At 44.8% G+C, this 144179-nt stretch overlaps 1 protein-coding gene, 1 long non-coding RNA gene and 1 pseudogene across 2 annotated transcripts; 2 read left to right on the top strand and 1 right to left on the bottom strand.

Moving 5' to 3' along the window:
* Window positions 1–6258: 6258 nt before the first annotated feature.
* Window positions 6259–18006, top strand: LOC140212902 (uncharacterized). The gene is made up of 3 exons (XR_011889876.1): window positions 6259–6589; window positions 9094–9163; window positions 16536–18006. It is a non-coding gene; the product is annotated as an uncharacterized lncRNA (long non-coding RNA).
* Window positions 18007–26476: 8470 nt separating this feature from the next.
* Window positions 26477–37336, top strand: LOC140212969 (uncharacterized; annotated as a pseudogene).
* Window positions 37337–54190: 16854 nt separating this feature from the next.
* On the bottom strand, window positions 54191–129118 carry LOC129386778 (uncharacterized). The gene is made up of 10 exons (XM_055074977.1): window positions 128902–129118; window positions 125213–125536; window positions 123323–123481; window positions 107289–107606; window positions 93303–93446; window positions 88746–89069; window positions 78108–78242; window positions 72202–72531; window positions 61373–61546; window positions 54191–55100 (listed from the first exon to the last, which is right to left on the bottom strand). Exons 1-10 carry the CDS (start codon window positions 129086–129088, stop codon window positions 54994–54996), a joined length of 2202 nt encoding a protein of 733 aa, XP_054930952.1. The 5' UTR covers window positions 129089–129118; the 3' UTR covers window positions 54191–54993.
* Window positions 129119–144179: the final 15061 nt, after the last annotated feature.

Genomic DNA, 144179 nt, shown 5'->3' with positions numbered 1-144179 from the left:
TGCGAAAAGAATACCTGACAAGTCAGATACGCTTGTTCACACTATGGGCGCCCAAAACAAGCACCGGAATTCAGGCTTTACACAACAAAATATTTGCGCTCATCCTGGAGGCAGAGCAGTGTGAAAATGTGCGCCGATTGCTAAAGTAGTGTAGTCTGACCAACATACAACATGTTTCAGCACTGCAATCCAGAAGCCTTTGCCTTTCTGCGATGTCAACAGCTGTTACCTCGCCTTTTCGAGCGCAGCTCGTAGGCGCGCGTTCCTGCGGCGAGTGTAGGGGTCGTCCTTCGGTGTAAGTGACCGAACGAGCAAAGCGGAGAATAATACAGCGAACGCGGAGCTCCGCAAGCGATGAGAGACGTCCGCGCATCTGCGACAGCGGCGGCGCAGCGAGGCAAAAAAACGGACAGCTCACCTTCTTTCGCAGCGGCGGCTGCGCTGGCTGCACAGGGGTAAGAAAAAAATATTACCAACCGAAACACGTATATAACTGCGCTCAAATTTCGCATTGGCAATCGTCGGTGATTTTTTACATAAACGTTCATTTCCATTCATTTATCATTTCTTGAATTCAATTAAGAACTGCAGATAATTTCTTCTATGCCTTCCTTGCTGTCATTGTTTCCTGGCTTCTTCTGGCATGACCATATGTGTGTGTGTGTGTGTATATATATATATATATATATATATATATATATATATATATATATATATATATATATATATCTAGAGAGAGAGAGAGAGAGAGATCTTACATTTGGTCTTTTCTACACTAGTGCCATAGCTGTGCGTGTGCTTACATCATCATCATTACAATCATCATCATCATCAGCCTGGCTGCGCCCATTGAAGGGTAACGGCCTCTCCCATACTTCTCAAACCACCCTGGTCATGTCCTAATTGTGTCCATGTTTTCTCTGCAAACTTAATAATCTCGTTCACCCACCCAACTTTCTGCCGCCCCCTGCTACGCTTCCCTTCTCTTGGAATCCAGTCCTTAACCCTTAATGACCATCGGTTATCTGCCCTAATGATTACATTCCCGGCCCATGCACATTTCTTTTGCTTGATTTCAACTAGCATGCCATTAACTCGCGTTTGTTCCCTCACCCAATTTGCTCTTTTCTTATCCCTTAACGTTCCACCCATCATTCTTCTTTCCATAGCTCGTTGCGTTGTCCTCAATTTAAGTAGACCCTTTTCGTAAGCCTCCAGGTTTCTGCACCGTAGGTGAGTACTGGTAAGACACAGCTGTTATACACTTTCCTCTTGAGGGATAGTGGCAACCTGCTGTTCATGATTTGAGAATGCCTGCCAAACGCACCCCAGCCCATTCTTATTCTTCTGGTTATTTCAGTCTCATGATCCGGATCCGTGGTCACTACCTGCCCTAAGTAGACGTATTCCCTTACCACTTCCACTGCCTCGCTACCTATTGTAAATTGCTGTTATCTTCCGAGACTGTTAAACATTACTTTAGTGTTCTGAATATTAATTTTTAGACCAACCCTCCTGCTTTGCCTGTTCAGGTCAGTGAACATGCATTGCAATTGTTCTCCTGAGTTACTAAGCAAGGCAATGTCATCAGCGAATCCCAAGTTACTAAGCTATTCTTCATTAACTCTTATCCCCAATTCTTGCCAATGCAGGTCTCTGAATACCTCCTGTAAAGACGCTGTGAATAGCATTGGAGAGATCGTATCTCCCTGCCTGACGCCTCTCTTTATTGGGATTTTGTTGCTTTCTTTATGGGGGACTACGGTGGCAGTGGAGCCGCTATAGATATCTTCCAGTGTTTTACATACGGCTAATCTACACCCTCATTCCATATTGCCTGCATGAGTGCTGAGGTTTCAACTGAATCAAACGCTTTCTCGTAATCAAGAAAAACTATATGAAAGAGTTGGTTATATGCCGCACATTTCTCTATCACCTGATTGATAGTGTGAATATGATCTATTGTTGAGCAGCCTTTACGAAACCCTCCCCGGTCCTTTGGTTAACAGAAGTCTAACGTGTTCCTGATTCTATTTGCGATTACCTAAGTAAATATCTTGTAGGCAACGGACAGTAAGCTGATCGGTCTACAATTTTTAAAGTCTTTGACGTCCCTTTTTTATGGATTAGGATTATGTTAGCGTTCTTCCAAGACTCGGGTTCGCTCGAGGTCATGAGGCATTGGTTGTACAGGGTGGCCAGTTTTTCTAGAACAATCTGCCTACCATCCTTCAACAAATCTGCTGTTACCTGATCCTCTCCAGCGGCCTTCCCCCTTTGCATAGCTGCCAAAGCGTTCTTCCGGCGTTACTTGTGGGATGTCACATTCCTCTAGACTATTCCCTCTTCTGTTATCGTACTGGGTGCCACTGGTATTGTATAAATCTCCATAGAACTCCTCAGCCATTTGAACTATCTTATCCATATTAGTAATGATATTGCCGGCTTTGTCTCGTAACGCATACATCTGATTCTGGCCTATTCCGAATTTCTTTCTTCACTTGAATTTTTCATGTACAAAAATGATTATCGTAATCGTTAAGGCAAAACTTCCTTTGCCTGTTCCCCTAGATTTGTGCGCGCTGAAAACTGCTGTTTGGCTGAGCAGACAACTCGAGTCACCGGGTATGCGCAACTGAACATGTGGCACTGGGTATGTGGACATTCTTGGTTGGTTACGCGAACATTATCAGTAGCAGCTGAATAGACAACACATCAAGATGCAGAAAGTCAGTTATCTGCAGCAGAAAATTGAAGCACTCGGTTACAGAGCAGTGAAGTAGTCTCGCATAGAAATGCGCGAGTTGGGAGCAAGAAATCTTGGGAACAAAAATCGCACACGTTTTAACTAAATCTCACAAACCAAATTGACTGTGACCGCGCACGGTAAAGCAATTAGCATTATGGCAATGTAGCGACACAACGTATTACAGAGCACGCGTTTATTTGAGATCTATAGTGGCCATTGTGAGGTTTGCTCTGGTTCGCATGTATGCACGGACGGTGTGTTCAGGTAAAGCTCCACGCTGCTGTAGCATTTGCTTGTCAAGGTCGACCATACCATGGCGGAATGACGACGACTCTATGACGATGATGCAGTGTCGACAAATAATTCTCAAAGAAAGAACGACGTCAATGAATCGACGATGCTGGTATAAAGACGACGGCATTACGACAATTGTTCGTTGGCGAGTATATGTCGACGATCGCCGGACGAGGACGACTTTACGATGAAGGGATAACGAAAATTGACAACCATGGCATCCCAACGACGGTATCAAAACAAATACATGACGACGACTATGTGACGACGGTGCCGCTGTATGAACACAATGTGATGACGAGCATGGAGGGACCAGGATCCTTCATAGTCATTACCAGATCAAAAAATACCACCTCTCCAACCGTCTCAACGCCCGGAGCTGTCTACAGGGTGTACATGGGAATCACTAACAGGGCACGTGGAAGCATCAATGGATAAAAATTTATTGACGCTCGCTGAGGAGCAACGTACGGGCGCTTTAGAAGAATCCGTCTGACGCACACGCAAAGGTGGTGCAAATTTAAATTTATAAAAAACAAGCCGACTTGACGCGTGTGCTGACGACAGCAGTTAAAGGTTTCTCATATGAATAGATAGGCGTAGAAGACACAGATACAGTTTGAACGAAAAGGGCAGCACAAATGTCATCAAGTAAAACGTTGCACGGTAGCGGGAAAAAAAACGGAACACAGAAAACATGGTAGATTGTATAAGCGCGACTGAACGAGAACGTAGAAATAAACAAATACACAGACATATACCCAGACATATACACAGATACACAATCGGATACACAGACTGTGTATCTGTTTCTTTCTCCGTCCTCGTTCAGTCGCGCTTATACACTCTACCGTGGATTCTAACCAACTAGCCCGCCAACGTGTTTTAACCGAACACAGAAAAGCTATCGGCTCATATTCTTAAGGAGGGAACGCCAACCCATCAGTTATACGAACGTGTCAACAAATGCATATAAACGATGTGGTCTCCATTTAGAAAGAATGGAAGCGTATATATATTCACGATATATCCTTCGTAGAGAAATGGGACAAACACCGCTCCACATCATGTGAGTGTCGACTTTGCCTTTGAAAAATTTTGGAGATTTCTGTAATGCCTGCTAAAATTTGAAGGGACATTTAGAGAAAGTGCTTAAAAAATCATACAATTTATTGAGCAAGGAGGCCGTTTTGTTCAGTTCATTTTGTAATACACACTGTAAACACAAATGAGCCCATATGGGCGTTTTAACAGTTGATATGCCATTTTCCCCGCCTAGCTTAAAATGAGTACTCCCACGAGAAGAAGTAAAATAAGCTAGAACCATTATTATACCCCCGACCCCATTTGAAGGGGCATTGCGGTTGTAAAATGGGGGTTTTCAAGGAATAACGGTGGCGTAGGGGAAATTGAGACGAGCCAAAAAGAGAAAAGAATAACTCAGCCATGACCAACAAGGCAGTCAGCCGCAGCGACAATTTCAGTAGGATTATTTCTGCAGTCAGATTCGAAATATCCCGCGCAATATGTGTCGGCGCTGTTTTTCTGTTCGGAGTAGCCGCGCCTTGGTGCTGCAGAGGACGCCGAAGTCGGAACTACGCGCGGAGGAACACCAGCCTTCGGAGCGCACGCGCGCGCGTTGAAAGCTGCGATCGAGCAGCCATTTGCCAGCGACGGCACATTCTTCTACCGCGGTTGATGTTTCTCACCGCTTTGAACCCCCAAGACTCCACGGTAAGTGACTTTGAACGATTATTACATGTTCTATGAGTGTGCATGTGTTCTAATTGAGGAGACTCGCTGATATGACTTGTTGAAGGTCTCGATACAACATGGCGCGACAGTTGGCCGTCCAGAACCATTTTGCACGATCACTGTGTTTCTTCGAGCTTTGTCGCAATCGAGGCGAGTTGAGTGCTCAGAGTCAAGCGAGTGTACTTAAAAATTAGGATTTTATATAATGAGGGACTTCGCCGCGTCTTTAATTGGGCGGATGTGAGCATTCGACATGATCCCCGAAGCGCAAGCCACTACCATAATAGTGACGTGCAGTGCGAGGTGAGCTAAGCTTCACCGCCTAACCGCGGCCTGAAAATGTGGCGGCTCGTTAAGGGCTTACTGCGGTGCGCGTGTGTGAGTGTTTGTACAGCGATCATTTGAGCGAGAACCGGCGGCGCTTCTTCGTGCGCGGTATCTGCTAGCTGGCGCGTACGTGGCGCCAATCCCCTAGCTCGTGCGATTGTGTGCAGTAGGTCGCCCACTTAGCGCGCATTGTGCAGATTTGCCAGTACGCTCCTTTCTATCGTCTGTGTCTCTTCGCGCCCACGTCGTTGATTGTACAGGCAGTGCGCGACTGCGGCACGTAGCATGTAGAGCCTGCGCCCGTCGACTTTGATCTACGGTCGTGAAATGTCGGCGGCGCGTTTGTGGTATTAAAAGCGTGTGGTGAGCTTCCAACGGCACTACGGGTCAACGCCGCATGAGCTGCCGGTCAGAGTATAAGAACCTCTTTATTGTTAGCGTACTGCTTGGCGGTAACAGGTGTCCTGCTTGGGTTCAGATTACTGGATACGCCGTCACTTGAACCTCGGTGGCCGGAGCAGGTGAGTACCAGTGGCGCCGGCACCTCGGCGGGCAGAAAACGGTGCCCGTGCCGTGCCGAGATATATCAATTTACGCGATAGCATTGCCGGTGATAGGTCATACGGGCGCGTCGCTCCATGCCTGTGTTCTTTGCTGAGGCCGCCACTACGCCTGCGGTGCACTTACTACGTTATATCTATATAGTCGATGCTTGTGCAGTGTTGTTATTCAACAGCTGGCGCTGTGCTCTGGATACCTGAACTTGTTTAATGTTTAATTACTTTGCTGCTGTGCCATTGCGTATTGGGTACAGATATTTAGTATTGAATCCTAGGTGCCAAATTCACACAAAGAAGTTGCGCTTTTCAACTCAGGATCATATCACACATCACAGCGTCATCCTATATTGCACGAGTATTAATAACAAAATTTCTGTTGCTGGTGAAAAAAAGAAAGGCAGACCGATCAACCTGTAACCTGTATCTGTGAGAAAAATGTGCTTCAAGTCCGCCATTGTCTATAAAAGAAGGCACTACCTTAGTATTCAATGTCAGTAACACTCATAAGTTATGCATCCTTTTACGTGAAATAATTTGTCTTAGAAGCCATTCATTATAAGGGATCAGTAAACATCTCATAGCTTAAGTAGTGCATATGTGCATGAGTTGGGCAAAGGTATTGGTTTGTAAAGAGCAAAGCCATTAAGATATAAAATATTGGCAAGCTTAGTTTAACAATAAGCTGACGAATATACAAAACCTAATGTAGCAGCAGATGTTCTCCAAGATAAGCTTGTGACCAGCTTTTTTGTGTTCTGTGTGATCACTGTAGTGTCAAATTTTTCATTTTTATTTCAGGACTGCGGCTGAGGTCGTTTCATTGCCAACTGTGAGGATGAAGCAGCTTCATGGCCGGAGATCGGGCGCCTCCCATCAGTTTCCCTTTTCAGCAATAGAGGCCTTGGTATGCTCTTACCTAGAGTTTGCTTTTTTACCCTGTATGTTTTGAGCGCAATGGCTGGTTTAGCGGCATTACTTAGAGTGATTGGTGTGACACCTGTTCCATAGGAGGTATGCAGGTTATCCCACGTAACTTTAGCAAACTTTTAAAAATATGAATATGCCACCTAGCTGCACAGAACCTATGTAATGTTGTTTCCTGTCTCTTGGAAATACTTGGATTTGCTGCATTTCGCCTAATTACCTAATTAGTCTTAATCAATTAATCAACTTCTCAAATGTAATTAGATAAAAAGTCTCAATTATAAAATTGTAGAGCAACGTGAAAATTTCCCAGTACAGCTATCTGTGGCTCAATATGTGCTACATAATGTGTTTTTAGAGCATGAAAGAAGCCTGAGAATCTCGCAAAGTGCCTTGAGTATGTTTCTGTGTGACAGCGCCTGTGTTGTGTTCTTCCTTCAGTCCTCGTCTTTTGCGATGTACTAACAGTCGACCTCGAGTGGCCATTCCCGTGGCAGTCTTGCATGTATTGAGTGCTGGCCCTGTATAGGCATGTGTGTTTCCAGTAAGAAAAAAATACTGAAGGAGCCCAACGTGATGTATTTCAGGACAAGTGTATGGTGTAAATTACTATGTGACAATAAAATAAACTGAAACAAGACTTCACAGTAGAGGTATGCAGGTGTGTGCATCAGCATAATGACGAAAACCTCATGCTAGTTTAGAAAAATATTCATTAAGTTAGTTTCTGTCATTCTTCTCTGTCACATTATTATTCCAAAAATGTGCTCTCTAGTATTGCACGATTAAAAACACAGTTCAAACACATCATTTGCTGGAACCTTGACATTCATAGCAACATAGAGAGGAATGGTTAAAAATTTGCTTTGCTTCTCTGACCTTCATTTTAGGTCCTTCTCATGTTTGCTAGGCTTCTTAAACTATCATAGACCCCTTCCAGGGTTTACAGGCAGCTTGAGCACATTGTGCCAGATTGTGGAGAAGCTGCAGAGGTCGCAGTGTGTATAGTGGTGTCCGGTAAATGCAAGTTTATTGCAAGATGCATTATGCTCAGTACCAATTATATTAAGTTATAATTTTAGCACAAATCTCTGTTTTCCAGATATATATCAATGTGTCTCCAAAGAACTGCACTTTTTAAAAGAGTTGCTCATTCTCTGTCTACTGTTCGGTGTTGTTAAATGCATGTATGTTGGACAGCATAGTGCTTGGCCTTCAGCTGAAGGTAGTAGTGTAGGTAGTAGGTAGTAGTGTAGAAAGTGGTAGCAGTTGTAGCTTTATGCATGTGCATAAAGCTGCAGTAAGCCAAATGTGAAAAGATAAGGGCTAATACGATACAGCCATGTAGCAAAATTTACACAAGCAAACTGTTTGATGCAATCCCTAGGAAAGTAAGCAAAAATATAAGAATGTGCTTATATGATAAACAGTACCTATGTTTCAGGCGCATGGCCTTCTACCGCCATATTCCATAACAGTTCATTATTTAACACTTTAAAACTACTTGCCCTGTTTATGTCTAACTGCTCTAAATCCGAAAATTTTCATTGATTGCACTATGAAGGTTTTGGCCGTGGCTTAAGTTACTACCAGAATTAAATTTATAGTTGTGGCCGTCCTATGTGTGATAACAAAAAGCCATTTTGGAACCAGGTGACTGTTATGCAGTATGCTAAGTGTGCGTATTAGAACAGCCACTTATATTTTCATTGTAACCATGTATAAAGTATGTATGTACACATCTCGAAGCCATAGACTGTGTACTCTTAATTGGAGGTGTTATTGTGTGGAGTAGGTTTTTTGTAAGCATTGTCTAGAATTTGCACTACATTAAGGTGTAGTGAAGCCAAGCGAAAAATATTGACAAAATGGCTAAAGTACATTCTTAAGAGTATTAAGCGCACTTAGATGACTTTACAGCATGTAGTAAAACAAGAATGGGAACTGAAGTGCTTAATTTTTGTTCATTATTACCATATGGCACCAACATGCAATGAAGACAAAAGAGGAAGAGAAGTGAAGTGCACTAAAGGGCAACTCGCTCCTGATGGAAGCTGCATTCACATCTACATGATGCATGCAATCTTTGAGTTATAGCAGCAGCTAACCACCTGTTAACATTGTTGCACATTTGTATTGTTTATGTACTAAGTCTGGCCCTGGAAGTGTTAAGCAGTGCCACTTGTGGCATTGGTGCTGCATGCAAGACATCCTTCTAACCACAGGTGTTATGATTATGTAAACCTAAGTTCTTTTAAATTCATGTAACCCACAAAAGTTCCATTTGAAAGGATGTGCCATATTTGCCACCATTGCCATGAGTAGCATTGGCTGACAGTCACAGGACGAGACGTTAACCTTGCTCAGCTATTATGCAAAACTATTTTACATACAAATGTGGTAATTAGTATACATGCCGAAAGCCTCACAGAATAAAATTTTTTATTCGCATCTTACAACGATTGTTATTTTGCTTTAACTCAGGAGGCCTTTCTACCTGCGTTGCATCATGTGGCTGGACCACTCCAACGATCTCGGCAGAATCGTTACACAGGTGTGTTCTTTTGTGATTCTCAGTACTGATATTTTCTAGTTTACGTTCAATGTAAATGCACACATCAAATGAAAAACAGGTTAAAAGATGAGCTCACAGGCACTGTATCCAAATGTTTGTTAGGAAGGAAAATGTTTTTTATAAGTTGTCGTTATTGCAACACAAGAGAGTGTGCACATCACACCACCAGTACCTAGCAAGCAACAGCATTATACCGTAGAAGAAGCCAAAACATCAGGCGAAAACCTGTACTAAACTAGGGACTGTATTAAGACCTTTTCGAGGCTTAAACTATTTCTTGGGTTACTCTGTCTAATTGCTTGAACTGAACTGACGTGTCCTGCAAAACAGTTTGCATTCACATTTGATACAATCTCCAGCAAAATATGAACAAAAGGCTGCAATACTCTAAGGGCCTACTATTGAAGTTGCAACCAGTCTTCCCAGTGTACTGCAGCCTCAGGAACATGAAATGTGGTACACTGTACCACATACACACACAACAAATTTTTATCCATGGGCATCTGTACACTGTGCTTGTGCAGGACTGCGGAACTGGCTGTTTATTCGTGACTGAAACAGCTACGTACATCAAGACTGTATTGGGAAGCCACCATCTTTTTCAGTCAGTGTAACAGTCCATAAACATATGGATTTCCATGAGCATTTTGTCTGCCACACTTTTCTTTGTCGTTTTTTTTGCACTCCAGCTTTGATGGCTGCAAGACACTTCAGGCTGGCTGAAGAGACAGTGGTAGCCTAGTAGGTGGCCTCACAAAGTTGTTATTTTGATTTTTAAGAGCCGACTTGCTTTGGACAATGCTGAATAACACATCAAAAGGCACGGGATTATTGACAAGGTTAGAATGACTTTGAAAGAAGTTTAAGGCTTCTTTTTAACTCTGATCTGTCTGCTGAGACCAAATCATGTCAGCTTTTAATGAAGCAATGTTCAGGTTGGAAAGCTGCAAGGCTGTGTGGGTACTCAAACACCATCATTGCTTCATATAGCTGAAGTTGCTGTGACATCAAGGCAGAAGCAAATGACATGGCAAAGGAAAGGTTGGTCGACAAAGGACTCATTGGCAATTATGTAGGTTCAAGGGCTATTGCACTGAGTAAGAAAATGTGTTCCTGATACAGCGTGAACAGTGTTAATGCTGAAGAACAAACTGGCACCATCTCCCCAGTCCTACACAAGCACGTGCATAGAAAGGGATGCCTGTTGGCCTTGAATGCCACCACTGGAGGGATCACCTGCTATCGCTATGACATAGAATGTGACATCAGATGACTATAGTTCACACCTTTGCTGCAGCTCGCTGGCTGGGCAATTGAAGCCTTGATTGTAAGGGTGAAAAGTTTCAATCACAAGGTGGCAATTTAGTTGCCAACTCTTACAGCATGGTTCACTACTCAGTGCTGCAGTGCTGGACGTATTTGACCAAGCCTGGTGCGAGTTCTCATGAGTACCCATGTTCAAGCTGCCGCTAGATACTTAGTTGATAAAGTCACTGAAAATGAAATTTGGTCATCGAAAGAGTCATGAAAACGATGCACACAAGGCTTGTAGCGTGCTTACTTGGTATGACCTCAGTCAAGACACCCTGTGTAGAGATGCTGGCAGAAGTGCAGCAGAAGTGTGGATTGAGGAGACAAAAATATAAGCTGTTCAAGTTCCACATATAACAAACTGATAATAAATCGCCGTTCAGCAAGAACTCCGGTAAAAGGGGGCAAGCTGCACTCCCCACAACGAATGCTATAAATACAGTACTGTTATTGCAGCAAAATTGCCTATAGCTCTTTTGATAGCTTGATAGCTGGTAGCTGGTAGCTACTTGATGGTAGCACTTGATAGCTGGTATCACACAATGTTTTCTATGCCACGGAAATATTCCAGCACGTGGGGGCCACAATTCTCCTAGAGGCCAATACAGACACAGGTTGCCAGCAAGCATGGACTAAAGATTTTTCCATTTGCATTGATGTAATCTACCACATTTTGTTTTCTTGGGTGCACAGTCACACTGGGGTAGCAATTTGCTCCGTGAATATTCATCGCAGGGAGCACTGCAGCCAGCTAAAGCGAGTTTTTTGTTCACACCTTGCCACAGATGCGGCAAGATGTAGACTTGACCCATTTTTCTAGGCACATTTGTTGGGTTCAAGAAAGAACACAGAGTAGCTTAAGAACTTTATTCCTTCTAGATTTAAGGCGTGGGGCCAGGTATTAACCATTGTTTTAAGAATTTTACCAAACCGGGAAAGATTCTTTCTTGAAAGTCTTCTCATATCAGCTTGATACAGTCCCTGGCTTAGTATAGGTGCATGTGCTGTGGCTTTGTTTTAGTCTGTTTAAAAGGTCGTTTTCCTTTTGAGTGTTCCAGTCGCAAAGAAATCACAAATATATTTTGATTTCAGGAACCCTTCTGACATTACACAATTCCTTTACATGTTGCAACCAAGCTTATTTTTTAAACACATGCCTTTCTTTTAGCATGAAAAAAACATCTTAGATGAAGCAAGGCAAAAATGGCTGCTTATGCATTTGTACGATATTCCAACTGAGAGGGGTGAAAAGTAATAAAATGTTCTACTTTCATAATTTTTCTACCATGTGTACAACATTTCTTAATAGGCATGAAGCAAATTCACTTTCATCACTAGCCTATTATAGAAACAAAAAATGACAAACTGAGCTTTTAAGGGGGCCCTTAGAAGGGCCCAGTCCGTGCGTCTTCTTTTCTAGCGCCATGGCTGTGAGCGCAGCTGAGCACATCTGCAGCCTGCACACCCTGTTCTAGAGGTGATCTGCTGCGTGTGGAAAGACTAGACGTGCTGATATGGCGTGGTACTATGTGCACAGTCTTCCCACGTGTTTAGTACACGGGGTTGCATAATCTGTAGTTTCAGAGATGCATTGAAGTTTGAGACAGACAAAGCATTCGCCTCCACTGCCAGCACTTTTCATGATAGTGTCGTTCCACTGTGTGTGGCAGTATCAAAGAAGACAGGGTGGATGCGAAAGCAAGGCTGGGTTTGCTTCATGCTACCTATGTGAAGGTATCGTTAACACACCGTGAAACCGTATCTTTGGTCGCTGACTCTCAAATTCAAAATGTTTTTCTCATTCAGATTTGTGTTTTCTGACTGCGGCCCTTTCCGTGGGAAAACAATCCATTTGCAAATGTACTTATTTGACTAAACGGTCGAATCTGAGTACAACAAACCAAATTGCTGATTTTAGTGCATTCGTTATGTTGGGGTTCCTTTGTATATGACTCCAGAAAAAGCCGACCATTGTCTGCTCACACTCCGCCGCGCCCGCCCATGTAGGAATAAACTTAATTTTGGTTGGCCACGATGCTTATTGGTGTAGTAGCTGTCGTGTGTCCACCCATACACATTTTGTTGGCTTCCCGAAAACCTCAAAGAACAGCTGTATTTTGCTTATGTGCATTCACTAATCAAATAAGTACATGTTTGCTAGAATCCCCATAATATTGAGTCAGCTGGTCTGCTTGAAAATGTTCAAAATATGGCAGTTAGATTTGTAATAGGAAGTCATACTAAAAGGCTTTGTATTACTGAGAGTAAGGGTAAGCTGCAATGGCAGGATTTAAAAGACTGGGAAATCTCTTCAGTTAAAATTATTTCAAGCATATACCGTTCCAAACATGTAGAGATAGAGAAATTCATATCAGGCTATCATCATACCTCACAAGAAAGAGATTACACTAAAAAGGTTTATTAATTTCCTTTTACTTATAGGTGATGCCTCACATTGTTTTTTCCTTGGACCAAAGGGACTGCAAGGTTTCTCAGCCTGCAATTGTTTGCATAGTTTTCAAAGATAATTCCCTCCCTGCTTTGTGTGCTTGATTTGAATGTAAGTTACATTACACAAAATGTATACCCCCCCCCCCCCCCCTGCAATGCCAGTACAGGCGAAGCAGGTACTAAATGAATAACCACGAAAGGATTTTGGAGCGAGCAAAAATGGCATGTGCAATAGATATGCGTAGATGTCCCGTTGGTGTTGATGTCAAACAAGAAATTGGGATATCGAGGGACTGAGCAAAGTAACTACATGTGTGCTTGCCAAACTATAGCTGTCATTTACACCTTGATTTTTACTTGGCTTCCAAAAGAAGTTTTTTTTGTCTTGTTCTTTTTCTGTTAAAATGTACTTTTTTCTTTGTCTACTTTCGTTTGGGTTTTTGTAGCTATATCGTGCACATGTGACCAATAACGCCGTGTGGAAGTTAGTGGTTGTTGGTATTTCTCACTGCCTGTCGTTTGTTCAATGTGTGTACTAAAGTCAATAGAGCACCAACCAGTATAAACCAGTGTGTTGAATTTGTTTTCTTGTTTTAGTACAAATGATCTGACTGGTTATGTGCCCAAATAAACAATTAGATTATGAAAACAAAGTTCATCAGAACATGTCATGCATTTTACTTATAATTACCCTATTTCAACTGCAGAACCCACATATTAAGGCATGTAGATTTAAGTAGAACAAGTCTTTTTGCAATCCTTAGTACTGAATAGGTGAGAGCAGTGCTAAGGACACAAAGTGAGTCCACATGGATAAATTGCATGGTGCACTGTGCACTGACTAATAATTGATGTGTTTTTGGAACAGACAAGCAAATAAATATCCAGTAATGCCTTGTCAAAGGCACGAAAGCACATAAAGAGGCAGGGGGTGGTAAGATACAAATGTGGCGTGGTTTCAGGTTTGTTAACAAGCATACCACTTTTCTGTAACTTCAGAGAACAGGTGCAGCGCTGACACGTTAATATTTTTTTTTCTTGTTGTTATTTTGTGGGATTTGATTAGTTTCTGGGTTAATGGTTGCTGCTTTCGCTAACATGTTGCAGTTATGAAATTTGGGCTGTCATCTGCACTGTTTACAGTGTATGTACTGTTATGGTCACATTATAGTGGTGCTTAATCGTGAAGGCTCTCATTCAAATATAAGCTTGTCTGGTCTACATATGCTTTCCTTCATGCCAAAGGAATAAGATATACTATGTTTGTGTCAGAAGGAAAGAAACTGAGACTGGTGTCTATTATTGCACATAAATCTATGCTTAGTTGCGTTAACATTTTTTTGCATAATTTCAACAACTTATTTAGTGCATTTCTGTAACATTCACACTCTTTCTTATCCACTTAGGTGTAAGGAATAAAGGCAAAAAAGTAAAGCATTGCAGTGGATTTAACTTAATGCTCTTGATTCTTGTTACCTTCTTGATAGCTATTCTATTTGCAAGAGCATATGTACAAAAGCATGTTTTGACCAAATAGGCTGCTGTTTGGGAGGCTTTGCAAGCACCACTATAACGTGACAAAAGCAGTGTGTGGCCATTTGGTTATATAAATTCTGGTGTAATGACACCACAAAAAGTAAACAAAGATATGTACGCACATGACACAAGCACCGGATCTCACTTCAAGCTTTAACATAAGGAAACAGGCAATATTTAATAACAGGTGGAGACATGATGCGATGATATCTATTAAAAGAAATTCTTTATGCAGTGCAACTAATGGATCACTGATACATTCGTCATTCTTTTTAAATGTTGCAAGCCACAATTACCTTGCATGTTGTCAGGTCGTAATACCTGGCTACAACGCAAGTTTTGTGGAACACAGGACCGCAGTCACATTCTTTGCAGTATTTGACATTGTGTGATGGAGGATTGTTTCACACGGATGACTCATACTCCCTCAATTTCCCTGATTTCGCATTAATAGAGCATCCCATCTGTCCAATGTAGGCACGGCCTTATGATGGCAGCAGACTACACAACGCTTGCGGCCTAGCTCACTAGATGCATATTGTGCTTCAACCACAACCAACCTTTTCCTTTTTTTGGCTTCTGCCTTTTATTACAGCACAAAACTCTCCTAACAAGGGCCTGAGAAAACAATGATTTGCGCAACTAAATTAGGCATGAATATGGAATATAATGAATGAGATGAAGTAAAAACGTGGTTGCAGTTGTTTCGTATGCATTTGCAATTTTCATGGATAATTGTGTGGCTGGTCTCTACGGGAAAAATTTTTTTTCTGCATGAAACGTGATGAGAGATTTGCTCTGATGAGAAAAAAAGACAAGCCAGGAAAACAAATTAATTTGTTGCGTGCAGCACAATTTGCAGGCGGTGCACTGTGCAACGGAGGTTATGTACAGTCAGCCATTCCCATCCAGTCATGCTTGCATTGCATACACACATTGTATTAATTTGAGATTGCGGCTAATGAAGTTTGTGTGGAATAACTCTGATTCGCACATAGTGATGCACTGCAAAATAGATTGGTTCGTTCCTGTGTTCATCAAAACTCGTAGCCAGAAATTATGAGCAGATGTACATAAGATAATTAAGCTTTGGCAGATTAGCACGAAAAGGACAAATGCATCAGTCATTCTCAGTTACATTGCACAAAGAATTTGTTTTTTGAATTAATGACATCACTTCCTGTCACTATGTGATGTATATGATGTCTGTTTTCTTATTAAAGCGAGAGTTGAGGTTAGGCTCTTGTGTCCTGCATGTCTTTGTCTTCGTTTGCTTCTGTGGTGCCATTACACCAGAATAAGTCCATGACAGGAGCTGCCAGTCTATGCAGTTATACTACATTGGGCTCAGTACGCCTGGCGGCCTGAATGTGACGAGTGCGAAGTAGCAGTAAGAACTTCAGAAGGGTAGAATTTTGTGTCGGTGGTGCATATTACAGTATGGTGAAGCGCTATAGATGGAACAGTGTGAGGCGAGACAGATGGGAAAGTGCTACAGACAACTGTGAATGTTTACTGGAAAGTTTCGCTGCAGCGGGACAATGCATGCGTTATCCTGGTGCAGCAAAATTTGCCAATGTTCATAGTTGTCAGTAGCACTTGCCCATATACATTATGCTTCACCGTACACTAGTAGCAGTAACAACATAAACCAACTGACCCGAGCAATAATGAAAGCCCACAGAATTGCCAAATTGTAGGAGAAATGTTTCAGTGTAACACATGTTTTGTTAACTGACAAGCAAATGGCATACATGTCTGCGAACCGATGATCAGATGCACATACATTAATTTGTACAACTGCTTCCTGCTTTGGTTTTTTATGGCTTTTAGGAAGCATACCAAAGTACTTAACTGTTTGTCTGTTCTAAAATTGAAACTGTTCTCAGCCAGCACTATGTGGCATTACTGCATAAGCCCTTCCTTCGTCAGTGTCCTTCGCACTGTTCCCAACTAAATATGAATAACCAAATAACCATGTTTTTTACATTTTCAGATTATGAAGAAAATGCTCTTAATGTGTATTTCATTACAAAAATTTTCTCAATTTTAGGAAGAAGTCTGGCTGGCCCCAAGCCTGGTGCAAAATGAAGAAATGGCACTCCACATCAATTCATGTTTACTTGTCGTCATAACCAGTCTGTTAGCTTAATTTTTGGTTCTTCCTATTGGATTCTCAAGAAAGGTACCAACTCTGTCATTCATTGAAAACAAATTTTTTTGCACTTGGGGATGCAGCCATGCACAAAGCCTTTGAGCTCATTAATACATTTTTTTAAAGAAAGTGCAGCTCCTGCGTGGAGCAATAGGTTGAATAAGACAAGGGTAAATGAAAAGATGGCGAAATTAGTCATCAACAGTTGTCCAACAAAGGAAGTCCCAAGCTGGAGGCAACATCTTTGCAAGAGAACCAAATGGCTCCAGCCTGAGACATTCGTTGTTCAACCTGGCAAGTCTCATTCTCGAAATATTTCCTCTAGCCTGAGACCTATATCCACTCCACCACCCTTGACCAACAATGCACCTATACATTGGGCAACCCATGGAAAGGTAGCAAATTCACATTCAAGGAAAGGGAATGTAGTGTGCACCCGGAAGGTAGCATGAACAGTATTTTATTTACTTAATGAAATGCAGATTTGCTATCCAATTACTTTATTTTGATCCCCGTTTTATAATTGGACAGCATGGTTCCTCAGAGAGAATAATAATTCGGAGCTCACACAATTTTGCTCCTTTATGTCCGTTAAATCTGTCCTGGTTGCTACACTATCAGCCCTGTCTGCAATTGCATAGCAGTGTTTTGAGCATGCATCCAAATTCAAAAGAATAGTTAGGCTTCTACCTCAGAATGTTTGCTACTGTGTTGCAGCTCGAATTCTATGCCTAGGTGGTCACTGTGATGCCATGTGCTTTTTAAATAAGACCAATATGCTATTTGAAGGGCAATTAAATGCAATCTCAAATGACCTCAGCTCGGGGAATGACACAATTGGAGGTCAATGTGATAAGGAGGATTTGATTTCTGAAAACAAGGCACTTAAACGGGAGAAAGCATGACTAATTTCGTCTAAAGATGCTGCTATTGGATATGATCAGGGAAGGTACTTCGTGGCTGCATTTGGAACATGTTACATTGCTGGCTTTATATATTGCACTGGGTACAGTGAAATGTTGCTGCTTGCACAATATTCAACTAAACATGGTAGCCATGCTAATGTGTCCATGCAGAACACAACTCATCCACTATTATGGACTACAGTGGAATCTCGATAAACGAAAATCGCTTCGAAACTGCCGCTTAAATAGGACACCATCCTGATAATTGGTTGGCTCTCTGCAACGTCTCTCAGTAAATATAATGCCTGGTAAATGGAACCAATTTCCCTGGCACCTTGAGGTTCCATTTAAAGAGCACCCATTGTAAAAATATAGGGGGGATCGTGTTTGGAACTTTCGTAAATGTAGTCTTAAACAAAACCGCATTTCAGTGGGAGCGAAATGCAAAAGCACCCGTGCACTTAGACAGGTGCATGTTAAAGAACCCCAGGTTGTCCAAATTAATTCGGGGTTACTCGCTATGGCATGTGTCATAATCAGAAGGTGGGTTCTGGTTCGTAAAATACAATAAGTTTTGATAGCTTGCTCAGAAATCCAGCACTAAATTATGTAGCTTGTTTGTGTGATGAGTCCCAATTTCTTAATTTAGTACTTTGACATTTATCATATTTGTGTGCTAGTCCATGCAAAATACCACTGATCGGCCTGATTATACCAGCCACTGTTAATTAGGAATGGCTTAGTCAAGCAACTTAAACTTACAGCACAGACACCTAAGACGAACCACAAAAGGAAGATACGACACACACTGGTGCTAACAACTTCTTTATTTCTTCGTCGTCGATGCAATATAAACCCTAGGCCACACTACCGCGCAGGCACTCAGATTACATTACAGAGATCTGTCAAATTACCACATACGCAAGCGTAGGAAGTCAAATTCAGACGGATGCAGGGACAAAGATATCTTACTAATGCAATTATCGCCCTGCCTTTCTTGTGGTAAGCCTCTAAGGCAAGCCGCACATGCTCATTCTTGCTTTTGCCAAGAATCGACGTCTAATCAAGTTGTGCCTCACAATTGTTGCAAGAGTTTATATGCGCACCAAGGTGCGCTCCTCTGTCTACATTTTTGTTTACTTGTTGCGCATGTTCCCTGAGTCACTCATTGACGCAATGCCCTATCTAGCCAAGCTATGTCTTACCACATGAGAGTGAATGGTATAAACCACGCCGACCGCGCACAACACGTATGAAGCATCATGCCGAATTTGGCGTCCTCCTCTGCCGGTGCGGGAGCATAGCTTTAAAAGCTTGTTCGGTGCAGAAAACGCCAAAGGAACACTATGCCTGCAAGCAATTTTCTTGAGTTGATAGATACCTTATGTGTTTAAGGGACCGTGCAGGGAACATGCACAAAAAGTAAACAAAAATGTAGATAGAAGAGTGCACATTGTTGCGCATATAAACTCTTGCAAAAATTGTGAGGCACGACTTGATGGGACGTCGATTCTTGGCAAAAGCATGAATGAGCTTGCGCGGCTTGCCTTAGAGGCCTACCACATAAAAAGGCAAAATGATAATTGCATCAGTGACATAGCTTTGTACCTGCACCCATCTGAATGAGTTCCTACGTTTGCATATGTGATAATTTGGGAGATCTCTGTAATGTAATGTATGCGCCTGTGCAGTTGTGCGGCCTAGGGCATATATATGCATTGACGACGAAGAAATAAAGAAGTTGTCAGTTAGCGCCAGCGTGTGTCGCATCTGCCTTTTGCGGTTCGTCTTAGGTGTTTGCGCTGTAAGTTTTACGTTCAGAATTATGTACCAACTAGGCCAAATGAAGTTTTACTCTTAGTCAAGCGAGCTCAATATATACTCTGTGCAAAAGTGTGGAGTGTTAGTACAAAGTAACAGTTCAAACACATGGCTCTGTAGTTACAGTTCAGTATGAAACGAGATAAGATTTCTTAGCATTTCTTTCATTTACTAATTCCATTGTATTAGGACATGTAGAATACTAGCAACTGGCATGCTTACAATGTACAGTGCTCTTTCTTAAAATCCAGACAATTGTTTTACTGGGGCAGAAATGTGCTTTATTTTGAGCCCGGAAGTGAACATATTATATTTCTTACATTTGGTGTAAAATAAATTTTCTTCACTGTCAGTGTGTGTCTCGTGCATTTTTCCTTTCAGCAAGTAGCAACTGCTCTCGAAGGCGTTTGCTGGCCTCGGAGGCACTGCCGATAAGCTAGGACGACTGTATAAAAGCTTTGCAAAGAGGGGCTCTGTGATCAGCGAAAGGGAAAAAAAATGAAGACGTGCGGTGGCGGGTTCATTCGCCATTGGACCACGTGTGCGCGTGACTTGGTCGATTCAGCGGTGGCGCTGTGCCGTCGATTGGACCACGTGGGGCGAGCCCGCGGCGAAATGCTTCGTGGCGGTACGCCGCGCCTATGCAGCAGCAGACGGAACACCGCAGGCCAAGGTGTCGGACGCCGGCGTTCGCTCCAAGCAGGTGCGACGCCTGCTCGGGTGGCAGCTCACGGACGGCCGAGTTCCCTTGAGCCTTGATCGCCGGCGTTCGACATTTCGGCCTGCGGTGTTCCGTCTGGTACTGCGTAAGCGCGTGACCCGCGCCACCATGCATTTCGCTACGAGCTTGCCGCACCTAAACTAAAATGCCTTTAATTCCTTCACAATACTCCCATTGTACCTCCCAGTCAAATAGGGGGGGGGTGAAGTGGGCGTATTACGCTACCCCAGTTGTGTGCCCAATTAATGCCCACGTCAATGGGAGTTTTATCGTACGCCCTTTCAATTGGGGCAAAAAGATGTACAAAAGGGAATGCGCTAGAGGACAAGCAAAAAACGCCCATCTGGGTGTTTTTTTGTTTACAGTGCAGTTAACCGCACACATCATACAGAGATGTGCGATAGAAACATGAAAAACGTGGATGAGCTTATAAAAATATCAAGCGCCTAGATTTTACTTGAAATCGCGAGCGATATACACAACTACGTGACTACAGCTTCGTCGTCCGTACGCGCGTACAGCCCAGTTAGTCGCCTTATATGTACACCGTAAAAATGTTTATACCCATCAGGGTGTTCTCTTTTCGCACTGGTAACGCTGATACGGTTGTGGCTTGAAAGAAATTATGGAGGCTGACAAAGTCGCCCTAACCAGACGTGCGATGACAAAATACATTGATAAAAACTATGTAATCATTTTGACAGCCTTGGGCGCACAGAAATATCAGGCAAGACAGTTTCACAGGGAGAGATATGAAACTCCCCGGGTGCCCGCGTTGTTTCCAGAAACTACTACACAATTCGCAATGCACATGCAATCGAATTATACGAACTACGGCGAAGGCATGCACAACAGATAGAATCCACGATGACATTTCGCGTAAGTTCTAAATATTAAGGCGCGTCTTGCGGCGAATGATAACCATAAGTTGTTAACGGGTCAAATGAAAGTCTACGAGAAAAGAACACATAAGCACACGTGTCCATACTGCCTATGTAATGGGGACATATATATTACGTTTTGTTATATATATACCCATTGTACCGGGTGTCCCAGTTAACTTGGACCAAGATTTTTTTTAAATTCTACAGAAATCGCACCGACTGCATAGTAGCGGCAGCCGTATAGCGGCAGCCGTATGCACTTACAGCCAGTATTTTTTTTTTCATGACGGAGTAGTTAATAATTCTTTACCTTTAAGTAGTGAACCTTTTGAATATTGTTTGAATCGTAAAAATCTCAATTACAAAATTGTAGGGCACCTTAATAACCTCCGAATCAAGCAGTTCTTTCGTGCTGAAGTGTGTACGTCTGGTTGTTCTTTCCAAGAAAGAACAAAAGCCCGTGAATACATGCGAAGAATGATGTAGATGCACGCTCGCGCGCCGCTGCTCAAGCGCCTCCAAGCAACCTTTGAAAGATATGCGGCTGCATTCGTTTGTCACCACATTGTACAAGGCTTCGTTATGGAAGACGTCTCGAGAGGTTTCGCTACGTAAATAGCGCGGTGCAATAAGCGTCAGCATCTGCGGGCGCAAGAATGCTGTGCTCGATCATGAGGCACTCTGCAAAGCTTTAACCTTCACGTATGTATAAAAAAAGCTACAAAAGAAATTCAACCAATGTTAAAAAGAAAACAGTGCGCAAAAGAGCACCAAAGAAGAAAGAAAGACAGCTCTCGGAAGAACAGAAAAGAGCTACTCATGAGCTTATTTCAATGAAAAATAAACCAAAAGCACGTAAGGTACCTCAGCCGCGTCCAAAGGAACATCCAAACGTACAACTGGTTCAGCCATTTATCCTATCTGTCTCCTCAACTTCACAAAAGAGGCAAAACAAAGCTGTCTTTTATCTATTGCTATTTTTGTCGCAAGCTTTTTTTTTTTATTTAAGCTTAATGTGACATCATGAAGGTGCGTTATGTAGTCGCGTTTTACAACAGTTTTGACTTGTTATTTTTTACTGACATAGTACGTGCTAAAACAGGTCACCCTCTTAAGCAATACAGGACATCCTTTTTTCCAACGCGAACGTTCACTACTTGTGCTGTTGCAGCTTTGACCAACGACGTTGGAACCTAGTGGCAAAGTCTGCTTGTTCTAGCCTTTACGGCGCCCGGTGCGGTCATTTCCCTGCTATACACGCGATCTTTCACGTAGCCTCACCAGAAGAAGTGCAGCGCTGTCAAATCTGGCGACCTTGCAGGCCCTGGCCAATCCACTCTCCAGGAAAAAGCTTGTCCAGCCACGCTCGAGACTGACTACTACTATGCTCAGGAGCACCATCGTGTCGAAACCAGATGTTCGGAAGGCGCGCAAGTGGAACATTGCAAGAGGCGTCGTTCACGGGGCTCTTGAAGATGTCGTTGACGTAGCGTTGCGTCGTTAGTGCGTTGTAAATAGAGATTGATGGGATGATGTTTCCATGAAAAATGCCACCCCACACAATAAACGACCACTGGAATTGGTGTCATGTTTGTGCCAGGCAGTGGGGGATTCCTATCAGTCCAGTAGTTCGGCTTGTGAAGATTAGCTTGTGCGTTTGTGGAGAAATAAGCATCATCCGCCCAAAGCGCGCGAGTGAGAAAGTCCGGTTCTACTTCACAGTTCGTGAAAATCCAATTGGCAAAGTCATCTGTTTTCAAAATCTTCGCCTTCAAGTTTTTGATGAAGATGTACTTGTTACGGGCGATGAGGTGTCCTACTATGGTGCGAACATGTGGCCCTTTCCAAGGAGTCAGCGCTATCTTCAGTGTACTACTTATTGCCGAGTAACTCCACCTGCATTCACTAATTAATTCACTTCGTAGCCGTCAACAAACATAGGAAAATTGGATGCAACGCTGGTGTTACGGCAATGGTTTCCGAGCCCCTCATCGTCGTTAGGAATCATAGATGAAGGGTCTGTTTTCGTGTGGCAGCCGCCTTGCTCCCCAGGTGGATGACTCTAGTTTTCCCGACGCGGGCTCTCTGAAAGGCGCCTTGGGTAGCTTGGATGGGGGCTCGGTAACCGATACCTCAAGGGCACTAGTGATCGAGGTTGGGGTTGCTCATAGACGTATGGGAAGCTTTGACGAGTAGACAGGTGCTCTTCGATTTCAAATAGAAGGTCACCATGTGGAGGGCAAGGCGCTTTCAGCGAAAAAGGTGGGCTTGGCGGCTTTGCCACTGCGCAGGCCACTAATCATTTCGTCTTCGTAATGCAGGTGCTCGGACCACTCATCGCGTGTCTTTTGCTTCCTGGACTGGCGACTACGCCGCTGACCGCACCTTCATATTTACCAACCCATCTCAGCGTGGATGTATCAGGCGCCCGTCAACGAGCCACTGCCAACGCTTCACCCGTCTTTGGAACGACACACACGTCCTTGGATTACCCGCCACTCGCAGCAAAATGGTAAGCGCCATCGCATCCAACATCACTACTAGGGCCAGCTATAAAACAGGAGCAGCCACAGGGGGAACTTTGTGGGCTTGGCGGCTTTGCCACTGCGCAGACAACTAATCATTTCGTCTTCTTAATGCAGGTTGGTGAACGTTTCAGCCTCTTTGCCAAAAAGTCTAACAACTACTTCTTAGTACAGCTGCCAATCCCACAGTGCCTTAACGCTGTTCTTGCTGATTGTTTTCATGTCGTTTTTCACAGCTACTGCTACTTTCCGGTGATATAGAAACTAACCCAGGTCCGGATACCGCAGCTATCCTCGCAGAGCTAAAGAAGATATCTACTGGCCAGTCCAAGCTTATTTCTGAAGTTCAAGATCTAAAATCTCAGTTATTAGCGACAGACAAATGTATCTGACCTCGGCAAACGTATAGCCGAACTTGAAAGCCATTACGAAAGCCTTGTAACACTTAAAACAGATACAGAAGTTCTCCTCGCTGACGCAACTAAAGCTACTCGCTTAATTTCAAAACTAGAGGCGCGTTTTGATGATGCCGAGAACCGAACGCGATGGAACAACTTGGTATTCTACGGACTCCCTGAAACTACACCTGAATCGTACGCACAATCAGAACAACTTATCATTAAACATTGCCGCGAGCGTTTAGATATACACATCGACACAAAAGAGATAGAGCGCGCCCGTCGTCTCGGACGTCATTCGAACGACAAACCCCGTCCAATAATAACCAAATTAAAGTTTTTCAAAACAAAAGAAATTGTCCTGTCGAGAGCCCGGAAACTAAAAGGTACCAATTATAGTATTGGCGAAGATTTTTCTCGTGCAGTTCGAATTGCTCGCAGCCAGCTCGTTGCATTTGCCAGAAAGCAATCTGCCCCATTTCTGCGCTACAGATCTGCGCTACAAAACCCTGCACATCGGACCGAAGCGCTACGTGTTTGATAGCGTATCTGAAACTTTCACAGAAGTGTTATAGCAATCGTCCGCCCGGAAAAATGTGATTACCCGTCCGCAAACCATGCCAAGAAATAATGTTTGATCATCTGTCATATTCACAAATATTCGCAGTTTCCTACCTAAGCGTGAACTCGTGTCTGACATCATGATTTCTTCAAACAGCAGCATACTTATACTAAGCGAGACGTGGCTTACCCCTGATGTCACTGATACTAAAGTACATGCTGACTTGGCAGGTTTCCAAGTTTTCAGAAATGACCGCAGATGCACTCGAGGGGGCGGTTTCTTGATTGCTGTGGGCCCTAATTTACCGTGCACACCATTAGACATCGTCTCTCATCTAGAAATGCTATGCTTAATTTTTCGCTCATCGGCGCAATCCGTTTTACTTGGTGTTTGCTACAGAGCTCCGCATACTTCACCTAACTTTTCATGTGAGCTGAACAATATTCTGAGTGGTTTCGGTACTGTACTTCCAAATTCACATATATTGCTACTCGGAGATTTCAATTATCCCGGTATCGACTGGCAGAAACTAGCTCCCTCAGGTGCGAACCACACAGAGTTAAAGGATTTTATAGAAGTATGTTTAAATGCGAATCTCACTCAGTTAGTAAGGGAAGCAACGCGTGTTGCTGGCGTCACTGCTAATATCTTGGACCTTATACTAACTATGAATCCCAAGAGCTTATCACATAGAACTTACCTTCAAGAAATTAGTGGTCACAAAGTTATCCACACCGAGTTTTCATTCTGCTTTGAACGGCGCGAAAAACGTAAGAACACAATCCTTCTGTACACCAGAACACCGTAAATTCAAAGCGCGCCGCCATATTGATGAGCGCCAGTCGCGCCATCTATCCCAAGCGCCAGGAAGTAGCAGGCCTGGGCTGCCACGCCGGGAGATGCGACCCGGCGCAAGAGCGAAACTTGCGCTATTTAGCTGGGCGGAAGGCGTGTTTCGCGTTTTTTCCAATCTGTCATTTTCGCTGTCTCGATTCAATCAAACTTCAAGACCTCATGCAAGTCCGCAAGGGCCACACTGAGTGCTGTGCAGACTGCAGAAGCGAATACATCGGGTAAGTACGCTATTACGTTCGTACAAACCGCGCGCTATATGCTAGAACACATGTGAGCTGTAACATCTCCGCGTTTTTGGCACGTAACCTGTGAAGGAATATACAGCACTGTGTTGGTGCCATATATTATTAAAGGTTGCACGATAAGGCTTTATGAAAAGTCTACTTTTCAACATGCACCCCGTGGCAAAATTTTGCCTGTGCGTACGCTTTCTGACGAGTTTCGCTGAAAGCGGTGTTTCTCAAGTAAGTGCTCTGAAGCATGCAGTAAATTCCTCTTTGTGGTCACCTATTCTCCTCGCATGGGCGCGGTACATCGGACAGTTTCTCGCACCTGCAGCGCTCGTGCTGCATCAGTCATGCCGGATTATGCCATTCTCGCGCTTTCCAGCGCTCTACCTCCAAAACAGCATCACTGATTTTCCCGACGGAGCAGTAGGGGCCGTTGTAGAGACAGGGCCTCCTCCCCTGGAACAGTATCTTTGCTCGTGCCGGTCTTTTCGTTTTGTGCACTCCATGACTTTTCAAAAGCCTTTTTTAATGGTCCACTTTGAGTTAAAATATTTCGAAAGCATGCAGTTGCCGAGCATCACCTGCGATTCAGAGTTCCAATAAAAGTGTATCGTTCATCAATCCGTTTCAAAAGCTATCTGTGACATCCTAATCCTGTGGCAGCAATGCCTTAAAATCTCAATTGCGCTACTGTTAGCCAATCTGGTGCTGTTAATGTGCAGAATCCCACCATTACTCATGATTACAGGTGTGCTATGCGAGCATAGACTAATAATTTGGCCATTCTTAGAAGTAGCGCTTTAAGATTTTATAACTGCGTCTGCGACCTAAAGGGAAGCGGAATGGGATTAAAATATTCCAGAGGAGGGTGGGAAAAAAGAGAATAAAGATAAATATGAAATGCGCAAGTGCACCTGATACTAATATTTACAGGTGAAATGGCGGGTAAATGTAGACTTTTCTATGTGAAATGGTGATTCTTTAAAGCTTTCCTATTAAACCAATTGAGTACTGTTTATTTATGTGTCAATCCTATGTATTCTGTGCAGGTGCCTTGTATCTGCCTGAATTTCATGAAATCAAAGACTGGATCGAAGACACGAAGCACTGGCCTCCGGTGCAGGAACACAATATCATTTACTACCTTTTGAAGACAAAAGCTTGTGACCTTGAAGAAGTGAATGCCATCAAAAGCACTGAAGCCTACAACTATGTTGAAAGTGGCAAGGTAGGCTGCTTGCTTGTGCACAAGGACATGGCCACAAACTCCATTTTTGTCAAAGGAGAAGTCGAAATGTCTCAGGCGTTAAGTGCGCCCCCGCATAAAGCTTGGGTCTGCCTTCAGCCCAGTGGAAATGTCATCACAGCGGACTGCTCTTCATGGCAGGTGCAGCACATGCATGCAGCCACATTGGTATGCTAAATATTTTACATGCTACCAACCTATGCATTACAAAGCCATGCAGTTTCGCTGCGTGAATTATGCACTTAAATGCGATCATTTACCATTTGCCTAAATGCAAAGTGAACTAAATGTGAGAGAGTGAGAGACTATTAGAAAAACATATTTTTGCCGGTGCGTATACAACCACTGGCATGCTACTCTGTATTGAGAAGGGGAATGGGATTAAAATATTGCAGAGGAGGGTGGGAAAAAAAGAGAATAAAGATAAATATGAAATGCGCAAGTAGACCTGACACTAATATTTACAGGTGAAATGGCGGGTAAATGTAGGCTTTTCTATGTGAAATGGTGATTGTTTAAAGCTTTCCTATTAAACCAATTTCTGACAGGTATTTGAACAATAAATCCAAAACCCGCTGCTGCTTTGAAGTGCTGGGCATTGGACCTAAGATGCTGAGTAATGATAGCGGTTGATGGCAAATCATGTTCATTTGTTGCTCAAAAAATTGTCTCTCGTCGTGTTACGTAGGCCATTCAAGTAATATGTGCTCCATTGTCTCTAAGTTGCCACAGTTATCACTGTAGGGTTTAGTGGTACGCCCTATGCGGTACAGATAATTGTTCGTGTATGCCACGTCCAGTCGAAGATGATGGTACAATGTCTCTAATAACTAAAAGTAACTTGTATTTTGATTAGTCTCAGTAACGCAAAAGCTTTAAAGGAGTGTCTCTTATGAAGTATGAATTGGAACAAATTTTTTTCAGGAGCTCTACTTTGGAAGATGGAGTTTGCCGTCAGACTTGGTTTGACTGGCACGGCATGTACAGACAAGAGTGCTGAATGGAACCGTGGCACAAAGAAGAATGTAGTTCCAGGAGAAACACAAGACACAGACCTCAGGTTAGGAAGGCGAATACAGACTGGGAAACCTGCCCCGAGGTGACATGATCCTGAGTTTCAGAAGTTTAGGGACCATAATTCGATTGTGAAAAGCTTTGATACAGTTCCTTTGAAAGGTCTTGCATCAGCACATGGCACAATCTTAAACTTAACGCTAAATGTACAAGCTGCAGAAACTACAGATGAAATACTTGCACCCCGTAGTGTCCCGTCTCATGGCTTTCATAGTGGTGCTGGACCCGACAACTGCCAGTTCTGTACTGATTTCTATAAAAAGTATGTAGACATACCTCTCGATACATAGGTTAGACTGGCCAAAGGAACAGTGGAGCAACGTGGCAGTGTGTGGGAAGGCAGTAGAAAGGTCAGAATAACAGCCTCAGTCACGTCAAACATACCTAAGCGCAAGAAAACTTTGCCAGAAAAAGTACTTGCTTCCCTAATGAGGTCTAGCTTCCGAGGTAACAAGGCAACTATGCATGGTACACCGTGTGAAACTCTAGCCAGGGAGGCGTTTGAGCAAGAAACTGGCCTGAAAGTGGCAAGACTAGGAACTGTGGTGTCGCAAACTGAACAACACCTATCTGCAAGCCCAGATGGACTTGTTGGCACAGACTCCATTTTTGAAATTAAGTGCCCTTACACAGAAGACTGCTCCTCTTTGTTGGACAGCGGAAAATATGATGTAAGGATGGGAGATGGTGGATATTTTCTTTCTAAATCAGGCAGGGGGGGGGGGGGGGGGGGGGCTACTATAGTCAAGTACAATTCGCTATGTACTGTTGCCAAAGGAAACATTGCTTTTTTTATGTGTGGACAAGCAGGCGAACTGTACTGGTTAATGTGAACTATGACCCAGCATACTTAAGCTCCAGCCTTGCAAGAGTGCGCAAGTTTTACTTTTCTTTGTACCTTCCAGCCTTGGTAGATGACTCTCTCACTCAAAGGTCGACAGCACTTGAAGCATACGACATGTTTCTACGTACTGCTACTTAATGACAGTATGCCAAAGTGGTTAATTGGCAGCATATTGTTTATTTATTGTAAATATTTTATAAGCTAGAGTTCTACAGCTCAGAAAAACACCAGCAAGACATATTGTGTAATAGTTCATTTATTTTAATTTGGAACTTTGCCCTGAGGCATAAAACAAGTGACGCATCTTACATGTGCACACAAAGTTTGTTGTTTACAACGTCCAGCAAGGAATGATTGCGGGGCCATATATCCGTGCTGCTGGTATTACAGCTGTTGCCAATGCATTCAAAGCAGAAGGTGCAGCAACATATATGTACAATTTCTGGAGAAAGAAAAATAAATTTGTCCACAGATGTCGCCTTTGGAACACAAATATCCATCATTTATGTTGATGAGTCAATAAAAAAATGGTTTCCAGCCTTTACTTTTCAGGACACTGAGATGCACTATCCAAACTAGTGCTAAAATTTTGTTTCATAAAAACAAGAAGCTACACAGTGGTGACTCGCCTTGGTTCCTCTTTTTGATCATTTATGAGAACGTCATGCACTAGCCTTCCAAATCACATGAGCGCTTGTGCGATATGACCTTAAATGTACACTAGAAAATTGTACTGATTACAACAAAGGTGAAGTGAACTTTATTCTTCTTTTCAAGGAAAAGAGGGGACCGGGACAAAAGGCGGTAAGGCCTGACGAGGCCCCGGCACCCATACAGTTGGCAGTAACAATATAAATGTAAAAATAAATGTACATAGAAGGTGCGACAAATATGTCAAAACAACGCTACAATGCGCGCAGTGAAACTTAATTCGGCAAAAGACAAACATGTGCAAGGTAATACGCAAGCACATAAAGTTATACACGTACAAATACAATGCGTACATGGCTGGTGAATTAAGGCACGAAAACATGCAACTGCAGCAAACTATTGTTGCTTGTCCGCAACAAAAATAGAAAGAAACGTATTTATAAAGGAACGGTAGATACATTTTCTGACATTTGAATTTCGCCTTCAATCAAACGTCGTTTCATGCTTTTCTTGAACACATTTTTAGATAAAAAGAAATCATCTCTAAAGGGAAATTTGTTGAGGGCGTTGGGTACTTGAAAATTTAGCTTTTGTTTACCATAATTTGTGCGTGTTCGCGGTACACGTAGTTTTACCTCACGAAGGTTGTGTTTTATAGTACTGTCAGCAATAGAGTACAAACTGTTTCTATGAATGTATTGCAAGAGCCGTAGATAATACACTTGTTCAGCTTGTAATATGCTATGTTTAACAAACAAGGGTTGTGTACGTAATTTATGTGGTGCGCCGCAATAGCCCTCAATAGCACGCAAGGCTCTTTTTTGTAGCAGTAGTAGTTTATGGTAATTTGAAGACGTAGTCGTACCCCATACAAGATTACAATATGACAGTTTTGAGAAAAACAGTGCGTTATACATGGACACCTTTAACCAAACAGGTAAGAGTTTAGAAATCCTAAAGAGCAGACCAACAATCTTGCTTAGTTCAGAAGCAAGTTTTGAGATATGAACAGACCAAGAGAAATTTTCATTTAACCACACACCGAGGAATTTTTGAGAAGAAACCTGACTGATTTGTGTATTATCATAATAAATCTGTATAAAATAACGTTCCACGGTGTTGATCGGCTTGAAAAGAATATATTTTGTTTTATTTATGTTTAGTCTAAGCTTATTTACGTGTAACCAATCACGAAGGTTCAATAAATAAGTGTTAACCATACTTTGGAGGGTGAGTAATGAGCGGGAGGAAAAGAAAAGATTTGTGTCGTCAGCGTACATTACCAGATCTGGAGAATTATATATATCGGTAAGGTCATTGATATATGTAATGAATAATAGAGGCCCTAGTATTGATCCCTGCGGGATACCATGCATTATTGTCTGTGTATCGGAGGAGATGTTATTTGTTCGTACGTATTGGGACCTATTACTCAGGTAACTTTTCAACAGGTTCAGCGTAATACCGCGAACCCTGTAGCCACAAAGCTTCTTAAGGAGAGTATCATGATGTACGCAATCAAAGGCCTTGCGAAAATCTAAAAATAGACCAAGTGTATATTTTTTACCTTCAGTGTTATCTATTATTTTGTCTTTAACAACTAATAGCGCTTGTTCCGTGGACCTATCTTTTATAAACACATACTGTGAATCAGCAATGACATTGTATTTATGTAGAAAATTGGCCATCCTTGAATTAATAACGCATTCAAAAATTTTTGATAGAACAGGTAATACCGAAATAGGTCGGTAATTAGACAGTTTATTTATGTCACCACCTTTATATATTGGAACCACTCAGGCCAATTTTAATTTGTCCGGAAAAACACCTGTTCACAACATAAGGTTTATAATGTGTGACAAGACATCGCATATAGCGTTGCATACATACTTCAGGGGAATTACTTTTATATCGTCATATCGAGCGGATACACCATTCTTTAAAGAAAATATTAATGCAGCTACTTCTTGAGGGGTTGCTGGTGCGAGTGCTATAGAATTCAGTAATTGAGTGGTAAGGCCCATAAAACTATCAACCGGAGTATGCGTAGAAAGATTTCGTGAACCGACATTAATAAAGTAGTCATTCAGGGCGTTTGATAGCTCACGGCCCGTCAATTTACCATTAGTTGTAATTATTTCACTAAGTTGTGTGCATTTTGTTTTATTCTTCAAGTTATTAACCTCTTGCCAAACCTTATGACTATCATTTTGAATACGAGAAAAATGGGTTATGTAATAATTAGATTTAGCATTTTCTAAGTCTTTGTTAAGTTTATTTCTTAGTTGTTTCAATTGACAAAGCAGAGCTAGATCTCTGCTATGGAGGAACTCATGATACATGTTATTTTTATTTCTTATCCTTGCGTAAAGTGATTTGTTCATCCAAGGCTTCTTAAACTTTTTAACATTAATTTTTCTCTCTATTTGTGGGAAAGCTGCGTTATATTGGGTTAAGAAAATATCAATAAACTCAGAATATGCTGTATTCACTTCAGATATCTTGTATATATATCCCCAGTTAGTACCTTCGATTAGTTCACGAAACTCGTTCAGAGCAAAATCATTAATATCTCTGGTGATATGCGTAACAGCATTTGTTAGTCGGTTTAATCTGAGAGGTACGAAACAAAATATGGGCAAATGGTCACTAATATCTAAAGATAATAGACCAGATTCAGTGCGTGGAGGCTGAACATTTGAGATACAAATATCTAATAAAGTAGCCGTCTTGCAAGTTATTCTAGTAGGCAAAGTGATATAGTTCATACATGCGTAAGAAAAAATGAGGCTCTGCAATTCCCTTGAATGAGAATCATCTTATAATAGGTCAATGGTTAAATCACCCATTAAAAAGAAAGGTACTTTAGTAGAGTCAAGAAAAGTGAAAAGGCTTTCCAAGAACTCAAAAAATTTTGATTTGTTACCCTGAGGGGGTCTATACATAGCAACAACGATTATATTCTGTAACGATATAGCTAAGCATTCAATGTTGGGATTTGTGACTGTAACATCGCTAACCACAGAGTGCGAATGACATTTTTTAACGTATACAGCAAGGCCACCACCTCTTCCATGGGGCCTTGATAAACCATTGTAAGTATAGTCACCGAAACAACACTCGTCACCATCAGTGCCGAACCATGTTTCAGAAAAAACCATAACATCAAAACTTCCCTGACAGCTACCCTAGAAATAAATCAAGATCATCGCGCTTGTTTTTCATGCTACGGATATTTAAATGAAAAGCCGAAAAATATTTTTTGCACATACTTTTAAAGCTAGAATTAAAATGATCAGTATTGTATCTACTACAGGTAGGTGGAAGAAGCATTGTGATAAGTCAGGAATGATGAGCATGTTGCAAAAGCAATGTTATTATCTAGTCATCTTCGCCAGATCAGCCAGATCCTGAATCCTAACAGCGTCCATGTGTTCATCCTTCCGCGCGAAAACCTTGCCCCCACTCGTGCAGACAAACTTCCATGCCACTTCTTTCTTGCGGGCAACAGCAGCACGAAGCAGCTGTTTGTTAGTCTGCGTAAGATGCTCGTTTACATAAACGCTGTTGGTCCGAGATAAGCCGGGCTGGTCATTTGTAACCTTTTGCTTCCTGGCCTTAGCAAGAAACGCATGACTCTTATCTCTCCGAACAAAGCAAACCAAGATATTGGTCTCGCCTGGCTTGCGCGTTGGGAACCGGTGACACGTGTCAATGTCATGGCTAGCAACTGGTTCTTTAAGAACGTAGCCGGTTTTCTTGACTATGTCAACAGGGTTCCCGTTTGACTTGATGCCTTTCATTTCCAAGTTATTTAACCTGGTATACTGCTCCAGCTCTTCAACTCTCCGCGTTAAGCGCTTGTTTTCATTTTGCAGGGTTTCATTGAACTTAATCAGCTCACCAATTTCATGTCGAAGTGCCTTCATGTCAGCGCCGATTGCCTTTGTTTCGTCACACGTGTCGCTACAAAATTTAACACTGTTCTTCACACTACAAATCTCTAATCTCATTTCTCGTTTGAAGTCTTCAAGAGCCTTCGTAATTTCCTTAGCATTGCCAGCCATTCTTAGAGATTACATGCAAAGATACAGTCAAAGTTACAGTCAAAGTTTGGCAGCAGTGCACAGCAGTAGAAAAACTATTCAACAACGCCCAAGTCTCACCTGCGTAAAAACGGGTGGGTGAGCGAACCTGTACGCTGCTTGCGCACCGCTGCCAAACTGAGCTGCCACCCGCAATGCCGACCGTTATAAAGGCAGCCGGTACGAGTCTCCCACGCTGATTGGTGGACCGTGCGGCGATGCGCCAGGTAGCTGGGGAAGCCGGGCCGTTGAATCAGCGATCTTGACACTGTGTAGAACGAGATGAAATCTACGCTGTTCCTTGACGTAGACGGGGCAGTCAGTCGTCCCTCGGCTCCTTGCTCCTTGGCGAAACGTGCAGAATCTGCGTAAAAACGGGTGGGTGAGCAAACCTGTACGCTGCTTGCGCACCGCTGCCAAACTTCGTTCCCCTCCAGCCCCTCGTGCCCAGGAACCCATGTCACGCAGGTGTAGGGGATCGGAGTACTCCGGTGCTTCAATATCTTCAGTGCTTCTGTCGACACGCGACCCTTAGCGTAGTTCCTGACGGCTGCTTAAGAATCGGAGAAGATGACAGCTGCGTCCATGCACGTGGTAGTTGCTAGGGCGGTCGCCGTCTCTTTTGCAGTCTCGGGGTTTTGTGCACGGACTGTGGCAGACGCTAGCTCTCTGCCCTGAGAATCTACAACGCTCAGGGCATAAGCGTTTCTTTGCCGGTATTTGGCAACGTCGGTGTATCTGGCGTCCGGATCTTGCCTGTGTCTTCGCCGCAGAGCATCCACTCGGGCTTGTCTTCTTTCCTTGTGGTACGTGGGGTGCATGTTGCGTGGAATTGGGGCTATGCACAGGGATTCGCGGAGGTTTGAAGGAATTCTTTCTTTTCGGTCCGTGGTGGCTATAAAGGTTTCGCCGTAGCTCAGCCGTTGCAGCACTGATATTCCGGTGGGCGTGAGCTTCAGTCGTTCTAATTAACTGGCTTTGTGAGCTTCAGCTAGTTCTTGCCAGGTGTTGTGTACGCCTATCTTGAGAAGTCTCGTAGTCGAAGCCGTAGATGGTAGGCCCAGGGTGATTTTGATGGCTTTCCGTATTTGAATCTTCATTTTTTCTACCTCTACATTCTTCAGCGCGAGGTAGGGTGTGCCGTATGGTATTCGACTGGTGAGGAGTGCTTGCATCACGCGTAGCGTGTCTTGTTCTTTAAGACCGCTTCTATGGCTTGCAACTCTCCTGACGAGATGCGTGAGCTGTGATAGCGTTCGCTGTAGTCGCGGGAGGGTGGCCGCTCCGGACCCATCTTTGTGTATGTGTAGCCCTAGAACTCGTAGAGTTCCCACTTTTCGAATGAGCGTTCCATTGAGGGCGACGTTAGGATCTGGTTCATCGTAGCCGGGTGGTCTGCCTCTCGTTCTTGACTTGAGGACGAGGTGTTCGGACTTCTCGGGAGCACAGCGGAGGCCTCATTTGTGCAAGTAGCTCTCGATGGTATCTACTGCTTCCTGTAGGCGTGTTTCTTGTGTTCCAGTGTTTGAGGCCCTTCTCCATAACGTGATATCATCTGCATAGAAAGCGTGTCTTACGTCTGGTATCGCGTCGAGGAGGCTGCGTAGTTTGATCATTGCGACGTTGAAGAGCAGCGGCGATGGGAGCGAACCCTGCGTGGTGCCTTTGCTCGGTAGTCGGAAGCTGTCCTGGCGAATACATCTTGCATGCTTTCCTCCTGGCATAGCTCTGACTGTATCTACCAGAGTAAATCTTGGACTTCAGAGTGAAATCACTCGCAACAAGAAAAAGAAAGGTTATCAGGCTCTTCTTTGTGAACATCTATAAGAACATAATAGAAGGATCTTCCAAATCCCATGAGCACTTGTGTGAGATGACCTTACATGTACACTGGCAAATTGCACTTAGTACCACAACACAACTATAAAAATAAGCATAAAAACATGTCAATACACATGATGGACAACTCGCAAAAATAGTATCATGCAGGTTTTTTTCTGGCATATTTAGAATAAATATCGGAGCTCACGTGAAATCTCACGCAAGTCTACCAGGCTCTCTATGAACATTAATAAAAACGTATTGCAAGTCTCAGATTTTGAAGTGAAATCACCAATCCTGCACCTACAACTAAGTCATTGCTAGCAAGTAATGCTCTTGACACAGGTACTCCTCTGAGCAGAAGTACCACAGATTCTGCGATTAAGCTGATTTTTTTCACCTATGCATATAACTCCAAATAGAGGACTGCAGTACAAACATGACATTGCAAGCTTTCCCGGCCACTTGTCAGTTTGTATGTCTGAATCACGAATAAATTCAGTGTTTTTCAGTGAGCCTGTGGCCATATACTTTTGCTCATGGGGTACCTTCTTGAACTATGACATCACTGCGAATCAGGGGTGATTTCAAATTGCAAAGTCCTGCACAAACTACAACAATCTCATTTACAAGTTTCTTGTGATGAATTGGGACACTGTACTTTAGTATTCTAAATGTCTTAATACGATTAATTGCTCTTTCGACATGTATTCTTAACGAAGCAATTCGCCTTGTCCTCGTCACCTCCACTTCATCAAGCCTGTTCCTTCCTTGTGTAAAAGCGGGCATATTTAGGCGAACACATTTTGCTTTCATCTCTTCATTCAAGGTGAATCCTCGATCTGCTATTACTTCATCACAGTTTTCGAGGTAGTCACAAAATCCTGAATCCTGCACGATAAACCGATCAGAAGCCCGCCAGCATATGCTTTAGATACAAACATAATGAAGCCTGTGGGTGCTATGGCTACTAGAAATTTCGCAGTGTTTCCACCTTTGTACTGGCTGTATGTCTGGGCACGAGCATACAGCTTCTTAGGGCGCTGCATATGCACCTCTGTGCCGTCTATTATGCATCTAGTGCTCTTGTACATACTATCTTTGAATGTTTTTGGAAGTGACCTTTGTATGGTCTCCTGAGGTAGCCAGATGATCAAATGTCATCTGGCAATTTCAGCTAGTTCTCGAAGAACTCTGCGAAAAATTTTACCAACAAGAGATACCGATATAGCAAACCGAAACGCCAAATCGGCATAGAGCACACCCAGTCTAAGCCGCATCAAAGTTAGCAGAACAGCATCACTAATGCTTAATTTGAATTGAGTGCTGTCCTTATTCTCCACAAGTTTGACCAATTCACAGAAGGTGCAATAGCTCAATCCAGTGTAAAACTGGTACTGACTAGGCGGTAATGAAACTGTACTGTAAAAAAGATGTTTGGGTTCCTGCATCAACATTTTTCACACTGCAAGAAAAGTAGCAGTGTTCGTGCAAAATTCTTTGCACACACTCAGGTGAAACGTCCATTGGTACTATCGCTTGCTCGGGCTCCGAAAGTGGTGACACTGTGGACAGCTCAACACTATGGAGATTCCCTGCATCATAATATGTTTCAAAATAAAAATCTTGGGCTGCCTGTACCTCTTCAGTGTTTTCAACCACTACCTCTTATGTAGCAGGGACAATACCAAGCCGTTCGGATGTCGACTACTGCAGTTTGCTGTTATGCAGATCTACTGTGCTTGTAGCTCCTACTACACTTGATTTAGTGTGACCTGGTGTCTCCATTTGCGCTGTTTCACTCGGGGCATCCACTGCAGGTATGTTAACAGACGCTACCTGCTGTGATGTGTGCCCTTTCTGCTGAACATTCTGTTGCTCTTGTTCTGGACAGGCAGCTAGCTGCTAGTGCTTGGGTATCAGCATGCAACAACATTCCTAGGTTTCCACCAGCACGCAGAACATTGTCCTCTGCACTTTCAGCTTCGTCCTGCTTGTCATGGTCACTAGTGGGTTGGCCACGTTTGGCAACCAACTGGCGAGGTCGTTTGACTGGGCCCACAGCCTGCCTGATTAGCAGACGCCTGCCCTTCACCACCTGCACATTGAAAACAAAATATATGTTATAGTAAGAAGGGCTGTAGTTCTTTCCCATGCCATCATTGTTGCGAAAATATAAATTCTTCTCAAACTGAAATAGAACATACACCAGGCAAATTGTATCGAGCCACCACTTAAGTGTACAACATTCAGAACACAAGCCTACAGTACTCGAACAAGCAGCATATGATACTAAACCTGCACTCATTGGAAAATGAGGAACCACAGTAGCTATAATGTTCAACTACATGTGCAGTCAAAACCCGTATAACAGGGTGAGCATGACAGATGCAGGTGTTGTATAGTTGTTGCACAAACCATGACAGGGCACATAAAATTACCATCCCTACTTAAAGCTGCATCATCAGGGACCCCTTCGGTACAAGACAACAACCGCACCTGCATACCAAGAAATTAGCCCCACCAAATGCAGCTACCTGGTATCAGATCTGTTTCGCTTGTGCGAGGCTATATCGGACTGTTGGCGCTCCCTTAGAAAAGAAAACAGTAAAAGAAAGGTGGTGAGAACGAGCAAAATTTTGTTACAAACTACAACAATAATTAACCACCTTATTTTCCTCGCTATATGAATGAAAAAATTTTGCGCTTTGCCCCGCATAACAGCCCGCACGCAGTTTAGAGCTCAGGAGGCTCAAATGAATTCGTTACGAATGACACCTGCAACACCAGCTCATAAAGACAGGCGCGCTGCAAGAACGCCTTCGGCGACGAGCAGCCGTCGTTTACGTTTTTGTGGACGCACGCTACGTGACGAGCAGACTTCGGTTTACTTTCATTAGCAATAACGCTCACCAGCAGGGCAACATTCTATTGCGTACAGCTTGTTGTCGTTCACGCTTAATGGTCATGAAGTGCACCAGCTGCAAGTATCGCTAACCGCAAACTCAACTGTTCTGCTTAACCGTCGGGAGCTCTGTATGCATGAAAACACGAAAAGGCTTGCCTTTTTCTTATAGCCAAGGCGAAGCATCGGCACGGGATTCTGCTCGTTAGGCTTGTTGTCCAGAAAGTGCTCGGAGCAAACCTGCGTGTTACACATATTACGTTCGTAGGGCGCAAAGTTGAACATGGTACCAAAATATACACAGATCGAATACTCACTCGTGCATTTTCACTGGGTTGGTAGTTCTTCCTGTTCACTGCAGCTATCCACCGGTGGCGCAGCTTGGCATTCTTCGTTGCGGATGGAAATCGGTGCAGGCTGAAAACATCGCACCGGCACGATTCCCTACGTGTGTTGTGCTCTTCGCAAACAGTGCTAAGCAACCTGTTCCTTTTGCGCTGGTTGTTTTGGCATCCAAACACGACGCAATGATGCCCAGATGACTTCTTCTACTTTGGATCCGCGTGAACGGGCACATTTCCGCACTTTAGAATCCTGGAGCTGGCGCTTGCCATGTCTACCGGTCGCCGGCAAACGCACTTTGGCAGCCCAGTACAACATGGCGCTGGTCGACTGGGCAGCCCGGGTGCGAGAGTATGCGTTCGATTAGTCTGGGTGCGAGGCTATCGTGTTCTGGTCTATATGGAAAAGGTAACTATGACGCAATTAACAACCAGCTTAGAATTTTTTCCCTTTATTTGCAGCCCAATTTTGCAACATGCCTCTCCAGGAGAGCTGGGAGGTATTCAAATACAAAATACAGGACTTGGCCAACAAATTCATTAAATTTACTTTCTGTAAAAACCTACAAAAGCGATGGTTCACTAAGACACTAAAAACATTAGAAAGCAGAAATAAAACGCTTTTTTCGGCCTGCTAAGGTGAGAGCCTCGTCTAATGCGTGGCAGCGGTACCATACTGCCGAGAATGCCTACCTGATTGCTGTGAGAAACGCTAAGTACAAATTTTTCAACAACGATTTGACAAAATAGTTAAGTGATAACCCGAGAAAATTTTGGAAGGCCATCAACCCTATCGAATCGCGCGCTATCACTCTGACCAACGAATTTGGAGAACCCGTCGGTGACCTCGAATGCGCTAACACTTTTCACAGTGCTTTTAGCACAGTTTTCACAAAAGAACCCAGCACATCTTTGCCTACGACACCGGCTAGAAATCTGTCTACTTTGCCCGCTATCACAATAACTCGTGATGAAATTTTATCTTTGTTAGATAACATTAAGCTTTCTTCATCGACAGGCGTCGACGTAATCAATTCCATGCTGTTAAAGAACACCAGACATACCATTACTGCGTATCTGCGTATTTTGTTTTACCATTCACTCTCTGTAGGTCACTTGCCAAATGATTGGAAAGTAGGGAAGGTTGTTCCTGTCTAAAAATCTGGTAAAAAAGATTCCCCAATAAATTACCGCCCCCATATCATTAACAAGTGTCCCGTACAAAATCATGGAGCATGTCATTTATTCTCATATCATGGTATTTCTCGATAAAAATAACTTTTTTCATCCATCTCAGCCTGGCTTTCGAAAGGGCTTCTCATGCGAGACCCAACTGGCCGCTTCCATTCATGACTTGCATGTTAACCTCGATACGAACCTTCTAACTGATGCCATTTTCTTAGATTACGCAAAAGCGTTTGATAAAATGCCGCATCAACGATTGCTATTTAAACTAAACCAGTTAAGCCTGGACCACAACGTTCTGATTTGGATCAAGCAATTCTTGTCTAACCAATGCCAACACGTCCTTGTTAATAATCATACCTCTGACCATGTTCCTGTAACATCTGGTGTACCTCAAGGTTTTGTTCTCGATCCTCTCCTATGTCTAATATATATTAACGACTTGCCTCAACACTTATCTTGCCAAATCCGAATGTTCGCTGACGAGTGTGTAATTTACCGATCAGTTTCTAACCATTGCGACGCAACAAAACTTCAGCATGATCTAGGCCGTATCCAGGAATGGTGCGACGGCTGGCTAATGACCCTTAACCCGACTAAATGTAAACTTCTTTCCATCACTCGCCAAAAGCACCCCGTTACATTCCCGTACATAATTGCTAACGAACCCATACACGCAGTAACATCTTTCAAATACTTAGGCGTTACTTTGTCCAATGATCCCTTATGGCATGCACATAATACAAGCGTCATATCATCGACAAATAGAACTCTCGGTTTTCTGAAACGTCACCTTCGTAACGCTCCCCAACACGCTAAATTATTAGCCTATAAGTCTCTTATCCGTTAAAAACTAGAGTATGCGTCACCCATATGGTCCCTGCATCAAGTATGCCTCGTAGATGACCTTGAAGCGGTACAAAATCGTGCCGCCAGATTCGTTCACTCATCTTATTCTCACGAAGTTAGTGTTACCGCCCTCAAAGCGGTATCTGGGCTGCAAGCTTTATACCCCCGCCGACGCATAGCAACACTTTGTCTATTCTATAAGCTTTACCATTCATCACTTAACAGTGCTCCTTACATCACACCGCCCGCATAAATATCTCCTCACACTGGTAACCAACTGCAAGTTTCCCGTACACGTGTGAGAACTGTTAATTTTTCAGCATCTTTTTTTCCTCGTGCAGCCAAAGACTGGAACAGCTTTCATCGCAATATCGTCGTTCTCACCTGTCCATCATCTTTTTTCTGCCAATGTGACTGAGTACCTGTTGTCGCAAATTTTAGTGTTTTATTTTTTATGTACATCCACCCCTTATGTAATACCCCCTAGTGGGGTCTTTAAGGTAAATAAATGAAATGAAATGAAAAACCATGCAGTCCTGCCTGGCGATAATGTACATTCTATAGATGTGGCCGGCCTCACCCCAGTGGTATCAATGAGGTATTCGGTCAGCACTGCGCCATACATCAGCCTTGCTAAATCTTCCCTCGGGTGGTGACAGCATATTTCGAGGCATCGGGTCGGTGCAGAGCCTTCCAGGCAATGGCTGCTACGTCAGCCCCCCCCCCCCCTCCCCCCCCCCCCGCAAGTTTGCCGCAACACATCGGCATATGAGATGCTCGGCTGGCGCAGCAGTGACGCTTGGCGCTGTGCACTGAGCTGTGGTTCCCGGACTAGCTGTCTGATCCCTTTGCGAACCACGTCCGCCAGCGAAGATAACGTTGCAGCATTCTGGTCAAGCCGTTGCCTCTGGAGCTCTTATCGCACTACAGGTCGCATGAGCTTCCGTATGGCTTCCGCGCTATTTCCGAAGACGGCTGGAACTGCGTCTTTAGAAGTAATGCTCAGTTCCCGGCGGTACATCCGAAACGAAACTTAGCGACGGTGCGCGGCGAGCCCTTATCCAACCCTGCGAACAGTTCGTGTTTTACGCCCCGAATTAGATGGCGAAGCTTCTTGTCCTCGCGCACGCTCGGATCAGCTCGGCGGAACAGACGGGACATGTCTTCTACATACATGGCCACACTTTCATTGTTCCGCTGGCTTCTTGCCTGGACGACAGATTCGGCCCTCTTCAAGCGGTGTGTATTCGGGTAAGTAGGAAACATACCACGACACAAATGTCGTTTCGTAGTTTTGAAACCATGTTCGTGCGCTGTCCTCTAACGCGAAATAAGCGTTTAGTAGTTTGCGCTCTCCGTTCCATCCGTTGAACTGCGCGACCCGCTGAATGCGTTCCAGTTCTCTGCGTGTGCATATGTGTCGACGCGGAAAGGCTCTGGCAGCATCGGTGGGTTCACCACGATGTGAGTTACAACACTACACTACAAGCAGCTGAGCGGGAGTCTCACTCGAACGTACACAGTCTTTTTGCAAGAGTTCCACACCTCTTCTTACCTCGTTCCCCGCGCTGATGACATGTTCCTCCAATCGCACGTGCCTTGTAAGCCCGTGCTGGCTACTTCACTGTCGCTATTTTTCGCACGTAGCCGCAAACAAGTGAACGGGCGCAGTAGGCGGCTGACGCGCGTGATTTGAAGGCACCTTGTGTCAATATACCTTGTAACGCAGCCTATGCCTGTAATGGATTCAGTCGTATCAGTCTCTTCCCTGTTCTTTTCCAACAATACTCTAAAAAACTTTTGCGTATTTGGACTGCTGATCAGTTGACACTTCCGTCTCATTTAAATCCAAGCGCTTCTGGAAGTTGTACGTTGCTGCTGGTTTCACCAGGTGAATCCTTTTACATTCCATTAGGATTTGCTCAGTGGTTTCCGAATTTTTCCTGCAGCATTCCCATGCTTCAGTTTATTGAGAATATACGCTCCGATATGTTTTGTCTTAAGGCAACGAGCTGGAGTCTCAAATAGCAAGTCAATTCCCTTCATGTTATACAGATTTTCACTTCTCATTTCTTGTTTCTCATTCTTCAAAATTTTCATTGTCGTTTTCGTTTCTATTCTTTGCATCCAATTCGATGTGTCTTTTTCCTGATTTCTCGTTGTTGTCTATGTACACTTTCAATTACCATGTACTTGGGTGCCAACTTTCTTGACCTCTTGCTACATTCTGTGTCTACGCTTTCTAGGTACAGATATTCGTCCACTTCAGCCGCCCATTTATTTTATCAATGTTCCTGAGTCCTTCAAAACTAATTTTGTTCTGCGCTTCCTTGACTTCAAAGGAGGTTCATCCCATGTCTCCTTGCACGGCATCATTTGTGGTTTTGCCGTGGACTCCCAAAGCGGACCGGCCTGCTGATCTCTGCTTAAATTCCTACCACAACAGTATATCTTATTTTAGGTGCACAGTGGCACTTGCGAACGCCAGCGCTAGCACCATGACTCCTTGCCTCAGCGCTGGCACCATGACTCCTTTCCAGATGACCCGCACCCCTTGATATTGATTGTGGTCCCAAAGGGCCCTATGCTTCATTGTTGCTGTTTTCCGCTTCCCCTTTCTCTTAAGGTTGTCTTGGTGCGTGCTTGAGTCTTTCCTTGGTGTATGTATACGCCGGGGTATTTCTATTACTTGACTATGACTATCAGTTGCTGCTGAATGGACACCAAGTAGCTACTCGTTTCTTCATTAAAGGGCCCCTCACCAGGTCTGGCCATTTTGAGTTTACAAGCGCCGTGCATACAGTGTGCGTTAACCATCATATCTGCTAAGTATTAGATTGTTACGCGCCACGGAAACAGCTGAAATTTCAAACCGAACGCCGTTTCCCTTCTCCTCACGGGCGCCCTGCTCCCAGCCGGACAGTCGACGCTTATCGCATGAGCGTGCCTGCGTACATGACAGTGCTGTGACGTCGCTCATAGTGGCACGTGATTTCGAAAGGTATTCAAAGCAACATCTGGTATTTGTGTAATTCGTGGCTTCAACAGACGAACAAAAGTTTAGAGAACCTAATTTCCGCGTGTTTTTCTTTTACTTCGCATCGCAGCAAGAGAGATGTACTTCCGTTTGCTCTGCTTGTTCCCACGTCGTGCAGTCGACGTGGGAACAACCACTTTTCTCGTGGGCCTTAACATTTCATTATTTGAAGAAGGATCGAGAGAACGGTATCTGAGGACCTTGCCAGAGGAAGTATAATTGTTCACCTTGCAATTTACTTCCTGTGGTTGAAAAAGATGTCGATCAGTATGTATCATAACTGTAAAGATCGCCACAGATGCCGCATTTTGTCTTGAATTGGTTTTAATGTAGCTTTTTTGTTCATCTTCTGCTTCTGTATTCTTCTTCATTAATCTCCAAGAGCTGGCTCAGGAAGGTGACACACTCTTACTTACTGCTCAACTACGTTTTTTCGTTAGCTGTAGTATTAACAGGTGTATGACAGTTTGACATTCATATTTTGATGCAATGTATTGTGCTATGTCCTGCAACAGCTTCCATATGGGTGCTAGCAGTATGTATGAAATAAATAAATAAATAAATAAATAAATAAATAAATAAATAAATAAATAAATAAAATATACAGTGTGGCACCGAAAAAGACGAAACGAGCTGCCGGGCGCCACCAGCTCAACTTGAAGTGCGAAATACGCTTTTCTTATCCTATCTTTTGGGGCATCCTAATTAGGATGCTGCAATAGGCAGGTATGTTATGCTATATTTAATTTTGTGTGTGAAAGAAAGAGACTGACAAGTTGGGTTTATCAGTGTTTTTGTCGTCGTCATTAAAATTAAAATACTAACTTCAAAGTACACATCATGTAATCATCAGTTTTTCTTGGCATGTCAGAAGCTTTCGATCGTGTGCCACAAACTTTACTCATTGACTGAATCAGGGATGCGGCGCTTCCTAAGAGATTGATATTGTGGTTGCAGGCTTATCTGAAAAAACGCGAACAGTTTGTAGAGTCTGCAGGTGTCAGGTCTGCTGATCTACCGGTCTTGTCTGGGGTGCCACAAGGTTCCGTACTTAGTCCTTTGTTATTTTTAATTGATAAAACGGTATTGCTTCTAACATCGATCACTCTGTTACAGTAAAAGTATTGGCTGATGACTGCGTGATATACAGTGTTGTTAATAGCTCCTCTTGTCAAACAGTACTGCACAGGAACCTCTGTAAACTTGCGCACTGGTGCGAACGAAACGGCATGCAAATCAATTTTGATAAAATAGTTGCTACGACAGTGACCACAAAGAAAAAGCCACTATCTCATACGTATGGCATTGCTAATAAAAATATTCAGTCAGTAACGTGTGTCAAATATCTCGGGCTAACTATCGCAGTGAACTTAAAATGGAATAAGCATTTTAAGAACGTTTGCACCACAGCATTAAGAAAACCTCTGCTTTCTGCGCAGAAAATTAAAAGACGCGCCGCCAAGTGTTAAACTCGAGGCATACTACACTATAGTTCAAGCAATCCTTGAGTACGCTTCCGTAGTGTGGGGCCCAGACTACGTTAAAGATATTGCCCAAGTACAACAAATTCAGCGCTTCGCTGCTAGATTTATTGTATCTGACTATCGATATTCTTCATCTGCTACCCATATGCTGCAGCGACTGAATCTGGAGCCCCTCCGTGTGCGGCGAATGATTGCGAGACTAAAAATGCTTTATTTGATCTATCAGAACAGAATTGGTCAGCCGTGCCAAAGGTATTTTTCCCGTGCACAATACAGGTCATCTCGAATTAGACCATCGAATGTTATCCGCCCGTACTTTGCGACAAGAAACATGTTTCAGAAGTCTTTTTTTCCGCTTACAATTGAAGAGTGAAATTGTCTGCCTTGTTGCCTGTCTCTTGTTGATTGTACAAATGTAAATGCCTTTGTGAATTCTTTGTCATTCCACTTGATGTAAAAAAGAGAAAAGCTGTAAATAAATAAATAAATAAATATAGCCTTACATTGACAATTGCGATTAGTATTACTTAATTAGTAAGTCTAACGCGCACAATTCAATTTAAGGTATCGTCCCGTTTTACTTACTGCTGCCCGATTCGTGAGTGGTAACCCGCATTGGGTTCAGCCATACCCATAGGCGCCAAACGAAACTAAACTTAATCTGCTGACGCGAGAAATCAGCTGAGACCTGAGCTTGGACTGTTTTGTATGTTCTCACATCTGGTAAGCAAACTCCCTCATAATGTGGTGGAAGTGCAGGACAGACACTCAAGCAGGAACCCCAAAGCCGCACCTTGCCTTCAGAATTAACAAGGCCGGAGACGCTGCAATATTCAGTTGAACCGACGGCCAAGCCGTGGAGGAATGGTTGTCCTGTTATAGGATAAGCGCATGCCGAACCTGATCGATGTTGCCAATCTCTGGTTCGGCAATCATCAAGCGGGTATTACCAACTTTGCTGCATTGCAAAGAATTTTGCGGAAGTTTTCAGCCGCTTTGCAGTGCTGAAACTCCACGCTGACGAGCAATTTCATGGGCGCACTCCAAAGCCACCTCTTCACGAAGTCCTGAGCTGTTTCGCAGTCGCAGGCCTTTAGCTTGAGGTCAAGAAGTGCCCCTTTGGGACTCGCGCACTTGCTATATTTGGCCACATCATCTCAAAGAACAAGGTACTTTGCTATCATCCCAAACTAAGGGGCTGACGGCGCGCTTTTACGTTGCTCTTGGTGACAGCTCATAGATAGCGATTCAAATTGGGACAAGATTTCTCCTTCTGTAACACGCGCGTACAATGCAGCCACGCAAGTATGGAATTTTCTCCATTATTTCGTCTATATGGACGCGTACCCTCGTCCACACTCGATGCAATTCTTCATAGCGCCGGGATGCTTTACAATGTCGAATAGCGCCAGTACTCGCTGAGAGTGCCGAAGAATAGCACCAGCGCGCATTTACACCAGCGACGCTGCCACTTGAAACCCGACCATTGCCCTCTTATTGTTGCATTGACCTGAACCGTCGGGATGGCTCCTTTGTCGCAGAAGATAATGTAGTGAGCAGCAAAGACAATATACGGGAAACCACTGAAGTTTCGTAGCGCCCACCGACACCGCGAGGCGTGGAAGCTAAAGGTCAGCGTTCTCGGTCGGCATGACAAAAAAAGATGAAAATAATTTAGGGTGGCGCGCGCTCGCGGCACAAGCACGGCACCCACTAGTCTGTTCTAAGAGCCGGCTACGCTGGTTCCCTGGTCCTGGAAGTCCGCTGCAACCTCTCAGTTCATGACATTTCTATGATGAAACGAGAAGCTCGGCGCCAGAGACTGGGCTGGCACCAGAGATCGGCCGGCTTGCCTGAGCTAGGAGTGTGTTGTGTGTTTTCATGACATTTTTTACATATTCCCACTTATAACTATTTAAACGCATTTCTCCAGGTGGTCTTGGGGCATTGTGTTCACTTGGGTTTCTTTTGCATAGGAAAGCGTTCAAGCACCTACCAGTTCGATGTGACTGCGGCTCGACATTTGAGAAGGCGTTCAAATCTGACATCTCCTTCAACCGTTCTTTTATTTTGGCTTTTGTGAAATCATTTTTCAAGTCGCAGGTGAAGAGCCAAGGCCTGAGTTAAACAACATACATAGGGTTTTTATTCTCGGTGAATTGATTTGAAGGCTCCGTCTGGGACCTGGAACAAGACTTAGGATAAATATTGCACTAAAAGTGATGTCATGGACGAAATCATGCAGCGCATCTACGAGATCGAAGGTACTTCATTTTCTCTACATCTCCAGCACTACTACGTAGGGTACTTGGCACCTATGAATACAATGAGCTACAGCGTAAACTACGTGTCCCTGTCTCTGCGATAGCACTGTTGCCTTTGAATTTGTGAATAATTTCGACGTCTTTCTGCAAAAACCACCGCCTACTGCGAGTATGCGCAATACTTGAGGCTTATGATCACTATTGTCATGTACGCCTCCTTGGTCACATGGACGCTGTGTTCGCGAGCAGGACAATGAAGAATTGCCCGCAAATGGGCTGCCATGTGGTCAAGAAATATTTCGATATAATCCAATGCATATATTTGAGTTGTCGTCCACTGCAGTCTTGTTCCTTCCGGCCTCCGAAATACAAAGAAAGATGTCACTGTTAGAATCGTTCGGGAGAAATGATAAGGGAGGTGGCTGTTTAGAAGTGTTATTTTGTTTTGCGCTGTATCTACGGCGAATCTATGGGTGACGAGGTGGCTTGAGGATGAAAGAAGTCATCACTGAGTGCCGACGATGATGAAACAGTCATTGCTGCCAGCGGTCGTCGCATCAAAATGGACGGATGGACCGTACGATCGAGACAGGCGGATGGGACGAATGTCCAAGGCTAACCTAGTGGCAGGCACACACCTGCTTTTGAAGAAAAGTCGCAGTTTTCGCCAAAAGGCGAAGCGTCGATTGCGATTACTAATTAGTAACAGACATACGATGTAAAGAGAGTAGTTTTAGCGGCCGTATAATCTTGGAAACATTCGCTTACTAACTGAATTAAGGGTGGTGTCAACGCGCACAAGTATGGATGAACATATCACACTTGATGAGCATGAACACTCGCTGTAAAAACGCCGGTGCGAGCAAGCCCGGCAGCAGCAGCGAGCGAAGTGATCTTCGTGCCGCCTATCACTTCAACGCAAAAGCGGCGAGAACTCGGCGCGCACAAAGGTATGAGCAGTCAGCAGATCCCTTTCCAGGTACCTTTCAAGACACGCCGCATGCGACCGTGCGCGGCCATGGAAAGTGCGCACTTAGAGGAGTCCAAGCCGCCCCTCCCACTCCCTCCTTCGCTGCCTCCTCACTTTCCTCCATATATGGCACGTGAAATTGAGCCGTGATCGTCAGTTCTTGCGCCCGGTCACAAAAAGCGTACTTGCTGCCGGAACACAAGCCCCCCTCCGATCCCTCCCACTTATCCCCCGACGGCCTTTCGGGCGACGGAAAACGGCGCGTCTGCTCTCGCTGTTTCGTTCGCGCGTGCCAGCTTGAGCTGCGATCGCATAATTCCCTCGCGTAGCTTTCACTCGCATAAACAGCATATGACGCGCTTCGGTGGTGTTATCCCTGTTGGACTTTATACGGAACATCACGGTGACATCGATGGCGACGGCGACAGCAAAAATGCGTCTGGTGTGTCCATATAATTCCCATTGCAATAAAAAAAAGTGATATACGACAAACCGAACTAGTGTTGAGGCGTCACTGCGAGCCGGCCTAGTTGGAATTGGTTAATCTTGAAACTTTGACTCACGTAAAACAGCGCTCGTCCTCGTGTATCCTTCCATGTCCCCGCTTGCTTGACGCAAAGTTTCACAGTGTTGAAGGAAATAAGAACTGGGTGTGGTTGCTTTAGTGACCTCAATCCGCTGCTAAAGCCGTTCGATAAAACAAAATTTCTGTTCTAGAGTCTGTGTTCGAGTGTCATTGAATGGCAACGGGACTTACAGCGACAACGCCACGTATATTGTCTGTGGCTGTATAGCGGCACGCTACTTGCAAGATGCATTCACTGGAATGCAACTGTCTAAACTATGACCTAACTTATGGAGCGTCTTTTCTGCTTTTAAGAGCTATCTAATGTTCAAGAAAGCGCAACCATAAAACTCTCGACTGTTTGAACAATTCACCTTGAACATATAGCACATTTCCCATCAGGATTTTAGCAATCTAAATACATGGGCGCGGAGATATCGTTTTTCTCGGCATAAACTACAGCGAGTGAAAGAAGATTCTTGAATTTAAGGACAAGTTAAATTTTGTCGTCTGTAGAAAAGGGTATTGAATTTAGACCACACATTTTTTTTTACCTTGAAGAACGAATACATTCGAAAAGAAAAGAGATGTCAAGTTTACAATGCTGCATTACATCAACAAAAATGACTGCATGACTCTCTAAAGAGCAGCACTTGTGAAATCTATATCATTAAATCAGTGACATATTATGCACTCGTAGGATTAATTAAAGGAAAATCAAACATCCACCCGTACCTAAGAATTGCGACAAAGGAAACCCATACGTGTTCCTTGAAAGAAAAGCCTCGCAGTTGAAGAAAATTCGTCCTGGTCTGGGAATCGAAGCTGGGACCACCCCTTTTCCGGTGCAGCCGCCGTACGATCTGAGGTAACCAAGCGTGTTTCCACAGAACTATTACGCCATACTCTTGCCTTTGCTTCGCGTTCTGGAGCGCTGCCGCATTCGAGTCCCGGACCAAAACGAATTTTCCTTTAACTGCGAGGCCTTTCTTTCAAGGAATCCGTACGGGTTTCCTTTGTAGCAACTGCTACGAAAGGGTGGATGTCTGATTTTCTATTAATTAATTTCTAATCTTCAGCTTCCAGGTTTCCGCAGAAATTTTATGCCAAACTCTTTCCTTTGCTTCGAGTTGTGGCCAAAATGGTAGGATGTATGCTACTAACTCGGAAGTAAAACTTATACGACACCCTTGTAAACATTGTAACAATTTCACGGAAGGTATCAACCTGTGCATCGAATTTGTTCATGTGAGATGCTTAAAAAGGACACCGTTTTTCTAGTACATTTATCATACATCATTTGAACTGCCAACAGGTCTATTAGGTGATTTATTCTTGCAAGTAATCCTTAATTTGTCTTTCTCTCGTGCCATATTGCCGGCTCAGCGTTGGAGATCAGCCAGGAAGGAGTTTGTACGGCTTTGATTGGGAAAGGTCGGCGCTTTTGTTGTTGTGGAACGCCAGTAAAAAGTAGCAGCCAATTTGCTTGAGCGTGAGGTCCGAAGCGTCTGCATGATCAGGACGTCGTTGAGAACGAGTGGTCGGATGATTCGGAGTCTAATGCAGGAACAAGCTTCGGATATACCGCAGACCGCACAAGCGCGATAGATAGATAGATAGATAGATAGATAGATAGATAGATAGATAGATAGATAGATAGATAGATAGATAGATAGATAGATAGATAGATAGATAGATAGATAGATAGATAGATAGATAGATAGATAGATAGATAGATAGATAGATAGATAGATAGATAGATAGATAGATAGATAGATAGATAGATAGATAGATAGATAGATAGATAGATAGATAGATAGATAGATAGATAGATAGATAGATAGATAGATAGATAGATAGATAGATAGATAGATAGATAGATAGATAGATAGATAGATAGATAGATAGATAGATAGATAGATAGATAGATAGATAGATAGATAGATAGATAGATAGATAGATAGATAGATAGATAGATAGATAGATAGATAGATAGATAGATAGATAGATAGATAGATAGATAGATAGATAGATAGATAGATAGATAGATAGATAGATAGATAGATAGATAGATAGATAGATAGATAGATAGATAGATAGATAGATAGATAGATAGACAGACAGACAGACGGACGGACGGACGGTCGGTCGGACGGACGGACGGACGGACGGACGGACGGACGGACGGACGGACGGACGGACGGACGGACGGACGGACGGACGGACGGATGGATTTTAATAATAGGAAAGACAGAGAAGTCCACCTGAGCTATTGTGCTCTAGTCTGCCACTATACACAGGGGTTGAGGGAAGGAAAGAGAAAGTGCTGGGGTGAACGATGATGACAAGAGAAGTGGTGAGTGCTTATGTACATTAGCTGGTGTCTCTACTAGAGCCGCTCGTCAAGTTTTGCGTCATGCAGAAACTTCAACAGGGCTTTAGTCGAGCGCATTTAAGTTGCACTGTCAGGCCATGAGCCGAGAATAGCTTCCTCCGACAGTGGTTGGCTGCCAACGTTGGCTAGGGAATTATCTAACGGCCATCACTCCAGCATATATGTTCGGCAATCGCACAATATATCGCGCAGCGTTTCAGGCATTTCACAATGTTCCCAATCAGTACTGTTCGACTGGTCAATGAGGTGTGCGTAGCGGCTGGTGAAAGCAACGCGTAGCCGAATCTTGCATAGCAATGACGCTTTGCTCCACGCAACGTTCGGATGCAAAGAAGGTTTACATTTCGGGTCGATCGTATGACCCTTATATATAGTTTTCACGTATTACGAGAAAGAATTTGATTCAGTTGAAACCTCAGAACTCATGCAGACATTACGGAATCAGGATGCAGACGAGGTGTATGTAAAAATACTGAAAGATATCAATAGCGACTCCACAGCCACCATAGTCCTCCATAAAGAAAGCAACAAAATCCCAATAAAGAAGGACGTTAGGCAGGAAGATACGATCTCTCCAATGCTATTCACAGCGTGTTTACAGGAGGTATTCAGAGACCTTAATTGGTAAGAATTGGGGATAAGATTTAAGGGAGAATATCTTATTAACTTGCGATTCGCTGATGATATTGCCTTGCTTAGTAACTCAGGGGACCAATTGCAATGCATGCTCACTGAGCTGGAGACGCAAAGCAGAAGGGTGGGTCTAAAAATTAATCTGCAGAAAACTAAAGTAATGTTTAACGGTCTCGGAAGAGAACAGCAGTTTACGATAGATAGCGAGGCACTGGAAGCGCTAAGGGAATACATCTACTTAGCGCAGGTAGTGACCGCGGATCCGGATCATGAGACTGGAATAATCAGAAGAATAAGAATGGGCTGGGGTGCGTTTGGCAGGCATTCTGAGATCATGAACAGCAGGTTGCCATTATCCCTCAAGAGAGAGGTGTATGACAACTGTGTCTTGCCGGTACTCACCTACGGGGCAGAAACCTGGAGGCTTACGAAAAGGGTTCTACTTAAATTGAGGATGACGCAACGAGCTTTGGAAAGAATAATAATGGGTGTAATGTTAAGGGATAAGAAAGTAGCACATTGGGTGAGGGAACAAACGCGAGGTGATGACATCTTAGTTGAAATCATTAACGAAAAATGGGCATGGGCAGGACATGTAATGAGGAGGGAAGATAACCGATGGTCATTAAGGGTTACGGACTGGATTCCAAGAGAAGGGAAACGTAGCAGAGGAAGGCAGAATGTTAGGTGGGCGAATGATATTAAGAAGTTTGCAGGGACGACATGGCCACATTTAGTACATGACCGGGGTAGTTGGAGAAGTATGGGAGAGGCCTTTGCCCTACAGTGGGCATAACCAGGCTGATGATGATATGAAGGCGTCTGCGCATGCTGTCAGGTCCTGCATTAGTGCGTTGATCATTGAGTTGGTGCCAGCTCGCGAGTAGGCAATCCGTAATTCAAGAGAAAGAGAATGCCGATCTTGCCATAGTGTCAGCAATGAGAGTATTAAGCCGGTATGTAGCAAACTACATGTAAAGGATCTGAGCTAGTGAAGAAATCGCGCCGCTTATGATGCAGCTTTTGCAAATTGTCGGATAGGCCAATAGCCGAAACCTCCCCGACGGTGTGAGCGGGACCGACAAACCCATTTGGTATTGTTGGCGCAGCAGTAGCTCAGATGGAGATATATGAGCGTGTTTTCTTCAAACGGGTAGCAAAAAAGCGTGGTTTTTATATAAGTGGACGCCGTCAGGGAATTGAGGCTTTGTACGCTAATTATGAACTATTAATAGCCATGACCTGCATTTTGACAGGTTACGTCAATAGGTGCACAAATCATGGAACATGGGCATGTTGGACCAGAATTCTGAACCAATTGTTCTTATTTTTTCAGTATCCTAGTTCGTCAACTGATGCTGGAGTAGGAAGGCATTCAGGATAAAAGGGATTCTTATCCAGACTAAAATGGACACTTCATGCACTGTTTTTGTTTACTTACCCTTGATGTCAAGGTATGCTTGTGATAACATCTTGCGCAGAGGAACTGTTTCCACAAATAATTATCTTCTGTACTAATGCTCTTCTTTATTTGTTGCCGTGACTTATACTGTTTTGCATGCTACGCATATGCTGGTATCTTTTTTCTTTCTATTCGAGATATCAACCACAAAAAAGATACTTGCTGAGTAGTCGTAAACGCAGCGCACGTGAATGCATAGCGCAGTTTCAGACGGCAAAGAACATAGGTAAAAGCACCAAAAAACATGGCTCCACCGGCTCTGTAGGCATGTTCTGTCAAAAAAGAAAGCCACTATTGTTATAGGTGGAGCGCCCAGAAGTCAGTGCGATTACTCGAAGTTATAATTGCTAGAATGGCGCTCTTTGAGTCGCGTGATTCGGATGTCGTACTGTGCAGTTACATGATTGCGTCACGAGGCGCACGCGCACAAGATTGTTGCGCATATAGAACATTGCATGTATACAATGTTAATGTATGTTGAAATTTCTCCACTAGAAACCTGTATTGACGTTGAGTAGGCTGAGGACTTGCATGGGAAAAAAATAGATGAAGCCAGTGATTTCCATGATCCACCATTGCGATTTAAAGGTGCGGTTGCTAATTTGGGGAGCGAAAAGTACTGCATTGGCTCATCGAGGTTAGTGTGCAGAAAAGCCCGGGTCAGGTAACGTTCAAGATCTCCGCGAACTCTGGCGACTTCCTCACGGAAATGCACTAATGGTGACATAAAATTCAACCCTCCGCACGTCTCCGCTTTCACAGGCTTATCTAGATACGATATTTTGTCATGCTCACTTGGTCGTTGCCTCTTGTGTGGCCAAAAAGGAGTCATGAGTTCAAACCAGCTTCTGCAATTATTTATTGTTGCGCCCTGTCCATTACTATTGCAAATATGGTATAGAAAAATGTTCTTCAGTACTTTATTCGCCAATTTATTGTAGCCTATGTACCAGGTATGCTCTAAAGATTGTTCAAATTATTGCATTTTTCACACGCCGTTTAGGCACCCTAGAAGGCGGGGCAAGGGGCTTGCGGCGAGTGTGAGATTGATGGCGGGACAGTCATGGTATTACGATATGGCGAGGTTGCGTTGATAACAATCATCATCGCCGAAGTGTGACACTACCCAGGCTTCTGTGCTTTAAACAAGGGAGTGGTGGCGGGCTCAGGGGGCACTCAGTGTTGACCTATGTGGCCTTATCTCCACCTGTTATTGTCTGCCGCTTTGACGCCTTCAGGGCTAGCTTTCTTCACTGACTGACGTCAAATAAACTTTGGCTAGCGAGGAACTCGGGGCTTCTTGCAAAGCACCGCATTATACATTATCTTACTTTAGATGATGTGCTTTAGAGACAACCAAATAAAAGATTGTTTAACTAATTTCGGCGCTCAGTATGTGATGACAAGCCAGGACTGCTGTTTGTGAGGCCATTACTGGTACCAATACTGCTACTGGTACTATTACCTTTACTGGTGCCATTATGACACCAAGGAGACATTACTGGCTCCTTGGTGAAAGATATGAAGAATCATTGCATAATTTCAAATTTATATTTCAAGAGTTAGGACGGGAAGACGCGTGTACTGGGGGCGCACTGCGTGTTGGAAATTTGAATCCACTTTTAACTCAGCAGCTCTTCGCAGCTAGTGTACAGCAAGCTCCACCTCTCTTCCGGTCAGTGTTGTCCCATCCGTAAGCGTGTTATAGGCGCCGACTCTAAATGTGCAGCCGTGGAACTCGGATGTAAGGCCTGAAAAAGAAGTGACAAGGAATAAACGTTTTGTGTTACAAAAACTGGTAAAGTTTAGGTAGAACCAATATACGGGTTTGATGAATGCCTAAATTGAAAGAGGAACTATAGAAGTACAACATTCACATCCAAGCGGTGCAATATTACCATGTGTTTCTTTGTGATCTTTTTGCATCATCACTGTTACCAGTTTATCGTAAGGTTTAATACTGTACGTGAAAGTTACTTGATTTTATTGTCGCATGATAGAGCGCAGAGTGGTCTGCAATAAAATTGCACGCGCGACGTGAGTAGTGTTATACATTTACGAATGCGCGCGAGCACCATTAATTGCTCTGGAATCTACGGCGATGCTTATATAGATAGAGCATGAACTGGTCTCATCACCAATTATTATTGCGATTATATGGGGACTCCAGGGGTATTTCTGCCGTCGCCGTGGTCATCGGCATCATTCTGGTGTTCTACATGATGTCTTACGGCAATACACCGCGCGCCCTATGTCTCTGTGCGAAGGCTAGCCGACGATGGCGGTACCATCTCGCACACGCAAGGGAGCAAAGCGGGGAGGATGCGTGGCGTCTTCCGTCACGCGTAAGGTACGGGTGGATGTGAGAAAGGGGGTACGTTCTGCTCCGGCGGCTGCTGCTTATCATATCGGTATGAAAGCGATCTGTTATGGCGAAACATTCCGCTGAGTGTTGCTAGCATCGTGCGCGTTGTTTTAGCCGCTTAGTTTGCATTGAAGCGCTAGGGAGCACGAAGGACAATTCGCTCGCTGCTGCTGCTGCGCTTCCTCAATCAACTGTTTTGATAGCGAGTTTCTGCGGCCATAGAATGAGATGTGTTTATGTCTGCCTTTGCATACGTGACGCCATTAGTCCGTAAGCGAAGTCCGTAAGCGAATGTTTAAAAGATAGTACGGCTGATAAAACTAATACCCTTATTCATACATCTCTCTATTAATTTGCTATCGCAATCGGTTCCTAGCCTTCCGGATGAAACTTCGACTTCCTTTCGATGGCGGACGAATGCGCTCGCTGCTATTTCTGTGATTTTAATGTTAATTTCTTTAGAGGGTGAAGTTAGCATAATTCCGAAAGCCCAGTCCTAGCAATATTTACTTCTGAGAGTCACTACGATGTCAGTATATCTCCTGGCACTAAGCCACTAAATCACAGTTTTTTTTTTACCTCCTACAGCTTCTGAAACTTTCCTTTCGAACCACAAAACATGGCACAACCAAAAATATTCTGCCGAGTTCTACTGCGACTCCAGTTAGGAGCTCGGATGTCGGTCTTCTCTGTCCGTTCGTTGGGTCCGTTGCACCAGGGACAACATTCGTCACTCTCGTCTACGGTCAAAGCAACTATTGACCGTTTCCACAATACATCCTATTTGGTGAAAAGAAAATAGCTGCAATAATGCAGCTGTAAGTCGGGCCTCATCGGCGAGCCGAAATCGACAGCCACACGCAATAACAACCGAAGATTCCACAACGTTGGTGCTCGGAACGTTCGCAGGCTTAGAAGATCATGAATTATATCCTACTATTAGCGTCTGCACCTATACTTTAGAGGCCAGGCATTCAATTCAGAAGCAGACGAAGAAAAGGTTGGGTGGGCTGCACTGTGTTCCTTGGGAGGGGTCAAAAGTACAAGATATGATGTATCCGCTGTGAGCACTTGCAGCTGTAATAGAGTTCAAAGCCGAAGGAATCGCTGATGTGTCAGCTTTCATCTTTGCACAAATCTTGTATAGAATTTTTGAAATTTCTACCAATGAGGTCAGTCGAAATGGGTAAGTTCTCACATTTAATGCCACCCTTTCTAAATATACCATATAAATCAGAGTATAGCGTAAGCTAGAAATAAAGAACCATGGAAACTACCAACTTTGCTAGGTAACTACTTTATTCTATTCCTTATGCCATTTTGTTATTACTTATTTAGTTGCATCAGCATCATCATCATTGGCCTATTTGATGTCCACTGCAGGACGAAGGCCTCTCCCTGCGATCTCCCATTACCCCTGCACAGCGCCAACCGCTTCCAACTAGCGCCTGCGAATTTGCTAATTTCATTACTCCACCTAGTCTTCTGCCGTCCTCGATTGCGCTTTCCTTCTCTTGGCACCCATTCTGTAACCCTAATGGCCCACCGGTTATCTAACCTACGCATTGCATTACCTGCCCAGCCACATTTCTTTCTCTTGATGTCAATTAGAGTATCGGCTATCCCTGTTTGCTTTCTGATCCATGCCGCTCTCTTCCTGTCACTTAACATTACACCTAACATTCTTCGTTCCATAGCTCTTTGCGTGGGCCTTAGCTTGCTTTCCAGCTTCTCTGTCAGTCTCGAAGTTTCTGCCCCATATTTCAGCATTCGTAGAATGCACTGATTGAACGCCTTTCTTTTTAATGATGATGGTAAACATCCAGTCAGGATCTGACAATGTCTTCAGAATGTGCTCCAACACATTTTTATTCTTCTAGAAGTTTCATTGTCAAGATCAGGATTCCCTGTGAGTAATTGACATAGGTAAACTTACTCCTTCACAGACTCTAGAGACTGACTGGCGATCCTGAACTCTTGTTGCCCTGCCCGGTTTTTGATCATTATCCTTGTCTTCCGCATAATAATCTTCAACCGCACTCTTATACTCTCTTTGTTAAGGTTCTCAATCATTTGTCTTAACTCGTCCACAGTGTTGCTGAACAGGACAATGTGATCTGCAGATTGAAGGTTGCTGAGATATTCGCCGTTGATCCTTACGCCTAAGTCTTCCCAGTTCAATAGCTTGAACACTTTTTCCAAGCAGGCAGTGAATAGCATTGGAGAGATAGTGTCTCCCTGTCTGACCCCTTTCTTTATAGGCGGAGAATTCACTTTTCTTTTGGAGAATTAAGGTAGCTGTGGAATCTCTGTAAATACTTTCCAAGATATGTACGTATGCATCCTGTACTTCTTGATTACGTAATGCCTCTATGACTGCTGTTAGTACCTCTACTGAATCAAATGACTTTTCGTAATCTATGAAAGCCATATAGAGACGCTGATTGTACTCTGCTGATTTCTCGATTACCTGATTGATTGCATTGATGTGATCCAGTGTACAGTATTTCTTCCTGAAGCTAACCTGTTCCCTTGGTTGACTGAAGTCCAGTGTTGCCATTATTCTATTGGAGGGTATCTCGGGGAATATTTTATATAATACTGGAAGATAATGTGCCTATACTTTTTCATTTCTTTAACGTCTCCCTTTTTGTGTATTAGTATAATGTTTGCATTCTTCCCGTTCTCTGGGACCCTCGAAGTCGATAGACTCTTCGTATAGAAAGCCACCAGTTCTTGAAGCATTATGTCTCTTCAATCTTTGAATAAATCGACTGTTATTCCATCTTCGGCAGCCACTTTTCCCGGTTTCATGCCTTGCAAGGCCCTTCTAACCTCATCGCTAGTTATAGAAAGAGCCTCTGCAACCTGTTCATTATTGCTTCAAATAGAGCTATCATGGCTCCTCTGGGTACTGTACAGGTCAGTATAGAATTCTTTCGCTGCTTTCCCTATATTATCTTCGAAATTTCTGATGATATTGCCCTGCTTATATTGCAGTGCATACATCTTGGCTTGTCCTATGCCAAGTTTTCTTCTGACTGATTTCATGCTGCGTACATTTTGTACTGCTTCCTCGGTCTTTCTCACGTTATAATTTCGAATATCCCTTGTTTTCTCCTTGTTGACCAGTTCTCACAGTTCCGCGAATTCTATCTGATCTCTTAAATTGGACACTTTCATTCTTTGTCGTCTCTTTATTAAATCCTTTGTTACTTGGGAGAGTTAACCTGCTGGTTGTCTTAATGCCTTACCTCCGACTTCAGGTGCTGCTTCTGAAGTCAGCTTTGTTACGGTTTCGTTCAATGCATGTATGTCATCTTCATCACTCTGTTCTAACGCTGCATATTTGTTTGCAAGTACCAACCTGAATCGGTCTGCTTTTACCCTTACAGCATCTAGGTTGGCCTGTTTCTTCTTGACCAATTTTACTCTTTTTCTCTACAAATCGAGAGGAATCCTAGCCCTCACTAACCTATTATTACAGTACTTTACGCTACCTAACACTTCAACATCCTGCACTAAGCTGGGGTCAGCAGGAAGTAGGAAATCAATTTTATTTCTTGTTTCACCATTAGGTCTTTTCCAGATCCACCTTTTGTTCCGGCGATTCCTGAAGGAGGTGTTCATTATTCGGCGCTTATTATTTTCCACGTATTCTACTAACACCTCCTCGAGTGTTCATAGAATCCACGCCATGGTTGCCAATTGCTTGTTCACCCGCCTACTTTTCCCCCAATTTTGCATTGAAGCTGCCCATGACTACAGCATACTGAGTTTGCCCTCTTCGTATCGGTAACTCAATATCTTCATAAAATATTCTATTTCTTCATCATCGTGTCTGAAGCTTGGAGCGGAGGTATGTACTACCTTTATTCTATACCTCCTATTCAGCTTTATTATGACTACTGCTACCCTCTCATTAATGCTGTAGAATTCATCAATGTTTCCAGCTCTATCCTTATGGATTAGGAATCCTACTCCGAACTGCTTCTTATCTGGTAGTCGTCTATAGCAGAGGACGTGGCCGTTTCTTGCATTAAGAAGCTGCAAACCCTCGTGATAACTATAACAATGAACTCAAGTTGTTTTTGTGGCATCTGTTTAAGTGATATGTGTTTCCCTTGGATTCCGGCTACTTAGCCGCACTTTTTGAATTTAAGGAAGTGTTGGCAATGTACTTGCAAAGTCTCGGTGTTTGTGTCATTTGTATCGCGTGTATTCTATTTCTGATAAATATGCAGAAGGTAAGCCTTGCGTATCGGCCATTTGATGCGTACATCGAAACAAAGGGAACAGTCACCTGTGTTAAGCTGTTATCATGGCTGCTTGTCCCGCCACTCCTATTGAATATGGAAAATTCGGCAGACACTTCATACTGCTTCAGTGCGAGAATTCGAAAGCATTATGGTTGCTTTGGTGAAATGTTTTTTTTTTATGTTTCGTTATGCATGAAACTCTATACGAATAAAATGATCGACAACGTTGCAAAGGTTGAAATGCTCTTGTTGCTGGGAAGAATGGGCATTATCACCCTCACCATGCGAAGCCCACAGCGCACGTGATGAAATGGTCGCTGACGAGTTGGCTGTCTTCGTGTAGCGTCAATCTGTCTTCAGGCATCAACAGATGCACAAGGCACAGCCTTAGACTGACTGACAGGTGGAGGAGCCGTGGTGTCGAGGGAATGGTTTCGTCTCGCGCTCCGGACGCCGCAGTTCTAGTACCATCAATACCCAAATTTTCTAATCGAAGTAATTCAGCTACTTTGTTTACCATAACCTCCAGGAAAAATTTCACCTCATTATGAGCCATTTCCCGGCATGTTCTTACTCTTTTTCTCCATCGGTCATTGTTGGTATGATCTTTCAGTCAAGCTGAAACCGGCAGATTTTCGCGTGAAAAGGCACATAATTCTGTCGCATTGATGAAAATATTCATTCGTTCATTTTCTTAAAGGGTATGTATGGCTGTGATATATTGTGTTTTTTTCCCATGTATTCTTCTGAATACCATATTCCCCTAAGATGATGGCACTGATTTTACTCTGCAGGCCAATAGCTTTTCCTATTTCCTGGAAGTTTTCACATTTGAATATTTGCGCTTACCTTACATTGACACAAAATTCGCTTTACTACACTGATTATTTCAACTATGTGAGAAACACTTGACTTATTAAAAAGTCGGCCTAAAGGACAGAGCAGGCTGTATAAAGGCTTTACAGTCTAGAGCACTTCACGATGCAGCCTTTTTTAATTAATAGAAGCCTTTTCGTACGTGCCGGTCCTGTTTCGCCCAAAAAACTTCATTAGAGCGTACTGGCCGAGGTCATGTGCCCGCTCGAAATAGAAACGAAAAATTCTCAGTCGCTTCGACGTGAACTACTAGCAGAGCCACTCACGTTCCTTGCACTACTTGCTTCTCGAATGTACACGAGATGAAAAAAATGAAGGTGTATACTAAAATATTTTCGCGCGAAGGTTGAGGCGACTTCTGATGCCGGTTTCATCAGATATGTGATAAATTTTCTCACGCACATGAGTGACGAACCGCCCTGTGTTGTCGCCTCCTTCCGTCCTTTGTCTTCAGTGGTTTTTTATTCACTATGTCTCACCAAGTGGCCTACAACTTTACCTTGCTAAACCTACGTATACTTACCTGAGATAACGATGTTCAAATCTTTCGTAGATTCCGTATTATTGACACCGTTGCAGTTCCACGTAACCGAATACCCGCTTATTGGACCTGCCGGGTTCTTGGGTTCCTCCCACTTGAGCTTTGCAACACCCTCCTTCAACTCGTTTATTGTCAGGCCTCTGGGTTCGCTCGGCACTGGAAATAATTATAAACATATTAAGGTTGGACTTTCCAAATTTTCGCGTGCATGGGAACGAAAAAGTCACATTCAGAAATACCATCAACTGGAATCTGGAAGAAAAATTCTTGCGTAAAGGCAGGTAAGCGCTAAAGCCGGTAAGCAAGCGAGATACAGTGCTCCCACATACCACTGGTTGTCACAGCGGAAATAATTTGACGCGTCTGCCTGTTGCTCCTGCAGGGCTGGAGAGACACAGAATTCCTGACGGTTTTGTGACAATTCGTGCATTCTCAATTCTTTGGATGAAGCCTGCTAGAATGTGTCTGCGAGCGCGTAGTGAATTCTGATTTTGATTTCTGGCCATTTCTGTATATTTCACAGGGAAGGTGCTTGTGCAACTAAAGGTGCTAGAAAGCATTATGTGCGTATTTTGTTGGTGTCTTGACTAGGAAACGACGCAACAATACTAAAGCTTCGAAGATCGGATGGATTTTAAAGGTTGTATGTTGCACATATTAAATTGCTCACATTTATCAAGAGTGGTTTAAAAAAGGAAAAATCATTTTAAATAAGCTTTACATGTGTGAGTTTATTGGGGTATTTGCATTTATATAAACATTATTAGACACATTATACCTAACGCTGCCTGTGTTCTGAAAACAGTTACGACGTAGCTTTCATCTTCTCTCGAAGCGAGGTTCGTAGTCGTTGATTGTTAGACAAATCCTTAAAATTGCGTTCAACGTGTATTGCTAATGAGGATGCTCGGTAGAAATCTAATTGACTGAAATTAATAAATCTTAGGAAAGTGTCATTCGATGCGCAATTCAGAGACGTCTAATTGACTAAATTGCGGAAAGGGTCGATAATTCCACCCTCGATAGATATTTATTGAAATAGGAATTGAACTCTCTCAAATTTTAAGAGTGTATATCTTCAACAGCAAATGCGTAAAGAAATTATAACGTCGTATTCATTGCACTCACCGAGGAAACAGGTATTCTTTAAAGGGGCCCTGCAACGCCCTTTAAGCGCAATAAGTAATCATACTAAATGCGAGGGAGTGTTTCCGTGGACACCTGGGCCAAATATTACTGAATTCCATGGAGCGGGGAACGCACAATGCCCCTGTAAAGATGGATTATGCTTTCCTACGGCTCTGTCAAGCCCCCGCCATCTAATTTTCGCATGATGATGTCATAGCGCGAGAGTCGACTATTGGCTAGATGAGCGAAAACGTCGCTAGTAATGCTAACTTTATTAACGGCCACAAAAACGTATGCAACCGTAACGTTATGCATGACACTTGACGAACTATTTATTTATGAAATTCTTCTGCGTTCAGAGTGTACGCACAAAACACAAGGGCCCGCATTCACAAAACGCTCTTACGATGAAATTGGTAACAGTGACTTCCAGGCAAGCATCGCGCTGGACATATTAGAGAAGGCCGCCATCTAATGGTAAGGAGCTCTTGAACGAGAAGCGTTGTGAATTCGGCTCGAGCTTTATACGTATTTCCGGTATTTGGCGGCCGTCGACTGCTCGAGTTGTGCCGCCTCCTGCGCCGCTCAATCTCGTAGGGTCACTGAAGTTTCGCTGAGCACTATCACAGCGCGCGTCTGTGCGTCCCAACGCACATTTCGCTTTGAGTGCAAAATTAATGCACACACAGGCCAGCGCGAACGCAGCATTCGTGACACAGCGTTTTCCACATTCACTGTGCAAAGGAAGGTGTGTCGCTACAGTGCTGCCAACTTCCGAAGAAGGTTTTCCCCTACCACGAGGGAGAATTTTTCTTCAGATTCTTGATCATGTGTGGGATTTTATGACGCAAGGGCCAATAATGGCCGAAAAAGCGCCAGGAGATAGTATGATGCATTTGATGGTGCAGTGAATAAGAAATGGTGCAGATACAACTTGACTGCATGGTGGCCTCAAATACTCGTTGCAATATGCGTAAAATATAATGTATATTTATGCGTATTAAACTCGTGACACGTGAGGCAAGAACATAGAATTCTATTTGCGAAGCGATTGCAAGAAAAAAATGTGCGAATATTCAGGCAGCGCTAATGCCTCCTTTATGTAAGGGCAAGGAAGCACGTGCTCTAAATGCTACAAACGCAGCAGTAGCCTCTGGTAAGAAGCGGGTCACTGCCATCGTACATTGCTGTCTGAAGTGGAATTGGTTGACGTGGTATGGTAAACGAAAATGTTTTGTTTATCTTTGAGCTTTCATTTCACGACATTCCGGCAATACTGCAGAAAAATCAGCGTCTGGCCCCCTACACATGTAGGTGGTAATCGCCGGACAGCATAGTGTGTGCTATTTGTATGTCCAATTTTTAGTCGACATGATCACCTCTATTCGCCGCGCTTTTGTTATCGTGTGCCGATTCCTTTATTGTTGGTTAATTACGTGCAGCTTTTTAGACGTTCTAGTGTCCCAATAGCGTGGCATGTAGTTTGTATGCTCTTTCCGTAAAAAGCGTCCAAATCTGTTGCTGGGAGAGCCACAAAGTTGCAGTCTTTTTATTTCTACTGGCTTGGCAGCTGTCTTGTCTGGAAGCATATTGTCCTTATGCCTGTACTCAGGAACTCAGCATATTATGACGTGCTGGCAAGGCACGCATGCTGTACGTAAAAGTGAATCATTATAATTTTGTACGGCATGTTTACTTTTACAAAACAAATTTTAAAAATCTTACAAGAATTAAAGAGTCAGTAAATATAATGGCGTTTTGTATATTTCCTTTCTCAGTATGTCTCACATGCGGCAGTGCTGTGTATGTTTCTGCCGCAAAGGTGCTCGTTGGCGCTTGCAGCACATCGGATTTGGAAAGGGATGGCCTGAATGCTGCAAATGAAATGTTGGCCTATGATCTTGGCGTGTCAGTGTAATACTACCGGCATAAGTATTTCGCCGGAAGTTCAAAGTGCATTCGAATGTGAGCTCTGGGGCGCACTTTCTTACCTTGATAAAAAATATGTCACATCTACCAGCTGTCTCTGCCACGGCGGTGGCAGCTTTGCTGGAGGTAGAAGACAAACTTCTAGAATTGGGACACCCTTTTCTTAATTTTGCTTTCTTCACTGAGAAGGCTCACTGGCTTCGTGACGATAATTAAAAACTAAGGTTCGGCACACATAGCTTAAATTTTTGTAAAGGACGTCCAGGATTCGAGTGTACATTGAGATAATATGTGAAACTGGAATGTGACCTCTGTAGACGGAGTGACCGCTCACCTGACTCTACGTAGACGCTTTCTGCAGGATCACTACTGATCACTTCCCGATATTGTTCGCGAGCAATTTTGAAAAAGGCCCTAACCAGTTTCTATCGAAGTGGAGAAATGTATTTGAGGTTAAAACTGAGTATTCCAGAGATACTTTGTCGCAAAATGCTCTTAAATGTGTTGAGCACAAGAACAGCCCCTAGGAATCAAAAGTTGCTTATATTCCATCCTCGGATATGCTGCTCCTTGTTCACTGTCTTGCACTGCGAAAGCTAGGGCGGAGCGGGACCTGGACACAGCGCCCCGCCAACGGATGGTCACCATGGTGCAGAGTACGTGATGGTCACCGTGATGCAGGTAGACGTTACTATGTCAATTTTAGGGCTTACGACACCCGAAACTCGGTTGTCCTCAGAGGACTGCAATATTCACCGCGAGCGGACTCATTGCGCCACCCTTCCGCTGCCGTGGTTTCTACGCTGCATAGCAGAGCCGTAGTAGCGTTTGCTGTGTGCATGAGTGGGCTTGAGTTCACGCTCGCGCTCATGTGCTCCTCTCTGGCCATGCTACGCGGTGTGGGCCGGCGTTGTCCCGCACCATCCTCACTTATGGATAGTAGCCACATGCTCCTGCCGAATTTCGAAAGGCTATCAACAGCTCAGGACGCAGCGAACTCTGCCAGGAGCGGCCTGGAGTGAGCGCGCGCTGGCAAGCGTATGTGCGGCCTGTCAAGTTCAGCGTGGCTCGAGGATGAATGTCGAAAGGGAATCAGATCTTGTGGAACCCGACGGCTACGATACCACTACGAAGTAGGGCCAAATTTTAGTTCCTATGGGGCGGTCGTGGTTGATCGTGAGCAGACTGTTGTCGACTCATGATTCGCCACGAATTTGCAGAAGTGCGTAATTCTTATCAAAATTTGGAAGTAGATTTTCGGATACTTCAGCGTCCTTATTAAACTGCATCAATACATATGCACTAATAGAAGCAAGAACACTGATGAAAACACCCTTCTTGACTGAGGACAGCTATCGGAGAATGGCAGCCGCGTATGGGAATGTACCACATGGCGAAACATAGCGCCGGAAAAGAGCAAGGAGAAGGCTTCTCTTGAAAAAAAGTTTGTTTTATAATAGACGTGACCTTGCGCTGCGCTTCCGAACTCTAGGCGTCGCTCGCGCACGAATGAGAGATTCAACTGAGAGTTTCGCAACAGCGTAAGATATCGGCAGACCGCGTTTTTTTCATCAAGCTCGAGGGGGTGTTCAGGACCCCTTTAAGAACTTCATCGTTTTTAGACATTTGGCCTCCACATAACCATTATGAGGAGAATAAACGCAAGATATGAGCATAATGTTATTCTAGGAAGTCATGTTCTCTTCTTACAGAGGGTTGATCTCCCTGCATCGCAATACCTGGCAGTGGTGTTAAACCCCGTCTATTTTCAGAAGAGTGAACAAGTTATTTTTCGAACGTTTGTTCTAAACCTATTTTCATCTGCCCATTTAGACAATTTGTTCGTAAAAAGCGGCACTTGTCGTTCGTAGGTGGCAATAATGGATGATTAAAAGCATAGCAGCCTATCTACACAACGTCGACATAAACAGACTATAACCTCTATCTAGGAGACAGCCAGATAAAGGAGGTCCAGAAAATGCGAGTCCTCGGACTGTGGCTGCAGAGCAATAAACGAGTAGACCACACCATTAAAACCCTTAGGACTACGGTGAAACAGATCTCCCGTATGATCCGTAGAGTAACTTATCACCGAAAAGGTTTCAAGGAAACAGAGACAATCCGGCTCGTTCAGGCTTTTGTGCTAAGTCGTCTCACATATAGCCTCCCTTTCCAGGACCCCACGAAAACAGAACTAAAGGCCCTAGATGCGTTGATTAGAACGTCGTACAAAGCGGCTCTCGGCCTACCACAGGGAACCTCTACTGAACGCCTGCTGGCCCTCGGGATTCACAATAACTACGAGGAGCTACGGGCAGTGACGCTCATATCTCAACGGGAGCGGCTTAGCTTAACCTCCTCTGGCAGAAAATTACTTTGCCGCGTGGGTTACCCTACTCGTCTACAGTATGCAGGAGAAGAACTCGAATCTCTGCCCAGAGTCCTTCGTGAAAGGATCATAGTAGCCCCAATCCCTAAGAACATGAGTCCGAAATACCACCGGGGACGTAGAAGTGCTCGAGCTCGAAAGTTAATGCAGCAATTCGGTGGAAACCCGGATACAGTCTACAGAGATGTCGCTCGATGTGGTGCTTACAAATACGCCCTCGCAATGGTAGGAGCGGCCGCAAATCAAGGGCTTGTGACTGGCGCCACGGCTAGAGTTGCATCTGCGAATACCGCAGAAGCTTCAGCCATCGCGCTAGCTATTAAAACTAAAGACGCTCTAGGGCAATCGTCGATAACTCTTACAGATTCCCAAGTCGCATGTAGAATATTCCTCACCGGGAGGCTACCACACAGCACCACTCACCTATTAGGATCCAACCTAACGCAGGAACACATGATCATCTGGTGCCCGGGTCATGCAGGACTCGAGGGCAATGAGAGAGCGGACGGCGCAGCTCGTGCTTTTGTCAACCGAGCGGCCGACCACTCTGACGAAAACCCCTTTTTATCACGAGACATCCTTGAGCACCAGCGGCGCGAGCGAAGAAAGTACAGTCCACCACACCCTGACCTATCCAGGCAGGACTCTTATGACTGGCGCCGAATACAGACGCACACATTTCCAAACCTTTATTTGAAAAATGCCATTCACCCAACGCTGTACAGCGTTCGCTGTCCTTGGGGTGCGGAGGCCGGCCAACTCTTGCCCACATTACGTGGGACTGCCAGAACAGGCCACCCAAAATTAATACACCAAAAATAGCCGGCAAACTTTCCGGAAGGGAGCAGTGGGAGACTTGGCTCGCCAGCGAGGATCGAGAGATGCAACTAGCGCTCCTCGACCAAGCACGGCGGACCGCTCAGGCCAGTGGGGCCCGGGACTAGGGGCTCCACCCACTCGCTTTCTGTATTTCTTTTTCTTTTAAATAGGCGTTTTGATATATATATATTTTGCGTGGAATGACTGTATGCAAGGGATTCACTTTTACAACGAATAATGACAAGTAAGCAGGCCCTCTTGCAGCACGCCACTTTCTTACGTGAATGGCCTGGACAAAGCTCTGCCCACACTTACGATAAGTGTGCGGTTAGACAGTTATGTTTCCGGTTGTGTATACCATGGTGCCATCGACACCTATAGTGGAAAGAGCTTGGAGAATTCGGAAGCGCTATTTGGCATCGTAAGCTTTCTCTACGTCTCGAAATGCCAAGAGAAAGAACGGCCTATGTGTAAAAGCATCTCTGATACATATCGCGATGGGACCACGGTTGTCTATTCTGGAAAAATCTTTCCTAAAAGCACAGTGCAGAGGATGTAAGATTTTGTTGCTTTTTAGAACACAGATCAAGCGCCGCCTTAACATGTTTTTTTCAGATAGTTTGGAAAAACAGCTAATTAAAGCTATTGCCTATAACTACTGGGTAATGAGAGGTCCTAGCATTCTTTAAGCGTGGGGATGATAATATTTTCCTTTGAAGAGAATGGAACATAGCCATTCGCCCACATCGCATTGAGAGCACTTAGAGTGTTTTAGAGTTACGCGGTGCAGGCGTATTCCGTAAATGACACCATTGTGCCGAGTTGTTTTAACTGAGGCCTGAAGTTCAACGAGATTAAACGGTCTAATCTATGCATTGTTTCCCGCCCACTTGTGCGCGAAGCAATGTCGCTCTGCACTATCTTGGAACTTAAGTAAAACGATCGGTGTAGTGCGATGGACTACGAATATATTCAGTGTTCATACAGAAACTCTGCCTGATCTTCTAGGCTCTAACCTTGTGTATTTCCCAACGGCAGAGTGTGCGATTGACGGCCTTTTAATCTATTTAATCTGTTCTATTCTTTTCTCTCGTCCGCGTAAGAACTTATACTACAAAAGTACATCGTCAGACTACCTCTCTTGGAACGTCTACGTGTTCGTCTGCTTTGCAACATTGCTTGTTTCAAATTTGTGGCGTTTCTGGCAGAACTTATTGGCATTCGGAGAATCTAAAAGCCGTGCTCAAGCTTTGTCTTTGATTCTTTTCCGTGCGTTTTCACATTCGTCCTTCCACCATAGAAAGGAACGTTTATTGCCTAATGTGTTTGGTTTGCTGGGTGCAAGCCTCATCTGTATTAAAACCAGCAATGCCATCTTGACCTATAGTTGTGATTTCCCGGAAGAGTGCCTAGCTCGTTCAGCCAACCTTCCATCGGAGGACATGTGGGTAACAATCACCCTATTATGCAAGTGTTAACTATCGGAAAGGAGTCACTTCGGTGGAGATTTGTAATAATGCTCTTCTCCAGTTATGGTATTACAGTAGTGGACCTTATGCTTAACTCAATTGAAGTGTGTTTTGTGCGGAAAGCTGTAATACCTTGGCTCCTTCTTACTGAGCAAGCGTGCAGCTCCGAAAAACAGAAGTTTTTCTATTAAGCTCCTTGTTTCGTCGAAACAAGGATCTCCCGACAATTTATTGTACGCTTTTAAGTATCTTACAACCATCTACGGCTCAGGGAACTCGCCAGTATAGTTTTAAAATTCGGTTGTGTAAGGTCGATAACTGGGAGAGCTGTATATAGAGCTGATGGTGACTAGCTTATCAAACCAAGTGAAGAGCTACTGCCTCTAGGTGCGTTCGACTGTTTCATTCCAAATAGCCAACATCTATGTCGGAGGACTGTTTCGCTAGTTAATCTTCAATTAACATCATGGTACATTAGCGCAAAACAATGACGGGCACAAATAGCAAATTGGACTAGAACAGGCTTTCTCCTTGTGGAAGAGTGAAAGGAGAGCGCCTGTCTTTGTCAACGTTGTTCATTGGACGCGTCATTAATTTACGCTAATCTACCATAAATATACCCCGTCTATAGACTACAGGTTTTTTTTTTTTTTTTGCAAATTGTGGTGAACTTCATCAATTTGATTTCTCTATAGACAGACATCTGCGTTATGCAAGTGACTGCAAATTTTACAGTTTAGATTTATTTTTCCAAGCTCGCCATTAAATATTCAGTTAATGAAGTCACTGAACTCAAGCTGAATGGATGTCGCAGTGTAAGTTATGCTAAAAACACATCGTCTTGATTGAAACGATATTCACAAAATAAGGCGTCAGCACCTGTATCTGTACACTTTTTAGACGTCCAAAGTTTCTCTGCAACTACAGCAATGTACCAAGATTGCACAGAAATTTACTGGAATTATAAGGAAGAAGGACGCCAGACGTGCCTTACAGGGCGTAAAAGGATCAAAACCGTGCGACACTTGAGGAAACCAATGTAAAAGATGGGAATACTTTTCATTATTGTGTGCCGTCTAGTGACGTAGCATCACCGCACTTACGCACTTGAACTCATTTGCGCCAAAGAACAAAAGCATGCGATAATTTTCATTTTTCCTGCAAAATGTAACTCGGCAACTGCATGACTCTACTTCCAAAGTTGCTATGCCTAAAGTCAGTTTACGGCATATTCTAGTACATGGGTGCATAATCTGCCGCTTAGCGCCACGACGCAGTATGACACTTGCAGCTATGGTATATGCGTCCGCCTAGGCCCAGATACGGCCATGATGCTGTGCTTATATTCCAGCACATAATTGGTTCACCACTTACACATAAATATTTAATTCAGAGCACACCGAAATTGACAGCACAGCCTGCGGTATGAGCGGCCAAATCGCGGTATCAGTACTTCATGAAACTGATAAACATGAAACCAAGTAAACGTTGTCGTTTACTTGGTTTACAGCAGTGCATTCACTGCCCTGCTGCACGGTTCATAGTCATAGTTAGCATGATTATATGAACGTAGTTTGCGGTGACAGAAATGAAAACATGGCCGTCACCTCAGCAGTTTTGCTGCTCCATTGTTGTGGCACGACATTTTCTATACTTAAACCAATACCATCAATATACGAAAGAAGACCTAGGAACGTAACACCAAAGCCACCACGCCACCACGGCTGGTAGAGTGAGGCTAACCTACCAGTGGCTTTTGACTAACTCAACAGATGTGCAATTCATACCCACAAAGCGATAATTTCAAATAAATTCAGTGGACGATCTGCCTGTGGCACTGAGGTGCTAAATTCAGAAAATCACCCGACAGAACTCATTCTTTGTAGAAATGTCAATATAACTTGAATCAAACCAACTTGAAAGGTTATGACGAAACGTCATGTTTCATTCTTATGTTGCAGCTTTTACGTAACATTGGGCGCTGTAACGTAAAACTGTTCCAAACTTTTCTATTCTAATTCTGCAATCAGCCCTCTGAGATTGGTCAAAAACATTTTGGACCACCCCCACTTCACCTGTCTGTCACGCCACGTCACGAAAACCGCGATAGCTCGCCATATTATATGACGTGTACACACTGATTATGCATGGTTTGACCGAGCAAAAGGAAAATTGTTATTTACGATTCGATGCATTTTGGCCATTAGCCTTCGCCTATTGGTGAAAAGTTTTCGGACTGCACCCACTTCCCCTGCCTCTCACTCGACGTCACAAAACCGCAAGAACTCACCGCGTCCAAGTGACGTGTACGCGTTAAATATGCATTAATATGCCGAACAAAACTGAATTTCCTTCTGAATAGCCGCAGGCTGCCTCCTTCCGAAAGGAATAAAAAATGGCTGCCGCCGATTTCTCAGGCACTGGCTACTCGCACCTGCCGGAGAGCATGGGTTTATTTGAGTGTAATAAAATTTGTTGCATGACTGTGGGACGTTTTCGAGCACTTTCACAACGTTTACGACCTCGCTCTGCCAACTCCTCTTTGCTGAGGATCCTTTGTAGCGGAATTCTTAAGTTTCCCGTTGCATGTAGCAGCGATTTTTGGCCAGCCACCGCAAGCTAAGTAAGGGAACGCGGACCAATCGCAGTCGCCGGCACCACACTCTTCATCCGGTTATCGATTTTCAGTGTAGTGGCTCGGCCCCATTGAATTCCTCTCCACTTGAGCGCGCTTCTCGCCTCTTATCAGCCAATGAGAATTAGACAAGCCGCTCAGTGCAGGCAATGTTATTCGTTTTTCAATCCAGCAAAAGTGACCTCCTATGAACAAGGAAAGTGTTTGACTGGTCTGTTCAGACAACCTTGTGGGTGACCGCCCGATGCTTGCGTCGGTGGTTACGCAAATTTGACATCAGAAGATTGGAATAAAAACATATTGGAATAGTCTTACGTTATAGGGCCCATTATGTTATTAAGACCGTTCATAGTTGCCATGTGTGGCTCTCTTGTCCTTACGCTGTGTTTCTTCCCAGGGATATACATCTACTAATCCAAATAAGAAATCTGCTGGCACTTACCGCTAATTTTTGTGGTGAATGTGCCGACCTGGGCGAGACCGTACTTGAGCGTTCCGCGCACATTTCCATCGGCTGAGAAGAAGGGTCGCAAGATGAGCGTGTACGTTCTCGAGGCTGGCAGTCCCGTTAGGACGGCGCTGGTTTCATTGCTGGCAACTACGTGGCGACGCGTCCAGTCGTCTGACCACAGTGTGAGCACATACCCGGCCACCAGGTACGGGATTTCACTGTCACCAGCCGCGGCTAGCCAGCGCACAGACGCCGAGTGTGCCGTCGTTGAAAAAACTTCCATGTAAAGTTGCCGGTTGTGAACCAGGAGGGAACGTGGGGCTGAGAAGAAAAAGTAGGTAACGAAAGAAATATAGATACCTGACCTGAATGACACTATTAAAGGTTAACGGCTAGATTTCATTAGGTCAAGCAACAATACTGGCGCAAGGTTCATGAGCCCTGATATCTAAAGAAATGTAAGCGACATTTTGGGTTTCACGGGTCAAAAGCGCGATATGAGCAGGGAGCACGCCGTGCTTTGCAGCAAAGCGCCATTGCTACTGGACCACTCAGAGGGGTGTTCCTGATAGTGAGTATGTGACATGATCCATTGGATATTCAAATGAAACAGTCGAATTTATTGAAAAATGAGTTTGCTGGTATTTTACCAAAATACTTGGCAAGGGCACGAAAAGTCAAGTCAAGAATGGACAACATGGGTCCCGACTATCAACGATTTTTGGCAAGAACATATGCACTGGGTAGGGCACCAAGGCGACAAATAAGGGAACTCTCCCAAGTATCACATGGCCTAACAAAAGAAATAGTCATGAAATTGATTTACTCAAGAGAGTAGTGAGGATTAGCTGAAGTATCAGAGCTGAGAACCAAGAAGAAAGTATGTGCTATAATAAATTACGATGTCGAAAAGAAGCAGTAGACAGTAAAAAAAAATACGGCAGCATGAAATCAATCAAGATGTATGCGGTTCAGGATAAGCAGGGTAATGCTGTCAGAAGTTTATGCGATATAGAAAAGGCAGCAGATGACCTCTATAGAGACCTACTCAGTACCCAAAGCAATTACGCCCTCTTTATTGAAAGAAGCGAGAAAGCGGATGCGGAAGCTTTATGTGTAACCAGCGATTAGGTTATAAAGGGCTGGGCAAGACGTGTTTCCAGTAAAGGCGGCAGGAGGAGATGGAACGAAAGTTGATCCAGTCAAACACGGAGATATTACACTTGAAAAGCTTACGGTTCTTTCTACGTAAAACTGCACGTCTCCAAGTATAACATAGTTGAAAGAATATCGACAACACTAATCCATTAGAAGGGAAATATTAAACAGTTGAAACGTCTTTGGCCAAATCGCTTGTTTCAGTATTGTACACATCGTTCACCCATTCAATTTCCTAGAGAACCGGAGCAACACTTGACTTCGAACAGCCAAGAAGATAGGCAGGCTTCAGGAAGGAATATTCCACAATGAGTAATGTCCATATGATCAATTATCTACTCGGGAAATCTGCGGAGCACAATCAAAGTCTCCATAAGACTCTCACAGATTAAAAAAAAAGAAGCATCTGATTCAGTCGAAGCCCAGTCGAAGAGTACAGAAGGCACACGTAAATACGTTGAGAAATATCTACAATTATTCCAGATATATTTTCTTTTCCTAGAACTGAGGTATAAAATTGCCTATCAAGGATGTGGTCACACAGTGGGCACTGCCCCTCCAACGCTATTCACTGCTTCCTTATAATAAGTGGATCAGGTGCGAAGACTTGCGAGTGAGGATCAACGGTGAACATTTCACCAACCTTTGGTTTGCAGATGACATTGTGTTGTTCAGTAACATTGGGAACGAATTGCAACAAATGATTGAGAACCTTAAGCGATAAAGTGTGTGAGTAGGCCTGAATATTAAATGCAGAAGACGAACGTGATGTTTATTAGAGTGGCAAAGGAACAAGATTTCATGATCGCCTGTCAACGCCCAGAGTCTGTGCAGGAGTACACTTATATAAGTCAATTACTCAAACGAGACCCTGATTACGAGATGCAGTTTTAAAGAAAAATTAAAATTGGTTGGAAGGCATACGACAGGCATTCTCAAATCCTGACTTGCGCTCGCCACAGTCTCTGAAAAGAAAAGTGTACAATCATTGCATTCTGCCGGTGCCAACAAAATGGGCAGAAACTTTCAGGTTAACACATGAGCTAGGAAACAAGTTAAGGACCACGAAAAGAGCGATGGAATGAATATTGTTAGGCGTAACGTTAAGAGAGGGAAAGAGAGTTGGGTCGATCAAAGAGCAAACGTGGATAGCCGGTATTCCAGTTGACAGTACGAGAAAAGAATGGAGCTGTACAGGTTATCTAATGAGTAGGACATATATTAGGTAGACGAGTGGAGCTACGGGCTGGGGGCGAAGAGAAGAGAGGCGCAGTGGAGGACAGCAGGCAATTAAGTGGGGTGATGAAATCAGATGATTTTCAGGCACAAGTTGGCGTTCAGGCGCTTGGCGTTCTTTGTCGCTGTGTTGCCCACCCCACAGGCCGCATACTTGCTGGTAAGATTCCTAGTTCTTTTCCTCCACTGTGAATGAATGAAATACCTGAACACTCTCCCAGTCCATTTGTTTAATCCATATTCCTCAGTCGTTCATTTATAATCAATTTTACTGCGAGCCTCCCTCACTTTAAATCTAATCCAGCCCATATCACCTTGCACAGCTTCATTTGTAGTCTTTCCGTGAGCGCCCAATACGAGGCGTCCCACTGACCTCTGGTTGCCATCGATTCCTAATTGTACCCCTGATTTCAAGCAAACAACCGCATTTCCTAATGTAAGTCCTGGAACCATTACGTCTTTCCACAAACCCCAGAGCTCCTCATACCTACTGCATCCCCATAGCACTCTGTGTGTCATTATGGCTGCATTTCTCTTCCCCTGTACTGTTATTTTTTCCTGTGTTTCCATATATCTATTGCCTTCGTTTATCCATATACCAAGGTATTTATATTCTTTTACCCGAGGTATTCTGTCTCTGTGCTGCCACTCTCTGTTCACTGTTTTGATTGAATAACATAACACCTCTTTTTTAGCGCTAAGTTCGAAACCTAAATTTTCGCCTTCCTGTCCACAGATAATAGGCAGACGTTGCAAATCACTTAGCTTGTTAGCTAGCAAAACAATGTCGTTAGCATCAAATAAACGCAAAATCTGCTGATTTACTACTGCACCCGTCTTTTTGTATGATAGATAAAACCCAATATTACTGTCTTCTAACACCACCTCCATCTTCACCATGTACATCAGAAACAGATGTGGGCATAAAAAGCACCCCTGCCTCAGTCCCTTATTGATATCAACTTTCTCCTGGCTACTCATCTCTTCCCATCCAAAGCAAATGCTATTTTCTACGTAAATCTAACTCAAAAGGTGTAGACAATCATCGCCGAAGCTTTCCCCTTCCAGAATATACCACAAAATACGTTGTCATACGCTCCTGTGATATCTAAGAAGCCACACATAATGGTCTGCTTTTATAATAGTTCAATGCAGTGAATAAGAACAAACGAGTTATCATCCAAACGCCTACCTATTCTGAACCCATTCTTAATTTCTCCTAAAATGCCTTTATTCTCTGCCAATGCTTGCAGTTTTAATTTAACTGCCTGCATTGCTAGCCTGTACATTACCGATGCAATGGTCAACGGTCTCTCAGAGCCTCTGACGTTTATAAATTAAATTCATTCTACTTTGTCGCCGACTACACCTACACCTGCACTTCCCTCTAGGTAGCGCTGCGGCAAAGCAACGCAACCTAATGTAAAGTGTAGGCAAAGTTGAGACAAGGAGGGAGGAAAAATGAGGCAAGGCATCGCGGAGGAGGAAGCCAGGCAGAGGGGCGCCAGGTTGGTCTCCTAGGGCAACTGCTACATGTTTTGTTTGCGGTACTCACGTACTGTGTTCGTTTTGTGATAACATCGTCTTCGCGCGGCAAACGCTGTGCGTGCGAGTGAAAGCGTGCGACGGTGAGCCGACGGTGGCGGCTCAAGCACATGGATGTGCTCAAGCACATGGATGGAGTCATCCATGTGCTCAAGCACATGGATGACTGTGCCCCCAAGCACATGGATGTGCTTTGGGGGCACAGTCTAGGTAGGTCGGCTGATAGCTTTGCGCGCGCTGTGTTCTCACCGCTCAGCTTGAGTTGAAGTGATAGAAAGCACGAAGGTCACTTTTCTCGCTGTTGCTTCCGGGATTCATCACACCAGCGTTTTGACAACGAGTGTCCGCGGTCATTGAGCGTGAAGTGTTCATGTTTGCCTGTGCGCGCTGACATCATGCTAGTTAATGTTTGTAGTAAGCGAAAGTTTACAAGGTGTCGTTCTACTCCGCCGGCTCTTGCGTATGGCGCGGCCGCGCAAGCCCTGTCTTGAATACTATTTGCGATGCAGACAGTGTAGGCATTTAGGCGCACCAAGAGTCGATAGCGTCGTGTGCGCTACAGCTCCCTCACGCTAGCGCGTCATCCGCTTTCACGATTTGAAACGTCATCGTAAATAAAAAAGAATGACAACTTTGAATGGGGCCCACAGTGAAATGACAAAATGGATTATTGCGGCTCATGACGCAACCGAAATAATAGTGTGCAGCAGCATGCATTTAATGTCCGTATGGGAAGCAGAAATGCGGTTTTTCGTCTGATCCTATTAGCATTTTGCAAATAAATTTCGGCTATGGACACGTGTACAGTTCTCCGATATTCACTTCTTAATCTAATATTATTGTGTTTCTTTCCGCTACTTGTCTCTCTCTCTCTACACACACACACACATACAAACAAACACACACACACACGCACACACGCACACACACATATATATATATGTATATACATATTGTTACGCGCTATTCCCGCGCACTGAAGGCGGCATACTGCCGAGCATGGAATAATGCGCCAAAAGAGGGTGAAGACAGAGCGCTCGTTTTGTTCTGCAATGTAGCCTGAAGCAGCCTCTCGCTGTATATGTTTTGTAAATACAATTTCCTATTCCTTTTGACAACTCTCATCCCCGTGGCAATATATATATATATATATATATATATATATATATATATATATTGCCACGGGGATGAGAGTTTTCAAAAGGAATAGGAAATTGTATTTACAAGATATATACAGCGAGAGGCTGCTTCAGGCTATATTGCAGAACAAAACGAGCGCTCTGTCAGCGAGAGCCTGAAGCAGCCTCTCGCTGTATATATTTTGTAAATACAATTTCCTATTCCTTTTGACAACTCTCATCCCCGTGGCAATATATATATATATATATATATATATATATATATATATATATATATATATATATATATATATATATATATGCACTCGCAAAACTACGAATCTGTACTGGAAAATAGCGCTATATGCATGTGCGTGCATACGTGTGGGCGTGTGCCTTTTGTCGTCTTTTTCTCTCTTTGTGCGCTCTCGCTGCAGACATTCAAAATTAATCTTCAAACAACTCACTTGCCACCTTGCTTTAACCAATAACTAAAGATTACACTGTTGTTCTCAAGGTGCTGAAAAAGCCAATCAGTCATTTATTCAGCAAACTTGTAGGCATGGAAGTGGCAGAAGGTTGCTACCTAATCTCTACAATTAATGTACTGGCTATGGTGTAGAGAATATTGCCCTCTGTGGCATTTCAAGTTTCTGCACTGTCTTTTGTACAAAGAATAACTGTGCCAAAATAGTATTAGCATATATTATTACAGTAATCGGCCATTATTCATTTCTCATTAACTGTTATTACATCGATTAGCAGCAGGCACTCGTGACAAACGTTGCAAAGAATCATACATGCATAAAAGTAAAGAAAAGTCGCCGCCTGAGAACTCACCACAAAAAGCGGTACTCTCGTCGTAGCTTCCCATGTCGGATTGACAATCCTGGTCTGTATCGCAAAGATATCTGCTTTTGATCACTTTATTTACTGTAACGCATTTGAAAGGCTTGTCGTCCAGGTACTCGTCTTCTGCAATGAAATTTCCACAGCAATTTTGTACAACCACTCGAGAGTTCTCAGTGAAGTAATGAAGCACGTGGGAGAAAGCTGCACGCAGAGAACGCATATGCATGATAAAACTTAAAATGGGCATTATTTATATCTGTCATCAATGTGCTTGATATACGCATAAAAACAGCCAACATACGGCAGAAGTGCCTGCCGTATGTTGGCAGGCACTTCTATGCACTATGCCTCGTACGTCCAGGACGTGCTGGCACTTTGTCGTAAAGTTGATCACGACAGGCCGGCGTTGGAATATTAACCTGGCAACGTTTAACGCTAGAACGTTATCTTGTGAGGCGAGTCTAGCAGTGCTATTGGAGGAATTAGAGGGCAGTAAATGGGATATAATAGGACTCAGTGAAGTTAGGAGGCCAAAAGAAGCATATACAGTGCTAAAAAGTGGGCACGTCCTGTGCTACCGGGGCTTAGCGCAGAGACGAGAACTAGGAGTCGTATCCCTGATTAGTAAACATATAGCTGGTAACACACAGGAATTCTAGAGCATTAACGAGAGGGTGGCAGGTCTTGTTGTGAAACTTAATAAGAGGTACAAAATGAAGATTGTACAGGTCTACGCCCCTACATCCAGTCATCTCCAAGGAACTAGGCGACCAACGACCGTCACAACTCCTGCAGCGGTTGCGTCAGTTGCTGGATGGTCATTCAGCAAACAAGAGTCATCTCCAAATTTCGCGCGAGCTGTTCTTGTGGCGCCTCCCACAGTCCGAACGCGCGGTGTTGGTGGGTTCTGACGCGCCGAGTCGCGATCGGCTAGCTGGACTCGCTGACCGCATATGCGGATGGTCGTCTACGGCGCAGCTACCTGTCGCCGCAGGAAACAGTCGACCGGAGAAGCTGACGACGGATGGCAACACTGGCGACCAACTTTGGCGCAACTCTTCGCCTTCACAGTCTCGCAGCGCACCTATAGACTCACCGCGGAGGTTTTGCTTGTGCCCCCATCGCTTTCGCGAACAAGCAAGCCGCTGCCTCCAGCCCTGTTTCTGGACGGGAAACGCACCGGCGAGTGACATCGGCTCTTTGGCGCCGATCAAGGAATTTGACGCCGATCAAAAAATTGTGTGATGGGTTGTTACTCTTTATGCCAGAGGCCACTTTTGGTGCCATATTTTTGCTGCACCGACTACGCCGACGGATGTTCGCGTAATGTTTTCGCATCAATAAATAAATAACCTGATGCACGCGCAATACTTCGTCACCGTCGCGAAACCTCCGCCACCGGAGACAAGCTCAAAGATAGGCTCTTAGTGAGCTTCGCAAGGACGCTACCTGTTGTGTCCTTGTGAATTATGTGTGCTTCTATAAGGATGTGGTCGACAATATAGTTTTGCTCGAGTCTTGCTACACGTTTTGGCATCGCTTACCCTTTCGCTTCAGCAAAATAAACATGAAAAATAGTCCGACGATTACGACGCTCTCTAATTCCAATTTCGAGCTCAGTGGTTTGGGTGTTTTGAGTTCGCAATATATTGTGGCAAAAAGTTCGATTGCGAACGACATAGTCCCTTCGGCAGCGTTGCTGAGCCTCTGCTCGAGGAGCTTGTTTGTAGAATCGGCAGACGAAGCATTTCCACTGGTGGCGTCCTTCATTGTTGAGTCAAAAAGCGAGTACATGGTAGGGACCATGAGGCTCACGTGGAACCCGTTCTCTAGAGATGGCAGCGAAGCCGAAGTAGTGCATGCACAGTGAATCCGAAGATCACTATGGTGCCTTGTTTCCACGGTCTCAGCATGCCTAGTCACAACAATACCTTGGTTCGGGCGAGTTGGTTGACCTTGACAGTTTTCACGAAAACGCGGTAAATGTGAAGACGAAAGGAGCCCATATGACAGGACTGGCGCTATTTCCAACTGGCATTTATTTCAAACGATCATCTATTTATGCTCTGCGCATCATGTACATCCTGCACTCATCATCATAGAGACAAAAGATTGTAAATGAATCCGATCACGACTGTATGGTCAATCAGTTCATCTGCCTAGATACGTCGAAATAAAGGTAACTTGCTTTTCATTCAAAACGAAAGGCGGACAACTGACGCACTTGTCGCCTGTTTTCCTCATAAAATAAGCTTCAACTATTTCGTGTTCTATGATGGTTTTTTCTTTCCTCAAGAACATTGTGCCACCAAACATGGGTGAGCATGCGCACTTGTTTGCAGTGTTCAGCGAAGTGACTACCGTATCCTTTTCTAACGTCATTATTGTGCTGTCTAGCTCTGTTGTTGAAGCATTAAAGCCGACTATAGCACCAATCTAAGCCCTAAATGACGACGTACTAAACATCCGACAAGATGTTCCAAAGCAAGCATGGTCACCATCTTTGAACACGCTAGTCTTCCTGACACCGTAAGCAGGATCCTCGACAAAGGCCCGAAATACAGTTTCGAGCCGCACCTCAGCAAGCAGCAGCTCTGGGATTTAGCAAGAAAAGTAGATGCTAGAGCAGAAGAAATTGAGCATAATCGAGTCATCAGTGAAGTTGTTGACTGCGTCCTGAAAAAAGCCGATTGTGGAATGCCGTCTCGACCTCCGCTCAAGAGGATAGTGACTGAAAACTGGCCATTCTTCAGGCAGATAAAGGAGGACGATTTGTGGTGCTGCCAGAATAACTGATGAAAGAGAAGGCTAATGAAGCTGCAAAGAAGGACTTCAAGGCGACCAGTTTTAACCAGAAGAAACAAAAGAGAGCAGCACTAAAACTGCTGAAAGATACGCAGTTTGACTCTATAAAAAAGCAGGCCAGATGGGTTGAAAAATTGCCTTGAAGTCATCTTTACATACAACACCCATAAGCCTGAAAATCCCTGCGCGTGATCGTCCCAGAAAAGGCATCATGGCAGCTTCAAGTAGGACGGTTCCTGCAAGGGAACCTGAAGTGCCCCTGAAGCAACTACTGCACGAAGATCCCTTCATGGTGAGGTGCTCTGATGACGTTATCTTAGAGCTGAAAGATGGTCTGGGATCTGTAGCCACAGCTTTCTTAGTAGACGTTGCAGAGCTGCATTATTCTGTGACATGTGAAGGTATTCTATGTATTCTAATATGAATCCAATGGGTGAAATGAAATTCCAAAACTTACTAGGCATGAACTGATACAATTTGTTAACCTTGTTAGAATTTTAGTTAAATTCGACTGCCAATAGTCACAATGGCTTTTATTACATTCAACGTAGAAGAATTTGTAGTGCTTCGTCAATAGCCGTCATGTTATGTGACATTTTTTAGCTCATTCCTGTATTCCCGAATGTCGACGACCATCTGATTGTCCTTAACAATTCATCAGTAGTGTGTCTTGATGACGCGGTAGCAGATTGTCTAAAAGTTTCCAACAAATTTTCCCAGGGGCTCAAGTTTGCCTTGGAACTGCCCGATGACAACTGCATTCAGTTTCTAGATCTTAAAATTTCATTTTTGTCCGACGACCAGGCATTCAGCAGATAGAGCGCAACGTGGAAGAATAGTGTTTTGACTTTCAATAGCGCACATTCGGAATTGATAAAGAGGGACATAGCCCCCTCCTCCCCATGGCTCCATGGTGCTTTGCAAAAGTCATGTGTTCACCAAACTGAGCATAGTGTGTCTAGCCAAGTAGACAGATTGAAACATGCAGGTTTGAAACATGCAGCGTTTTTCAATTCATCTGTCTGTGAGACGTTGCTTCAAAAATTAGAACAGGGAAGGAAGTGCCCAACCAAAGATTGTGACAAAAGCCCTATACATGTAATTTCATACCTCCGTAATGTTTCAGATTATTTGAAAAAAGGTCGTAAACCGACACAATGTCAATGTAGTTTCTTCAGCGCCTTGTAAATTGTCAGCAGTGTGTAACCTTCAAGAAGAAGCACCAGAAACGCATGCAATGTGATACTAATCATCGGGCCAATGGCACTGAATGCACTTCGGATGTTGTGTATCAGATACCCTTAGATTGTGGACGCGCCTATATAGGACAAACCGGCCAGTGCTTTAGTGTCTGGGCTAGACATCACTATTACTACGTTAGAAAATGACACTGTAGTCACTTTGATGAACACTGCGAAAAAGTGCGCATACATGCCCATGATTGATGCCACAACGTTCCTGAGGAAATATAAAACAAACATAGAACGCAAAATAGCTAAAGCATACTTATAATATTATGCCGAACAAAACAATGTTCTTCTTAATAGCCGCAGGCTGCCCCGTTCCGAAAGGAATAAAAGATGGCTGCCGGCGATCGCTCAGGCACTGGCTACTCGCACCTGCCGGCGAGCATGGCTTTATTTGCGTATAATAAAACTTTTTTGTGTGGTCGTGTAACGTTTCCGAGCACTTTCGGCACGTTTACGACCTCGTTCTGCCAATTCTTCTTTGCTAAAGATCCGTTTTAGCGTCATTATTAAGCTTCCGTTGCATGCCGCCGCGATTTTCGACCAACCACCGCACGCTAAGTAAGGGAAAGCGGACCAATCGCAGACGCCGGCACCGCCCTCTTCATACGGTAATCGATTTTCCACGCAGTGGCTCGGCCCCATCGAATCCCTCTCCACTCAGCGTGCTTCTCGCCTCGTGTCAGCCAATTAGATAGGACAAGCTGCTTAGTGTAGGCAATTTTATTCGTTTTTCAAGCAAACAAAAGTAACCTCCCATGAACGAGGAGAGCGTTTGATTGGTTCGTTCAGACAACACTGCGGGTCACCGCCCGATGCTTGTGTCGGCGGTTACGCAAATTTGACGTCAGGGGATTGGAATATAAACATATTGGAATAGTTTTACGTTATGGGGCCCCATGAGTTGTCCCGTCTTTCATTTGGCAAGAAAAACAAGTCATGTTTCTTTCAAGGTATCTAGGCACATGAACTGATAGACCATACAATCGTTTGTATGATCGGATTCATTTACAATCTTTTGTGTGTATGACGATTAGTGCATCGTGTGCCTGATGCTCGTTTGAAATAAACGCCAGTTGGAAGTAGCGCAAGCCCTGCCGTATGTGTTCCTTTCGTCTTCGGTTTAGCGCGTTTTTATGAAAACTGTTATGAAAAATGCCTTATTACGCTGGCACACCACTTTACTCTTCGCCCTTTCAACATACTCTCCTCTTCCGCTTTTGTCCTTATGCTTTCGCTGCAACTTCCTCCTCCGATTTCGGCCTCGCGCTCACTTCGCTGTCGCCTTATTTCATCCTCCGTTGCGCCCCGCGGCCATTCTTTCATCCTTCGCTCTGCCCGTCCGCTCGTTTACGAGCGATGCCGACGCTCAACGCAGAAATGGGCGCCTGAGCACTGCGCTCTAACATCATCATTTCTTTTGGCCTCGTACACGCACAGTAACCGGCTCATATGCATCGGTGCGTCACGGGTGCGATTTTGAAGGTGACGCTAAAGACCAGCAGGGTTTTGCGGCGGCACCACTACATGATGGAGCATCCCATGGGAAGAATCAGAGAGAATCCACGCTGCTCTACGCCGCTCAAACGCACCATCGCGCCACAGGTGCGATCCGGTACGCCACTCCAAGGACCTCGTACGGTGCCAATACATGGCGCAGCGTGTCCAGATTGAAATTTAGAGTTTGAAAAATCTGTTGCTGAGGTGTTCAACGAAAGCAGCGAACAGGCAGTGTCATGAATGTGGGGCCAAGATATACGTATTGTAAAAGCATACAAATATCTTGGTGTATGGATAAACAAAGGCAACAGATATACCAGAAAACAGGAAAAAAGAGCACTGGCAAAGGAAAAGAGAAATGCGCCCATAATGAAACACGAAGTGCTGCTATGGGAATACAACTGATACGACTTGCTGCGGGCTATGAGGGAAGGTGCACTGTTTACACCACTTGCATTTGAAAATGCGGTTGTTTGCTTGAAGTCAAGGGTACTATGAGGACTCGATAGCCACCAAAGGCCTGTGGGAAGCCTCGCGTTGGGGGCACAGGGGAAGATTCCAACGAACGTTTACAGTATGTTATGGGCTGGACAACATTTGAACTGAAGGAAGCTCAGAGTACAATTCATTCCAAAGAAGAATTCAGAAATGGGAAAAAATAAACAGGTTGCGACAGTGTTGAAGTAGTAAACAAAACACACTGACCCTCAGTAGAGGTAAAGAACTAGAAAGCTTAGCAGCTAGCACGCGAGCGGTACAGTAAACAATAGGGCAACAAAGAACGTCAATGACAGAGTAGCTGAGACAATCTATTCGGAGGTGGCAATTAGAAAAGAAATCTCCTAGGAGTAACTACGCAACAGATCAAATGGAAACCAGGAAACAGACAATTTATGACTTAAAGGTAAGTTCTTAGCTTTTTGAAGCGAAACCAGGATGCGTTAGACGCCTAGTTATAAAGCCACGTACACAAAGGAAGAAGAGGCATGTGATCGCTGCGGTAAATGTATAGAAAGAATGGACCGTGCTTTATTGGAACGTGCAGATATATACCCAGCTGTGGGTTTTAGCTCTGTTGGCATCCTGAAGCCCATGAGGTCAGACTTACCAGGGGGAACGTGAACATGTCCGCAATATAGATTAATAAAACGCGATTGTACATTTGGCTGCCCAAAAAATGGGAGATGGCAAACAACGGAGACATACAAAGTTCTGAATAGTGGTTGAGAAAGTTCGATGCTGTGACACGTGTGTGTTAAAAAAGATCACCAACGATTAAGATACTCCCTGACGCGAAATTTGGGCGCAGCTCTATGTGTGTTTTTATTACGCGATATGTTGGCTCGTGCGGACAATTTCTCGTGCGGAACGTTGCAAATGAAGCGAAATGTGGAACGACTGCCCCGCTAATATGGCAATCGCAAAAGCCAGTGCGAAGCGACACGTGGGCACGATTCACAGGAGCCGCCGCAGACTGTCCTCCCAGACGGCGCGCGCTAACCTTGGTCCATCTCGTAGCTATCGTCGCCACACTACGCTTTTCTTCACAAGCTTTCACTATACCCTCCTCCACTTACCACTTCGTGGTTTCGCTGCTCCGTCCTTAACGCTTTCCTCCTCGTATCTTTTATCCCCTGCTACGGTTCGCCAGGTTACACCGCGGCTTACCACCGATGCTCGCCGCAGGAAAGGACGTCTAAGAGCTACTCTCTAAAAAAAGATAGCGAGGACATTAGGTAAAATAAGAACAAGACCGTCGTGGCGTCACCGATCGCCCCGTTCCAAAGAGGACCCTCATAGTATCCATCCGTCCATCGAAGCGCAAGAGTTAAGCAGGTATACACGTCTCATACATGACGCATTTCAGCGGTACCAATACGCTGGGTCTCTACATTGTTTCACTTTTCATCGAAATACTATCGACAAGTAATCAAGAGATAGCTTCTGGCGGAACGATTCTTGCTGTGCGACCATCTGGTGTATCTGGCCAACCTCTTTTCACGACCTCATTGGTAAAGAAGACAGCTGGGCGGAATCAAACGCATGCCACACATGTATAGCAGTCAAGTATAGAGTCCAACACTTCAGCGAGCTGCACCCCGGAAACGAAGGGTGGGGACTGCATTTATTGAACACCTTTAACACCAAAGTCTTAGTGAGCTTCGTCACGAATGCAGTGGGCATGTGCCGCCCTACAATCAACCTTTTTCACGCCAACCAAGGTCAGAGGGCATGTACCACTGTGTGCGTGGACAGTTAGAAAGCCATTCTCGGTGCTCGCACGCATCGGGGCGCCACGAATTTCGCAGGCGAAGCATAGAATTTACGCCACTAGATAACGCTGCGCGTCCATACGCAAGAGGAGAGAGGAACCTGGTCATAGTTCATGGCTCATATGCACCGGTACAATCTCGACAGCCATAGAAAATACTTCGTGGTCGCCTCACTATGTGGCGCAGCGAGTCCAGATGGTAGCGCCAGGGAGGAGTCCCGCTGCAGTACATGCCTCATGCATGGCGCCTTCTAGCGGTGGCAATGCGTTGTGTCGGCGCATTGCTTCAATACTATTGGACTTCAATAGTTCAATATTGGACGGTCGCCAAGAGATGGGTTCTGTCGGAATTTTTATGTCAGAAACAGCTCAGCTTTCTTTTCCCAGGCTCCAAGGGGGCACAATGCTTCGAAGTGTCTTCGGTTCTGCTTGCCGCCACTTTCCACACAGGAAGGCCAACTTACGAGAATATATAGGTTAATTTTAAGCAACAGTCGGATACATTGTCTAGCCGCGACCAATTATCATATCGCTGACCCTTCCCTCTCAGTCTTACACGCTTGTTTAATTACACTAGCGGTCTTGGTCGGGACCCTTATTTCAACTATCCTAGCTTAACTCCTGCAAATAGCTTCCCCATACATGCCGTGCAGTTTCTCACTTTCGTTGGACCTGCAATAGTCCACGTTCTGATCACCCAGTTCCAAAATTCGGGTTTTCTGATACACAGTCCCACAGTTAAGCAAACGGCACGTAGCTCTTGTATTTGAGTCCTTCCAACTCAGTGCAGCTAGCGTGGCCTGATAGCGTGCCCTGCGAATGCATAAGTCGCATCGGCAGCAACTAACACTGAACAGGCCACAGAATCTCAGGCGTGGAATGACGTTACTGCTGGGCTTCCCGATACAAGCGCTAGCCTACGGCCTCTGGATAGCTCGACGGCTTAAACTCTTTACATATCAACGGCTCCGCAGTACCTTTCACTGGGAGCAGCACACTTCTACGAACACTATCAGCCTGCCATTAGCTGCGAGAGAAGTAACAATTTGCTTGAGTATCCAGTCGATGCGACTGGTTAGAGATTTTACAACTTTGCTTCTCTTTGGGTTAACACTGTGAAAGATAAAGTCTTTATCGGTGATGGAAGCGGAAGGCTTGCTAAAACTACTATAATGCCACTTTGGAATCTGGCGAATCTCTATCATTTTTGTTTTGTCAGCTCGTTTGCGGCTTAGGCAAAACACTCGGATCTGAGAATTTACAAATGGAATCCCATTGCTCGCAATAAAATGCCACATATCGATATGCTAGCATTTTTAAAACATTATGCGTATGGCTCTATCATTCATTCAGTTAGATAATGTGCCGTCTCCGTGGCGTATGCTCAGTCAGAAGAAAGTAGCGTTAGGAAGAAGAGCGCGGTCAGATTTGTTTAGAAGCTCGCGTTCTTTGGTGAAGTAAATGCTATTACGATATGGAATCAAGAACCTGAGTAACAGAAAATCATAATTAAAAGTGCAATAAAGAATTCCTTGCAAGAATTGGAGCCGCAGATTTACCGACTGGGCGCCGTGTAGGGTGCTTAACCAATAGACTTAAGTTGACGGCTGTCTCTTTCGTCACTTTATGAGGTATTTTGTTGCATTATTCATAAACAATCCAACACCGCTTACAGAGGGCCGCGGATGTTGGACATCTATTACAACAAAGTGTAGGCCGTGCGCGGCTATGCTGAGGACAGCTTCTGCATAGCCCAAATTTACAGTGACAACAGTTGCAAGAGATAACGGGCAACCACATTCTTCCTAACTATGAATGGGCTAAAAAAGAAGTTAATAGCGCGGTAACCTTATCGGTGAGATATTCATATTCTGTATGTTTGAAAGCAATGGAGCTCAGTTTTCCCGACGCGTTTTCTACCTTTCTAGATCGCACAGCTTCAGTGACTTTGCAGCCGAATTGCTCACGCGACCGTGCAAGCGTGGAGACGCAGGGAACGAAGCAATTACTCTTGGTTATCGAGAACGCGAGCATCGTGCCAGTTTACGTAGGAAGTGGTGCGCACAGGTGTCGCGGCGCGTAGTAACGCTTCTGGTTATTTGGTTTCCTCTCCGCACACAGCAGCCACACTTGTTGACACCAAGCGCCATTTTTCTTAACGACGTGAGCATAACACATTTACGTTAGCGCTCCAACTGTGCGCAATTTTACGCGACGCACTTCACAGATTCCAATTCTTTAAAAATTTATCATGCAATGCCACTCCTGGAGCATTGCCTATTAAGCGAAACATCAAAATATGTGTCGTACAGACCACTTTGGTCGCAATGGGGAGCGGTCGCAACCTGCAAACGTTCACGTCGCGTGATCGCTTTTGTCGAGCAATGCCAGCGATAAGCTGCATGGTACGACGGTCTTCTAACCCTAACATGTCTACTCACTTAGAAAAGATGGCGCTGCTAAAGAGACATACTAAATGAACGCGCAAGACTGGAGGAAATGCATGCTGCAGCATTGGCAGAATATTGCCGAATGAGTGTTGACTGACAGGCGCGTAAGCTGACACGGCACTTTAACTGGAGAAAATTAGTAAAGGCAAAATAAGTCATTGCAATGCGTTGTATTTGTTTCTGTGTTCCGACTACGTTTTTTGGTAATCGAAACATCGAAACATTTATTTTCCGCCAATTCGGTGCGAAATATTGAGTTCGGTATCTTCTCTCTCTGCGCCAGGTTAATTAATATGCGTTAGCAACTAGCCTTAGCTGAATTCTCTTATTGAAAATGTTGAAAGCAACTCACCGTCGAATACAACAGCGTGCCACGTTGCAGTGGCTCTCTGGTACTTTCGCTCCCCCAAAGGTCGGCCATCCGAGGTGTAGAATGGTCTCACGAAAAACCTGAATACCGTTTGCAGAGGAAGCTTCTCAAACTTGATGCTGGTTCTTTCTGGTGGCAGAAGGTGACGAAGCCTTTCGTTGGCCGACCAGACAGTGACCACATAGCCAGCCAGTTCCAGAGGAATGCTGGAATCTCCGTACTGTTTCTGCCAGCTTAACGTAATCGATCTTCTAGTTAAATTCGAATACATCAAGCCAATGTCCCTCCTCTTGATGTTATATGGAGCTGCATAACGAAGAAACAAAACGCAGACACAGTTTAGGTGAATGAAGTAAAAGGTTTTTTATTTCACATTATTCGAGTGCTCAAGACAAGGTCACACCGACATAAGTGCCATGCAGTGTCCTTTCGTATTTACGCTTTCGAAATTAGTCGCCACATTCGACGCTGACGTTCGAGCGTTGATGGACACCTCTAGTAGGCTTCATGTGTATGCTGACATGGTGAGGAAAGCACAGTCAACTTTGAAGATTTCGAACATATGCATATTTGCTGTTTAAGTGATTTCCAGATACAATTCATTAGTAAATTTTGTATCTGAATGTCTATTTAACGGATCCTAAACGGCTAATCTACCCAAGTGCTACTTGTTGCCTCAATGTACTGCACAAGTGTCCCATCCGCGGAACGAGTCCCATCTGCCAACGAAGCCTTCATATTATATTCTGAAAGCGAAGCTTTGTTGGTGTGATTTCCCGCGTCTGGCATGATTTCCTGGCTGCATTTCCGTCAATAGCAATTGTGGAGATTAGAGCGCAGCGCTTAGGCGGTCGTTCCTGAGGCGAGCGTCGGCGTAACCGAGTGAACGAGCACAACTGCGAAGGATGAAAGAGCAACGCGGAGGGCTGCGGGGAATTAAAGGCGGCTATAGAGGAAAGACCGTGAGGAGGAAGGCGCAGGAGGTAAGTGCAGTGGAATCTTGAGGCGGAAACAGGAGGAGGATGGTATGGCGAAAGCGTGAGAGAGAAAAAAAAAAGCGTGGTGCCGCGCAAGACGTGTTCTGCTATGATGGCTACGAGATGGCGCCAAAGTACCGCACGTCGTCTGTTCACTTGAACTTTCTTCAGCCACTGCTTTGCAGCGGCTAACAAATGCTAGATGTTATCCATCGACGCACAACGCGCCTGCATGTATCTGAAGTTTCTCGAATGTTATCGATAGTTCAATCCCTTGGATGTTGTCCCCGAAGAATTTTGTAATGTGACTGGATGCGCTACAGGAATTCTGTAGCACGTTCGAGAAGCTATGTGAGCACAAGCAATTACACTGGAACCCTCGACGAGTAATGTAAAAAGTCGATGTGCTTGATCCGCAGGTCAGATTTTGGACGACCGCTAACACTGGTCGGCGCTATCGTCTTGCTTGAGTGTTACTTGTTTTGCTGGGCACATGTAAGTGTAATAGAGAGGTAAATTTCTAACTCACAGTTTCGGGGCTGTGCCGATCTTCAATGTCACTACCACGTGACATATAATCTTAATACAAAATAGTATCAGCCAATCCTTTCTGAATAATGAGAGACGCAACCGGTGGAAGTGCTTCGTCTGCCGCAGCTGTTAAACGAGCTGCCCGAGCAGTGGCTCCACGCTGACTGTGAGAGAACCCTGTCGTTCAGACGGGTACGGGTTTTACACCAATACTATATATCTCTTATCACCCACCCTGAGATTACCGGCCGATCCTTGGGAAAAGGTCGCCGAAGCGCTCTCGGAATTGTCACACAGTGAGAAAAAGAACATGTTGAAATATCATCGTCGCACTCAAACGGGGAAGCTCACTGCGATGACCTGCTCTTGACAAACAGTACACGGCATCCCTTTTGTACCAGAACTGACTTCATTTAGCGAACAAGTGTCATTCTGACAGATTGCAGGTGTGCCAATGTGCTCAACTAGCTCGTTTTAGAAAAACAAAAATGATACGGCATGCATCCCGAAGGTAGTGCTTCCGGTCTACTGGAGCAGCAGGTATTCGGGTGTTGTCAGAATGGCACTTATAAGCAAAGCTGCAATGTTGCTATACTCTATGTATTTTGCTTATAACGGCTTTGCAACTGTGTGATTTCTTCATCTATATATAAATATAAAGTTGAATAACTAAACATTGTCATAATTACGTATTTAAGCGGAAGTTTATTTCCGTCATGCATTAAAAAATATAATTTGAGGTGCTCAGGAATCTAAAGCATAACAAAAACAAACTAATACCACTATTGTCCACTGAAATGAGAATATGAGCTTTGAAGGAAATGTCATTTCAGCGCGCATTAATGGCTTTTGTTAAAAAAATCTGATCAAAATTAAATATATTCCTCATGCGGTGAAGCAATTTACATCAGCAGAATTTCGCAGCTGTCACAGGCATTTTGTGAAAACAATCTTCGCGGTGCACGCAACGTTACACGCACTAAAGTGTTATCGCTTGGCTTATTCAAATACATCTCGAGATGCCCCCACTCGAAGAGAGTGCGTAAGACGTAACACGCCGCAACAATTGCCAAATGCCAAAGGTTTGCTGCAGCTCCGTGATTAGTATGTACAGAGGACAATAGCACGTTGGCACATGGGCATCGGTTTGAGCTATGCTCACTTGAGCTTGGTTTGAGCTTCAAGCGCCGACGGCTTTGGGGACTAGGCGGCAGTTATACGAGGCGCGATCTGAGACACGAGAGTCACGAGAGGCTCGAGTGTGCATTGAGCAAGTGTTGTGGTTTCTCGTTCTTTAGGCAGTCGTACGCGCTGGTACAAACGCGTGATATTGGCACTTTAGTTTGATGAAAACTTCGCGTGAATTTAACACGGCGCACGTTTCGCGGATTGAACACACTAGTACCGTTATGGGGCGCTTGGCTATTTACCATCCAAACCTCTGCCAAATATTCAAAATGCTGCCTATGAATTAAGAAACAGCCGGTGAAGTGATCTGTTTATACATATATATATAGTCACGTTGCAGTGACGGTGAAGCAGAAAAACTGCGAGTAACGAAACTAGCGTTTTATTGGGCCAACTTGTGCCCTCAAAACCAGGCTACACTCAAAGAACAACAATAGCGGCGAACTCACTCGGCGACCGTCGAAAATCTGATCAGTAGTTCAAGCGCGTCGGCTTTTATACATCAGTCGTCGAATGTTCCAGAGTAATCGCTGGTACCCGCGTGTCTTCCACAACGTTCTACACTATTCGCGTTGTGCACACATGCAATCAGATTACACAATGTTCAGTCACAGACACAGCGGATGGAACCATCGATAATATTCCAGAAACTTGATATACATGCAAGCGCGTCCTGCACTGTGCAATAACTTTTTTTAGGCGGTGAAACGTGGTCACCCGATAAAGATAAACATGTGCATGTGTGAATATATATATATATATATATATATATATATATATATATATATATATATATATATATATATATATATATATATATATATATGTATATATATATATATATATGGTTTTAAATGAAGGACAAGTGAGACATCCACCCATGCGTAGCTAAGTGCTTCAAAGGAAACCCTGAAGGTGGAGCTTTGTCTAGAGGAACTCGTATGGATTTTCTTTGTATTAATTATCTATGCTTGGGTGGATGTCTCACTTTCCCTTTATTAATTACCTCGCTCCACCTTGCGGGTTTCCTTAGCATTATTACGTCAAACTCTTTCTTTTGCTTCCCAGTTGTTGATAAATTCGACTTCGCCTGACATCTCCCATCCACCTGATTAGCTCAAATGGTAAAGCGGCTGCCCCGGAAAGGCGGTGGTCCCGGGTTCGGTCCCGGACCACGACGAATTTTTCTTCAAATGCGAAGCTTTTCATTAGAGGAACCTGTATGGGTTTCCTTTGTAGCACTTGGTTACGCTTGGGTGGATGTCCCACTTTCCCTTTATTAATTACCTCTCTCCACCTTGCCGGTGTTTGCGGAACTATTACGTCATATGGCTGCATCTTCAAAGTTCAGCACGCAGGACCCGACGTAACATATGCAGGGAAGAGACGACGAATCTTTTAGAAGTAAGCCGTGTTTACACGTCTTACTTGCAAAATGTTTGTCGTCTCTTTCATGCACACACACACACGCACACACACACACACACACACACACATATATATATATATATATATATATATATATATATATATATATATATATATATATATGTGTGTGTTCTTGCATTGATATACAGCATTAAAGTATATAGTTTAATACGTTGATAGAAATTACAATACCATTAAAGGTCCAAAAAGTCAGCACATTCCATCTTTTAGGGATCTCCGATTTCACATCGATGTATATATTAACATACTCCGTCTCACTTATGTTGTGATAGCGCATGGTTTTCAATATATTTCCTTCAGACATTCAAAAGTAAATATGGCTCCTTTCAGGTAAGGAGAGTGTACTTGCCTATAATAGTGCCCATGTAAACGACATCGTGAATGTCGAACTCACCACAAATCTTTGTGCTTTCGTCAGGGCTTGTGATTTCGGTAGGTGGCTGGGGGCATTCCTTGTCGACGTCGCACACATATCTGTGAGGGATGACTTTTGATGTTCCCGGACAGGTGAAGTCGCTGTCGTCGATGAAAGAATCCTCTGCAATTGAGTTTCGAATCAAACTGATTTTGCTGCTTTTAAGAAAGGTAGTAGTGAGTTTGCGAGTAGAAAAAAATACAAAACATCAACAAGACACGATGGAAGAATATGTGGCTGCTGATACCGTGGCCGCCTATGACCGTCATCTCCAATGAACAAACTTTGTTTCGGTGACATGCAGAAGGGTGTGATTGAGCGCTGCTTTGACGTATGACCCTCAAGTCGGCGCAGATGGCACATAATTCAAAATATATTACAGTAGAATTATAAGTAGGAAGACAAGGATAGTCTATAAAAATTTTGTGGTTGAATACATGTGAAAAATCTATTGCATACTTATGTCTTCGTTATCTCACCCAATTGTGAGGTTCATTTCCGATTTCTTCCCCTACATATCAAAGAAAATAACCATTCATTTGGTATCAAGCAGCCTGGTTCGGTGCTATAAAAGGAAATAACTATTCATTGTGCAACATTCAATATAAATGTACTGACAATGCGTAAAACGTAGCCTACAAGGTTTACCTGGCAAGAAAGATCTAAGGATCCAGCTTTAAAAATACTACGGCCCGATACTGTTACTTCTGCCGGCAGGCGGAAGTAGTGACAGCCAAGAAAGTTACCACACATCTGACTCACACCGGATACAGATATTTGGAGAGAAACAGGTGTACACCCGTGCGCATACATAAATATGACGATTTGTGGTGTTTAATGGCACAAGGGCCAATCGGGGGCAAAGAGTGCCAGAACAGTGTTAATAAAGCTGTAAGATGGTGCTATGTAAGATGGCGTATATGGTGGGGCTGTAAATGGGCCTAAAATTACCACAAAAGCCTAAAAGATATGCTATGAAAATACGAGCATGTACAGTCAGGCATTAAATGTTTAAGAGTTCAAGTGGTCAGAGATAGCCAAGGTGAGAACAGTGCCTGCGAATGATCATGCGGTAGTATGAATTGGTGTCTCGTTATTCAAGGCAGGATGTTATCGCTTTGCTTCAACAATAGTCATACACGTGCCGAATCTGGTCTAGTGAGACCAGCAACAATTATGAGACCATAGCACTCCCTCCCTTCCAAGTCAGAGAGGCCTGTAAACATGTCATATTAGTTAGTATAATATAGAATGTGGGAACTTCACAGAGGAATGCCATCACTGTGCTGCTTTTTGAATAATGGTTCTCTTCTTATAGATAGCACAGGATGTAGTGGAATGCACTTATAAAAAAATTTGAGGAAAACATTTCTTGCCATGAGTTTCTGTTTGCAAACTATTAAGACATGCACTACAGTAAGCATTTCCCCACATCGCTGCAAGCGCGGGGCTCCTTTCCTTTGAGAAGGTAAGAGTGCGCCCCAAATACAAGTCGGGTGAGTATCACATCAGTTTGCCTCGCTTTCTTTCCAGTGACTCAGTGACCTATTCGGGGCTTTATAGAGCACAGTTTATTTTGCGTTTCTGTATCCCACTCTCGTTCGCACTATTACTTCAACTTCATTCGCAGGAAAGGTTTTAGATCGAGGTTTGACACTGCTACCCGCGGCTCCAAGGGGGGCCGGATGTGGCATTATGGTCAGCGAGCACATTTCCTTCAATGCATCTATGGCCAAGCAACCAACATAATGTTATGTAGTGATTGGATAGATATGCGATGCAAAGGTCAGAGTATAGTTCATCAAGTACAGGGTTCTTGTGCTTCTTCAAGGATGTCACTGCTTTTACCACACTTAGGGAATCTGTATATACTATAGCTCCGCTAAGCCTTCGTTTTCTGATTTATTTCACAGTCGACATTATTGAAGACAGTTTGCAGTAAAAATGCTCATTTGTCGGTTAAGGCCCACTGATAGCCCCCAAAAATGTGACCCAAAAGCGGCAAAGGACATTTTCTCAGGAGATTTAAAAGCATCCGTTTAAATTCAGGGCAGGGGTATTTTTCTTGTAATTCTAAGAAGTGAGTGCGTATTAATGTCTCGGGAGCGTGTCAATATATTGTAAGAAAAGATGTGTCACATTCGATGTGTTGCCACAGCCGTGATTGTGTTGGGCGCATCGGTGACATTATTCGATTGTCAAAAAGCGAGATGCCATGGTTATCAACTAGGCTTCGGATACGCAGTGACACAGGCACTCTTGCGGCTGGTTGCCTCAAAAGCAGGGCAGCTGATCCCACATCAATAATCACGCGGTGATGCGGATGTTTAGGCCCCTCAGAAGTGGCCTTCAAGAAGTACATGAGCTGCAATACGACCCACACCAATTGGGCGACCACTTGTTTGACTCAGCATACAGGCTCGGAACGGGGCTCATTCTAAAAGCCCCGTCACTAACTGGAGCCCTAAGTTATGGACAGTATCGCGTATCTTCAGTGCGTTTGGCATTGCAGATAGATATACGACTGGTCCATAATCCAGGCGACAACGTATGAGGCCTGAAGGGTACCATAAAAGAAGTCGGAGAACATCGGGCGGGAGGGGGGGGGTGCGGCAGGGGACATAAAGGAGACAAATAATAAAGTTAGAAATGGCGACATGACGCTTGTTTGATTTCTTTTATATGTGCGGGCTAATTCCATTTCTTGGCGCAGCGGACAAGTGAACAACAATGTGGGCGACTATTTTCGTGAACGGTTCAACGACCGAGTGGTACTCAAAGACTACCGAGTCCAGGATAATTCTCCAGTCAACCTACCTGGGCAGACAACAACGGTTGAACTCCTGGATCTTGTTCTTGATCTAGTTTTTGTGTCGCAGAAAGAGCTTGTTAAATGAAGTTCGGCGAAGGTGAATATCCCTGTAGGCCTGTTCAAGGAACTGGTACTCGGATGACCATTCGGTCGTGCAGTGTCGTATGACAAGAGATCAACAATTCTTCAGGCTATAGCAATGCAACAACAACAATTTTCGCAACAGAATGTCATGGTGGAAGCTCTCTTATCGGCTTTATGCTACAAGAGAAACCATCCAGTTAAAATTTTACGGCCAGTAACTTTTGACGGGTTTTCGATAACACAGAAGGATGGATCACATTTTATGAGGTTGCCGCGAAACACAACGGGTGGCTGTCTGACCAAGACCGGGTCTTAAACATGCGATCATTTCTGAGTAGTGTAGCGAGAAAAGGGCATGAGTTGCGCTTCCTAGAGCATGTTTGCGACATTTGATGCATCTGGAAAGATAGCTTTTTGTCAACATTTCGAAGAAACGACGTAGAGTGATGTAACCAGGCACTCGTTTACCGTTTTAGGTCTAGTTCCACGCCCGACTACTTTCTGCAGAAGCAGTGACTTGGACTTGCTGAGCCAGATTTCCCACCAAGATGAGGCTTAGCGTTTGTAATTCGCGCTCTCCCAAGAGATTTGCAATGACATGCACAAATAAAAGGACCAGAAACTATAGAGGAACTACTAGAGTTGCTACAAGTATTCCCTCATTACTATTGTGAATGGAGCTGTAAGATGCGGCCAGATCTTGACGGACAGTCAGATTCTTCATCCAGCAACTTGGATGTAAGGTCACCACAACTTAAAGATAATGCAAACATTAGACTTCATGTGACCGACTCGGGACCCGGTGGCGCCTTGCAGTGATCGACACTGTAAAAACAGAAACAATTGACGCCAAAGCCTCAGTGCGTTCAACCGAAAGGAAACGAGACCGCCTTACTGCTTTCTTTTAAGTTTACTTCACATACAACTTGAAGTGAACGGACAGAACCTGTGAGCTCATCTCGAAAATAGAGCTTCAGTATCACTACTCAAGAAAAGCAGAGTAATTGCAGAAGACATATACAGGTAGATCAGCCCTTGACGGTCGTGAAAAGGATCATTGCAAATTGATAAGCTTGATGGTAAAATATCAGTCGCAGAACGCGAAGTTCTGGCCTTGCTGACTTTCTTCTCTGTCTCTCAGACATGAAATCATTGAGGTTAAACATTCATTGGGACGACACTGTGTCTGTACACCCCAAGAAGATCATTTCAAATTTATGACAGGTGCGAACCGAATCATCCGTCCATGGGTTTCGCCATTTGCATCACCAATCAACATTGCCGCAAAAGAAGACGGTAGCGTTGGGCTTTGCAGTGACTACAGAGCGTTCAATAAACAGGCACATCTAATTCCATCTCCAATGCCTCGTATAGACAGCATCATTAACGAAACAGGCTTATGTGCCTGGTTTTCCAGGCTAAATCTGTGAAAAGGCTTCTGGTAAAGGCCACTTCAAGAAGAGAAGAAGAGACCAAGCAATAAACCGCGCTTGTCACTCCATTTGACATTTATCACTATCATCGTCTTCTGTTTTGTTATAAAAACTCGCCCAGTTGCTTTCAGAAGATGATGAATACAAATCTGAAGCCTTTTATTGTTCGTTTGTGCAAAGTGTATGTAGACGACATCAATGTACATTCCGAGAGTGAGCAGCAGCATGAAGAACACATTGCACAAGTTGTCACTGCTTTATCCGAAGCCGTCCTAGAGGTAACTTTAAGAAAAGCGAGTTCTTCAAAAACAACGTCATGGTTTACAACTCACGTCACGTTTTACAATGGTACAACTAAGAATACTAAAGAAGAGTCCGTGACCCTCATCGCTAAGCTTGTGACGGCAAAAAGAAAGCAAAATTAAACGTGCGCAGGGCATGGAAAATGGTGGAAAAGAAGCGGAGCAGGTTGTCACGACAAAGAGAAAAAAACTAAGAGCGCCAGGGTGAGGGGGTGCCGTGCGGCTACTGTTCCTGTTGCCATGACAACGTAAACAATCTTGTGCGCTGCCATTCTATCAATGTATCGCCCTCCTGCTAAGACAGTCACTGAAGGGTACCTTGGTACCATCGTCGAAAGAGCGTCTGCTTAAAAAGAGCCAATGACAACCTTGGGGAGATTTACCCGTGGAAAAGATCTCCAAACCATCCATACGCAGGCCCTCCATGTGACGCAAGGACTTTATTGAACGAATTGAATTTCTGAAGCTAAAACACGTGAAAGAATCGTAAACTATCACTTACACACCACCTATAATTATTGCTACGGAACAGTGTTTACAATGACGAAGAGGCGAGCAGTGAGAAGACGACGGCGACGATTAGAGGCTAGCGCGGGCTGTTGCCTCTTGGCCAAGTGCGGTATATTCTGTTGTAGATATACTTGCATATAGCTTTTTGTCTGCGTCTTCCTACGTTACATATCTGGTGGAGGTGGACGTTCCTTGTACTTCGTCGCGGAGCTTCGCAGTGGACGGTACGTCCAGCTTTCCTTCATGGCTCCCGGCGACGACAACTCAACTCCGCCGGCTCTGACAGCTGCTGCCACTTCGACGAGCTACATCACTCTCCCCGCTCCCCGTGATCCTGGCGTATTCTCGGGCAAAGATGGGGAAGACAACGAGGACTGGATCAGCCTGTATGAACACGTCAGCCGCAATAACCGGTGGGACCCTACTATCATGCTCGCCAACGAAGTATTTTACCTCGGTGGCACACCACGAGTTTTGTTTCGGACGCAAGAAGATGAGCTCACCAGTTTGGATTCGCTTAAGCGAAAGCTCCGACACTTGTTCGGCAACCCATACCGTCACCAACTTGCCGCGCAGAAGGCGTTATCCGGCCGCGTGCAGACGTCAAAGGAGCAATACGTCACGTACATTCAGGACGTCTTGGCTCTGTGCCGCAAAGTTGACGCACACATGACTGAGTCCGACAAGGTCTCCCACATCCTCAAAGGCATTGCCGATGACGCCTTCAACTTGCTCGTTTTTGACAACCTGGCGATGGTGGATGCAGTTATACAAAAGTGCCGCCGCCTGGAACTCGCTAAAAGCCGACGTATTGACCAGCAGTTTGCCCGTCTGCCCAACACCCCAGCGACATCTTCCTGTGCCGACGCTACCCGTCCCACCAACACTGGCGATGTTACCCAGATCGTCCAGCGTGAGATCGAGGCCGTCTATCCGGTTGCCTTGCCTACCTAGTCGCTGGAGTTCCCCGAACCGGTCTACTTATACTCCCTACTCTCGCCCCCCAGGTGGCCCTTCTCGTCCCTATGCTGCCCGCTCCGATAATGCCGCCACAGATTCTCCTGCGCCGAACCGCCCCTATTCTCGTTCGCCTTCGCCCCAACGACGACAATCTCACTCCCCCCAGCCCCGTCGCTCCTATTCGCCGACTCCCTTCGGACGCCGCTCCCAGCCGGAAAACTAGACGGTGCAGCGCCTCGAGGTGACGCTGTGTTGCTCCCTACGCCGCCAAATCCTCTACTGACGTTGCCCACTCATCTGAACCTTCTTGACGTGCAAGTCAACGGTGTTTCTGTATCTGCACACATAGACCCTTGGGTGCATTTGTCGGTAATGAGCGCTGACCTTCGTAAGCAGCTCAGGAAAATAATCAGGCCCGCCACGACGCCTGTTGTCCGTGTCGCCGATGGTGGAACAGCCCCTGTAATTGGTATGTGTGCCAACCTCGTCTCCTTCGTCGATCGCTCCACTATCGTGCTATTCACAGTCATCGCCCACTGTCCCCACGACATCATCCTCGGCTTAGACTTCCTCTCCACACATTCTGCTCTCATCGATTGTTCCGCCAGTACTCTCCGCCTTGACATGCCTGTTCTGGATCCCTCTGAACCACACCCCAGTCGCCTCAATTCCGTTGACTTCGTTCGCTTGCCACCTTCGGCACAGACTTACGTTGACTTCGTGTCATCCCCACCAGTCCCCGACGGTCACTACATCGCGGCTCCTATGCAAGACGTCCTCCTTACACACGGGATCACAGTACATCATACAGTTTCATCAATTACGGCGAATTGCGTCTGCATGCCAATGGTCAATTTTGGCTTGACGACACAAGTGCTGCCACGCGGGATGTCTCTGGCCCAGCTTTACTCATTCGAAGATCACTCATACCATCTATTGCAGTAGACGAAAATTCAGCTGATCCTCCTCTACCATCGCAGTCGGCAAATTGTACCATCACCGACTTACAGAATACGATTGCGCCCGACATGCCATCTGAGCACGCTCGTGAGCTCTAGCGCGTTCTGTTTTCCTACCACGATATTTTTTACTTTAACGATCAACCTATGGCCCAAACTACAGCTGTTAAACATCGCATTAATACCGGCAATGTCCCCCCTATTCATCGCCGCCCGTATCGAGTGTCACCGGCTGAGCGTCAAGTTATTCACGCAGAAGTTCGCAAAATGCTTGCCAAGAACATTATTGAACCATCATATAGTCCATGGGCGTCACCTGTTGTACTGGTCAAAAATAAGGGTGGCTCATGGCGCTTTTGCGTGGATTATCGGCCCCTTAACGGGGTCGCCAAAAAGGACGTGTATCCCCTACTTCGGATTGATGATGCCCTTGACTGCCTCCACGGTGCTCGCCACTTCTCCACTATTGACCTTCGCTCCGGCTACTGGCAGATTGCCGTGGACGATCTCGACCGCGAGAAGACTGCTTTTGTCACACCAGACGGTCTTTACCAATTCAAAGTGATGCCGCTCGGACTATGTAACGCTGCTGCCACTTTTGAACGCATGAGGGACTCCCTTCTTCACTTTTCCAAATGGTCGACGTGCCTGTGCTACTTGGACAATGTTGTAGTATTCTCCCCAACGTTCGCTGCGCACTTCGCGCGCCTCTCAGCAGTCCTGGACGTTTTTCGTCGAGCCGGTCTGCCATTCAAGGCATCGAAGTGCCAATTCGGCTGTCGCCGGATTTCCGTCCTTGGGCATCTCGTTCACGCGAAAGGAGTGCAACCGGACCCAGGCAAGATCCATGCTCTTACGCACTTCCCTGTGTCTAAGTGTGTCAAGGATGTGCGCAGCTTCATCGGCCTTTGTTTGTACTTCCGCCGTGTCATGAAAAATTTTGCGGCCACAGAACGACCACTAACCGAGCTTTTGAAAGAAGACGCCCCTTTCCAGTTGGGCTATAACGAGACCTCTGCATTCTCGCATCTAATCGACCTTCTCACAACGCCTCCCGTTCTGGCCCATTTCGATCCTCCTGCACCTACCGAAGTCCGTACCGGTGGTCACGGAATTGGCGCAATACTGACCCACCGCCAGCGTGGCAACGACCGTGTTATCGCTTACACCAGCAGGCTCCTCTCACCCTCGGAGCGCAACTATTCCATTACTGAGCGTGAGTGTCTGGCCCTAGTTTGGGCGGTTGCGAAGTTCCGCCCATACTTATATGGCCGACCCTTTTCCGTTGTTACAGACCATCGCGCGCTTTGCTGGTTATGCTCAGTGGAAGATCCTGCAGGAAGACTTGGTTGCTGGGCCTTACGCCTCCAAGAATATTTGTATACTGTCACCTACAAATCTGGGCGACTACACAAGGACGCTGACTGCCTGTCTCGTTACCCGGTAGACGAGCCTGATGACCCTAATAGTAGTACCGCCAACGGCATTTTCTCTGTGTCTGCCTTCGCTAATATCGCCGATGAGCACTACCGAGACCCGTCGCTGCGAGCACTCATCGAGCGTCTGCGCTCTACACCTACCGACGCATCCGTTCGTCGATATGTCCTTCAGGGCGGCATTCTGTACAGAAGGAACTTCTTCCCTGCCCGATCTGATCTTCTTCTTATCGTGCCAAAACATCTAAGACAGACTGTGCGCTTTGATATGCGTGATGCACCCACTGCAGGACATCTTGGGGTAACCCGCACGTACGACCGCTTCCGCCGCCGCTTCTATTGGCCTGGTCTCGCTCGCTCCGTCCGACGCTATGTTGGTGCCTGTGATCCCTGCCAGCGTCGGAAAACACCTCAGGTGCTAGCTGCCGGTCATCTCCAGCCGATCACCGTCCCTGTGGAGCCGTTCTTTCGTGTTGGATTAGACCTCCTCGGGTCACTTTCCCACGTCATCCTCTGGGAACAAATGGGTAGCCGTCGAAACTGATTACGCCACCCGATACGCTATCACGCGAGCTCTGCCTACCAGTTGCGCCACCGACGTCGCGGACTTTCTCTTGCGGGACATTATCTTAGTGCATGGCGCCCCGCGACAGCTGCTTACTGACCGTGGTCGTAACTTCCTCTCGAAAGTTATCGCCGACATTGTGCGTTCCTGCTCCACTCAACACAAGCTGACTACCTCATACCATCCTCAAATCAATGGCCTGACAGGGCGGTTAAACCGTACTCTTACCGATATGCTCTCCAAGTACGTTTCCAAGGACCACCACGAGTGGGAGATTGCCCTTCCTTACGTCACGTTTGCGTACAATTCTTCCCGGCAAGACACCGCCGGATTTTCTCCATTTTATCTACTGCACGGTGGCGAACCGACCTTGTCCCTAGACACGGCAGTTCCTCCTGCTGCGATCTCAACAAGCGAGTATGCACGCGACGCCATCGCCCTCGCCGACCATGCACGCCAGCTTGCCTGTGCTCGACTGTGCTCGACTGACGGCCTCGCAAACCACTCGGCAGCGTCAGTACAACGCCCGCCACCGTGACGTTCAGTTTTCGCCTGGTGCGCTCGTGCTCCTGTGGTCGCCCTCTCGTCACGTCGGACTTTCAGAAAAGCTTCTTTCGCGATACACAGCGCCCTACCACGTGCTGCGCCAGGTGACGCCTGTGACGTACGAAATTGCTCCTGTGAACTCAACCTCGTCCTCTACTCTGGCCTCTAGTGATGTCGTGGACGTCAGTAGGCTCAAAGCCTACTACACTGCTTCCGAGTCCGACCTTTAGTCGCTCCGGGACGGCGCTTTTGCCGCCGGAGGTAGTGCTACGGGACAGTGTTTAAAATGACGAAGAGGCGAGCAGCGAGAAGACGACGACGATGATTAGAGGCTAGCGCGGGCTGTTGCCTCTTGTCAAGTGCGGCGTATTGCCTTGTAAATATACTTGTATATAGCTTTTCGTCTGCGTCTTTCTACGTAACAATATGATAGCTCTCGGATTGTAATTTGACTACAACAGAAAACATAATTATGTGACGCGATAACTCAAAGGAACCCTTCTCCATCGTTTCTACCATTCACAAACCAGGTGCAGCGTCCGCCATTCGCGCGGGCACCGGCACGCAGGTGCCTAGGGGGTCACGGAGCGGCGCGCCCGGTTCCTTGCAATACCTCCAGCTGGCGCTCGCTTCCGTGGCATCGCGCCCCTCGCAACAGGTTGCATATCTACCAGAAAGCCCGCCTTCGTACATATCGCTCGCGGCCAGCGTTTTCCGGTAAACCTAACGGCTACATACACTCCAGTTGCCAGGAAGCGTGAGAAGCTGTGAGGGATCTTTGAATGCTATCGCGCTCCACTCTTATAGGCGAAGCTTAAGTGCCTTCCGATTTTTTGAGCTTCATGGCGCATGTAAAGATTCGCTTTATATAGACGCTCAAGAAAGCACGAGAAATTCAAGTAAAATACTGCGCGACTTTGGCGCCGCCCTTCCTTTCTGTTCTGTGTTTTCTTTCAGGCTCGAAAAAAAACTTCGAGGTAGCACTTATTGAACAACAACCAGCTGTAACAGAAATTTTTCAGGGTGGTCTACCATATTCTCTTCGACAGAGTTGCTTTCACAATTGTTAAGCTCTTCATTAAATGATACCTAGATATCTAGGCAATTAGAGGAAATGCAAAAATAAATAGTCTGACTTGATCCAGGCTACAAAAAACAACATTACATTGGTTGTGTATAGCACATATTTATATTTTTGCACAGGTTACCTGGGGCACATGGTACATTACGTTTATTGGCTCATAAAGGGAGCGCACAACTTCGACGAGCTGTTTCACGAAAACCCTACTAATTTTTAAGCGGCATCGTACAACTTGTTCATTATGTATACGCAGGCACTTGTTTGAAATTTGCCGGTTTTAGTGGCTGTAGAGTAAGGCGCCTTGCTAGCACGTAGGCTTGCTTTCGAGGCGCTCTCTAGTACAGGGGCGATAATCGCATCTCTAGTATGGTGCAGAGTAGCAACCTAAAGCTTACCGATGCTAAGATATGGGGTATAAACTTGGAGACTGACGAAGAAGCTCGAAAACAACTGAAGGACCGCGCAAAGAGCGATAGAATTATTATAGTGGTGCTAACATGTGGGGCATAAAATTCGAGACTGATAAAGATGCTGGAAAACAAGTTAAGGACCGCGAAGAGAGCGATGGAACGAAGCATGTTAGGCATAACGTTAAGAGGCAGGGAGAGAGTGGTTTAGATGAGAGAGCAAACAGTGATAACCGAATTTCTAATTATCATAAATAGGAAGAAATGGAGCTGGGCAGATCATGTAATGCGTAGGTTAGATAACCGGTGGAACATTAGGGTTACAGAATGGCTGCGCAGAGAAAGGAAGTGCATTCGAGGATGGCAGACTAGGGGGGGTTATGAAATTAAGAAATTCGCAGGCGCTAGTTGGAATCGGTTGGCGCAGGAAAGGGGTAATTTCAGATCGCAGCCTTCGTCCTGCAGTGGACATAAAATAGCCTGATGATGACGATGGTAATCAGTACGTATTCTAAAGCTAGTACATTGAATATTTAAAGCTAAAACAGGGACAACATGAGGCACACAGACACTAGCTAATTTCCGGCTGAATTTCAATTGTCAATCACTCTGAGTATCGAGCCACTTCAAGAAGTAACGAAGGTAGAAGAATGACGCTGCCGCTTCTGGTGTACGCGCAGGAGATTTCGGTTCTCCATCATAACCGTAAATATTCCTGCGGCTGGATTGCCAGTGCTACTTCTATTCAACCCGTCCCTACTCCATGTCATCTGCTGCTATTCAAGCCACGAGGCATTCTTTTCGAAATACAGTACTTGCTTCACTCATTAATTGAGCAAAAGGACGCATGAAACACGGGGTTGATGGAAGCAATACGAAAATTTTGTTTTCATACCATCACCCATAATTGTCAATGTATGTGAATTGGCGAAGTCTTCTTCATTAAGCCGTAATTAGTGCTTTATTAATAAAATACTTTGAAGAACATATGATGCGCTTAGTGCCATATCGTTGCCTGAGCGAATATCTTGAAACGGGTCTCGCTGTACCTGTACGTGATCGTGAAATGAACGGTGCCGTTACAAGCCCATCGGTGTGGTGTTAGTATAGGCAGCGATGCGTGTAAGCCGATTTGTGACACGTGTTTTGCTTCCAGCAGTGGGAGGGCTGTGAGCGCTGGCATGGAGTGCGACTGCGTTCCTTCTCTCCCAGAGCCAAAAACATATGCCACACTCACCACTGAGGGAGAGGGCCTATAAACGCGAGGCATCCAATGGCCGATATCTGTGCTCGCGACTCGTTTGGACGCATACGGTTCGTCCCTCGCCACTTGCGCAAGCGCGGTCAAGTGTAAAGCTTTGGCCTTTAGACGACGCGAAGGTCCCACGTGACAGCACGATTACCTAGAAGCGATATAATTGATGGCGTTCAGCGGCGTACCCGCTGTGAAATTATGTTGCTCCAGAGTAGCCACACTCTTCAACAAAGTTACACCCTTTTGATTGCATCTTGCCACACAACAATACTCATCTGTCTTGTCCGTATTTCCTTTCTTTGAAGCTGCGAGCACGGTGCTTCCAAATCACTAGCGGAATGCGCGTTATTAGCATGACAAAGCATGCTCGACAGGAATGTAGTGAGTGCAGCGTTTTCAAGAAAGGAAACGCAAGCAGGACAGATGACGATTATTGTTATGTGGCATATATACTTCCCAAAGGGTTCACATTTGCTTGTGTGCACTCTTTGTATCGGTGCCTTTGTATCGGCGGTAAAGGTGCAACCAACAATGACTCCCACAAGAAAGGATAATAATTACATTTTGGGTTTTACATGCCAACATATCCCAATATGATTATGAGGCACGCTGTAGAAGGGTACTCCGGATTAATTTCTATCATCTAGGCTTCTTCAACGCGCACGCAACATGCGGTACACGGCGATTTTGGCCATTTTACCCACAAAGAGGTTCGGCTGCCGCAACCGATAGTCAAGCCCATGGCCTCTTGCTTTGCAACACAATGTCATTTCCGCCAAGTCCCATGTGCAGATCGGCAGGAAAACCAGCTAAAAAAATTTGGAGGACGCTTGAGTTTCGCCTTTAAGAGTGGAACGCAATAGCATTCAAAAATCCCTGACGGTTCTCTCGCTTCCCGGCCAGTGCAGCTTATGTAACCACAACGTATCCCTGGAAATGCTAGCGGCGAATGATACGCATGAATACGAACTTTCTGGGGCTTGCCGCTCTTGCTAAGACACACCTGAAGCAGCAGCTGGAAAAGCGGTTTGTGTTTGAGTTTCCGCCTAATAGAACTATGTTTTCTTGTATATTCGAATTACAATCTCACGGTCGTGTGCCCGTCGTACTTTACTGACGCATTTTACTTTGGGAAATTCAATTAGTTCAGCAACGCCAATGCGCCACGCGAAGGGCCTGCGTGGATCCGAATGCGTGGTTCGGGTTCATTTTTTCTCGTGCGGACATCGTCGCCGACACCGACGCCGTATTTTCTGCGACATGGGGCTCATAACTCTCTCGCGTTAATAGCCAAATCAAGCTACGCGATTTAAAGAGGGCGGCATCAGATCGCCTACTACAGAAACAATTAATTTCACCTGGTGTCAAGGCGTCTTGTGACGTGCCGTAATGCTCTTTCGGGCATTCTGTGATCGTCCATCTCTCACTCTTTGCACGTTGATTTCTGGCACTCGTCGGCTACAAACCTACTCCGTTGCTTAATATAATTTTGCTCAAAGCTGGCGCTTGCCGATATGCTACCATTAAATGTACCAGCTAGGAAAGAAAATCATGTCTTTAGTCAGCATAATCGCATGCAGTAAGGCTGTTGACGCAATAGACGCAGCGCACTCGCCTTGAGGGGGCTGGAAGGTGACTGTTCCTGGTCTTGCGAAACGACGCCAATGTTGAGCTTTTCCTTGAGTCGTGTAAAATGGCCTCAGGAACAACCGGTACTCTCTGCCAGGCACCAGAGCCGTCAACTTGGTAGCCGTCGCGTGCCGGTCGATGTCTCGCGTGAGTGTCTCGGAACTTGAGATAAGTGTGAGCACGTAGCCCGCGTGCTGCAACGTGCTGTTTGCATTCTCTTGAGCGCTGGTCCATTTCACCAAACCTGTGTCCCCGGCAGCGAAAACTTGAACGGCGAGATTCTGTTTCGCCAGAACGGGTGGGACTGAAAAAACGAAACATGTCATTGCAGATTGCTCTACACTATCGACATCTAGCTTCGCTAATATATTCTTTCTCACAATTCTCTGCTCTATAGTTTCAACGAAGGTTTCTGGCAGCGCAAAATCTTTTCATTTCATGGCGCAACGATATTTCACCTTTCTTAGCGGCCTTCCTAACAACACACACACGCACGCACACACACGCACACACACACACACATATATATGTTATAGCACTCACACCGTATCCCACTTTTGTTCAGATTAAAGCACATGCTTTCTTGCATGTGCTTTAATTAAAGATTAGTTTAATCTTTAAACTAACGTTTAAATAACTACCTTGAAAAATTTAGTATAATTAATCCCTGTCAGTTCGGATTCCGTTCCGGAAGTTCTACTTGCTTAGCATTGCTCTCTTTAACCGATTTTATTAAGAAATCTATAGATTGTGGTAAATTCGTTGGCTCTGTCTTTTTGGATTTCACCAAAGCTTTTGACACGATTAACCACAGCATTTTGTTCACTAAACTTGAAGCATACGATATTACTGGTCCCGCTTTAACTCTATTAAAAAGCTGTTTGTTGGATAGACAGTACGTGGTTTCTGTAGCGGGTGCCCTTTCTCAAACTAAAATAATTAACTTAGGTGTACCCCAGGGGTCCATTCTCGGTCCATTACTATTTATTATTTACATTAATGACTTACCCGACCTTTTACATTCATCTCACTGCGTTTTATACGCCGATGACACCACCATATCATTATCAGGCACATCGTTAATCTCATTAACATCAAAGTTAAATGCTGCGCTAACTGGCGTTATAGAATGGTGTCTCAGTAATTACCTAATTATTAATCCAGAGAAAACTAAACATATTATATTCAATAGTGGTCACAGGGTCCTAACTACTCCACTAGCGTTAACACTTGGTGCTCATCAAATTCCACCCGGTGACTTGGTTCTATTCCTCGGTGTTCTCCTGGACGCTAACCTCAAATTTGACTCCCACGTTAACAATATTAAGAAAAAAACGGCATTTGGCATTCGCGCCCTAATAAAAGCACGCGCCTTCTTTTCTCGCAAGGCTCTTTTATCACTTTACTTTGCTTTTATCCATAGTCATATTAACTATGGAATCGCTGCCTGGGGCAACACGTACAATTGCCGCCTGTCATCAGTTCAGCATTTACAAAATCAAGCCATTCGTATCATTACTAGCAGTCCTCGTCAGTCAAATGCATCCATTTTGCTCCGTCAAAACCTCATTTTAACGACCGTGAACGTGTTTCAATATAATTTAACAATCTTATTTTTCAAGTTACTTAACAACCAATTGCTTTACGAATTCGTTAACCTAAATGATTTACATAACTACAATAGAACTAGGTTTGCCTTTAACAGAAATTTTTTACTGTCTCGTGTCCGTACCAACTATGGTAAACGAACATCATCTTTCGCTGGCATATCTTTATGGAATCACTTACCATCAAACATAAAATCACTCACATCATTCTATGCCTTCAAAAAATCCCTTAAAGAGTTCCTTTTGACGCAGTGACGCAATTATGGTTCCAAATGTTTTATTTATTATCACTATTTCTGTTATGTTTTGCTGTTCACATGCTTGCTGTTGCCTTTAGTCGTTTTGTTCATAATGCTTCTTTTTATGTATTCTCATGTTTTTTTGTGTCTGTTGAAATTTTGTATATGTATATTTATAGCACACTTATATTTTTACTTCATGTTCATCTCGGCCTGCCGATCATATTTTTCTCTATTTCGTTCTGTTCCTTCTTTAGATAATTTAAAGGTTCTGTTGTACGCCGATATTATTTTTATCTTTGTTAGTAGTACAGTACATTGTAATCATAATCACTTTTCTGTTGTTGCACTAGAGCTCTTCGTTTCTGTTAGTGTACATTCTATAAATTTTATTTCTGTCCTGCCACCTATGTAATTTTTTTTCTTATAATTACCCACCGAGGGTCCCGGTTACAGTCTTCGACTTTGGGACCCTCGTCTGTAAAGCGAAAATGTAACCGTTTCTTTGTTTGTAATGAATAAACTTGATTTGATTTGATTTGATTTGATTTCTTTTAACTCAACTCTCCTATTACCTACGATTCCCATCGCCCCTTTTCTCCAGCATAGGCTAGCCAGCTGGTGTTTCGACAAGCTAACCTCCCTGCCCTTCCTTCTCTTTTTCCACCTCCTCGTCCTTGTAGCTGCTTTGATTTCGCGGAGCTTTCAGGTATACATTAATATGGCACGATTAGAGTAAAGGTGCGCCGGTTGAATGCACTGTGGAAACAATTTTAAGACGAAAGTGTTTTGTGCCGAGGTCTACGATTGACTTCCGTTACATGATGTGAACAAGGAGGTTATATGCTAAAACTTCTGGAGTAGAGGTGGCTCACCGAAATTGAAGCTAGTCGCCGCCATCTTTCTCGGGGCAAAAAGCCAGCGCCGCCGTGGTTAGTTGTGGTAGCAGAGTACGGTGTGCACTGTCACGCTGCTCTTGTAATGGTAGAGGCAGCAGATGCACTTCACGTCGACTGCGTCTCTCGTAAATGGTTTCGCAGTGTTTTTACAAAATATCTCTAATTTTACACCGTCATCTCCAGCAAGTTATCCGGACTTTACCGATATTAGTCTTCAATCTGGGAACTGCTTTTTCGCCGCTTAGTTGGACTGTTTCTCCCGAGCCGCTGCACCGCCGAGCTAAGCTTACTGCTAAGCTTAGCGCTCCGGCTGCTACATGAGACGCACTTATGGCTGCGCGTCGACTTTCTTCAAGCCGCCCTGGAAGTACAATAGGAAGGAACTGATATCTGACCCACCGAAATTTCCGAAGAAGCAGGATGGTGCACAATTGGCCAGCGCGAAGGACTTTCTTCTGGGAGCAAGCACGCTAACCCTAACCTTGCATCAGCCTCCCAAGCCGGCGTTGGAGGCACGAAGAAAGCGCAGCGACGCCCGAGCACTCACAAGAAGCAAGTTTTGAAGGCTGGGAAAGTGCGCACCCTTCCACGTGATAACCACAAAGTTATCAGGCCACGGGGTGGCTTGAGCGTTGCCACAGTCGGAATCGTCCGCCTCGCATTGTCCCTATTTATATATATATATATATATATATATATATATATATATATATATACATAGGGCAGCAAGCGTACTTCCCCAAGACTCCATGAAAGGCATTTTCTGCCCAAATATGCACCAAAACATCATCGTTGTGAGTACCCCTCACTCTTCTAATGCAGAACGGCACCGCTGACTTGAGAGCTTTGAGGTCGACGGGCACCAGTTCGAGATTAGGGCTTATGAAACTGCGCCCGACTATACAGCCAAGGAAGTCGTCCGAGGCATTCCTCTCAAAGAAGACGCCAAGGCCATTCACTTCAATGTCGTAAACAAGAGGAACCCGAATGCCTTAGTGGCCAAAAGGCTCAGCAATACCACGTCGGTCATCATCGCCTTCGATGGTGGCCAGGTCCCAACACGGGTGTATTACGGGGGTGAAATGCTCAGGCGCACCTTTTACAGAAAGCAGATTGATGTGTGCTACCAGTGTGGACGCGTCAGCCATCGCATGAACGTCTGCCCGGATCCCCAAGACCGTGTGTGTAGAGGCTGCGGAGCCTCGAACCCAGACTGCAATCACACATGCACGCCAAGGTGTCGCCTTTGTGGGGGAGCACATCCCACAGCGGACAAGACCTGCAAGGCTCGATTCAAGACCCCCTATCTCGTTAAGAAACGACGCGGGGACCGACAGAGGGCAGCAGCGGAGGCCGCCCTCGAGCCACAGCACTAGAACTACGACGAACATTTCGCACCGGCCCCCCGCTCTCGACGCCGGGCGCGGTCTCGCGCGGCCGCGGGGCCTTCATCCCGCCGGCACAGCAGGCCTCTGAGCCGGGCGCGCAGCAAAACCCCCGGACCGAGCCGTGGTCGTTGGAGCTCGCGGGGTCCGAAGCAAGCCCGCCGCCAGGGCCCGGCGCCAGGGCCCAGCTCACCTGTGAAGGTGAGCTGGGCAGATGCGCTTAAGAGCTCGCTAAGACGCGAGGCTCAGGGAGCTACTGCCTCAGAACCTAGCAATAAGATGGACCCTAAGGATGTGGCATTAGAAGCAGTACAGCGCGAAAACGCACAGTCACGCACGGTCGTGCTGCAGTTAACCCAAAAAGATGCGCGAGATTAAACAGTCGATGGCCCAGCCATCTATACCTAAGGCTACTTTAGTCCCCACTCCCGTCACGAATGGTAACGACAATGCGGCGCAGCCCGCAAAGCGCGCGGCGACCAGCTCCGAGTCTCAACAGCTCGACAAGCTCGAATTAACAGTAAGTTACTGGGACAAAGCACATGTCACGATAAATGACTGGCGGAAAGAACAAGAAGAAGTGAGGAAGCTGCTTTCTGAAATTCACACCGGGACCTGCAAAAGCGGCGTTGCGGTCAATAACCTCGCTTCTCGAACAGGCAGAGCGGAAACCCATATAGACAAAATCGCGACTCACCTAGACCTTCGACCAGGGACAGCAATGATGGTCACCATGGGCCCTATAGTCATTCTTCCCTCGCCCTATCTCAGGTAACGCACAAGTACAGCACCACGATTGCCAGCCCCACTAACGAGCTTGTGGTGTGGCAGTGGAACTGTCGGGGCATCACTAAGAAGCAACCACTGCTGCAACAATAGGTCCTACACGCGCTACCCAAACCCGACGTCATAATGATACAGGAAACAAGAGGTACCGTACCAAAGCTTGCGGCCCACACTGTACATGCCTCGTCGATTCCAGTTGATCGCGGACTCGAAATTTTAATTAGGAAAGAGAAAGTAGTGCAAGGACACAGCGTACGCGGCACACATGTGGAACACGTGCTTGTAAAGCTCCTTCCCAATAGGACAGGGAAACACAGGGTATTTCTACTCAACGTATATAGTAATCCGGCTCTCACGCAGGGTCGTTTCCTCTCTCTGTTTCGAGTGGCACTTACCTTGGTGGGCGCAAACCTACAACCGAAGGTTGACGCCTGTGGCAGGACCTGCATGATGCCGAATTAACTCTTATTACCGATCCCACGGCACCGACTCGCACGGGCACATCAGCTGCACGGGACAGGACGCCGGACCTGACGGCGTTTCAAAACATCCCTCAAGCAACGTGATGCAATACCTTTTAAGATACCGGTAGGGACGACATGATCATAGAAACACGAGTACATCATCTCGTCCTAAGGTATTCAAATCGATAGACTGGGACAAATTCCGAAGGCAGCGAGTTGAACAGAGGTGAGGAGACCCATCGATTACATCAACGCATGTGTGGAGATGCTCAATGACGACATGAACAAGGCGACACAGACGGTCGCACCCGAAGTCCAGGTTGACAAGATCGACAGCCGACTAACCCACTTCTGGGAAGCCAAGACATCACTACACGCAAGATGGAATAAGCAACGGCACAACCGAAAGCTTTGTATGAAGTTCGCACACATCTATCGCCAGCAAGATCATTGCCGGACCTTAGCCGCCAACAGTGGTATGACATCCGCAACGCAGTCGATGGGCAGCTCCACAATGGCAGCACGTGGCATCTCCTTCGTCACCTCTTGGGGGAAAGGCAGAGCAAGTCTGCTCAGTGAGCAAACCTGCACCGCCCTTTGCACAAGGGATGGGCTACCACGAGTGATCAACAGCTCGTGATACGCCTGCGAGATAAGTACTTCCCCCAACGACCCGTTGTCCAACACGGAGATTATACTGGAGAGACAAATGCGACACTTGATGAAGAATTTCGAGAGCCAGAGATCCGCGCAGCTCTTCACGACCTTAATGGTAAATAAGCACGTGGTCCCGACAAGGTTTCAAACAAGACTCTACGAAACCTCGATGATGCCTCGATAACCACTCTTACGGCATACGTCAACAAATTCTGCCGAGCAGGTCGCATCGCACAGGCGTGGGAGTGCTCTAAGGCAGTCCTGATACCGAAGCCTAGCAAGACGTCCAGCCTCGATCACTTGCGGCCCATTTCCCTCACATCCTGTGTTGGCAAGATGATAGGCACGCGTTCCTTTCCCGTATCAACCGCCACCTCGAGGACACTGGAGCCTACCAACCCACTATTGTGCACTTACGGTCACACCTCTCCCCTCAAGACGTCATGCTCCAGCTCCACCAGCAGATTATCAAGGCCCAGCTAGCAACAACCGGCCCATCCTCAGCCTAGATCTGGAAAAGGCATTTGAAAATATAGCACATGCAGTAATCCTGAGTGGAATAAACGAACTCAACATGGGCGAGAGAAGCTACAACTACATCAGAGACTTCCTGTCACGCCGCACAGTCACCCTCGCGGTCGACGGCATGACACCCAACGAACTTGCACTAGGAAGCACCGGCGCTCCTTAAGCGTCAGTCATATCCCCGCTCCTTTTCAACCTCGGGATGCAGGGTCTCCCGGCCTAGCTAGACGAGACTGACGGCTTCCAGCACGCCTTGTATGCTAACGACATCACTCTGTGGTTCGACAAGGGCAGGGATGGTCAGAGAGAATGCACCTTACAAGCAGTGGTCTCTGCAGTCGAAACCTACCTCCAAGACACAGGTCTCCGATCATCTACACTCAAACCAGACCTGGTCCTCTACAGCCCGCGCCGCCTATCAAGCCTATACAAGCGAATCGCGCCAATGTGAGGAAATAATCCTCTATACGCAAGACGGCTCCTGTATTCCCCGAATCCCGAAAATACGCATCCTCGGCATGCATATAGCAGCCAACGTGTCAAACATAGAAGCTATCCGGAAAATCGAAGGCAAGGTTAGGGCGGTTACCCGCCCTATCAAACGCATTACAAACAAGCACACGGGCATGAAGGAGGACAGCGTCATGCGCCTCAATACGCTCCTTCACAATCACTCGCATTTCTTATGTGGCTGCCTTCCACAACTAGAATGTCACCGAAAAGGAGAAAATCAACGCCCTTATACGCAAGACTTACAAAATCGCCTTTGGTCTACCGTAGTCCACAAGCACTGCTCTTCTGCTACAGGTGGGGGTATACAACACGCTTGAGGGACTCGTGGAAGGCACTGCAGCGCTCCTTTGGTGGGAAGAGGACTACGCGATTTGTAGATGCGACAGAATACACACGAGAACAGAGGTTCACGGCCGTAGTCGTAGACGTTAACTCCCGGCTTACGCACGCATGTAGTGCCACAACGGAATAACCAGAAACAGTGGAAGAGGTAGCAAGTGCGCTTGCGCTTACCGACCCTCTCTGCGAGGTAGTTCTTAGCGACTCACAATCCACAGTTCGTAACTACCCGCGGGGGCGCATTTCCTCCGAGCTGGTCTACAGCACTTCAATGGCACCGCTATCATGTGGTTCCCAACGCACGTCGCCACCCCTACCGACGAGCGCCCTCCTAACTTGAACGAGGTAGCACACCGCTCTGCGCGAGAACTTGCACGCCTCGCAGAATTGGAGACCGCCTCTCCGAGTTCGAAACTCCTGGTTCGGAACACACGAGAACGCTCATAACCCCGTCATAACACCGTCGCGTGCTCACAATCATTCCTTCCTAGGACTTCAGTCGACTGGAATAATCTACCTACATCATTAGTAAGCATCAGTGACCCCACTCGTTTTAAGAACGCACTAATCAACATAAAATAATGTATGGTGGCAAATGGCATAATTATGTACTTATTCGTGAACATTGTCTGCTTGCTAAAGTGTATTCTTTCTGTATTTTCATGTTATGTAAGTCTCTGTTATTTGTTATGAATGGATTAACTACTTTTTTTCATATTGCTTTTGTTCCTTGGAAATTCCTTCAACTAATCCTGCATTTTTTACTCTTCTAATGTATTCTCGCCCCTCCCCTCTGCAATGTGCAATTATGCACCTTGAGGGTATCACAAATAAATAAATAAACGCTTGGTCAGATACAATATGACATCATCAAGCACTACCAGCTAGGCCTACGGATATTGCCCCCCCCCCTCACCCCAAACTGAAACGTCGCCAGGCAGTCGTCTGGTGACAACTGCATACACAAACCTTCCCCAGACCGGTGCGACTGCGGCATGTTTTCGCCGCGCAATACCTGAGTGCTCTTTGCAAGTTATGTCAGGCAACTAGAGCGACTCTCTCACACATGTCGACTCTCATAGTGGCGCGTCACTGCGTGTGGGTGGGCTTGGATTCCACTGCTATTTTGCAGCTCGGTCAAGTTGGGCTCTACACTTGTCTGATTGTGCGTGTCACTATGCGTCTGCTTGTAATAAGACTTATGCACAAGGGCGCTTGTGTACCGAGCATTAGGTACCAGTGGGTATACAAAAGCAGGTGTCGATGCGCTTTAAATGTCGAGTTTATTAATGCGCAAGCATTCGTTGGCGAGCAACCCAGCTGCGTCACACGAGAGCTGTAATGTTTGGTATGTGCACAAAAATATGCAATTTGCGAACACATTAAGGTAATCGTTATAATAGCGTAAATGTGGATGGTTGGTAGCTTTATGAGCGATTAGAAACAAGTAGAACCTATAAAAATGTTAATAAGAGAGAATACCGATTGGCTTATATAGGGCTCCATAGAAAATACATCGGGAAGCTTATAGTAGGGGTGGGCCAACAAAAATTTTGTGCATAGGCCCACCTGAAATTTGGGGGTAACCTAACTGAAATTTGGGGATGAACCAACTTTAAGTATGGGGGTGAGCCAACTTAATTTGAGTGGGCCTATCTGAAACTGTAAATGGCTAACTTGAAATTAACGGGTGGGAGAAATTGAAATTTGGGGTGGACCAACCTGAAATTTAGGGGCTGAGCCGCGACCGAATTCCGGGTTTGGCCAAACACAAATGTCAAGTTTGGCTCACACCCAAATTTTCGAGTTGGCCCAACCCCAAATTTCGAGTTGGCCCTTCAGGTTGGGCCACCCCCAAATTTCACTTCGCCCACCCCTAATTTCAAGTTCGCCCACCCTCAAATTTCAGCTAGCCGCTCTTAAATTTAAGTTGGTGCACCAGGGCTATAAGCTTTCCCATGTATATTCTATGTAGCCCTTTGTAACCCTGTGGATATTCTCTCTGATAATTTTTTTAGTGCTTTGAATAGTTTGTAATCGCTTATAAAGCTAGCAGTCATCTATATTTATACTATTGTTACGTGTAGCTGATTACGCCGGTTGTGCTGCTTCGACCCCACGACGAATGATGCGGGTCAAGTCACATCGCGACGGCTGGTGAAAGACGTCGTCACAAGATGACGTAGCAGCTGTGTTGGGAAGTCGCATGTTGTGCTGGGATACCCGGCGGCTTTTAGCATGCTCGAGATGGCGGCACTCCTCGAGGATCGTATCGATGCTGGTGACGTTCGTAAACACCTGTAAATTGATGGCGTCGTAAGCAATGCCTTTGAGGACGTGATTAACCTTATCGTCCTCAGACATGTTGGGGTCAGCCTTGGCACAAAGGGCCAAGACGTCGAGAGTGTTCGACACGTAGGACTCGGTCGACGTCTGTACACGTGTGGCAAGGGCTTTCTTAGCATTGACTTCGCGACCGAACGGATTGCCAAAAAGCTCGCGGAGCTTCTCTTTGAAAAGATCCCAGCTCTCCTCTTGGTGAGAGATCTCCTCTTCGTGAGTCTGTAACCACGCCACTGGAGCTCCGTCGAGGTAGAAATGAACGTTGGCAAGCATAATAGTCGGATCCCACCTGTGACTGGTGCTGACACGTTCGTATAAGCGGAGCCAGTCGGCAACATCAGGACTGCCGACTCCGGTGAAAACACCACGATTCCGAGGTGGGGAACCGGCGACGCAGGTCGGGGCTGCAGGCGGAGACGCTTGCGTAGATGAAGTGCCGCCGCCAGCAGGAGCCGAAATTACACTGTCGCAGTTGCGACCGCTGCGGAGCTCTATGACGGGTACGGGGAACGGAGCCTCCACCAAATTTATGTTACGTGTAGCTAATGTACAAGCCTATTTACAATATATTTACACGTAGACCGACGGTGGTAAAGATGGCGACGCTATATCAAGCGGGCACACGTCGTCTTCTTCCTCCTCAGTGCAGCCACATTGTAGCGGCTGTTCCCTATCACTGTTATAACAGTACGACAATTGTGCATGCTTGTGCAGGTATAAGGCACTAAACTTCTCCCGTGACGGCGCTGGGGTACTCGCCACAGGATGCTTACGCATAAACCAAGCTAATCATTAAAACAATTTCATGCACAGAAAAAAAATAATGTAGCATCATATATAACTGTAACTAAATTGCCTCATCGCGAGTACAATAATTATGTAAGATAAAGAGATATTATTTGTGCAATTTTTCATCGGGGGGCCGAAAACGCGCTCGAGTGCCGTGCGTAATCCGCGGCTGCCTAATACTGGGCCCGCCCTCTTTCCCCCCCCAATATGGCCGCCGGTGGCTTCACTCGCTCTCGTAGGCGGCCGCAGTTGCTGCCACTCCATGATTTTTAGTATATAACCTCATTGGGTGCGACGTTCAGTGCCAACGATCACAATAAGCTTTGCTGATTAAAAGCCCCTGAATTTTCCAAAACTAGCGCCATTCTTAGATCTTTCCGCCACCACGCTCTCCCCGGCGTTTCCTCCTCCAAGCCTCCTGTCGCCCCTGGCTCCTGCGCTCCTCCATTGGTCAATCTGCGTCGCGTGGAAGCACGCGTCATGCTTTTGTACATCTTTTTTTTTTTTCTGCACGCTCCGACCGCCATTGCTGGACCAATGCGACGAAAGTACGCGCAGACGGATTGATGGCGGGAGGTTGTGGGAGCAAATCGCGGCGGCCGTATTTCGATGGGGGCGATATGCAAAGACGCCCGTGTCCCGTCCCTTGGGGGCACCTTGAAGAACCCCAACTGTTCAAAATTATTTCGGAGTCCCCTATTACGGCGTGCCTATATTCATATCGTGGTTCTGGCACGTAAAACCCAAGAATCAATTTTTTTTCTCTCTTGTGTACCTTGATTGTTCCCCATAAAGGAACAGTGCTTCCCTGCAAAAACACGCAAAGCAAAAGAATACAGACGCACGTAGTATACAGATATAAAACGAGCATTTCAATAAAAAAGTTACTGGTGCTAATAAGGGGGGGGGGGATAATTATTTTTGGAACCTCTGTTCAGTTGTCCCATCAAGTTCTTTCTTGATACCAAATTACAACCACTTGCACTGTAATACATGAATAAAAAAACGATTCCATGTGGTGGTACGTTCTTTAAATTATCCATACTGTCTACGTGTGATAACGTTGATCATGGCCGCCACAACTCGTGCAAGAGCAATACGCATCTGTAAATGTCGCGGGGCGGAAGTGGCCCTGTTGCTAGGCATTGGTGGCCCCAGACAGTTGGAATCTCTCACGTGCCGGACGAAAAAAATTATCCTGCAGGTACGTAAATTAACCTATGAAACTACGTACACATACTTTCACGCAGTCAAAACCTGGAACTGAGGTAATTACGCGCGTGTTAGAGCATACTGTGTGCATACGTCGTGTTTCAGCAACAAGAACTCTCAACACGTGGGCTCTCTACGCCTTAAATAATGGTCTTTTTCTCTATTCTTCTTTGCGGAATTCCAACACGACATTATTAAGAGGAAGCTTTAGCACGGGAGCTCCTATCTAAATACATGTAAAAGGAGAATTCGTTTTTTTCGGCAACCACTGCATCAAATTTCACAATGTATGTTGCACTTAAAAGAAAAACTTAAAATCTAGTTACCCGTGCTTTGATATTTTTGATGAAGATCATAAATTTTTTATTAAAAATTGGCAAAAATCGAGAATTTTCAATAAAAAACTATCAAGTTTACAACTCCGAAACTTAGAAACTAAATATCATAATGCAATTCTGTGAATTGCATTTAATAGTACATCTAAAGCGGACAAAATTGATATGTTACACATGAATCTCTAAAAATTAATTTATATGGAAATACAGCTTTTGCAGAACCCGTGTACACAACGTAACAAATTCACGTAAGATATAAAATGACACACCGAATTTGCCCCCTTTCAGGTATCTAATGGATGCCATTTACAGAACCGCGATATCTGTTCTTGATGGAGCGCTATGAATTTGTAAACTTCGTGCTTCTATTTTTTTCAACCTTTCGAAAATCTTTGTTAACAAAGTACAGGACTTAAATCGAAATTCTGCTTCGAACAGTCACTAGAATATAACTTTCTCTCTCAAACGCAATAAATTTCTTGAAAATCGGCGCAGAGGTTATCTCAAAAAACCGTTTTTGCGTTTTACATGTGTTTGAATAGCCCGCGTCGGAGTTGGGCCCGAGCGAAAGCTTCTTCTTAAGAGGAAGCTTTAGCTCGGGCCCAACTCCGACGCGGCCTGCCGAAATACATGTAAAACACAAAATCGCTTTTCTGACATAAACCCACGCCACTGAACTCTACCTCTTGCATTCCTGAAGCTGAGCGCGTCGCAACTCAGCTGGCTTCAACGAGACTTTACGGAGTCGGACCAAAATGCTCGTACGGTGACCGATCTGCAGCTGGACGCAGCTCACCAAGAGGACGCCGCGCGGGAAGGAAACCTGCAGCACCGTCGCCGGCCCGCAAATCGTGCGCCTTTCGCTGCAGCGGACCCAGTTCACTAACGATACAAGCAACAGCTTCTGTGAAAACAAGTTTCACTTGTCCTACCGATTCCTATGAAAGAGGGATCAACCATAATTTTTGTTCAAGGCACTTTTTTATGCAGCTAACTGTTTAGTGTCGTTGCTAGTTCTGCCAAGTACTACAGGATAGGGAAATATCATGAGAAGCCAACAAACACCGACACCAAGGACATAATAGGGGACATTAATTGTGCTTAATAAATGAAATAAAGAAACGATCAAATAATGTAAATTAAAGTGGATGAAAAAAACAACTTCCCGCAGGTGGGAACCAAACCCACAACCTTCGCATTTCGCGTGCGATGCTCTACCAATTGAGCTACCGCGGCGCTGTTTCCCCATCCACTTTCTTGGGTATTTATGTGTCTTAGTAGAACGCTGGGAGTGTTAGCCAGCGCCATAACTCACATACCTTGGCGGCGGACGTGGAACGTCATTTTCGCCGCAGGCGTCACGAGAACGTGATGATAGAATGATCGAACGGGATGATAGAGAACGAGAAGGATAGGCAAATGTAACTGTGCGAAAGGAGCAACCGTGTGGCGCACGTCTGTATCTGCGTTTCGGTATGTTACACCGTGGTGCCTGTAATGACAGAATCAAGATGACAACCACGGAGTAACGACTTTAACCGCTGCATTACTGCGACGACAATTGTTGACGACTTCGGCAACGACAAGCACGTGAAGAGAATGGTTCCTAAGACTGCGGTAACAATGACTCCACAATAAAAAATATCACTATGATAGCAGTGAGAAAAGGAGGAAGGCGGCCCACATTGCGTGACAATAGCCTAAAGACCACTATGTGAGTACGACGGCATAAGAACGATGAAGTTATGAAGGCGACTACACTGGCATGACGTGATGTTGACAACGATGTCAAAGAGAGCATGAAAGCGAACACATTACGAAGACACTGGTAATTGACGATTATGACGACCACGACGACGGTGGTGTTAGGACAATGACATGAAGGCGAGAACAACAACGAGAACAAGGCGACGACGGTATGTGCAAAACTATATACCACAAACCAGCGGCGGCCTGAGGAGGGCCCATGGTGAAGATGGTGCAATAGTAATTGAGGAGTGACACGTAGGCAGCTCCCTATCTAAGTGCCGCTGGAAGAGAGAAATGCTTCACGTTGAGTGACAGGAGCGAAATCTATGGCATGTTACGCACGCGGTCTTTGAAGAGTTCTCTGAATTGTTTCAATGTCAAGGATTCTTCTCTGTTTGCATTGGCTTCCTGCGTCGCCACGTTCAAGGCTTCTTCAGTAGAAACGTCGTAGTTTCACCCGAAGCTCGAAACATTGACTGCGATAGTAAATAATTAGACAACTATACAAAGTAAGCTTAGCAATTTCATCGGCGGTATGAACTGCTGAAAACGTTCACTTACTAACTAAATCAACTTGCACGGTTTCACGCGTGCACAGGCAGAGCCATTCTACACGATATCCGCATACACCCACTGTCGGAGCGTTAGCGTGAAGAGGAACGACAGCACCTGCGGGGGAACACCCTCCCCTTCTTAGTACCTATCGCTCGAACGCGAACTAAGCAATGAAAAACAGAGCGCACACAAGGCCATCAGCTTTGTATGGACGGTTAGCCTTCGAATGCGCAACAGATGACCTCTAAGAACGCGAGCGGCCGCCCGCCTTCTGCGTTGCGGTGGCCAGAGTACAAACAGAGATGCGCACGAGCCTGGCCTTTAGCCTGCCCCTTTCCACTCCCCCTCCTACCATGATCACATCGTCCCGCTCTTCCCTTGCGCACCCCAAACGTCCTGGAGCCCCCTCGCCGGCGTCCTCGTTTGAGCTCACGAAAATGCGCTGCCGCATCAAACCACCAACCGTCTAGGCTCACGCTCACACGTGTTCCCAATCACGTGCGGCCGCGATATCATTGCACTTCGGCTGTTATACGGAACCTCACGGCGACGACCATGCTGACAGTAGTGACGACTGCAGAAATTCACGTGGAATGCCCTCGACTCCTCGTAAAACCTTAGGCGTCCAATGATGTGACCTAATCGGAGATTTGCTTTCGCAGTGCCTCGACGTAAACATAGCCCATGTCACTCGTAGCTACACCGCTCACATTCTTCTGTGAAATGAAGCGCTATTAGATGGTTGGTCAATGCAGTGGAAATAGTTGCATTGTTTCTTCGCCTCAGTACAGTAACATCAGCCTTCATGGGGTCGTAGTGAAAGTCGTCAAGCAATCCTCCTGGCCGTTCTGTTGCCTTACAGCTGGAGTCACGCACACAGGACTGATTGTCGTACATTGGCATGGTGCGCTAGTTATTACCACTTTGCGGAACTTCAGGCTATCCTAGATCCCCAACTGCTTGCAAAATGTTTCGCATACCAGTAATTCAAGCATTGCCCGCGATCTGAAGAATTTTCTTTTTCTTAACTTTGTAAAACTTATTTTCACCAAAACGCTGTAGTAACGAATTTGTACATTTTAGCTGTTTTAGCTAGATTGCACCTGACACGTGATGCACTTTGTACTCCTCTACGCATCATTTTATAGATTAACGCGCTTATGCAACAATACTATCAATACGAAGACACTTAGTCGTTGCGTGTAACGCACTTCTGATTCTTAATGTGTTGAATAAACGCAAGAAGAAAAAAATACCCAGAATTTCGGCATGATATTGGAACAGAACAGATGACAAGAACATGTTCAGGTATTCCGGGCGGTGACGCTTATGCACAATTTCCCCCTGATCAATCGCCATGCCGGACGAAAGTCGATAAAAAATGCGCTGGTAAGGAGGGTTTCCTACGTCCCTTGGTGAACTCTTTATATAGTAAGTGCTGAATGATTGTGGCGAAATTTGCCAAGCACTCAATACGCGACATCTCTCACGTCCGAGGTTACAGCATGCAGCTTTACAGTCAAGAGCCTTCACGGATTTGTTTGAAAGCTATCGCAAGTAGCCTAACACCTGTAAGCACTTTGCCTAAACATGCCAGCTGTCTATGAAGAATCCTGCACCCACCACAAATCGCTTCGCTTTCATCGGCAGGTTGGAGACTTCCGGGTGACTTCGACGCTTTCACCGCAGGGCAATCGGCGTCGCCATCACAGAGCCTCTCGCTCGTAATGGTGATATTACTGCCGGGGCACTCGAAATTGCTTTCTTCGATATTTGAGCGTCCTGCAAAGAAGATGTTTTCCTGGTTTGGGCTTGTATGGGATACAGCTTCTTCTACATTATCATAGGCCAAGTAATACAGTGGTCATCAGGATGTAGGACTGGTGCATCAAGCCAAAAGGCTGATAAAACTAATTATTCAATAAATAAAAGAAGAATTTTTGACCTACTTTGCTCTATAGTAAACGTTTAGAATCCACGTATAAAGCGTTTGAACAGGCACATAAAATATGTTTTGACAACATTCACCCATTTCGTTTGTTGTTCACGGTTTACTTATCCAACACGAAATACACGGACTTTATCACAGCAGTATTCTGTTTAGACGTCATATTGTTACAGTACCTACAACAAATACCGACATGTTGTTGGGACTCCAGTTTTGTACAACTTACTAGTGCCATACCTTGGCCCAAACAACGTGCCTACAACGCTATACTGATAAGAAAATACTGCCGATAGAAGTAACCACAAGTGGCGTTCGTATTATTGTTCTACTGTAACCTAAAAAAGGACTAAGTACCTGCAAGTGCTATCATCTGTATTGTTTACAAATTACAACTTTGCTACATATTAAGTTCTAATGTTTGACGAATATTTGTGTTGCATACTGTTAATTCGCCTATGCACATGTACTATGTAGTTAATCTTAGTTTAGCTGTGTGATTAAAAATAGGTTGCATTATGTACTGCGCCTTCCCATTCATTTCGCCTCTGTAACGCATAGCTGCGTTTGTACAGCTGTTGCCATGTAACGCTTACGTGTGCCCCATTATGACGCTTTCTCAGGTTTTAGTTCAGCCGTTCTTCCAGCACATTGTTGGCAGATAAATCTTATTACGATGTATTTCAGAGGGAACGGAGACTTGGGGGAAAGACGGAAAAATGAAAAACCACGCAAGCATCCAGTAGAATTCCGCCAAGATATAAAAGTGGCAAAAGGTAAAGGCTGACTAAATCGTTTGAGTACTGCGCGAAGAAAATCGTATGTGTATTCGAAACTTGCGGGTCTCTAATGGCATTACAGATAAGCTATTTCAGTGGAAGAATTCCATAAGCGCATTTACAGTGGCCGGAAATGATATTTGTTGAGACTAGTGTCACTGATAGGCAGCCTACTAATAATTCGACAGTAACTTTTTAGTAAGTTCTATTGCTCAACAATATTTAGGAGGCGAGAAGAGTCATTAAGAACAGTAGTTTTCTCCTGTGGGGTTTACTAGGCGGTTTCACATTGCTCCGGACACGCTCAACCTTCTCTAACTGAGTAATTAACCTTAATGCCAGCATTTAGAGATTTTGTTTGTCGCAATAAAAGTCACATGGTGTCAATTTTTCTAACTTACTTTAGTAAACACATCATGTAAACAGTTATGCGCGACCTTATTTATTTATTTATTTATTTATTTATTTATTTATTTATTTATTTATTTATTTATTTATTTATTTATTTATTTATTTATTTATTTATTTATTTATTTATTTATTTATTTATTTATTTATTTCATAATACTGTGAGTATTTATCAGACTCTGACAGGAGTGGAATTAACAATAGGTAGTACAACAGGTTTGCAACACTTGCACCAACTAAAGCATATCGTTCAGAAATGGTCATTCAAACATGCTACATGTATTGATTCATATACGAGTGGTCAACGTGTCTCAAAGTTTCCAATATGTGCTTTCAAAGAAAAAGAAATACTATGCTAGAGCAAGTGCGATGTCAACTCACCTACGGACCCTGTGACGACGGTAATGCTGCCCGCCCTACCGAACTTGCGATGTTCCTCGGGCGAGCCCTTATCAGTGTAGAATGGACGCAGAATCAGGGTGTAGCTTGTCCAGGGCGCCAGTGAGCTGATCACCGTGGTACGATCTTCCACTCCAAGTGTGCGCGAGAAGCTTGATGCCGCTGAGTGGGCGGTTACATAGTACCCGGCTACGCGGAGCGGAACAGTAGGATCCTGCTGAGGAGTCTGCCAAGCTAGGCGTACAGTGTTATTGCCTTCAGTAGTCGCTTCCATATGAACATCCTCGGCGACCAAGAGGGGCGGGGCTGAGGAGCAGAAGAGAACAAATCAATTCATGCACGGAATGCTGCGCTTCCTTGTAAGCTGCATATTACTTCGCATCAATATTTAGTGTTTTGTTGCGTTCTCAAAAATATGTGGTCATGATCACTAACTGAATCCTAACTGGTTACCTGCCAGAAAATGCACTACCTTCTTATTAAGTGAAGGCAGTAAAGTGATAGTAAATTCACTACCTGCTGAATCACTAGCTTTGTACTTAGTACTAAGGTAACATTTCTGCAGGTAGTACTGGCTAGGAATTAAGTGTATCTTGTAGTCATTTGTCGTGATATTCACAGCTCTGGCACTGCTGTCCTAGCGCAACTAAGATGTAATGATCAAGACCTCTGATGGGCCTATTCGATATATGTATGCCGCTTGTGTGGTCTTATTAAGTCGACGGCATTCTCATAGGATAAGTGGGTAAAATAACACCCGCCGTGGTGGAGTAGTCGTAATGGGGTTGTGCTGTATGCCCGGGGGCGCGGTATCATATCCTGGCCACGGCGGCTGCATTTCCATGGGGCTGAAATGCAAAAACGCCTGTGTACCGTGTATTGGGTACACATTAAACAATTTGATGTGGTCACATTTATTCTGGCGTACCTCACTACGGCATGCCTCATAATTAAATCATGGTTTTTGACACGTAAACCGCGGAAAGTTCTTCAAGGTTTCTTGAAAGTTATTCAAGCACAGATAAAAAAAAGAAGGCAACCGCCTCCTTTTCGTATATATTAAGCGTCAATTGTCGGTACACGTGGTACATACCAAGGACATCACGGCACGCTGAACCTGTTTAACTATGCACTATGTAATTGTACGAAGCACCGATCAAGGACGAATAAACCGCAGAACGACGACAAAGGTGCTACACGACACCTACTCTAAGAGCAACTTCGAGAATATATATTAAAAATTAACGCGATTTAAGTGCCAAAACCACGATCTCATTATGAGGCACGCCGTAGTGAGGGACTCCGGAAATTTGGACCACCTGGGGTTTGTTAACGTGCACCTAAATCTAAGTACACGGGTGTCTTCGCATTTAGACCCCATCAAAATGCGGCCGCAGTGGCCGGGGTTTCATCCCGCGACCACTTGCTTAGGAGCCAAGCACCAGAGTGTATGTATAGCCGTTGTTCGTAACAACACATAAATTGCATAAATATTTGCATAAATATTCAAGGTTCTTTACCGACATTTCTCTACTCCACTGTTTGCATACATATCCACTCCGACGTCAGCCATAACTGGTTATCTACCATAATGAACGATAATACCGCTATATTAAATTTTGCATAACACTGTCACAATCGCAAAATTTATGCACCACGACCAGACGAGGTAGTAGTACATTACTCGTTATTAAGTTGGAACTACCAGAAAGCGTATCTGGCAAACAAGTGCAGCATTTTTTGCATTTACAAGTCCCTGGCTAATACAAGATTACCGAGAAGGTACTAGAATACAAAATAATCCAGTGAACGCGTGACTTCACAAGCTATATAATAACTTGAATTTTGGGAGTGCCATTTCGAAGTGCATTTTCTTTAGAAACGTGCTTCAATCCAACACTGAACGTTTCGGCCTCAATAAATAAAATGCGCGTGTGTGCGGCGTCTTTTGTAACCCTTGGCAAAAAGTGTATTCTGGTTCATGCACTCTTCAAGCAATAAAATCATCGCCTGACGTTCATTCTTACCTTCATTCATACATCAGACGCCACGTTTCATCATCACTGGTACAGACTGGTCCCATTAGTAAGGGGGAAGTTTTCTCAAACACAAATTTTAGCGGACGACGCATGGTTATCTATATTGTGAATTGTGCTACGGCATCTTGCAGGTATCGCACAACAATTTGTGTCAACAAATTGAAAGCACTAGGTAAAATTTTTCGAACAATTGCGTAGCTTCCTAGAAAAGCAACCGCACGCTTAGTGACCCTAATAAATATACATTTAAACAGGTCTATATAAATTAAATACAAGCGTTTCTTCGCCAGCTTCGTCAACCGTACCAGCCCAACGTAATGGCGAAGTAAATTTGGCGGCCCACTGGCATTGAAGCGCTAGACCAACGCCGCAGACAGCAAGTAAAAGCTGCTCGCGGGGCCGGACCGGCGGTGACCTCGGAGACATGACGGAAGGGGGGGTGGGGCGAGATCGATGACTCAGACGCTCTGTTCTGCAGCTAGATTCGGCTTTAAGGAGCCGGCCAAGGGGAACTAATTGTTCGCGTAGTTCCCACATGAACTCCGCTATTCAAAATTTCCTTGTTGGGATATGTAGTGTCGAGGACGGTCCCCAATGTGCTCATTTGCTGTAGCCACATATTGGTAATAATTTTAATGTTATTTACCGCAACTTCACTAATTACACACGTAATTGTTGGAATTGCTCTGTATCTAGAGGCTGCCAATGCGGGCAGTCGAATTTTAAAGATAACGTAACCGTGATATATACTTTTCTAAGTTAAAAAATTTGGTGGAGCTAGAAAAGACAGGCTGCAGGTTTCCTTTAATGGAGTCGGTGCGTAGCAATACCATTTGACAACTTTCGGAGCAAGCCGTAGGCTTCCGGTTGTAAATCATTGGTCGAATCTGCGAGAACTCAAGGGACCGATGCTCTCCCCATTCCGGGAGCTCTAACTCCTCAAATTTTCTATAATTACGAAGATCAGTGCAGTTCAGTTTGCGTATATATATATATATATATATGTGTGTGTGTGTGTGTGTGTGTGTGTGTGTGTGTGTGTGTGTGTGTGTGTGTGTGTGTGTGTGTGTGTGTGCGTGTGTGTGTTTACTGCACAGAGCCATACCTATCACTATCTAGGCGACGAAAGTGATATCAGCAAGCATAAGCCCGCACAGATAGAGGAACGCTCAAACGCCGCTTTCTTTTCAAAATTTTTTTCTTCGTCTTGCCCGTGCGAGCTTTGGTGTATATATCTTGCTTGTCCACATCTACGCCATAAGTCTCAGTGCCATTTGCCAGCATGCATCGCATTGCGCGACTCTATCAGTCACACACCGAGCGTCAGATATTTGAGAGAGATTCGCGGAAACACCTCCCCCCTCCCCACTTCCGCTTTAGCAGAAGATAAGAAAGGCAGTCTGCGAAAACGTGCTCCGGAACCGCAGCTCGAAAGGAAGTGAGAACTTCAAATAGTCGTACAAGAAACAACCTAAGAACGTAGCTCTAGTAGAGGTGCATGTGTATGTTGCTGCGGATAAAGGTCTCGCACTAACTTCAGCAATCATTGTAACCGACTTCTGGTGCAAGCTTGTGAGAGGTATAATCAGTTGCCTTAGATTTAAAGATTTTCCAACAACTTTGAAGACTCACCACAGATCTTCTGGCTTTCGTCAGGTCTTTCGTATTCCTGAGATCCATGCGGGTCAATCACCAAGGGACAATCTCCTGTACCGTCGCAGAGCCGCGTGCTGGGAATAGTCTTGCTCGTGCCCCAGCACTGAAACTCGCCGGCGTCAAGCGTGGACCGTGACACTCCTAAGAACCACGTATATGACATTACTGTTCCTCATAGGAATCTAGAAATAGGATCTCTAGCGGTTAAATAATGGGAATTCGTAATCTTATTCTTTAAATGGTTTCGGAAGAACCCATGCCTCACCTGAACATTTTTTACGTCAATAAAAGAAAAAAAAACGCCTTAGAATGCTCTTGAATTCTTTATTCTTTAGTGCCATCTGTCTGTCTCACATAATAGCTTCTGTATCCATTCTATCGTTTTATCACTTCTCCGCTGCCCACATGCTTCTACTTTAGTAAAGTAGTAGTCTTATTTGACGCGTAGCACACGATCTGCGAAGCACACATATTCTTTAATTTTTAAACATTGTGATGCAGTATTTTTGCTCACGCCATTGTATTTACTTACACGTCTTTCCGATGGATGCCTTTATGTAGCTTTCCGCCACTGTCCGGGACCTTGTATTTGGCTTGGTGTTAATATAAGCGTTGCTGCTGCAGTCAAATTACTGAATGTACTGGCAGAAAGTAAGATAATTGCCGTTTGTAATATTACTATTACATTGCCGGCCCCTATTTAGGTTGAAGGAGAGATGTTTCCAAATTGGTCCTCAACACGTGTTCATCTTCATGTTTGTCATGTTGTCTTACAGCATCCGCCACTGCAGGATCTTGTTGATTTTACTGTCTGTCAGTATCTCTAAAGAATGTGGTAAATTTATCAATGTGAAAAAAGCAAGACACGCACTTTCAAGTGATCGTATGCATAGCCTAATGTTTAGATTTTAGAAAATAGGTCGACTATCAAAATGATTTGCGCTAAATTCCGATTCACATGTATGCTGCAGTAATCCATCGCCCAGTACATTTTCGCGGTTGGCAATTAACAACGCTATGTTTTAATTACAGAACACGACTGAAGGCAACCTTCGTTTAGAGCAACTCGCACAAATATGCATTATTGTTGAAGTGAAAGAGGTACGCTAGCAAGAAGGAACACACCTTGGGATCCCTATAGTTACAGTAAATCGGCCTGTTCCACAAATTGCGATGAAGCTGGAAGACATGAACATGAATATGAACACGTTCGCCAACTTTTGATGCATAGAAGTTGCATTGTTTTCATAACGCGGAACACATTCTGAAGAAACATACATATGTTGCACATTTCTAATAAATATACGGGGAAATGTGTGTTGATAAGAAAAGCAATGCACGATATGTCAAGGAATGCAACGAAAATTCACGTTCCTGGTGCAGCGTTCTCGTGGTTCTTTATGATATGGTTTCTGAAACATGACTTGATAACTCAGGCCGTTTATACTCTGCGTTCACATTATCGTATAACGCTACAAACATAATTTTTTTACGATATCAAAAAAATATCTCGCTCAAAGAGTGGCGGCTTAGATGACACTTGGATTTCGAAACGTTCATATTCGATATTGTTACTTTCTTCACTCTGTGAAGAACAATAAAGAAAATTACTATCAGTGACAAGAATACACCGTCGCATAGCAAAAAAATCACAGGCATGTGCGGCACACGCAGATCATTCGCAGCGTAAGCTGGGGGAGCGGCCCCATAGGAGCTTCATATTCGGAACCCGCACTACACGGTGTCTCGTCGTTTCGTTATCACGAGAACGATCTGAACGGTTCTCCCGGAGTTGATGGCGAGCTTCGGCGTCAACGCCGGGAGGACCGTTCAGATCGTTCTCGTGATAACGAAACGACGTAGCTATGCGATTGGCTTAGTCAGCAGCGGTGCGCGCCTTGCGAGGAGGCGCTATAAGGTCTACCGAAGACTACACAGGTATCCAGGCTATCTAGAGCGCATGTTACAGCCCTTGACCCATGGCACGATACGATGCTGTTGTTGTTGTTTATGATGATGATCACCATCATCAGCCTGTTTTATGTCCACTGTAGGGCGATAACGTAGGTTTATTGGCATACCTTTAAAACGGGCTTGTGACAAATAGTCACCTAGCCTGCTAGAGTTAAGCATGTCCAGTTGCATGCAGCATGCAACTGATGTATGCAACCGCTACATTTCGGGACACATGGTTGAATATAACGCATCTGCAAGGCAAACATTGCGCATGTCGACGTCACGCAGTGCGCATGTCACATGACGTGAGAAACGGCACGATACAATGCTAATACTCTGATGATTATGACGGTGACTCTATGACATTTTCTTTGAAACAGGACGGTGATAGACACCTAGCCTGCTTGATATAATCAGGTATGATGTACCTGTTTTTCATCCTATCATTTTACTATACATCTTCTCAAGCTTCTTCCTTCTTCCGGAAACTTTTTATATATACCTTGTACAACAACCTATCTAATTGCAATACAAAATGTGCACATAGCGACGCTACGCGGCGCCCACCTCACATCGCGTTACAAGTGGCATGCTACGATGGCAATGAAGGAGAAGATGTTGATGAGGATTTATCGGCATCCCCTTTGAAACAAAGCGGTAAGAAAAAGTCACCGAACCTGCTTGATTTAATCAAGTATGTCATCCACGTTTTTCATTTCAGCAATATTTATAGATCGCCATAATCTTCTTTTTCGTCCTCAAGACTTCTTTATCTACCTTGTACACTACCTGTAAGCTGCTACATGGTGTGTCACTTGATGTAATAATAGGCGAGTGCAATGTAAAGGGCGCACATATAGACGCTACGCAGCGCGCATCTCACATCGCAAGACAAGTGACACGACACGACGCTAATTAGGACGATCATAATGAAGTATGATGTTTCACGGAAGCCTGTCTGGTCGGGTCGGAACATGAAGAAAAAGTACACAATACCCGGGGCACTACGCTGACCATAGTAAATTTAAAATAAAAGAATACGTTTCTTCTCCTACACGGGAACTTTACCCAACGACATGGCAATTGGAACGAGCCCATTACAGCATATACAGGATCTCGAAAGATTTTCCTCGGGCGATGGACTCCTGGCAGCCTAGCCCCGGGCACCAACATCAATAACCGTTGGACAAATAAAGTTTATACCTATCCTATCCTGTAAAAGCACACACATACACGGACGGACGCACGTTCGCACACTCGCATTCAAGGCGAAGCACTGATTGCAAGTGATCCTTATGAAATCACAAAGGTAACGCCTGTACTCGTTAAAAAACCTAAATAATGGGGTTTTACGTTCCAAAACCAAGATATGATTATCAGGTACACCGTAGTGGGGGACTCCAGAAATTTGGACCACCTGGGGTTCTTTAACGTACACGGGTGTTTTCGCTCCCATCAAAATGCGGGTGCCTTGGCCGGGATTCAATGCCGCGGCCTCGTGCTTAGCAACCCAACACCGTAGCCGCTAAGGAACCACGGCGTATCCCTGTGTTCATTCGTCAGCGTCTATGTACCAACTCCAAGAAACCTTCAATGGACCACTGATTTTTCCAGTACGGCATGTAAAATTGTCAGACACGTGTGCCAGCAGCACAAAATTGCTAATGTAAAGAAATGTCTACTTACGGTAGTTATTCGCTACAATTCTTTAGCATCAAGAACATTCAGTGCCTGATTCTCAATTTTCCAAAGGCGGGAATCGACTTGCACGAGAAGAGACTCACCTTTCGCACCTGTGACCACGGTAGCATTGACAGCTCTGCCGAGCTTGCGCTCTTCCTTTAGCGAACCGTTCACACTGTAGAATGGGCGCAAAATAAGCCTGTAGCTTGTCCATGGCGCCAGAGTGTCCAGTACCGCGTTACGATTCGCGGCGCCCAGCGTCAGCGTAAACGTTACCGCACTTGACTGGACGGTTAGGTAGTAACCGGCAAGGAGGAGCGGTACGCTCGAGTCTCCATGAGGATGTTGCCAAGAAGCGCGTAGTGTGCTGTTTGCTTCGGGTGTCACTTCCAGCGGAATTCGCTCAGCGATCAAAGCGGGTGAGGCTGACAAAAAAAAAAAAAAAGAACCATACAATCATCACAGCAGCGCTAAGATTCCTTTCAGTGAACATCGTCATAGTCGTACAAGATACTCGGTGACACTCACGTAAGAATTATTGTAGACACATACACAATGCAATAGCCGATTAAATTGTATCTGATACCATATGCGTTATTTGGGTTTAAAGGCGCAGCAACAGATTCGACAGATACCTCGTGTCATCCCTAATGTAAGTTCTTGTCAGTACACCTCGTCTAGGTGCGTGAACAATGATAATAAACTGGCGCGACCTAATAAACTGAATTATAGGACACGATGTTGTTAATGCTGTTAACGCAGCAATGACACACACATCACATTTATGCAGGTCAAATACTGCGTATGCGCCCACTCATGCTGCTGAATGTTTAGTTCAGTATTGATTTGTCTAGAAGCCGCCACAAACATAAGCGGTGTGTCGTGGTTGCCGTGGTGAAGCTAAGCCGCTCTAATATGTGCTCCTTTCTACAGTCGATTTGTATTATTATTAATATTCCCCTGCTGTATTGAACCTCGCCATAAATTTGTCACAGTAACTCACAATAACTCACAATAATCACAATTGCTCTTTCGAACATTCAGCAATCAAATATGCGCTCTGAAATCGCTGCACCCGCAGCGTCAAGTACCGTTTTAATTGGTTTCACGAATAATTTAGAAAAATCTGCATATTGCGAGCACAAAGTAAAGTTTGTTTGTCTCCGTAAAATTGAGTGCTTCGTATGGCCATGTGAGAGCAGCTCACTCTTGCTTCATCATGGTCAGAGACGCCATGCACTATACAGCCGATATCGGCCGGTTTTTTTGCAGATTTTGGGTCGTATTTCAGCAGTGAACGTGCCGGCTCGTTTGGCGACAGAAATGCTTCGTGACTGCGTCAATGCCCAACACAAAACAATCTTACAATGGCATTTGTCACCTTACGTATACGTTAAACGCAAGCGCCATTCCCGAATGTTAGTGTGCGCCCCTTCAAGACATCTGTGGTGAACTCGGCAAATCACACCAGTGCGATTTCCGGGGCCACCCCAATGCGCCCTTTCGTCCAATCATCGTCGCCCCACGGCAACCTGGTGCACGCCGCTGGGGTTCGCCCTATTCGCCATTAGTTTAACGTGTGGGAACTCAAATCTAAGGAATATCTTAAAAGGCAAGGTGCCGTATGGTGCCAGACAAATCTATGACAAGCCAACCCATCAGCGACCATCCGGCCGTTTGTATGCCGATGTGTCTTGTCAGGCCTACGGACGCGCGAATGGCTGAACGATCTCAGATGTCCGTTGCGCTCATGACCTGTTTCAGATGAGTTCAGAAATGCCAGTAATCGAGAGTACCCAAACTGTAGCGGAAGCCATGGGTACCACCATGTTCAACAACGCTACTTCTCTAAGTGCATAAGATTAATTATGGTAAACTTGTCCTATAGCGCATGTTAACATAGAGAACGTAAACTGCAGTGGCGCCTTTACACACGGAGCAAGGCGTAGTGAGGCGCAAACTCTTACTTACGTAATGAGTTTGCGCTTATTTGCCAAGGCTATTCTAAAGCTTTATATCTGTTGTGTGCCTTTGTCTTGTTCGTGTTGCAAAGACGCTGATGAAGATACCGTCTTTGTTTTATTTTTCTACAAGCGCGGACGCCCTGAAGAAGTATAAGCTGACCATTTTGCTATAGGAAACTATCGGCTTTGTCTTTGACTGGACACACGTTCTCGTGTGCGGTAAGCATTTTGATGCCAATGATCTTATTCGTGTAGATGTGTGCACATTGAAGAGAAATGTGTTGCTGCAAGGTGAGTTATGCAAGCTCGAAGCAGGTGCCATTCTGAATCATTTCTAAAGCTATACCGTGTTACCTGTCTAAGCCGAAGGATCAACGTCGTCTGCTGACGGTATATATTTGCCTTTCCCATCGAATATACGCCTCAATATGGCAACCATTCTGGCACTTCGTTAAGCAAACAGACTTTCCTCGAAGGGGATGCGTAGTTAGCAGAAAATATAATTCATAGGCAAAGAAGATTCAAAATTATCTTTGTCATATCGCACCTGAGTTGTCAACTACAGAAAATTAGATGACTTAGGTGTATTTCGATTAGGATCATCTGGTTTCCTATCACAGCCTTTTTTATCCATCGTGGGGGCTGAATACTAGCCGTTGTCCTAATAAGATTGTGTTAGCAGGTGCGAAAACTTTCTCCTAGACAGTCTCTCATAGTCCTATTTTACGACGTTAAACACCATTATTGAAGGAATGAATTAACTACCTATTCTGATTGAAAGCAAGAATGCTTACGCGTAAATTATGTGTATATTGTTCAGAAAGAGAACGCAAATTAAACGTGCTGCTCCCGCATGCACGAAGGTACTTGCCTTGCGCCTCATTCGCAATTTGATTACACGCTATAATAAATGGGCAGTTAGGAAGATGGACGAAGCTAACAACTATTTCACGACAGAGCTGACCGAAACATTCCGTGTGAGCAATATTGACTTGGCGGGCAAGTTCTAAAAGCGTTAGAATCTGCAACATATTTATATGACCAATTGTTGTACAGATGTGTGATAAGTCAGTAAATAATAGCTTACCGCATATCTTTCGGCTTTCATCGGGTCTTTCAAGGCTCTGAGATGCCTGCTGGTCAACAACAAGAGGACAATCGCCTTCACCATCGCAGACCCACGTGCTTGGAATCGCCGTTGTGGTGCCCCAACATTGGAACTCGCTTTCATCAAACGCTGAGACTTCTGAAAACAAATCGACAGATACCGGTCAGGCTCAAGTAGCGACATAAAGCAGTCTGTAAATAATGGCATTTCATAAGGACCGGAAACGGTTTTAATACAGCTATTCCTTATCTTGGTGCCATGGAAGCATTAGTGGGACCAACCATTCGCCAAAACGCATTTCTTTCGAAAAGCCAAATATGTCAAACCTTCCACGCAAGTTTGCTTACGTTCTCTTATATAATGTATGTGACTCTAGCTTCTATATTATGAAACATTTTTGGGTCATTACTGAATTGATAAAACAATTCAGCATTTATATATGATAAACCTCGTCAGAAGAATGCGAGCACATCTAATTGAGCAAGCATAAGTTCAAGAGCACCGTATGAAGGAATCAAATATTTATCAAATGTGAGTATCACGAATCCCTTCTAACGTGACCACGACTTTACATCGTGAGTGCTTTCACACGATAGGGAAGAATACTAGCATTCTGTTTTTAAGGAGTACAATCTCTCGGTTAGGAGTACAAGCACTGTGTTTGGGGTAATTGAAACACTCGGTTTGGAGGAGTAGAAGGATTCGGTATGGAAGAGAAGTAGCACTCGGTCTGGTGGAGTACTATTACCCTTGCGGGGAGAGTATTAGCACTTTGCGTAAGAGTACAAGCACTCCCTTGTGGTGGAGCAATAAAACTGTCAGGGGAGTTACTCTACTCTCTCAAAGGAGGTCGATCTGCTCTCGAAACGGGAGTGGCATATGGTACAAGCAGGTACTCCCTGTCGAGTGTACGGCAGGAGATGCAGTACAGTGAGCAGCCGCTCTGGTTTGCCGTCGTGTGCTTCGCAGCGTTACCGCTGGCTCATCGAGGCTCGCCGATACGCCCGAATCTGCCGAGCACTACGAAATGGCGCGTGCGTGCGCGTAGGAACTTTCGCTCATATCTTGCGGTTCCTTGCACGTCTTGCGCCTTGAGTTGAGATCAAAGAATGTTTTGGTCGATGTTTGTTGGCGTTTTGTCGTTGTGACTTATGCATATATAATGCTCTTCATAGATGTTTCCCATGTTTCTATAAAATGCAGTCTTACCATTTGACGTGGAAGTTATAGAAGAGTAGAGTAGTGGAGGGTTCTGACTTGATATACTTCTTTAATTATTCTAAATAAGCCTTAAATTACTTACGACTCGTCTGAAATACTCTGCGAATCTTCGCTGATATTTGTGGACGTTGTCTCCCTGTCCTGTAGTGCTGCATGAGTTTGATTGAGACAATCGTGGTTATAGCATGCGGCTTTCTTCTGCTGAGATTACATCATAGATTCCACCGGACATTCTTCCACCCACCGGTCTCTGCCATAATGTGAGTTTTTGTGAGGTAAACTACATGTAGCCAGACTACTTTATTCTAATGATGAATGTGGATTTCATTCTCTCGCTCTACGTTGCTCTGGGTTCATTTTCCTTTGCGCAGTTTATGGTAGAAAACGAGATTTCTTTAAGGTTTTCGGGATTTTCAACTTCCGCTTGGTCTATGACGGCCTGTTCTCTTACCAGGCAAATGATGTTTTGTTTGTTGTGCGTGCGTGAATGATACATTTCTATGTCCAGGACTGGCCTCCTGAAAGTGTAGTAGCAGTATGCAGTACGTTTTGCTCTCTATTACCGTAAGTATCAATGGGAATTATAGATAAAATACACGTGGCAAGACTAGTTTATTCTGATAATCAATGTGGGTTTGGTTGTCTCACTCTACGTTGTTCTGGGTTCATTTTCACTTGTGCAGTTTATGGTAGAAAACGAGATTCCTTTAAGGTTTTCGGGATTTTCAACTTCCGTTTGGTCTATGACGGCCTGTTCTCTTACCAGAAAAATGATGTTTTCTTTGTTGTGCGTGCGTGAATGATACATTTCTATGTCCAGGACTGGCCTCCTGAAAGTGTAGTAGGAGTATGCACTACATTTTGCTCTCTATTACCGCAAGTATCAACGGAAGCTATACTCTCTTGCGATAGAGTATAAAGAACACGTCACTCTCGCGTTGCTTAGGGAGTGAACAATGCTGTTCACTCCACCCGATATTTTCCGAAAATAGAAAAATGCCTTCAAGAGTAAATCAACCGCTTCACTCCCGCAACGCCCTTTCTAGTTTTTAGAATGTATATAGACATACAATATTAACACGTGGCTGTTTGTAGCGTATATTCAGCCGCTGGCTTATAGGAAGAGACGCGGAATTTCAAGTCGTACACACAACTTTCATACCTGAGTTGCGACTGAGGGTGTTATTCAGCAGACACCCCTGTACTGCGTCTACGAGTGTTGTTCGCATACTCACGTTCCTGAAGGCGGATAAGGCAGACGACCAGAACTGTCCACCCGCGCATGCTTACACGCAGAACGCACTGATGCACACCGAGATAGACTTCGCTACGGGGTGGATGCTGTCTCCTGTCTCGAGGAGCTTGGCTCTGGGGGGTTTGCACTATATAAGCACTATCAAGGCGGAACTAAACTTGGGCAGCAAAACACTTGCGCAATGCTGTGAAATCTTCCATGCGATGGCCTCTTCACCTCGGGTTTCTTTAAGATAGACTCTGAAATGGTCTTTATGATGTAGTTACCACTCTTGCTTGACACTATCAACCACCATGAGTGGAGCCTATGGCACCACGTACAACGTGCTGGGTTGTTTTATGTTTGGCGTGGGCGAGTCACTCATAGACCTATTTTTCTCGCGGCGTTGTGCAAAAAAATTTAATTTTCAGTCTTTTTCGAACAATGTAGTATGAGAGAACAGCCGGACAAATGATTTGGCTTTAGGGGTTTGCACTATGCAGGCACTACTAAAGCGGAACTGAAGGCGAAATATGTCAGCTGAGATATGCAGGGCAGCACATCCCCTGCACAGTGTAGAGAAATCTGACGCGACGGCTTGTCCGCTTCGGATTTCTTTAAGATAGCCTCCGAATAGACTTTATGAATTAGTTCCCTCTCTTGCTTTGCACTATGAACCGCCCTACGCAGAGTCTATGGTAGAGCCTATGTTAGGTTGTCTTATATATGGCGTGGAAGTGTCGTTCACAGTCCTACTTTTCTCGCGGTAATGCCCAAGAAAATCTCAAATTTTCGGTCTTTTTGAAAGAATGTAATACGAAGAACAGCCGCTGTAGTAGTCAAGCAGCTGCAGCCCAATAAGAAGGCACTGCAAACTTTCAAACTTTCAAACTTTATTTCGCATTTTCCTTGGCACAGAAAAAGAAAATGCAAGGGCAGGAACAAAAAGCTGCACAATCGCAGCTTGACGAGGTTCCTGTGCCCTGTCTTTGACAAACATTTGCAGAATATTCACAAAGAAAATCAGTTACATATGTGCAAAAACAATTTCATATTATACAGGTATTGATATTCACAGCAGAACATTTATAACATCTGTATACATATATTCACATGCGCATCTACACCAACCCAGCATCTATACATATTTGCATCTGTACATGTAGGCAGACATCTGTATACAGAAAAAAGTGGAGAAAAAAAAAGATCATGCACAAATGACAAGGAACACCTGAACAAAAACGCTTTAAAATACCAAAAAGTCAACTCAATCTAACGGCAATGTTCAGCGGAACAAAAAAAAATGCGGAACGATGGAAAAGCGAGGTTTGGAACATGCTAAAAAATAATATGAATAAAAAATAAATAAAAATAAAAATGGCAAATGTTATTTATAAAATTTGACCATTATTAATTAAATTAAATTTCACTGCCTTTCTCGTAATAGCATTTAGTTCGGTATGGGAAGCCTGTATCACATTTAGTATTCTCGGCACCTGCAATCGTTTGAAACCATAATTTGTTCTTGTGAAAGGTAACGCCCACTGGCTCTGTTTTCGGAAATCATATAACGCTTCCCTTGATTTAACTAAGTTGCACAAGTTTGTGAAAACGTTGTTACAGCGAAAATATTTTTTTAATTTTTAAGACTAGGTTATAATCATAGAAATATTCAATAGGGAGCACATTAAGAGCACGAAATATCTCGAATGTATGTGCATCAAACGGTGCGTTAACAACATGTCGGACAGTTTGCTTTTGTAATGTTTTTAAGCTTCGTATGTTTGCTTGCGATGTCGTACCCCACACTAAATTGCAATAGCTAACGTGTGAAAGGAAGAGACTGTTATATAACATTAGTTTTACCTTAGAGGGCAGTATGTGTCAATAATCGACAGATTATTCCACATGCTCTCGCCAAAGTGGACATAATACGCTCAACGTATGCATCCCAAACTAAATGTTTGTGAAAAATTACACCTAACGTTTTGACAGTATCAACTATTTCTATCCTTTCTGTGCCGAGGTAAAGAACAGTATTGCAGTTTACTTGTTTTTGTGGTGGCGTAAACAACACAGCCTTAGTTTTATTTGCATTAATTGCTAATGAGTTTAGATTGCTCCACTTTTGCAATAAGTTTGAAGTTTTATTTGCCATATTTGTAAGTTGCACAATATCGAGTGACCTGAAAAAAAGGCTTGTATCATCCGCATAGACTAAGAACTGTGCATGTTGACTAATATTCGTTATGTCATTAATATAAATGTTAAATAAAATCGGTCCAAGTACACTTCCTTGTGGAACGCCTTGTGTTAATTCTCTTGCTGAAGAAAGTTTTGATCCTATTGCGACGCACTGCCTTCTGTGCTCAAGATATGATTTCAAAAGTTTAAGGGGAGTCCCGCGAAAGCCATAATGGTTTAATTGTGAAGATAGAGCATTATAGTTAACCGAATCGAAAGCCTTGGAAAAGTCAACGAATACACCTAGAGTTAACATTTTGTTCTCAAAGTTGTTTAAAATTATTTCTTTTTCCGTCAGCAAGGCAAGCTCTGTAGACATTCCCTGCCGGAAACCGAACTGCATATCTGTTAGAATGGTACGTTTATCACAAAATGATCTAATTCTTGCGCAAATGATCTATTCGAGACCCTTCGAAATTACAGGAAGTATAGATATTGGTCTATAATTTGTTAGCTCGTTTTTGTTTCCGGACTTAAATATAACAATCACTTTGGCATGTTGCATTTTCTCAGGGAAGGCGCTGTTTAATAAGAAAATGTTAAAAATGTGAGTAAGCACATGTAACAAAAGATCGAGCACAAATTTAGTGGGTTTGATCTGCAATCCATGTATATCGCTCGATGTGCTGTTTTTTAAGGACATAAAGGTCGCGTATACTTCTTCTGGTGTAGCAGGTTCAAAAAAAGCTGTGTAAGCATTGGGACTACCCAGAAAGGAAGTTGCATTTATGTTATGCGTGCTTGGGGTTAAAGACGTAAAGCGTTCGTTAAATTTGTTAGCTAATTCTTCAGCAATAATTGCTTTGTTATCAATTGTCAGCTGCAATTCCTGCTTATTATGCGATTCCGGCAGTAGAAGTTTATTTACTTCAAGCCAAACGACATCACTTCTATTTCCCGCTCTATTAAAAACGTTTTCAAAATGCCTGTTCTTGGCATTTCTCAAGAATTTATTTAAACTGTTTCTGTATTTTTTAAAGGAAGTGAAGTCCGCAGGATCCCGAGTCTTAAAAAACTTTGCATACAAAGAATTTTTTTCTCGGATCATTCTGAGGCATTCATCAGTAAGCCACGGTTTCCTAATCTTTCTCGATTTTTTAAGTTTTTTGTACAGGAAAGAAACTTCGTAAACTTTTAAAAGTGTATGGATAAGTATATTATACGCTTCCCCTCAACCTGGGGAAGCACTTTCATTCCTACACGAGATCTTTCCTGTCAGACAGAGAAGCCACCCTTAAGATCGGGGACCTGACTTCAGACATGATCAAGCTGGGGTCTAAGGGGACGCCACAAGGGGCAGTCATATCCCCAACCCTCTTTAACCTCGTCATGATTGGTCTATCCAGGACACTCTCTGCTATCGACGGTATCAGTCATACCATATACGCAGACGACGTTACCATCTGGTGTACGGGAGGTAGTGACGGCCAGGTAGAGACGGCCCTACAAGAGGCGATTGATGCTACCGAGAGATACCTTGCGTCCACGGGCCTTCGGCGCTCACCGCACAAGTCGGAACTGCTACTTTACCGACCCAAGCGCAGAGGACTGAAACCAAAGGGATGGAAGCCACTCGCCGAATGCGACATAAAACTGCGCACAAACGACGGAGGCTATATTCCGAGGGTGGATGCTATCCGGATTCTCGGCATGATGGTAGAGTCGAATGGTTCAAACAACCAGACAGTGCTGAGACTCACTAAGAGGACGGACAATGCCATCAGACTAATCAGAAGAGTGGCCAACCGGCAGCAAGGCCTCGGAGAAGATAACCTCGTGAGATTGGTACATGCGTTCGTAATGTGTCATTTCACTTACGTCGCGGCCATGCACAACTGGCAAAGATCGGAGAGGGATAAGCTCAATTCATTAATCAGGAAGGCAATCAAGAGAGCTCTCGGCCTCCCCATATACACTCCCACGGAACGCTTACTTCAACTTGGCATGCATAACACGCTAGAGGAAATAGCGGAAGCACAGGAGAGGGCCCAGTTCGTCAGGCTATCTACCACAAAAGCTGGAAGACATCTTACAGGAGCTGGGCGTTCCCCCCAGAGTAATCAAAACAAAGTTCCGCAGCATTCCTCGAGAGCAGCGGGACCGCATCACTGTCGCCCCGATCACACGAAACATCCATCCAGAACACAACGTGGGAAGACGTCGGGCGCGCGCGAAGGCTCTCCTGGACAAGGCTCGTGAACGGGCTTCGCAGAACAGCTTCGTAGACGCAGCGCGCAACGCCGACGGACAGGCCTTCGCTGTAGTTAGCATAAATCATGAAAGGCAAATAACGAACGCAATAGTCTATTCGGACGACGTCCTCTGAAATAGCAGAGCAGGCTGCAATAGCGATGGCCTTATTGGACGACAAGAGGACATCAATCTACAGTGACTCGATAACAGCTGTTAGGGCATTGGCCAAAGGAACCATATCCGAGCTGGCCCTAGGGAGATTAGGAAGCAAAGAGATCAAGCCACACACATTGATCTGGTTTCCAGCCCACATGGGACAGATCGAGGGTGCCCCGCCCAACCTCAATGAGTCGGCACACGGAGCTGCGCGAGGGATCATCAACCGCGTAGCTACCGGGCAACGTGACGCCGGGGGTACTGACAATCGGGACTCTCCTTCCTCGTACACCGAAATTGCTAAGCACTTTTACTTGGCTCGGAGGATCTACCCCCTCCCACATTGCAAACTCAATAGACCTCAGGCTTTGACACTAAGGCTTCTACAGATGGTGGCATACCCAAACCCCCTACTTCTTCACAAGGTGTACCCCGAAATTCAGACGACAAATACATGTGCACTATGCAATGACTTAGCGAACTTACCTCACATGCTCTGGCGATGCCCCGCGTTACGCGGCGATGAAGGTAACACTTCTTCACGCTGGGATTCTGTCCTACACAGCCCCAACCTCGAAGCACAGTTATGGGCTGTCCAACTGGCCCGCGACATGGCGGAGAGGCTCGGCCTCTCTGTCCCGACATGGGAGCGGCCCGCTGCGCGCCCTAGCGCGCAGCGGACCCTAATAAAGTTTTTCATCCATCCATCCATCCATTCATTTGCGTCTGTGCAGTCAAGTACAGAGCTGAAATTAATTTTTTTTATTTCCGTTCTAAAAGTTTCTAGACTTTTCTTATTAATTCCTTGAATCTGAAGTGGCTCAGAACGATGATACTTCCAAAATGTGCGATTAACCTTATATATCATGTACACGGGCGAGTGATCTCCTATGTTTCCTTCAATTACACCAGACTGTACATAGCCTTCCGAGCTATTTGTGATGAACAAATCAAGCAAGCTTTCGCAATTGGTACAAATTCGTGTGGGTGCCGTAATTACGTTTCTGCAGCAGAAAGAATCAAGAATAATCTGCCATCTTCGAGACTTCGGCGTATTTACTAGAAGATTAATATTAACATCCCCGCCAATGACAAGTTGCAGGTGATTTGTGCTGATGTAGCACAACAATCTTTCAAGAAACACAAAAAAATTGTCAATGTCGCCGCTAGGGGGACGATACACAACAGTGAAAACACACTTATGTGATTCTAGACTTAACACTTCGTAATCTGTTGTCGATGCAGAGTAAGCTGGAAGCACGCTACATGAAATTTGATCAGATACTAGCTGTAATACACCCCCGCCACACCTATCAGAACGGTTCAAATAAAAGGTTTGGAAACCAGGCATTCGAAACACTTCTTCCTCTGATCTATACCATGTTTCCGTTATCATTACATTGTCCAATTGAAACGGGAAGTCACCGAGAAGCGCGATCAACTCGTCATGCTTGTGCCTAGCTGATTTTGCGTTACAGTGAAGAAATGAAAGGCA

This window comes from Dermacentor andersoni, chromosome 8 (assembly GCF_023375885.2).
Source record: "Dermacentor andersoni chromosome 8, qqDerAnde1_hic_scaffold, whole genome shotgun sequence".
In the NCBI taxonomy this organism is placed as follows: Eukaryota; Metazoa; Arthropoda; class Arachnida; order Ixodida; family Ixodidae; genus Dermacentor; species Dermacentor andersoni.
This window is presented reverse-complemented; position numbering and strand designations above follow the sequence as displayed.

Coding starts and splice junctions, on each gene's coding strand:
- LOC129386778 (XM_055074977.1), bottom strand. CDS start 129,088: ATGTCATATACGTGGTTCTTAGGAGTGTCACGGTCCACGCTTGACGCC. Junction 107,607..123,322: donor TGAAAGCGAAGCGATTTGTG/GTGGGTGCAGGA, acceptor TCGTTTTTTCAG/TCCCACCCGTTCTGGCGAAA. Junction 72,532..78,107: donor CGAGAGTACCGCTTTTTGTG/GTGAGTTCTCAG, acceptor TTTTCTTCTCAG/CCCCACGTTCCCTCCTGGTT.